This window comes from Impatiens glandulifera, chromosome 9 (genome assembly GCF_907164915.1).
Source record: "Impatiens glandulifera chromosome 9, dImpGla2.1, whole genome shotgun sequence".
Lineage (NCBI taxonomy): Eukaryota > Viridiplantae > Streptophyta > Magnoliopsida > Ericales > Balsaminaceae > Impatiens > Impatiens glandulifera.
The window spans coordinates 29,482,689-29,603,538 of record NC_061870.1 but is presented as its reverse complement, the minus strand read 5'-3'; the positions used below and the strand labels follow the sequence as shown (position 1 = coordinate 29,603,538).

Below are 120,850 nucleotides of genomic sequence, written 5' to 3'. Positions count from 1 at the left end.
TTTATTTTAATATATTATTCGTGATATATTTAGAATTTTACACATTGAATACATATTATTTTTATTTTTATTAAATTTTTTTATTTATATTTTTATCCGTGTTTATCGCACGAGAATCTTCCTATTAATAAGTAATATTATACCCTAGTAGATAATTTATATAATTATTTAAAATCTAACTTACAAAATATATATACATATACAAAACTATAAAATCATTTCAACAATCATAAGTATGCTAGCAGGTAAAGTGTTAAAATTTCATATTGGTGACTAGAGTTTGAATCCCTACAAAAGAAGTAATTATTATATGTGAGTGCGCGAACCTTGGTAGTTAAAACAGAAGTGAGAATGTTGGCTTGAGTAACGCAAACATTTATGGAGGAAATATTGGCTTGAGTAATGCAAACATTAGTGATAAAAACCTAAGGGTTCGTCCATAGAAGGAATGTCGGCTTAGAATAAAGAAAACATTGGAGAGAAAGTCTAAGGGTTCGTCCACTGAGGGTGATTTAGGGCTTAGGATGATGCCCAAGAATGTTTAAGAATGCACCCTCGAATTTGGTTATTAAATAATCAAAATCATTATAGATATATAAACTTAAATGAATTGATTAGTTGAATTTTTTAATATTTGTATTTTTTTTTTTCAAATAAGTAATATTAGACCCCAGTAGATAATTTATATAATTATTTAAAATCTAACTTACAATATATATATATATATATATAATTATAAAATTATTTCAACAATCATAAATGGTTCAACGATTAAAATGTTAACATTTCATACTAAAAACTAGTGTTCGAATACCTTTAAAAGAAGTAATTATTATATGTGAGTAACCAAATATTGGTAGATGAAGTGGAAGCGAGAATGTTAGCTTGAGTAATCAAATATTGGTGAGAAAACCTAACGGTTCGTCCATTGAGGGAATGTTTAAAAATGCACCATCGAATTTGGTTATTAAATAATTAAAATCATTATAAATATAAAAACTTGAATGAATTAATTAGATGATTTTTTAATTTTCTTATTTTTTTTTCAAATAAGTATATAATAATAAGCATTAGAACTTTATATTTAATTGATAATTTGATCCAAAATTTAATGTTAGAAGATTTGTTTTATCGAAACTATTTTTATTATCACATAATGATTATTTTCAATTTATATAATTTTGGGTTATAAGTTTAAAAAAATAACAAAATAATTTTAAATAAAACGAGTAGATAAATGTAAGTTTTGTTATATTTTTTAATAAATAGATAAAAAAAATATTGAATTAAATTATAAAGTCACATTTTTAACGTAATTTTTTATATCATTACTCGTACAAATGCACGGGATACATGCTAGGGATACATACTAGTTTATAGAGAAACAAAAAAGATTATACGAAATTTATTTACTGCTCAGTCTGACCCGCTTTTCCACCCGACCGTTTTTTCTTTAATATATTTTCCGTAAGAATAAATTGTTTTTAAGAAAACTTGAAACCAAGGCCTTGTTCGCCTATGGTTTTAAAAAAGTTTATACAAAATTAGTTTTTTAATTAATTCAACACTTATCTCATTAACTAAAATATTTTATATTTTAAATTATTTATTTTATTTTATTTATTTATATATATATATATATATATTAAGTTTTTTTATCAAAAATAATCTTTACTTCTCAAAAGCATCTAACATTATTATTTTTTTCTACTCTAAATTATTCAAATAACTGAAATTAAATAAGACCCAAATTGGGAGTTGGTTTATTTAGGTATAAAATGTTTAATAAGTAAAGTATTTTTACTAAAAATAAATAAATAATTATAGGAACCAAAATTAATATTAATCATGTCCTTCTTACTAAATTCATGTTAACATCAATTCATGTTAACATCTAAATCAAACTAAGTATCCAAAATCACGTACCAAGTATCCTAAGAACTTGTTTAATCAAGATGGGATTATTTTGAATAAATACTATTTTTTTAAGATAAAAATAGAAGGTTTTAGATTAATTGACTAAAATATTTTTTATTAAATATTTTAATTTTTTAATTTTTTTCACTTACTTATCTTTTAACTATTATATGACTTAAAAAAAAGAAGATTTTAGATTAAATGACTAAAAAGAAGCTTAGATATAATCAACAAAATACAAGTTTAATAAGAAACTGTGTTTGATTTTAATTACAAAGTATCAACAATATATATTATGAACTTGTAATGAAAAAACATTATTAAATTTATTAATTTTATATTTAAGTAATTTAAAATTTAAAGAAAATATATACAAAAAAAATTAATATATATTTTTTTTCAAATCCAAATTTAGTTATTTTGTCTTATTAGTGTTTGATTAGAACGAGACCTTTCATATATGTATATTTGTATGTTTTTATCTTTTTGATATTTTTCGATTTTTATTTTTTATATATAAAATATTGATTCCTTTCTTATATATGATTACCAATTTACTGTTAAATAAGGATAATAATTTGAAACCGCCCCGCGGTAATCGAATCGAATTATTCTGTTTGGGGGTTTTTCCCCGAAACTGAACAGGGATGGGGTGGGATGGTATTTGTGTCCTCCTCTCCAATCCGTCTCGGTCTCACCCCGATTCTGCCCCAAACACTATAAACACTTTTAAATATATAAAATTACAAATATATTAATTTATTTGTTATATATAGTTTTATAAGGATTGTAAATTTTTTTATATAATAATATAAAATTTTAATATATTATCGTATATATTATATTAAAAAATTCATATATATAATTTTATTGAATAAATTTGTATTTTTCTTACAAATATTTTATAAATGGTACCCCGCGGGGATTCCCCGAAACTAATTAACAGGGTGGGTTTGGTATTAAAAAAGTCTCGAAATAAAAATAGGGCGAGAATGGTAAATGCATTTTCCGCCACTTTAAGTAAGAAAATTGTTTTGTTATAATCTTATCATTTTTAATGAATAATATAATCTATATATATAATGATGCTTAATTTTTAAAGTGTCTGGATTGCCGGGTCGAGAGCTGTGGTTAATTTGGATATATATGTGAGAGTAATGGATATTTGGGTCGAATTGTGGGTTGACCCACCCATAAACTTAAAACGGTTAAAAAAATTAAAAAAATGTTATAAGTATGGTTCAAACTTGCAACCTAACAAAATAAGTACAACCCTTTAACCAACTAGGCTAATAACACTTTATATTTTAAAATCAACACCAAATTTGATTAACGCGGGACATTTTAACAATATAAGTTCAACTTTTTAACTAACTAATCTATATATATATATAATGATGCTTAATTTTTAAAGTGTCCGGGTCGAGAGATGTGATTAATTTAGATATATGTGAGAGTAAATGGATACTTGGGTCGGATTGTGGGTTGACCTGCCCATAAACTTAAAACCGTTAAAAATAAAATTAAAAATGCTATAGGTATGGTTTGAACTTGCAACCTAACAAAACAAGTACAATCATTTAACCAACTAGGTTAATAACACTTTATATTTTAAATTCAACACCAAATTTGATGAACGCGGGACATTTTAACAATTTAAGTTCAATTTTTTAACTAATTAATCTATATATATATATAATGATGCTTAATTTTTAAAGTGTCTGGATTCTCACGTCGAGAGTTGTGGTTAATTTGGATATATATGTGAGAGTAAATGGATACGTGGGTCGGATTGTGGGTTGACCCGCCCATAAACTTAAAACGGTTAAAAATAAAATTAAAAATGCTATAAGTATTGTTGGAACTTGCAACCTAACAAAATAAGTACAACCCTTTAACCAACTATGCTAATAACACTTTATCTTTTAAATTAAACACCAAATTTGATGAACGCGGAACATTTTAACAATATAAGTTCAACTTTTTAACTAACTAATATATATATATATAATGAGCTTAATTTTTAAAGTGTCTGGATTGTCGGATCGAGATCTGTGATTAATTTGGATATATGTAAGAGTAAATGGATATTTGGGTCGGATTGTAGGTTGACCAGCCCATAAACATTTTTACCGTAATATTTTTTTCTCGATTTTTTATATTATTACTCGTGCAAATGCACGGGATACATGCTAGTGATGCTTAATAAATAAAATGTAGTGTGACATTCACGCTCTCACCATAGCTCACGTAGGCTTATTATATTTTTTAACAACTAGCATGAATCATATGCATTTGCACGGATGAGAATATATATAAAATATTATTTATTTATAAGTATTTTAGATAAAATTAAGTTTCATTTCAAACTTAATATTAACTTATATTTTATCCCTTCGGCACCCACTTAACCCCTCAATTGACCCTCATCTTATGACTCATACTTTTTTATATGCAATTTTTATCCTTTCAGCAAATCACCCACCAATCTTAGTCGACCTCAATTGATGACACACCTCTTATATATTGTCAAACTCAACCACTAACCATCCAATTGACATTTATCTTGTGATTCACACTTTTTCATATAACTCTTTATTCCCTCGGCAAACCACACATTGACCCTAATCTTGTGACTCACACTTTTTTATATGACTCCATCCCTCGACAAATCACTCACCAATCTTAGTCAACCTTTTTTTACTTCAACTTCAACAAATCAACAACCAATCCCCCAATTGATCACAGACTTCTTATCCAACATTAAACCAACCACTATCCGACATTCATCTCGTGACCTCACACTTTCAAATGTTCGTCAAACCAACCATTAATTTCAACCTCACACTCGACAAACCACCCACCACCTGACCTCCATCTCGTGACCTCACACTTTCAAATACTCGTCAAACTCAACCATTAACCCTCCAATTGACCCTCATCTTGTGACTCACACTTTTTATATGCTTCTTTATTCCCTCGGCAAACCACCCACTAAACCTAATCTTGTGACTCACACTTTTTCACATGTCTCTATACCTCAACAAACCACTTACCAATCTTAGTCAGCCTCTCTTTTACTCTCACTTCAACAAATCAACAATCAATCCCCAAATTGATCACAAACCTCTTATCCAACGTCAAACCAACCATTAACCACCATCTAACACTCATCTCGTGACCTCACACTTTCAAATGCTCGTCAAACCAACCATTAATTCCAACCTCAAACTTGACAAACTACCCACCACCCGACCTCCATCTCGTGACTTCACACATTCAAATGCTCACCATACCAACCACTAATTCCGACCTCACACTTGACAAACCACCCACCACCCGACCTCCATCTCGTGACCTCAAACTTTCAAATGCTCGTCAAACCAGCCATTAACTCCGACCTCACACTTTCAGATGCCCAAACCAACCACTAATTCCGACCTCACACTTTCATATGCTTATCATTTGTTTAAAAGTTGTGCCATCATATATTATAGTCAAGAATACATCGTTGAAAATATAAATTTTTATGTTTTGGGATTCGAAACCTAGTCTTCCGCATTAAATTTGAACACTTAAACCGCTAGACCACTTATGATTTTTGAAATAATTTTATTATTTTGTGTATGCATATATAATTTATATTTAATAATTATTACCAATTAGTTAACCACCACCCGGCATTCATCTCGTGATCTCACACTTTCAAATGTTCGTCAAACCAACCATTAATTCCAACTTCTCACTCGACAAACCAACCACCCCCCGACCTCCATCTCGTGACCTCACACTTTTAAATGTTCGCCAAACCAACCACTAATTCCAACGTCACACTAGACAAACCACCCACCACCCGACCTCCATCTCATGACCTCACACTTTCAAATACTCTTCAAACCAACCATTAATTCAAAATTCACACTCGACAAACCTCCCACCACCTAACCTTCATCTTGTGAACTCACACTTTCAAATGCTCGTCAAACTAACCACTAATTCCAACCTCACGCTCGACAAACCAATCAAGAATATATCGTTGAAAATATAAATTTGCATGTTTTGGGATTCGAAACCTGGTCTTCCACAGGAAATGTGAATACTTAAACCGCTAGATTACTTATGATTGTTGAAATAATTTTATTATTTTGTGTATGCATATATATTTTATATTTAATATTTATTAACAATTAGTTAACCACCACCCGACCTCCATCTCGTGATCTCACACTTCACTTTTAAATGCTCGCCAAACCAACCAATAATTCTGACTTCACACTCGACAAACCACCCACCACCCGACCTTCATCTCGTGACCTCACACTTTCAAATGCTCGTCAACCCAACCACTAATTCTGACATCACACTCGACATATCACCCACCACCCGACCTCTATCTCGTGACCTCACACTTTAAAATTCTCTTCAAACCAACCATTAATTCCAACCTCACACTCGACAAACCACCCACCACCCGACCTCCATCTCGTGACCTCACACTTTCAAATGTTTGTCAAACCAACCACTAATTCAGACCTCACACTCGACAAACCACCCACCACCCGACCTCCATTTCGTGACCTCATAATTTCAAATGTTCGTCATATCAACCACTAATTCCAATATCATACTCGACAAACCACCAACCTCCATCTCGTGACCTCAGACATTTAAATGCTCGTCAAATCAACCACTAATTCCAACATCACACTTTTAGATGTCTATGATTTGCTTAAAATTTTGCATGTTTTGGGATTCAAACCCTGGTCTTCCGCATTAAATGTGAACACTTAAACCGCTAGACCACTTATGATTGTTGAAATAATTTTATTATTTTGTGTATGCATATATATTTTGCATTAAATATTTATTATCAATTAGTTAATTTTTATATTAACATAAAAATTATTTATACTCATAAAAAATATATATATATATATATGATGAGTGAAAAAATGTATGATAAAAGATAAAATATATTTATATAAAATTAATGATGAAAACAAATATAATATATATATATATAAGGTAACCAATAAGTATAAAATTATGAAGGTAGGTGCATTTATAAAAATTTAAAAAAAATTGTTTATATTTATATATAAATAAAATAAATATAAAAATTATGAAGTCATATTCATTTATAACCATTTTTTTTATATCTTGAATTAATATTAATATCCATAATGTTTTAGATAATATATGATAATGAAATATATATTATATATAATATATATAATAATGAAAAAAATAATTAAGAAATAAAGAGGATAAGAGAAGAGAGAGAAAATATTTAATGATATGAATTAATGTGGTGTTTGTTGACTTTAAACATTATTATTATTATTATATATATATATATTGTTATTATTAAATATAAAAATAAATATGTTATGTAATATTATATATTTTAATATAAAATTATTGATAAAAAATATTTTATATTATTAGTGCGAAAAAATATAAATATTTATATGGTAAGAAAGAGTAAAAAATACTTAATAATTAAATTAAGTGAGAGAAATTTATTTATATTAGGAAAGAAATTTATATATATATATATAGAGAGAGGAGTGATAGAGGGAGGAAATTTAGTGAGGGAATTTGGTGAGGGAATGACGTGGCATCACCTTCATTGATTGGGATAATGTAAAAGTAGGAGGAAAGAGAGAAAAGAGAGAAATTATTTGATTTTTTCAGCGAATAAAATTATGCCACGTCATTCCCTCACCAAATTCCCTTACCAAATTCCCTCACCTAATCATTTCTCATATATATATATATATATATATAATTAATTGGAGAGAGAAAATAATTAAGATAAATAAAAGAGAAATTATATGGAGAGATCGTGTATGGTACACCTCCAACATTTTAAATTAAGCATCATTAAATATATATATATAGATATAAAAAATAATTAATATCATAATTTATCATTAGATATATATAGAAAATAATTAAGATATATATATATATATGTTAGGTAATATTATATATTTTAATATAACATTGATAAAAAAATATTTTATATTATTAGTTTAAAAAAAATATAAATATTTATATGGTAAGAGAGTAAAAATTACTTAATAATTAAATTAAGGGAGAAAATATATATATATATATATATATATATATATATATATTAAAAAAGAAACTTATATATTAAGAGAGATAAAATAATGAAGAGAAATAATTATTATGAAAGAGAAATTATGAAATAAAGAGAATGAGAGAGGAGAGAAAAAATATTTACTGATGTGGATTATATATCCGTGGATTAATTTGGTGCAGGTTGACTTTAAACATTATTATTATTATATATATATATATATATATATATATATATATATATATATATATATATATATATATATATATATATATATATATATATATATATATATATTTTGTTATTATTAAATATAAAAATAAATATGTTATGTAATATTATATATTTTAATATAAAATTATTGATAAAAAATATTTTATATTATTAGTGCGAAAAAATATAAATATTTATATGGTAAGAAAGAGTAAAAAATACTTAATAATTAAATTAAGGGAGAGAAATTTATTTATATTAGGAAAGAAATTTATATATATATATATATATATATATATATATATATATATATATATATAATTAATTGGAGAGAGAAAATAATTAAGATAAGTAATTATTAGGAAAGAGAAATTATATGGAGAAATCGTGTGTGGTACACCTCCAATATTTTAAATTAAGCATATTAGATATATATAGATATAAAAAAAATACTCTATAAAAAATCACAAATACAATCGAAAAGGTACGAACAATAAAAGATCCACCAATAAATTGAAAGTATTTTCTTGATGATTGAAAGTATTTTCCTGATTAAAAAAATTCAAGGTTAGATATCACACCAAACAAAACTCACACTAACTCAATTAAAGAGTGAGAGGAGAAATAAAATACAATTAGCTAGAATATATATATAATATTATTTATTTATAAATATTTTAGATAAAATTAAATTTAATCTTAAACTTAATATTAACATACATATTATTCATTACGTATTCACATAACCCCTCAATTGATCTTTATCTTGTGACTCACACTTTTTCATATGCATTTTTTATCTCTTCAGCAAAACCACCAACAATTTTAGTCGACCTCAATTGATGACACACCTCAAACTCAACCACTAACCCTCCAATTGACCATCATCTTGTGAATCACACTTTTTCATATGTCTTTATCCCCTTAGCAAACCACCCACTGACCATAATCTTGTGACTCATATTTTTTTCATATGTCTATATCCCTCAACAATCCACTCAACAATCTTAGTCAACATCTCTTTTACTCTCACTTCAATAAATCAACAACCAATACCAATTGATCATAGACCTCTTATCCAACGTCAAACCAAACACTTACCACTTATTTTTTATGTTATCACTTATCATTTATATATTAATTTTCATTCCTAATTAATTTTTTATTTTCTCTTCACTTATTTTTTCAAATAATTAATTTATTTTTTATGTTATCACTCCTCATTTATTTATAAAATTTCATTCCTCAACAATCCACTCACAAATCTTAGTCAACATCTTTTTTACTCCCACTTCAACAAATCAACAACCAATCTCAGTTGATCACAGACCTTTTATCCAACGTCAAACTAAACACTAACCACCACCACCATTCATCTCGTGACCTCACACTTTCATATGCTCATCAAATTAACCATTAATTCCAACTTCACACTCGACGAACCACCCACCACCCGACCTCCATCTTGTGACCTCACACTTTCAAATGTTCGACAAACCAACCACTAATTCCGACCTCACAGTTGACAAACCATCCACCACCCGACCTCCATCTTGTGACCTCACTTTCAAATATTCATCATACAAACCACTAACTTCGACCTCACACTCGACAAACAACCCACCACCTAACCTCCATCTCGAGACCTCAAAGTTTCAAATGTTTGCCAAACTAACCACTAATTCCGACCTCACACTCGATAAACCACCCACCACCAGACCACCATCTCGTGACCTCACATTTTCAAATGCTTGCCAAACCAACCACTAATTCCGACCTCACACTCGACAAACCACCCATCACCCGACCTCCATCTCGTTACCTCACATTTTCAAATGCTCGCCAAACCAACCACTAATTCTAACCTCACACTCGACAAACCACCCACCACCAGACCTTCATCTCGTGACCTCACACTTTTAAATGTTCATCAAACCAACCACTAATTCCAACCTCACACTTGACAAACCACCCACCACCTGACCTCCATCTCGTGACCTCACATTTTCAAATGTTTGTCATACCAACCCACTACTTCCGATCTCCATCACGAGACCTCAAACTTTCAAATGTTCATCAAATCACCAACCACTAATTCCGACCTCACACTCGACAAATCACCCACCACCCGACCTCCATCTCGAGACCTCAGACTTTCAAATGTTTGTCAAACCAACCATAATTCTGCCCTCAAATTTGTTTAAAAGTTGCGCTACCTTGAAAATATAAATTTGCATATGTTGGGATTCGAACTTTAGTCTTCAACATGAAATGTGAACATAGACCACTTATAATTGTTGAAATAATTTTATTATTTTGTGTATGTATATATATTTTTGTATTTAATACTTATTCACAATTAGTTAATTTTTATATAAACATAAAAGTTATTTATATTCATAAAGAAAAATATTATATATATATATATGAGAAAAAATATATGATAAAAGATAAAATGTATTTATATAAAATTAATGATGAAAAATAATATAATATATATAAGGTAACAAATAAATATAAAATTATTAATGTATGCGCATTTATAAAAAAAAAATTGTTTATATATATATATATAATTTATGAAGATATGTGTTTATAACAAAATTGTTTATATCTTGAATTAATATTAATATAGATAATTTTTTAGATAATAAATAGTAATGAAATATAATATATATATATATATATATATATATATATATATATATATATATATATGATAATATAAAACAAAATTAATTAAGAAAGAGAGAGTATGAGAGGAAAAAAAAATTAATGACGAGAACTATATTGATTAATATGGTGCTAATTAAATTAGGAGAAGGAAAATAATTAAGATAATTAAATTAGAAAGTGTGTTATACACCTCCAACATTTTAAATTAAGCGTTATTATTATATATATATATATTTCTCTCTCTTGTCATAATTACTTATTCATAATTACTAATTTATCTTTTGTACCATAATTATTAATTTATCTTTTCTAATTAATTTTTATTTTATTTTATTAATTTTTCATTCCTAATTATATATATTTTTTTTTCATTAATTTTATATAAACTTATATTTAATATTATTTATATATATATATATATATATATTTATTTATAATATACATAATAATACTATATATAATATATATTTAAATAATTTATTAAACTTAAAATAAAATTATAAATTTCTCTTTTATATTCATTTCTCTCTCATATTTATAATATATCTTTCCTAAATAATTTTAGTTTTTCTAACATTAATAATTAATTTATTTTTATTTTCTTTTTCCTCATTTATATATATATATATTTCATATTTTCTTACACAGAATTTTATATATTTTTAATAAAATAAAATTTATAAATATTTTAATTTATTTAAAAATTATTATTAAATGTTACTCTCTCCTAAAATCTATATATAGTATATTTTATCATTAATTTTATATAAATACATTTTTTTCATGTTTATTATTTATATGATTAATTAATTTATTTTATTTTATTCATTATATATTTTATCTATTATTAATGCGTGTGTGAATTTGTGATTGATGGGGAAGATCAAAAGTAATGATAATATATGTACAAATTGCTCGAACGGAGATAATATAGATAATGATGTTTAAAACTAAATATTTAGGGTGACATCTACCAAATTTTTACACATTTTATATGAATTTCTCATCAAATTCTCGCGATACAATCGTCTCTCTTTTCTCATTAGGTCTAGGTCATTCTTCAATCAACTTTCATTTCTCCTTAGGTATAGTTAACACGAGAATAGGAGGTGGGCGTCGACAACGGAAGAGACAACCAGAGAAAAATATTCGATCTTGATTTGAAGAAAAATGGGAAGTGAATGAATACGAGGATTCGAAATTAAAAGAAAGTCGAGGATTCTCTACCTTCGTGGATTTAGAAAAAAAAATAAAATTAATTATTTTATTATTTTTACACATTTATATGAATTTCTAATCAAATTCTCACGATTTATATATATAATGATGCTTAATTTTTAAAGTGTCCAGATTGCCGGGTCGAGAGCTGTGGTTAATTTGGATATATATGTGAGAGTAAATTGATACTTAGGTCGGATTGTGGGTTGACCCGCCCATAAACTTAAAACAGTTAAAAATAAAATTAAAAAATGCTATATGTATGGTTCGAACTTGCAACCTAACAAAATAAGTACAACATTTTAACCAACTAGGCTAATAACATTTTATATTTAAAATCAACACCAAACTTGATGAACGCGGGACATTTTAACAATATAAGTTCAACTTTTTAACTAACTAATCTATATATATATAATGATGCTTAATTTTTAAAATGTTCGGATTGCCGGGTCGAGAGGTGTGGTTAATTTGGATATATATGTGAGAGTAAATGGATACTTGGGTCGGATTATGGGTTGACCTGCCCATAAACTTAAAACGGTTAAAAATAAAATTAAAAATGCTATAAGTATGATTCGAACTTGCAATCTAACAAAATAAGTACAACTCTTTAACCAACTAGGTCGAGATCTGTGGTTAATTTGGATCTATGTGAGAGTAAATGGATATTTGGGTCGGATTGTAGGTTGACCCGCTCATAAACATTTTTACCGTAATATTTTTTTCTCAATTTTTTATATTATTACTGGATACATGTTAGTTTTATTAATGTATATTATTATTTTATTAATGTATATTGTTATGACAGGATAATTTGAGAAAGAAAATGAATAACAATTTGAGGGAAAGAAAACGAGAGAATGAGTAGTGCGGAAATACAGGTACCGAAATAAATGAAGGAGAATTGAGGGAAATATATATACAATCAAATTATAAAATAAAAATTAAAAATTATTTTTTTATTTAATATGTTTTTGTTCATATTTAGAAGAAAAATTTTAGATTTCTTTTTGAAAAAGTAAGATTTTCTTATAATACTTATCAACATAATTAATTTAATTAATTATAAATTATAAAATTGAAATGAGATTTATTTGAATTTATTATGAAATTTATAAATAAAATCTGTTTAATTAAAATATAAATAAAAAAATAAAAAGTGAATAAAAATAACTTTTTTTACCAAATTTATAGATCATGTTATATTACAATAAGAATTTTAAATTTTTGACTTATGCCAAAATTATTACAATCAGAGAAAAAAGTCATATTAATATAACGTTCAGAAAAACAGTGAATTTTATAAATTTTTATTTATTAAAAAATATAATTGAAATCATTAAATATACATTAGTGAAAAATAGAAGATAAAAAGGAATTGATTTTTTTATTATAAATTTCATAATAAATTCAAATAAATCTCTTTTCACTTTTATAATTTATAATTAATAAAATTACATAAATTCTTTCAAATTATAAAATTTTGTTAACTTAGATAATTTACCATTTTAACAATAATATCAATATTATCAGAATAATTTTTAAAATTTATTAAAGTAAAAAGAAAATAGATTTTGTTTATATTTAATAAAAAAATTGTAAATAAAATAATTTTTAAAATATTTGACAAATAAATATATAAAAAGTGAATAAGAATGATTTTTTTATTAATTAAATTGTAAATCATATTACATACGTTCTTTTATATTATAAAATTTTGTTAACTTAGAATACTTGCCATTTTAAAACTAATTTGTCATAGTTATTATCACAATAATTTTTTTAATTTATTAAAGTAAAATATAAAATAGATTCTGTTTATATTTAATAAAAATAATTTTAATTAAAATAATTTTTAAAATATTTGAAAAATAAATAAAAAATATTTTTTATCAAAAATTTTAAATTACATCAAATATTTCAGATTACAAATTTTATTTTTTTTTGGTTAAATAACAAGATGAATATAAAAAAATGAGTACTTTATACAAACCTATAAATTATTAAAAAAAAAAGTTATAATGTATTATAAGAAAATTGTGTTTATTCATCTGACCAAACACGATATGAATAGGACTAAAAAGATCCATGTCTCCGAGATGAAAGAGGGAGAGGATCGATGGACTGAATATATAGGTTCGACGTCAAATTAATTAGGGTTTACCAATCGAAGTCGAGAATGGATTACACGTTTTTCTTTTTCTTTCTTAGGCCCAAATTAATTTTCTTTATTTTATTTGTTTGGCATTTTACAGACTCGAATTATTTTTAGATAAAAAATGACAAAAGAACCTTGTCAAATTTTACTAGCCCAGGTGAAGCTAAGTTAAGCTTCATTTCGACATCTGCAGCTAAGGAATGTGCAGATGAAGAAGAGGCAGACGACAGTACAGGTAGGTAAGAGCGGTATGGACCATAACCAGATGGAGTTCGAGATGCTGGTGTAGGCGCTGCCCCAACATTGTAAGGAGTAACGTAACCTCTTCCTCCTCCGACGCGTCCAAGTCCACGTCTGGCTTGCGGTAAAGGTTGATCGGTGCGGTCTGATTGACCTATTCCTCCTCCGAAGCGTCCACGTCCAGCTTGCGGTAAAGGTTGATCGGTGTGGTCAAATTGACCTCTTAGACCTCCCCGTCCTCCAATTATTCCAGACATTTACGCAAAGGCAATTCGATTGAACTGTGAATGAGAAAGAGAAAACCAGAGGATGAGTTGTGCTTGAAAATATAGGTACAAAATAAGGAGAATGGAGGGAAATATATATACAACTAAATTATAAAAAATAATTAAAAATTAATATGTTTTTGTCGATATTTGGAAAAAAATCTCTAAATCTATATTTAGAAAATAATCTTTAGATTTCTTTCTTAAAAAAGTAAGATTTATTTAAATTTAGGGAAATGATATAGAGAACGAATTGGGGGAACGAAATGGGGAGCGAAGCCACCTGGCATGCCATGGAGGAAAGAGAAAAAAATTACATCTCTTCTCTAGCAAACCCTCAGATCATTTCCCGCTCATCAAACAAAACCCTCCTTATTCTTCTTCTTCCATTTTCTTCACCATCGGCACGCAGTTTATCATCTTCTCATTCCATTCTTTAGATTCGTCTTCATTCGCGCCGTCTAGCTTCTTCTCCTTACATTCTTTAGATTCGTCTTCATCCTCGTCGTTTAACTTCTTACTGTTATTGCGTCTTCATCCTCGTCGTCCTTCCGTTCTTTAGTTTCGTCTTCATCCTCGTCGTCTTCTCCTTGCGTTTTATTTAGATTCGTCTTCGTCACTGTCCGACTGTCCGATTAGCTTCTTCTTCTAATGGTATATCTTCTCTTCCATCATAGCTTACTATTTTCTTTTTTTATTGTTCTTCTGTTTGTTTCTTGGATTCACATTTTTTTGTTGTTATGTGATTGTTATGTGTAGGAACCAATATGTAGCTAGAACCTGTATAAAACTGTTAATATTTTTGTTATTTTCAAGAACCTGTATAAAACTGTTAATATTTTTGTTGGTTTGTGTTGTCCTCTGTTTTGTTCTATGTTGTCCCGTGTCTTAAACTATGATGTCCCGTGTCTTAAACTATGTTGTCCCGTGTAAATATTGAAGTTGCTCTAAATGTTAATATTCTAATGTCATTTGTGTTATTGTAATATGTTGTTCCGTGTTTTAAACTATTTTTTTTCGTTTTAATACGTTTTATCCAATATGTCTTCCTGCATTTTATTAAATATGTTGTCATGTATTACTGTAATATGTTGTTCATGTGTTGTCATGTATTATTTGTGCTGATTTCTCTTTTTTGTCTTATGTAGCCCTATGTATGAACCATCATCACCATGTAGGCATATATTGGCTGTTTTGAATAGAATGAAAGTGAACCAGGTGCCAGCATATTATATATTGGACCGTTGGCGTAAAGACTTGAAGAGCGGTTACCAAATATTCACCAACATCTATGATTCGGATGTAGTCCCGACATCTTTTAAAAACCTGTGTAAAATTTTTAATATTTTTGTTGTTTTGTGTTTCCTCTGTTTTGTTTTATGTTGTCCCGTGTCTTAAACTATGATGTCTCGTGTCCTAAACTAAGTTGTCCTGTATTTTTATACACTGGTGTCATGTGTTGTAAATATTTAAGTTACTCGAAATGTTAATATTCTATTGTCAGTTGTATTATTGTAATATGGTGTTCCGTGTTTTAAACTATATTTTCATGTGTTTTATCCAATATGTTGTCCGGTATTACTGTAATAAGTTGTTAATGTGTTGTCATGTATTCTTTGTGTTGATTTCTCTTTTTTGTATTCTTGTGTAGCCCTATGGATGAAGCACCATCACAATGTACCGAAGACAAAATTCCAAAGGTTGGGATGTCGTTAGTGTCGAAAATTATGTCGTCATTTGTCCAATACTATGTTGTCCCGTGTCTTATACCATGTTGTACTTTATTTTGTAATATGTTGTCATGTGTTTATTATTACGTTGTCCTGAGTACATAAATATTGTATTTCTAAAACAAGTAATTGTTAAGTACGATTTGTTGTTTCACATTAAAGCGTTAAGTACAAATTGTTGCTTCACAACAAGTAAATGTTTTAATTCTACTAACATGAAACCATTACATTAATGTTTCGGATAATTTGGTTTCATACAACTTTATGGTCTTGTATGTTAAGTTCATCCGATAATTCTTAGGCTCAGGTTGTATTGTTTTTGATGGAGTTGTGGTCTTGGATTTAGAAGCAGCCTTCGCAAACACTAGTAGGGGGTCAGAGGGAGCAACATTCTTCTTGATAATCTTCCTGTTATATACCACCCCACTAAATTTTCTGCAAAATAAAAAAGAAGACACTATTATTGTAATCGGCAGGACAACATAACTAAAAACACAGGACAACATAACTAAAAACACATGACAACATAGTCTAACACACAATACAACAAAATATTAATAGTTTAAGCTTAATATTTATCAACAATGGACAACATAGTATATGAAAACAGTACACCAACGATAAGTTCATATTACCTTTCATCTCTATCTGAAGATTTCCTTTTACCTAAAGTCTTACTGTTCTTCTCTGTCATTGTTGACATACTTACTGTAACAATAACCAAATGCTAATTAGTAACAAAACATTTTATAGATAGGAGAAGAAGAATTTGATTAACGTTTGAAAAAGAAGTTGAATAAAAGAAGCAGATAAGCGGATACCGTTTGAAGAGCAGCAGATATTTAGGATTAGTGTTTGAGTAGATTTCGTTTGAAGATCAGCAAATACTTAGGATTAGGGTTTGAGTGGATTTTGTTTGAATAGCAGTAGATACTTAGAGTTAGAGTTTGAGCGGAGATAGATTGAAGAGAGGGAGGGTTTAGCGGAGATGAAAGACAGTTTGAGCTTTGAGCGGAGATGAGAGGTCGTTGCCGTTTCAACTTTGAGAGGAGATAGATTGAAGAGAGATAAAGAGGAAATGAGAGAGTTTAAAATGAGGGAGAATTATCCTACGTGGAAAAAAAACAAAAAAAAAAATATTTTTTAACCTACGTGTCTTGCCACTGGGATTCGCTGAGGGATTCGTTCCCCCAGTTTCGTTTCCCGTATCACGCCTCTTAAATTTATTATAAAATTTATAATTAAAATCTGTTTAAGTAAAATATAAATAAAAAAATAAAAAAGTAAATAAAATAACATTTTATCACCAAATTTATAAATTATGTTATATTATAATAATTCTTTTTAATTTTTTTACAATGTCAAGATTATTACAATCTTAGAAAAAAATCATATTAATAGAAAAAAAATCATACTAATATAACAGTCATAAAAACAGTAAATTTTTTAAATTTTTATTTATTAAAAAAGTATAATTGAAATTATTAAATATATTTTAGTGAAAATTAAATGAAAAGATAAGAAGAAAATAATTTTTTATTAATTAAATTTGTAAATGATATTACATAAATTTTTCCAAATTATAAAATTTTTGTTAACTTAAATAATTTACCATTTTAAGAATAATATTGTCATAATATTATCACAATAATTTTTAAAATTTATTAAATTAAAAAATAAAATAGATTCTGTTTATATTTAATTAAAATAATTTTTAAAATGTTAGAAAAATAAATAAGTAAAAAGTGGATAAAAATAATTTTTTATTAATTAAATTTGTAAATCATATTACATAATTTTTTTCAAATTATAAAATTTTATTAACTTAGATAATTTACCATTTTAAGAATAATATTGTCATAATATTATCACAATAATTTTTTTAATTTATTAAATTAAAAAATAAAATAGATTATGTTTATATTTAATAAAAATAATTGTAATTAAAATAATTTTTAAAATGTTTGAAAAATAAATAAGTAAAAGGTGGATAAAAATCCTTTTTTTATTAATTAAATTTGTAAATCATATTACATAAATTATTTCAAATTATAAAATTTTGTTAAGTTAGATTATTTACCATTTTAAAATTAATTTGTCATGGTTATCATCATAATAATTTTTAAATTTTATTAAAATAAAATATAAAATAGACTCGGTTTATATTTAATAAAAAAAATTGTAATTAAAATAATTTTTAAAATATTTGAAAAATAAATAATAAAAAAGTAAAAAGTGAATAATAAAAAAAATTATCAAAATTTGTATATTACATCAAATCTTTTATTTATTTATTTTTTTTTTTTTTTTGTTAAATAACAAGATGAATATAAAAAAATGAGTACTTTATAAAAAATAAAAAAAAATTATAATGTATTATTTTTCATAAAGACAAGAATAATTAATTCACCAATCATTTTATTGACGGTTCCGAAATCTCTCTACTCCCCCATTCCTTTTCACAGGAAGAGATAAAACAGTAAACAGGGAGAGTAAGGAAATCGAGAAGAGGCAACCCTCATATATTAATTTAAAGTAAATGTGAATGAGATCTACCTGAGGAATAAGAAGAGGTTTTATTATGCTCATCCATAGGGACCAATATGAAAACAATTAATCTACCATAGAGTAATAAATATGGATAGATCTATGATGAAGAAAATCAATTTCATATCAAGAAAATTGAACATTTCACTGTAATCTATCGAAGATATTTACCTTGTAATTCTAATGCGAAAACTTTGATTTGATTTGATTTGATTTCAGGATTCTGTAGCAATAAATTTTTAAAAATTAAATGAAATATATTCAAGAAAACTATATAATAAATCTATTAAAACTATTATGATAGGATTCAGACTAACAAAGATTACCGCACGGTTCGATTCTTAATAGACCAGTGTCGTTGATCGATCCTCCCTTAAAACACATTAAGTTAAAGTAATTGCTATGACCTCTTGCATTCAAAAAAACAATTATGATAAAATCAGGTTAATAAAGATTACATCACATGCTCACATGAGAAGAAAATTGTGTTTATTCATCTGATCAAACTCGATATGAATAGGACTAAAGAGATCAACGCAAAGAACTCATGACAAATCATTTTTATTAGATTTGATTTGATTTAGATTCTGATCTTAAAAATAGGAGAAGAGAAGATCAAAATTACCTTTAACATGAAAAGATTGTTAGTTAAAGAAGAAACGAGATAAGGTCGCCTCCCAGACAGGGAGAGAGTCAATGGACCGAAGATATGTTACAGAAGAAACGAGATAAGACCGCCTCCCAAACGAAAGAAGGAGAGAGGAAAAAAGAAGAAATGAGATAAGACCCACTAGTAGAAAATAGGTCGTCTGTAACGACTGATAGTAACGGCGCTCGAACGCCCTTACTAATAATTTTTATCAGTAACGGTTTTAATAAACCGTTACAATTATAAATACATCAGTAACGACTATATAAACCGTTACAGATAAGAGCCCAGTTAAAGATTTCAATGAGGGATATCAGTAACGACGTTTGAAGAAAACTGTTACTGATATGTTATCTGTAACGGTTTCCTCTATAACCGTTACAGAAAATGACCGTCTTTTCATCTTTCTCTACTGGTATCAGTAACGGTTAATGAAAAACCGTTACAGATAAGAGCCAGGTTATAGATTTCAATGAGGGATATCAGTAACGGCTATATAAACCGTTACTGATATGTTATCTGTAACGGTTTCCTCTATAACTGTTACAGATAGTGGGCCGCCTTTTCATCTTTCTCTACTGGTATCTGTAACGGTTAATGAAAAACCGTTACAGATAAGGACACAGTTAAAAGATTTTAATGAGGGATGTCAGTAACGGCGTTTGAAGAAAAATCGTTACTGATATGTTTTTTGTAACGGTTTCCTTTATAACCGTTACAAAAAGTGGGTCGCCTTTTCATATTTCTCTACTGGTATCTGTAACGGTTAATGAAAAACCGTTACAGATAAGGGCTCAGTTAAAAGATTTTAATAAGGGATATCAGTAACGGCGTTTGAAGAAAATTGTTACTGATATGTTTTTTGTAACGATTTCCTTTATAACCGTTACAAAAAGTGGGCCGCCTTTTCATCTTTCTCTGCTAGTATCTGTAACGGTTTTTCTATAACCGTTACAGATACTCATTAAAAACCCACGCCCTTCTTTCTTTTTTCCTTCTTTCTTTCTTTCTTTTCTTTTCTTCTTCCGTTTTCTTCCGCGCCCGTTTTCTTCCGACTGAAGTTGCCGCCGATCTTCAAACCTTCTTCTTCTGTCAATCTTCTTCTTCCAACGCGCTTCTTCTTCCGCCGATCATCCGCCCGCAAACCCTCCGATCACCGCCGCAAAATCAGGTAAGTTCTTCTTCCCTCCTCTCTTCTTCTTCCCTCTTCTATGTTCCGACGTCTGCCCGCAAACCCTCCGATCACCGCCGCGACTGCCTTCCGGTCAATCTGGTAAGTTCTTCTTTTTTCAGAATTTTGGATTCATATCATTATTAATCACTTCCGTTCAATCTGGTAATAAATTTGTCATAATATTAATTAGGTATTGTCATAATTCCGTTCTAATCTCAAAGGAATTCATTGACGCATAGAACTCCATTGTTGTTGTTTGCTGTCTTCTTCAACTTCAGCCGCGTTTTTGCTTCTTCATCACCAAATTAAGGTTCATAATTTACTGCTTTTAATGGTTAAAATAGGGTTAATACAAGTTGTGTTTCAGAAAATATTTACTGAAAACTTGATAAATATTTGATCATATCTCACAAAATGAATTGTAAACTTGCCAAATCAGTGTTCTATAAGTTGTCTAAGATCTTATAAACTTGATTGAAGTTTATTCAAACTAATTGAGAGTCTTTTTGAGATATATGTCAAGTGTGACAGATTCTGGAATTCATCTGGTCAAGTGATGAGAATAATGGTTGGCATCTGATTTCCTCAAACCTAGTAAAATACAAAACTATATATAGTTTTCTCGTATGTTTAGACAGATGTAATGTATGCATTTAAGCACTTCTGCAGAGATCATGTTTAGCATTAAGTTAGGTTCTTTTTTATTATATGTGTGTGTTTGAATGTGTTTGATCTTCTGCTAGCCATTGATGATATAATTCATGTTCGTGAGGTGTAGAAGATCTGGGACCATGTTTTGCAGGGAGAACCTCCTTAGTGAATCTACATTCAAATGAGATTAATGAATTTAACTATTATTATATGTGTGTGTGTTTGGTATCAACACTTTGACAATTGTATATATGTAGAATCAAATAGTTAGTCAGATATTTATGTGTGTGGATTATTTACAGTTTGGCTGCATATTGAATAGTGTTAGATTTCTCAACTTTAGTTATTGGATTATATGTGTCTGTTTTCTCAATACCCTTCTTTCATTTTATTTTGCTAAAAATTCAATTTTCACCGTCTGAATTTGCCCTTGTATTTCCTGTCGCGGATTGATGATATATATATATGCATGATGCTTTCTTTATTATTTTCATTGACATTGACTGAGATTTAGGTAATGACTAGATGTAGGGCTGTTGAAGTTTGTGTATGAATTAGATTGATTAGTTTGTGAATGGATTGGTAGACTATGCTTAATAGATTTTCATTAGATTGATTCACTTTTTGCGTTTGATTTGATGAATCAGGTTGCATAAACAAGTCATAATGACTAGATGTAGGGTTGTTCAAGTAGATAATGTATGCAATTAAATGAACCATTCATAATGGCAAGCCAAGCACAAAAAGTCTTTTACTCTACAGATATGGCATCAAGGCTTGAATGGAAAATTGTGACACCGATAAATCCTCGTTATTCTAATTAAGGTTGAATTATTTTCTATGAAGGGTTACTTGTAAATTTGTCTTATAAACATTACATTCAATATTTGCAGCTATCATGGCACCTAAAAGAATGCAAGATAAGATTTTAAGCAGCGCGCTGAACGACCTTATACAAAGGACCGAGGAGCATTCAGAAGATCCTATGCAATTGTGTAACTCTATCGGAGAAATTGATTTGGACCTTGATGATGTCATGAATGTTGATAGTGTACCAAACACTAACCCCGATGATGATGATGATGATGAGACACAACCCCCGTCTGAGGAGCAAGATGGAGGTACTTGTGTTTTTGCTTAAGTTAGTTGTTATGATCCTATATAATTTTTTGTTTAATTTTAGGATCTATTTCGAGGAGGAGACGGGGCAAGAACAAGAATAAAGCAGTTGGTAGATTGCAAGCGGGGCAAAAGATGACTCTTCAATTTAACCCGGTAGATGGTAAACCAATGTGCGAGAATAGGACAGCTTGGTCGAGGCATATTGGGAGTGTCATTCGAGACTCCAATGCACTACCTCACAGGACTTTGCGTTGGTCGGACCTGAGCTCTACACAGCTAGATCACATATGGATGACTATCACGGTAACTTTTTATATTATTAAGTCCATTATGTATTCATCACAATCTATAATCGTATTTTAATGTTGACTATTTAGGATCTTTCGTGGCTGTGGGGGATGATATCAACAACTATCGAAGACAAAGTTTATTTCAAGCCAACAAATTATGGGATAGATGGAGATCTCATTGGAACACCATGTACATTAAAGCCTGTGAAGGTAACGAGCAAGCGATTAGGGCAAATCCCCCTCCCGAGATCGAAATAAGTGATTGGCATTATCTACTTGATCGTCGCTTTCTCACTCCGAAATTCAAGGTAAATTAAAGTGTTTATAAAGAGCTCTTACATTAATCATTCATTAAACACAAATGTTTTCTTATTTGCAGAAAACAAGTACTGTGAATGCGCAAAATAGGTCGCGTGTTTTGTACAAGAATCATGCGGGCAGCATCTCATTTTCGCAAGTGGAGAAGCAAATGGTTTGTTTTATCATTGAATAACAAAGTTTATAATGTTATTACGTTTTTATTAATTATTAAATTTGTACAGGAGAAGACTACCGGTACGTCGCCTAATTTTGCGGAATTATTTATGCACACTCATACAAAGAAACCAACTCTGCAAGATCCAAATCCGGAGGTTCCACCTATTATTCAAGAAAAATTGGTAAGTCGTGTTTATTAGTTTTATTTATTTTATTTATTTTATGTATGTAATCAAATGTAATTTGTGTTTGTAGACTGCCTTGCGAACTGCTATAGAAGAAGACCCGAATAGAAATGAATTGTAGTTGGCTGAGTGCGCATTCGGGTCTCAAGGACATGGGCGAGCTGTGGGTTTGGGCTCCGGTGTCACACCTAGATCTTTTAGAGCTGATGCTCGTGGTGGTTCTAGCACACCGCGCAGTGACACGTAAAATTTCCGTGAATAAAACCAAAATTTACTTGAGGAGATGCAGAGGATGCGAGAGGAGCGTGAAGCGGAGAAGCTTCAGTCACGGAGAGAGTACGAAGAAGCTTTACTCGAGCGTCAGATGGAGCGTGAGGAAGCACAAAGGCAGCGTGAAATGGAGCGCGAAGAATTATTGATGCAACGTCAAGAGGAACGTGAAGAAGCTCGAAGGGAGCGTGATAGAATGCGGGATGAGATGCTTGAGATGAGATCGACGATGAACTTCTTATTATCCAGGATTCCCGGTGATCAACGTCCACCTGCCCCTCCCACTCGAGATGATGCCCCTCCTACTTAGAGATGATGCCCCTTCCACTTGATCGTCGCTTTCCCACTTGAATTCTGGTTAGTTGAAATGTAATTTGAAGTACGTTAATTAATAGTTTTTGTGGATTTGTGATATGATATTGTAGTTTTTGGATGGATTATAGTTTGTGGATGGATTGTAGTAGTTTGTGGTTGGATTGTAATTTGTGGATGATTATTGTTTTGAATTAATGATTGTAGTTTTGGGTTTTTGGTTATTGATGATTGTGCTTTTTGGTTTTGGTTATTGATGATTGTGGTTTTATATAGGTAAAAAATTGTAAAAAAAACGATTAGGGTTTAGTAACGGTTAAATAAATTCAAAAACCGTTACTATAAACCTAATTGTAACGGTTTAACAAATAAAAAACCGTCACAGAAACAACACAAGTATCTGTAACGGTTTTCGAAAACCGTTACAGATACTGCTGCCTTTCAGTAACGGTTTTTAGCCGGCTAAAACCGTTACTGTTGTTCCATTAATATCAGTAACGGTTTTTGAAAACCGTTACAGATACTTGTGTTGTTTCTGTAACGGTTTTAAGACGGCTAGAACCGTTACTGTTGTTCCTTAACTATCAGTAACGGTTTTCGAAGGCCGTTACTGATACCTGTGAAGTTTCTGTAACGTAATTTTTAGTAACGATTGGTAACGGTTTTATTTGCCGTTACAATTATGTTTCAGTAACGACGTTTAATACTTTCAGTAACGGTTTTTGCCCTTGCTAATACCCATTTTTCTACTAGTGACCGTCTCTCAAACGAAAGAGTGAGTGAGTAGAGGGACTGAATATGTGTTCAAGAAGAAACGAGATAAGACTATCTCTCAGACGAAAGAGGGAGAGAGTCGAGAGTCAAAATACTTTTTAAAGAAGAAATGAGATATGAGCGCCTCCGAGATGAAAGAGGGAGAGGGTCGAGGGACTGAATATATAGGTTCGGCGTCAAATGAATTAGGGTTTACAAATCGAAGTCGGGAATGGATTATGCGTTTTTCTTTTTCTTTCTAAGGCCCAATATATTTTCTTTATTTTATTTATTGGGCATTTTTTCGGCTTGAAATATTTTTAGATAAAAATGACAAAATAAGACCTTGTCAATTTTCACGGAGCCCAAAAATTAAACTTAGGCTTTTTGTAACCCTAAAATTTCGATTCATTTTGGGCTCAATTTGCGCCGCCAAGGTTCTTTGTATTCTTCTTCCTTTGATCAGCGCTTATATATAAGGCTTATCAATAGATTATTTGTATGCATTGTCATTGTCTTAGTATGTTTAATTAGTCTTAGATTGAAACTCCCTTATAACTCTTGCATTGTAAATGTATTGATATGTTTTAAACTCCCTTAGGGCTCTTGCACTATTTCATTGTTTTGGTATAGTTGAAGCTCGTTCTTGATCTTTTAGGCCTTGTTTGAGGAAGGGGTTTTTTGGATTTTGTCTGGATTTTATCTAAAAAAACCCTTGTTTGATAAAAAGTATGAAAAATGGTTTTTAAAATTTAAAGACTATTTGCCCTTTGACTTTAGAAGATATGATGTAGGTGAGAGAATGATGGTTTAAAAAGAGAAGATAAAATTAGAGGGTAGTTTTGGTATTTAAATGATAAAATTATTTGATTTAATGGTTGATAAGATGTTTGAGTTTTGGGATAAAAACTGGGTTTTATCCCAAAAACCTCTTCATCAAACGAGGCCTTAGTTTTGTTTTATCCCAAACTTAAAGAAATAAACCATTAATATTAGTTGTTGAACAAATGGATAAAAATTCCATGTATGATTAATAATGGACATGTGGTAAAAGAATGCTTAGTTGTTTCACATTCATTCATATGATTTGTTATCTTTTATTAATGTTTACCTTTTACAAGTCAATCTAGACACTAGTTACAAAATCTAAAGTTATGTTTTATTAATTGAAATTATAATGATGTTTTAATGATTGAAATTGGAATTGATATTGAAATTTACTCTATAAAAAATTACGATAAATTATAAGTGAATTCTTATATTTGAGTATATTATATATATTATTAAAATATTAGTTTGACGCGACTTATTATAATAGTTTTTTTTGTATGATTTGTTTTTAATAAGAAAAAAATATTGATTTTACGTGTTAATATTCTAAATTAAAAAATATTAGTTTCACATGTTAATTTTTTAAATTAAAAAATAAATAAATTAAAATATTTATCAAAAATGTCAGTTGATTAAATAAAAGAAAGTTATAGATTCAATAATATATATATATATATATATTTATTTATTTATTACTTCAATAACATATTTTTGTTTGAATAACATATTAAAAAAATAAATATTAAAATTATAATTTTGAACTAAAAAAAGTAGAATTTAAAATTATAAAATTATATTTATTTGAATTCTATTATAATTTAAATTTAAAATTTTAATCTTAAAGTATCTGTTAAAAACAAAAATTACTCCTCATTCTAGTTTCATGATTATGAAACATACTACCAATCAAATTATTATTATATTTTGTAGTATTTAAGCCATTAAATTGATTCATGAAAGATGGTGATCTCTATTAGTTTATGTTTGATGATAGGTTCTTATTCGATTGGAATTATTTCAATAATTTTATTTAATTATTTTTCTTCAATTATATTAATTAATTATTAAATAAAATATTTTTAAAAAATTAAAAGATTCATATATATATTAAAAATGATGAAGATTATTTGAGTATAACGACAAAAACATGACATTAAACTAAAATAAATAAAAATTAAAAATTAAAAACAAAATCTAAAAATTAAAAAAATATTAGTCAATACACTATTAAACTCGTAAGTTCTCGAGAAGAATGATTCAATTCTCGATGGACTTTATCGGCTTTCTAGAATGAATCTCAAAAAAATCATAATAATAGCATTATGAATAATACGCGTTAGACAATTACGATTAGTGAAAGTTCGACGATTTCTCTTCAATCAGATAGTCCTCTAAAAAATAATTTGAATGGTAACTCAAATTTAGGCCTACCATATTAGCCGCATCAATCTAAATTTCTCAACAACCGGCCAAAGACTCGGGCATCACCCAATGAATCATAGTTATACTGCACAAAAAACTTTAGATATTAATCACACATCGACAATGCAAAAGTAAGTGAGTTTTTAATTCAACCTTATCGTGACACATACGACAACGACTAATTAAAATACAACATTTTTCATGCACATATCATCCATAAGAATTCCACCGTGAATAACGCTTCATACAAAAACGAGATCTTTGATGAAATTTTTGACTCCAAAAATTTTTCCAACAAAAATTATATGAAATCATCTTAGCGAACAACTTATAAAATGTTTTACATGAAAATTATTCATGTATTGCCAACGCATAACATTTTTTTCAGACGGGGACACTTATTTTTTTTTATTTTTTTTAATTAAAGGAGAACTAGCATGACACCCCACAATCATGGTTTCCCCCTTAAACTCAAAGCGCTTCCAGATTGAATCGAATTTGTGATATTTTGATCTCTTAAGCTGACTCTTACCACTAGGCTACCTTGGTGGGGAGACACTTGTTTACGTCCTACTAAAAGTAAAATTCTATTATGAGACGAACTCTCCATAATATTTAATTTTTTCTATATCTAATTCGGCTAGCGTTAACCATTTGATCGAGGATCAAACATGTTCTTAATTGTAGCATTTCTACATTTAACAATGGAAGCAAGTTTAAGATACGTCGTAGCTAGACTTTTGACACTACACCAATTGTCGTCCAAAAAATTGGTCGAATAACCATCCTCACAATAAATATAGATTGCTCACGAAAACTTTTTCACATAAAATAAATTTCCCTTTAAATGTTATATTCCGTTGGATAATTAGACATTTTTATGAATCAATTACACCAAAAAATATCTTTTATTTTTAAAAATATATATTTTATCATTATATATTAATACATTTTAAATTTTTTTTAAAAAAAACAATATCTTATATTTTTAAAATAATCCACCATTATTAATTTTTAAATAATTAATCGATTATTTAAATAGCTCATTACCAAACAAAAATTTAAGTTTTTTTCAGAATTTTATAGAAATTTTTGAAAAATATAATTTAATTATATATATATATATGGAATTTTTATGAAATGAATTATCAAAATATTTTTTTTATTTAAAATTTAAATTTAATAAAAGTAGAAAGAATAATATTTTAATTAATAATGTGACATAATTTTTTTTAAAAACAATAAAAATCCAACAGTATGTACGGAATTTATAGGGAAACAAAGTAGGATTGTAAGAATTTTATTTACTGTTCAGGCTGTTTTTTTTTTTATTTATTCTGTAAGAATAAATTATTTTTAAGAAAACTTGAAACCAAATTGAGAATCAGTTGGTAAGCCTATCACATATAAGATAAGAGCCAAAAGCTCAATGAGACCGAGAAGAGCGCGCGGTCCAAGAAAAGAAGATGACAGCAATAGTGCACTATTTGAAAACGTGGAGGCAGTTCACGATTCGTGGTCAAGACAGATAATGCGGCGACGAGTGACTTCCTGACCCAGAAGAAACTCACGCCAAAACAGGGACGATGGCAAGCAAGACAAACTTGCCAAGTTTGATTGATATGGTGTGTCAGTATAAGCTTGGACGGACCAATCAAAAGTCGCGGTTAAGTAGGAAGGCAGAACTGGCAGCATTGTTGTGTGAGGCAATGGCAGCCACCAGCAGGGTCACGAGTACCGTACCGCATCGTATTCGAGATGGGATTCTCAAAAGGACCCGCGATCCGCCTTTTGCACCAAGCGGCGGAATGCAAAACTCGGCTTGGATCAAGGATGGGCTCTTGGTCATAAAAGGGAATCTACTTCGTTTTCTTCTTTTACTCTTTTTTCGGTATGCCGCGGAGCGAGCAAGAAGTGCCACGCACGATCATAAAACCCAAGAACTTCCCAGAAGTGAGTCCAAACCCTAATGCTCGGATTGAGCCTCAGAAAAAGGACCAACGACGATCCTATCAACAGGGAGAAGGAGGAGTAGGAGTAGGACGGAATCGAATGATTACAAGATAGACAATGAAACAAAGCAAAAAGGGGAGAGCACTTAGACAATTCACTTTGAGTACAGGGAAGCCTGCTGGTAGGAATTCGTCAGGGCGTATTACGGTTTTTCACCGAGGGGGTGGATCGAAGCGATTGCAGCGAAGAATTGATCTGAAACGAAGCACTTCATTTTATTTAAGTATAAAATGTTTAAAAAGTAAATATTTTTTGTTTATAAAATAAATAAATTATAGGAACCAAAATTAATATTAATCATGTCCGTGCTTTTTTACTAAGATCTTGTTTGATCAAGGTAGAATTATTTTGAATAAATACTATTTTTTTAAAATAAAAATAAAAGGTTTTAAATTAATTGACTAAAATATATTTTTATTTAATATTTAAAATTGTTAATTTTCTTCACTTACTTATCTTTTAACTATTAAATGACTAAAAAAAATAAGGTTTTAAATTAAATGACTAAAAAGAGAAGGTTATACATGATTAACAAAATACAAATTTAATGAGAAATTGTGTTTATTTTTAATGACAAAGTATCAACAATTAACAATATATTATGAAATTGTAATGAAAAAAGTTATTAAATTTATTAATATAATTATGTCATGTATATTAATTTTTTTCAAAACTAGATTTAGTTATTTTGACCATTTATTTGTTTGATTGGAATGGGTATGTTTCAACCATGTCTATTTTTATGTTTTGATCTCTTTGATATTTTCCTATTTTTATTTTTTATATATAAATATTAATTCATTTCTTACATATGATTATCATTAAGTAAGAAAATTATTTGTCACTTTAATTTGTTATAATCTTTATCATTTTTAATCAATAATATAATTTTATTAATGTATGTTGTTATGACATGGTAATTTCATAAACAGAATGGTTAACTCATAATCATTCTTAAAATATTTTAAATGCCCACTCCAAAGTAAGACTTATTACAATCGATCTCTTCTAGTGCAAACTCTCTAACCAGAGTTTATTATCTGAAAAAAGCTAACTCGACAAGAATAGTATGTAAATATACTACATATCTCTTTCATGAATCTTTCTTGAAGTTTATATCAAACAAACCACTATCCATTTAACAGTACAATAACTTATTTTGTGTTATCGCTACAGTTACACATCGTGAGTGATGAACCAAATCAACACTCGTTTATTGATATCAGCACGGGGTTCTTCTCCTCATATTGTGTTTCGAAACCATGTTGAGGTACGTCGTCATTCTCAAAGAAGGCAGAGTGAATAGCCCTCACGCACTGCTCTGCTTCACTATCGTTTACTATCAACGAGATGTTCACCTGATATGTCCAACAACAACAACAAAAATCAACTAACTTTAATTTACTTGGACAATTGGTTAGCTTTTCAGGTTAACCTCTTCTAATAAGTGCATGAATACCTAAAAAGGAGCCTTCCATATGACAGATGTATAAATATTCATTTGATGTTATTCAAAGACAAAAAAAAATTATATACCTTGGATGCACCCTGAGAAATCATCTGGGCATTAATGTCATTGGTGTGAAGAACATGAAATGCCTACCAAAAAACAGAGACAAAGAAAAGGTCACGTTGAGCTTTAAAGGTATAAAATCGAGATTTCATGTAATTAAATTTTGATTGGTATTAATGAGAAAACCTTCTCTAGTATAAGTGAGCTTCTCTGGACATTGCTTATGAGAGATATGATTGATCTATGTTGAAGAAGATTCACAACTGCAATCTTTTCAAGCTCGTCCAGAACATGATCAAGTTCCTTACCAAAGAAAATCATACAATATAATCAGATATCTGACCCACACATAAACAAACAGGCTAGGCATCAAACACAAATTTGACATGGTAATAAAAAATTAATTTTGAGATCAAGATTTTTTCCCTGGAGGAGGCTAACTTTATGACATGATAATAATCTATCTAATATATAAATGGAAAATAAACCAAGATTATCATATGCTTGCCTGTTTAATCAATTCTCTGCTCCAGAGCTTTGATGGATCTAAAGATAAAGAAATACTGACTTCACTTGTTGCTACAACATCCACAGATATGCCCAAATCCTCAAAGATGGAGAATACCTGCAAGAAGAAATAAATAGATATCGAAAAGAATCCCACCTAGATACAAGAAAGATGTCCAAAAAATAAGTTTGCTTACCTTGGCAAGAAAGCCATATTGACCAAGCATTCGAGTGCTCACGATATCCAACATGGTAACATTTCGTTTCAAGACAATGCTAGTTAACAATGCCTGTCAAGTATTTACAATGGGAATAAATTACTACATTCTTAACCAGTATTTTAGTCAGATGTGATGCAACAACCTTATTCATATCTCTTTTTTTGGTGATGAGGGTCCCTGGGGCTTTTGGGTTGTAAGAATTTTTAACTCTAACAGGAATATCTCCTTCCCTTGCTGGTCTCATGGACTGCGGATGCAGGACCTGTTAAAAGTAGATAAATATTTGAGCATATGTGAATTAACACTTGACTAGGATTGTAACTAATGTGAACAAACAATGATGAAAAAAGAAAACTGATTCCAAATAGAAAAGTGATGAAGAGCTTTGAAGGTAGGTTTAGAATGTGTTATTATTTATTAATCAAAGTGGAATATGGAACAAAGTAGTCAACACAATGCGCTACTTCGCATTATCTACAATTTGCAGTTGAACTATTAGGAAAACAAATTATGTGACATATAATGAAGGCTCTAACTAATGCTACAAATTTGCACAATCAAATGGCTGCGACCACATGTATGTCAATCAACCTTTCCATCTTGTGCAGTTTCAACTATTATTACATTATTGCTACATGGAGAAATTGAGTGAACAAACAATAGATAATGATACCTGTGCACCAAAATAAGCAAGTTCTGCAGCCTCATCAAATGTAAGATATGGAACTGGTTGTGCCCTTGTATATATATTGGGATCACATGTTAAGACACCATCAACATCCTTCCATACCTGAAGTATACAGAATTAGATTAGCTATAAATATTCAACATAAAAATTTCAGATTTTGCATGTATTATAACACTCTTTTACTGTCTCTTTTTGCATCAGAATTAGAAATTACCTAAAGTAGACATGTTGCATTCAAATGAACAAAATAACATACTAGGGATGACTAAAACTTGAATTTCCATTTTCTCGAAAAAAATTAACTTGAATTAACCCAAAATTTGACCAAGCTCTACCCTGTATTTTCAGAAGTTGTGTGCATGTTTACATTCAAGTGCCCAAAGTTTGAAATTTGGTTGCATTCCGGGTTTAAAAATTAAATGGGTCGTTTGGGACGCTAACAAAAATAACAGGGGACATTCTTTCATGTCACCTCTTACTAACTTTGCAAAGTGTCTGCTCCCTCTCTCTCTAAAATATAGTCATTTATCTCTAATAAGATCCGTCAATTTAGACTGGAAATTTAACATCTTTTGGTGCATTGTGCTAAATTAGGCATTTTCTGTTTGTATTTTGGGCAAAAAAATGAACATTTTTCTTTTTGTCAGCTAAAAATAGTGCATACTGAGTACAAGTGATTAAGCAATTATCTATACACCAATAAATCTTAAAATCTCGGGTTATATACAAATTTAGTGCAAAGTTTGGGTTAGATTGATTGTGTCAGTTTTTTTAATGGATTGAATTTGCTCCTAACCTGAAATAAAAATGGGTTGAATAGAAAATTTGGGATTGGATAACCCATTTTCTAATTCTGTAATTCATAAGGTGACTTTTCTCAAGTACATGACATTTTGACCAATTACTAGCAGGTGAAAACAGCTAGACACTAACCTGGATCTCACGAAGACCCAGTGCTTTACCAATAGTTGTAGCAGTCAAGTCACTACCACCTCTTCCAAATGTAGTAATGGCGCAAGACTTCCATCCCTGAGAAACATAGTAATTGCACAATGGGTTAAATTGCAATTCATGCAAGGTAGTGAACTAATCAAACACTTCTAAGTAAATCAGTCAGCCATCAAGAAGAACCTTTCCAAGAAAACCAGTAACAACAGGAATTGCAGGATCAGAACTCCAATCACTGTATAACCTCTTTGCAACTGCAGGATAAGTCGCCTCTAAAATGTCGGCATTGGTGAAATCATCTGTTGTTATGAAGCCAATGTCAAATGCATCATACTGCAAAAAATAAGAGTTTAATGATTGGTCTTTGTGGGAAATGCTAATAAGGCAATTCACCAAAATATAAAAAGGGTAAGTAAATGAGTTGAAGGACAAATTCTAGTGTTCAATACTTCTTTAGATTATAATTAGAAGGTGAGTCTGTCTGTCGTCGCTGGCATGCATGCACTTAAAAGCTTTCAGATATAACAAGTTATCTACAAGCATTTCTTAGATTTGCTTATGAATTGAAAAGACAAATCAACCAAGGTAGTGCTCAAGCAGACGATGAAAAGTAAAATAGCATGTGAGCAGTGGAACCAAGGAAAATATTGAAGTGTGGTATAAGACTTTTAGCTTTAATACATAAACAAGACATCTTGTCCTGCACTTCACAAATAAGATAAAATCCCAACTACTACCACCTCTAATGGAGACACTAACCATCACTTTTGTCCCATTAACAAAGATATTGCCACCAATTAATGAAAAATAACAGATTAATACATTTGAAAATATTCCCAGGAAGGCAGTAATAAATAGCAAAATATAGTAGTTATATACTCCAAAAGCTCCCAATTATAGAATAGACATACTTGGCGAGCCCGAACACCGATTTTATTCAAATATGCAGCAAAAATTCTTGTTGACATGCATTCTCCAAACGAGACAAGATAGTCTTTTGTACGAAGAGTCAATTCTTTAACTTGAGCAATTCCCTTCAAAAGCTGCTCCAATTCCTCAAGGTGGGCTGTCACACATTTTCACAAAACTTGGCAATAAACACAGCCAAGTCCCCCATGGAATATACAATACAACACTTTTATAGACATGTAACCAGTGATCAGAATAATGTTTCATTAAAACTTGGGGAATGGGTAATAAAATTGTGAGAAATTCGTTTCTTTTTCGTATTATCCTAACAATTAGCCTAAGAACTTTTTCAAAAGCAGTAGAGATGTTCTTAAACACATGTTTTTTAGTACATTTTTATGTAGCATGCATGAAAGGCAACAAAGTTTATAAGGCAACAATGTTATTACCAGAACAAGTAAGCAATAGAAACTCATAAGTAGAAGAGATCTAACTTACTTGAAACTATTGAAATATCAATTCCAAGTTCATCCATAGTTCTACACGACAAACATAAGGAAATATTTATCAGTACAGGAAAGAAATGCAGATAGAAAAAAATACCCACTCACCTGAAATGGAGGGCTTTGACAAAAGCTAATTCTTCTAAACTAGAAACATTCGAAATCCCACAGCTAACAGCCTTTTCTCCAGCCTGCGCAAAGACCACTATACATTGTTAGCTTCGAACTTTGCAAACTGCTTCAAATTTTTTTAATAAGAAAGAAGAAGAACATATAGTTTACATTTAAAAGTTTGTTAGTTGTCTTTCCCATGGCAGAAAGAACGATGACAGGTCTCTCTTCAGGAAACCCGAGAATCAAATGAGCGATTTCTCTCATCCTGTCTGCAGATGCAACTGAGGATCCACCGAATTTCATTACGCATGTTAATTCGTTTGATAAGCCGCCTAGATTCTGCATGTCAGCTTTATTCCTTTCGAGTAACACATCAGTATCATTTCTTCCCTTACAAGAGACTTTGGAAAATGATGTAGTATAAGAAGGGGAAACTGAAGCCACGGAGTTAGTAAAATGGAGCCGTTCATTTGGTGGGAAAAGCTGGAAATTGAAACGTCCAAGTCCAACCGAAGAATAAGGATGCCGAGCTTGAACGAAACGAAGTTGCAAGGCATTGGAAGTCATTGTTAATCAATTAACTACAGTGATATAACAATAATGATAAAGGAAGTGAATTGAAGAGAGCTTATCGGTGGTGGATCTAATGACTTATGCAAGACATTGAACGGAACTTTCCTGTAAGATTAAACAAAGAAATTGGATGAATCCGAAACAGAAGCACAGGAATCTTTGTCAAGCAAAAGATAAGCGGACGATGCAATAAAAAGACATTAACATGAAGAAGAATCTAGAAAGGAACTGTACCTTGTTCTACTCTGATAGAGGTGAAAGCGACGGGAAGTACAAATATATTCCTCGTCAAGCTCTTCTTCCTCCTTCACAAATCCGCGGCGGCGCGGCGATCTTGCATTCAAGTAACCCCAAACCAAACCAAACCAAACAAAAAAGTACTACAGCTGCTGTTTCTGCTGGGTGCTGACGGGTACAACGTCGTTTTCTATAACTATGTTTTCATTATTAAATAATAATATTGTCAAACAGGAATTTTAAAAGAAAATATTACATTTATATTTATGAAAACTTCTACAAAAGATTTTAGGTATGTTTTATAGACATAGAATTGGAATTGGGTAACATTAAATATTAAAAATTATAATTATAATTATAATTATAATAGAATTCAAATTAATACGTTTTTATAATTCTCACATTTACATTTTTTTTAACTTCGAAATTATAATTCTAAATAAAAATTGTTATTATTTTATCATTTACAATAAACCGATAAATTCATTTAAAATTTATAAAGTTAAAATCTCGAATCGATATTTTCTTTTTTTAATTTAGTAAGTTAATATAAGGGTGTAAACGAGTCGAGCCGAGTACCTTACTTGATACTATTCGAACTGGACTCAAATTGCACTATAAATACTCGAACTTGATCATGTACAAAAATTTATACTCGGATCTATTACAATTCGAGCTACTCAAACTCGAAAATTAAATGAAAATTATATTTTATTACTGCATAATGTTTCAAACATAATATAATATATATTTCACAAATTACACATATATAATCACACCATTATTTAAGAATGAAAAATATAAATAAAGTCACATAATTTGAAGATAATCATTCAATCACAAACATCTTATTATATGATACATTATTTTCAATATTTACAAGATTCAAAATATAAAATAGCAAAGCAATCTTTGAAGTCTTTTGATAGAGAAAGAATCTGAATAATAAAGGAATAAGAAGAGATGTGGATTTGCCCATTTGGAAATATAATGAGAAAATAGTGAGTTTGATTTGAGAATGGAATGTGAAAAGAGAGATGAGTTTGACTGTTTAAAAATGGGAGGAGAGAAATTATGGTTTGATTTGTTATATATTTATATATATAACGAGGTACTCGCGAGCTACTCAAACAACAAATATAAAACTCAAGCTTTATTTTATAATTGAGTTATTTGAACTCGAATCGAGCTTAGTCAAACCGAGTTCGAGTCGAACTTTGACCGAGCTACTCACGAGTAGCTTGACTCGTTTTAACCCCTAAGTTAATATATTGAACTGTTTTTTTATTTAGGAAGTTAAATATTGAATCGATATTTTGTTTTTTGAATTTATGAAATTAACTTGCGATATTTTTTTATTTAGTAAATTAAAATGTTCAACTGTTTTTTTTAACGAGAATTGACTTATTGTATTTTTTTTTCAAATATAATAATTGAATTGTAGTTTAATGTTAATTATAGTAGAATTGGAATTTAAATTGGAATGTCAATAACAGTTTCACTCATTCAAAAAAATCTTATTTTTACTTACAAAATTAATATTATGTATTAAAAAATATCTTCTTTGTGTATAAGCTTGAATTTTTTTTTGTCATGTTCTTTAAAGAAAAAGTTTACCAAACTAATAGTTAAATTGGACAAAATTGTTTTCTAATGACCAAATGTCCCAGAAAAATAAATAACAGGAACAATTTTTTTTAATACTGTTAAAAGCCAACTAAACCGGAAAAAAATCCAAGATGATTAAATCGAGTCGAAAACTATGAAAAACACCAAACTAGACCCATACAGTTGCAAATTGGCGGTATGCATATCTGTCCTAGACCGAACTGAATCGAACCGAACCGAACGAAAGCATATAAAGCTACCGCAATAGTGCAAGCGCTCATGACCACATTTCTTTCTCGTCTTCATTATGGGCTTCAAAAATCAACTTCTACTTCGATATACACTGGAATAATATTTCACAAATCATAATAAAATGAAAAAATAATTAATAAAAGAATGTAACACGATCATAAATGAATTTGAAGTTAAGAAAATATTTAATATATTTTTCTTTTAAGGATAGAAAGTTAATAGTTAATATTTTAATTTCAATTTAAAGTATTATAAATAAAATATTTTGTTATTATGTTTTTACTTAATATTTATTATCTTTTAACTTGTTAATTATTTATTTTTATATTATTTAAAATAATATTGCTTTATAAAGAAATTTGGAATTGTCTAAATATATTTTGAAGATTGCACCATCTAATCACATTAATCTTGGATGTTTGTTATCTATTTGATATATGCTTACTATTATGTCAATAATACTGTATTCTATAACTTTATTAGTATAGTATTCTAATTTGATATATGCTTACTATTATGTTTATTATGTGTATTATTTGGTTATACTTTAAAAATGATATAATATAATACATATTCTTACCTGTACAAGAATGGTAAAATTTAATATTTCTTTTTTATCTTTTAATTTTATAAAATTATTCAAATTTCAATTCTTTTGTATTATATTTAAAATATAATCATAATAATTATATCTAAATATTAATTTATATTTAACTATATTTAATTTATAATTTAAATAATAATAATAAATAAACAATTATACCATTATAATTTTAATATTATTTAATAAAATTATTATTATTAATATTTTATTTTATACAAATAATTATAATAATATATAAATTTTAAATATAATGATTTAAAAATTTTATTTATTTAACTATATAAGTTAAATTATAAAAAAATTATATATAAAATTATAAACTATAAATATTAAAATAATAATTAAAAATAATTTATATAAATATAATAATAAAATAGTCTTTTACTCTTACTCTTTTCTTATACCACCAATTAAACACAAATAATAAAACTTATATAATTTATACATATTTTATATTCTCAATCAAATACTCATGACCTATATAATTTATACCATCTATAATTTATATCTATATAACATTTAACCCTACCAAATAATAAATTTATGATATTATCCTGCTACCAAACAATAAATTTATGATTTTGTGTAAGGTTTATGATAATTCATAATATATAATTTATTTAGTTAAATTTTAATTAATTATAATAACATTTATTTTGTTTTGACCTGTTTTCAAACATTTTCAATTTTAAAAATAAAATATAAATATCTATCTAATAGATAATCGACTAACCCTAGTTGTAAGATTACTAAATTGTAAAACCCTAGTTGGGACTTATATTTCTTCATGATTTTAATTTTGATGTATAAATTAAATATTACGTTTGAGTTCAGGGATGAATTTCGAATTTCGGCACTGAAGGTAATATAGGCTTAATGGAATTTTGCATCATTATCTTATTTAATTATAATCGTTAATTTTAATACTCAAAAATAAATAATTGATTTCTCATCCAATATATATTAGTCTTTCTTCTTCATCTTCTACTTTTTTTTTTCTCTGATCCAATCTTCTATAGATCTCCATAAACCATGGGGGCTCATCAGTCTGTACCAGTCGATGAAGATGACCTAGAAGAAGATGAAGATCAAGATGAAGAAGAAGAAGAAGAGGAAGAAGAAGAAGATGGAGTTACAAGGAACGGAACAAGAGAGTTGGTTATCAACAGTCTAGTGAAGAAGGTTCTAGAACAAGAGCCAGAAATGTTACCTTGTCACGCCTCCGCTTCTCCTCATCTCCCCAGCTATCCTCTCTAGGCACGCCGCGTCTCGGTAGCTCTATCAAGGTTTGGGATCCTTACAATGTTCTCGCTCCGCCTCCATCGTTACCTCCTCCGCCTCAATTCAACAGAACCTTCTCATTCGACGCCATTCACGATGATCGCACAGTCACGGAGCTATATTTCATCAGCCACGGTGATTGGCACATGAATTCGAGGCCTGATTTGATTGCAGGTCAATGTCCAGAAGCTGCTCTTACTCCAAATGGAAAGCGACAAGCAAGAGCTTTAGCTGTGTTTTTTAGATCGCAGGGGATTCGATTCAATACGGTGTATACATCACCATTGGAACGGGCTAGAGAAACTGCTGTTTCGATCTGTCAGGTATCATCTCCTTTTGTTTTCGTTTTCTACATTACTGTTGCTGTTAGTTGAACCTAATTAGGGTTAGGGATTCATGTAAATCTTAAACAGGAGATGAATTTTGTGGAGGAGCAGATACAGACATGTGAGGCACTTGTAGATATGAGTCATGGTCATTGGGAGGGCTGCCGCCGGTCTGAAATTTACACACCTGAACTTTCGAGCTTAATGGAGAGATTTCAGCCGGATATCTCAGCTCCATCAGGTGAATCACTGCGGCAGGTGGAGTTTCGAATGTCGCAATTCCTATATAAGACCATTCTAGGGTTACCCGAGAAATTTATTAGTGGCATTACCGAAATCTCCCCACCATTTCACAATGAGAAGAGAGATTTTTCTCATCAGAATTCCCCCCATTTGGATTTGGTTCAGAGACAGCAATGGCACGGGCCAAGGAAGAAATCGGGAAAGAGCAGGCTACAGGTTGTGACCACTACAACTGGAGGAGGAGATCAAGAAGCAGACGATGAAATGTCTCCACGAGTGACAACATCGACAACAATGGATCATCAAGGTTCTTCTAATCATGGCCCTGCTTCTTCCACCAGCAGCAGCAGCAGCATAATTGGCGTTTTTACTCACTGTATGCCGATCAAGTGTCTTCTGACTGGTATACTTGGATGCAGCCCTGTTATGTCGAATAGGATATGTATTGAGGATTCTTCTGTGACTTTACTGCAACATTCGTGGAAAACGGGATGGCAGATTAAGAGATTGAACGATACTGCACATCTTAGACTTCTCTAGTTACCTATTATTTTTTCAGAAAATTGGTCTTTTTGTTGCTCATCGCGTTTTTGTAACATTTCTTTTTGTTCTTCTTTGTAGCGGACCCAAATGTATTTTTTTTAGCACTGGGAACAGGTAAACACATTTTGAATCCAATTCTGAATATGAATCCATTTTTTGTGGCTAGTAGGTGATCATTATGTTTATATCATTGGACATTGAACATGACTTATTTTCAAAGTTTTGTTTCGGAACAGGAAAATGTCTGGGTTAATAGGATTAAAAACAAATAGAGTTGGTTTGGTTGGTTCACAAAAGTATTCAATCCTCCCGGGATATATCATATGTAGTCATGTATTAATAATGTGGAAAAGTTATTGTAAACATTCTTCGTTTACCGTGAACGATGGTTTATTAATCCGTTTTTGGGAGGATGAATGGTGTGGGGTAAGTGTTTTGTAGTTGTATTTCATGTGCTTACCTCTATTGCTATTTGTAGAGATGTCACAGTCAAGAACATGTACGACTATTACTCTCAAGATTTTACTCATGATATAGAATGAGGTTATCATTTGAGGAAAAAAATTCAAATAAAGTGTCTTTATTGAACCATGATGCAGATAAGTTTCATATGGAACACTGTTATTCTCTTTTTTGATAGAGTTGTTTCAATTGAGTTGTCTTGAGATAAATTATGAGAGTTTACAGTTCTCACTAAGATTTCTTTTTTCGGGTGGAGTGCCATCCACAATAATATTTAGTTAGTCGATGTCGTTTGTGTCTCAAGGAGGTGGAAATAGTCCTGCATCTTCTTTTATATTATAAGGGTATTTGAAGTTTTATTTGAAACATTACTGGTATTTCACCCTTTAATTTTGTTTTTGTTGTTGTCTTAGCGTTTTGGCAACATTTCTTCCTTATAGCGAACCCAAATGTATATATTTTTTTAGCACTGGGAACAGGAAAACATTTTGAATCAAATTCTGAATATGAATCGAATTTTTGTAGATATTATTGTACATGACTGTTTTTCAAGAAAAAAATTGTGGGTTAAAAAAAGTAAATTCTTTCAGTAAAATGTTGGCATCCGTGAATGTGGATAGTTGTTGAGACGGGTCCATCCATGTGTCCACTCCACTCCATACACGGATGGGTAATAATATGCGGTCAAGTTTCTATTGAAGGAGAAGGAAGGGATAAGGCGACAAAGGTAGTAAAATTGATATTCAAGTTGCAGGAATCAGGAATCAAGACCATCTCCGGCATAAACGATGAGAAATTCGGTATTCAGGGTTTAATTACTAGTACAAAAGGTGTTCTTCGCTCGCCTCCACAGCCCGAGAATGGCGATGGCATTGAATAACCATTCATTTCACAAGGTGGGTTTAGTTCTACTCCTTTAGTTTTGTCCTTCAACAGGATACTGATCATATGCAGCGGTTGTCTGTCTGTCTGTCTATTCAGATATTGTGCAAAAAGAAAGACAAAGACAAGGGTCAGAACTATCCCTATAAGGTCATCGAAGTTACTCCTCCGCCCAAGAATCTCGGCATTCGTTGCTTTCCTCCTGTAAGCAACCAGCAGTTTTAACAAGATTTGTTAACCTCTATTTGGCTTAGATTGTCTGTTCTTTGTCGAGTTTTCGTGAAGTTGAGTGTGTGTTATGGTTGCAGAACTTGCAGTGTGGTGAGAGTGTGACGATTGAAGGTCAGACATACACAATATCAGCAGTGACACATCGGTATCAGCTTAGAAGAGGAAAGTATGAACCTAGTGAAAAGAGACTCGATGTTTTGTCAACTGGCAGATATATCTTGAACTTGTATCTTCAAAACTTACTTGATCAATCTTGACATCATTGTATGTAACTTTCCTGCATTACCCTATTTCTTGAATTGCTATAATCAAACAATTTTCATTTGTTTATCTACCAAATACTAAAAATTCTCTCACCAATATGAATAACAGTTTATACAATGATGCAATGAAGTTACAGATTGTGTTACCTATTACTAAAACCTAGACATTTATGCTACTACCATAGAGAAATATTACTTTCACTCTTCACATAATGACTTCATAAGTTCTTGAGGAGATACCCAGATTGGAAGATTCACTAAAGACTGCATATTGCGCTCTTCTTCCGACCTACAAATGGCTTCCGCTACATCACAAAGGTTCGATATATCTTCCATTAAAGCTTCTTCAGACTCCGTCTGAAACACAATTTCAAAGATAAGAACCCTAAAACACGATTCAAACAATAATATGAAGGAGAGAAGATGGTGATTTCTTTACTTGAATCAGCAGTTCATCGAGTTTTCGTTCATGATTATTAGCATGTCTGGGCGTCAAGACGGGTAGCGAACTATCGGTCAAGTGAGAAGACAGTTGTGACTGGTTTAGGAATTTTTCTTGCATTGCCTTCAAAGTGTTCGATAAAATGTCCCAGTGGGAAATTTCTTTCCTGTATTTTTCTCGTAAATTGATTAAAGCCCTTCTCTTCGTCTCCTTCCTGTTCTTCTCTTCCGCGGCGGGATCTGGAAGTGTGGGAGCGATGGTGGAGGTGGTTGGATCTGGAAAACGTTTTTGGCGCTTGTAGACGAAACCATCGTCGTTGATATACTCCCATTCGTTCTCCTCCCATGGTAACTTTCGCGATGAAGCCATCACTAACATAAGGAACGTGCGGAGATGAGAATCACAGCATGAGCTTACTTACAAATCGAAGGTAGGAATTCGAAGAAGATGAATTTTGAATCTGGATAGAGAAGAAAGAGGAAGAAGAGCGGGATCTCTCTTTTTTTTTTTTTTTTGGTAAGGAAAGAGCGGGATCTATTTTTTTCATTTTTTTTTTTTGGGAAGCGTCACCAGGAAGCAGGATGGAAATTACAGGTTTGTCCTTAAACATATTACTAAAATAAAAATACACTAATTATTTTCGTGCAATATTATTGGAAATAAAATCTCAATAAGTAATTTTTTTTTTGGAAAATGAAAACAAATTTAGGTATTTTTTTTTTTTTTTTTTTGTCAAACCGAATATAGAATCATAGATAGTTGAACCAAAAGTGAACCAGGTTTCGTAGATCCTCCGGCTTCCCACTATTGCCATGGCGCATTCTCCTGTTCAAAATCAAAATCCCACCGATCATCCATTCATCACAGATATCTGCAAGTTATGGAAAACTGATTATGAGAGATTGTTGAACATGCTGCTGCATAACTCCATCCGTCTTATGTATCGCAGGTGCATCTCCGTTGCCAGTCCTGTTCGTCTCCCCTTCGGAGGAATCCAGATTCTCCTCCTTCCAGCTTACCTGGTGTATCTACTTCCATGATTATTTTGAATTCAATCGGGTGAGAACCACAAACCTTCGCATTTCTTAACATCCATTCACTTCCTTCATGTAAATTAATTAATTGATTGATTGAATTGAATAATAGATCGCCATATTTTGTCCTGTCACATTCCGACCTTGCCAACGGTTTCTCGTCTATATATTTATAAGTTTTCCTGAATATATCTAAACCAACAATACGCATGCGTGTATGATATGACGTGCTTTGACGTGCTTTGTTGTGACAACAACCGCTGAAGATATATACAACAGGGATAAGGATATTATAATTAAGTTTCTGGAAGTTGGCAAATTTTGACGTATTCATTCAGATTGCCAGCGTTAAGTAATAAAAGTCTTCTCTCGCCGCTTCTTTTTGACACACATGTTCTGTTGCTGTTGCTGTAATGAAATAGTATTCATCTTGGTTGCAAATTTTAAAACAACTTCTCTACATCCTTCCTTACTTTTTCCGCTTTGATAAGGTTTGTTGATAAACAGGTTGATCACCAGGGTTGAGTATTTATTTAGGTTTTATCTTTGGAACGGTTGATTGGTCGATTCTTTGTTCATTTTGTTTCTATAATTGAAGCCAGGGTTTCTTTGAACCGCGATTGCTGCATAGAGTAAGCAAATTCTGGTTATGGGGCAAAAGAATTCAACGGAGGGTACCTGGAGACCCTCTTCTCCACCATCTTGGCCGACTTCATCTTCGTTAAATCAGTACGAATATCCACAGTCATCCAACACACAAGAAGACATCCCACAGACAGCTTATCCACAAAACCAGTATTATCCTCCACCCCAGCGAACCCAGAGAAATCTTGATAGGAGGTATTCCAGAATAGCTGACAACTATAGCTCACTAGAGGAGGTAAATCCTTTACAATCTTTTATTTTTCTTTGTTTTTTTTCTTACCTTGTTGGATTGATGATAAGGTATTTGAAGACACCTGATCAGACAAAATGTTTGTTGCTTTAATTGCTTATGCTTTAGAATTGTATGTCACCACTCTGATCATTGAGTACATATGGATGATTACATGAAATTTGTTGATAAGTTATGCTTGGATTGAGTAGTTGAGAAGAAGAAAAGTAAGAGAGTAGAGCAGGGTGGTGAGATCTCTTTCTTTAGTTAGAGAATATAAGGGTTCAAACCTATGATCTTAGGGACAGAGTTCTTATCCTCTAACATTGAGCTAATTGAGTCTTTATACTTAAATCTACAAATATATGACACATTTTCAATTGGCTAATATTTTAGTATACGATCTCATTTGAAAATAATATTTGTAACAAGTTTTAACTGTCTAAATTAAGACAGAGATAGATGCATAAACATGTGCTATGGGCATTGGTTTGGACTAATCAATCCCACACAGGAAGTAACAGAGGTGTATTATCACCAAACTTAACTTCTCTCCAAACTCATTTTTATCAAAAACATTATTTAACCAAATTTGATTTATACAGTTTTGTAAGTTAGTAGTTCAATAACACTACTTATTGAATAATTTTATTTTATCCAATATTTTATTCAAAAAATAGTCTACAATCCACTTATCCAACAATTAATTTCGAAAACTAACAAGACCTTACTTTTGGTGTGAAGTATTTGCAATCTTCCGCGTTCATATATTTATTTATCTTTTAAAATTTTGCATTTGGGCCCGACTAATTCTGAAACACTTGCCAAAACACAATGTGATCGAAACACTTTTCTGTCTATCTGGATCCATAATTTTTGTATTTCCAAGTGGAACATATTAGGATATTCTTTCTTGGAAGAGAGTGTATGATAGTAGAAATAAATAAATTCATTAGAGTTATTTATAGCCTCATATTTTTCAATTTTGTATGGAATCAAACAAAAGAAGGGAAGGGAAAATATCACATGCACTTCACTTTTTTCCTTTTCATTAGAGCACACTTTTTTTTCCATCCATTTCTCTTAAATGACACTTATGCCCTTTCTCTTTTAGCTTGACAAAGTGACTAGAGCAAATTGCTTGTCTATTCTGAGTTTATGTTGCTATCCACCAAAAAGAAATTATGTGTCATGCTGATACTGTAATTGTGTAGCTGGATATGTGAACTGAGTGTGAATCAGGGCCTTCTGACAGATGCTTGAACTCCAATGCCTGAATTTGAAGTTTCATAATACTCACTCGAGAAACCCTTATTTTTCTGCTTTTGTTCCAAAGGAATATTTAGTCTAATCCTATGTTATGTGATTCTTCCCTCCTTGCATAATCTCCCTTTTCCTCCTTATTTGATTCATGATGTTTCCCTTTAAGGGTGTGGAGTTCTAAGATATCTAGTTTGACATGAAAATCTTCACAATGGTTTCAGGTGACACAAGCTCTTGCCCGTGCTGGACTTGAGTCTTCTAATCTCATTGTTGGAATTGACTTTACTAAGAGCAATGAGTGGACAGGTTCACTGTCTTTGATTTGTTAAAATCTCTATGATGTGCAGAGGAATGGCATTATTAAGTGTATTTTGTATAGGTGCACGTTCATTCAATCGAAAAAGTTTACATCATATTGGAGATGGTTTAAATCCCTATGAACAAGCTATATCAATTATTGGGAGAACTCTAGCTGCTTTTGACGAGGACAATATGATCCCTTGTTTCGGATTTGGAGATGGTACTCTTTTGATCTGGAGATGGTACTTTTTATTAACATGATATTTTATATAATTCTCCAAAATTGATGTTATCTTGTTTCCTTTGGCAGTGACAACGCATGATCAAGACGTTTTCAGCTTCCATCCTGATAAGAGATTTTGTCACGGATTCGAAGATGTGTTGACTCGGTATAGGGAAATTGTTCCTTATCTACGTCTAGCAGGTTTTATTTACGACAACAACCTCTTCTAGTTTTTTTTTAGTTATACTCTGAATGTATTTGTGGAAGATTGAATGTAATAAACCATTTTATATCACCAACTGCAGGTCCCACATCATTTGCTCCAGTCATAGAAATGGCCATGACTATTGTTGAACATAGCGGTGGGCAGTATCATGTTCTATTAATCATTGCTGATGGTCAGGTAAAGTGTCCTTGCTTAATCCTGTGCAATCTTTTTTGATACAGAATAGGGGTATTAAATTAAGCTTTGACCATCTCAGTTAAGATTTTTTTGGGGGGAAAATGACTTATCGTCATTTCATTAAAAAAAACCCGAAAAGGGAAGAACATGAGTCTTGATCAAGGCAAAACAAACATTTGCCTTGATTTAAACGGAATAGAAACACAACACAAAAGAGTTCAATGACAAACTATCGCACAAGAAAAAAGAAAGTTACAGCGCTTTAAACAAAGTCAAACTCGTGATTTGATTAACTGGAGTACTCCAATTGCGACTGAGGCTCCAGTTTTGTTCACTCAGTTAAGATTTATAACTTACATATTAGGTATTGTGATTATGAACCCACCTAGGGTAGATCAAGTGATAAGAATCTTGAACTGGTCTCAAAGAAAAAGAAATTAATTATGCTACTGCAGGTAACAAGAAGTGTTGATACGGAAATAGGTCAGCTGAGTCCTCAAGAAAAGAGAACGGTTGAAGCAATTGTAGAAGCAAGGTGATTGGTCAAGCTGGTTATTTGTATTTAGGTCTTATGATATATTTTTTAACAAAATATTATTTTCTGCCTCAGCAAGGTCCCTCTCTCTATTGTATTAGTTGGGGTTGGAGATGGACCGTGGGACATGATGAAAGAATTTGATGACAATATTCCTGCCAGGGCCTTTGACAATTTTCAAGTAGTAACTGATAATTTTGTTAATGATGTTCATAACTTCAAAAATTGGGCTGTATAATTTGTCAAACGTCTAAAAAGATCCAAATTTATCTCCGTATCTTTCAGTTTGTTAATTTCACTGAAATTATGCTAAAGAATGTGAACCAGTCCAGGAAAGAGACAGAATTTGCTCTTTCAGCTCTGATGGAAACTCCTTCCCAGTATAAAGCAACCATAGAGCTCGGCATATTGGGGTAATAATTACTTTTAAGTTCTAGAACTTGTTTGACGTAGGTTTCTTCTTCTTCTTTAAAAAAAAAAAATAATAATCCGTTTTTTGGGGTAAAAGAAACTTAATTAGATGGAAAAGTGGATTATTTGGGTTTACTGACTAAAATATCAAAATGAAAATATATTTTAGTATTTTAGTTGATGATTTGAATTATAAAGTGTTTGATGATTGGAGATAGATTTTGTTCTTCAACTGACTTTAAGTTGCCTTATTTATTTTCTTGTACAGTGGCCGAAGAGGGAATGTCCCAGAAAGAGTTCCTCTGCCGCCTCCTGTCATAAGAGCAGCCTCTTTTAACAGCTCACAACCTTCCTATTCAGCCAGCTTTCAACAGAAAGTTCCTTCATATAGTGACTATAGCAATAATAATGTCGATTCTTCTGCCAGGGATTCTACTTATGACAATCAGGTAATTCTACTTTATATATATATAGTTGCTAGGTGGATCAAATATTTGAAGCATCATGAGTTGGGTCTTTCACAGATTTGTCCCATTTGCCTAACTAATCCGAAAGATATGGCATTTGGCTGCGGACATCAGGTAATGATGATGTCTTATAACCCTGTTACTGCTTGCTGTAATATATGCAGTTATTTGATATATGTCCCCGTTTATCGATCATTTGGACTTTCCATGCAGACTTGCTGTGAATGTGGACTAGATCTACAACTTTGCCCAATTTGTAGGTCTCCAATCCAAACCAGAATCAAACTTTACTGAGTAACATTGTCATAATTTGTGATAAATATGGAAGTTTGTTGGTGAAAGTTGAGAGCATTGCTGGTCTGGGGCTGTGTATTTACTTTTACATCTGTCGTGAATCCGACCATTCGACATGACTCTTCCGCGTGTGTGATGCTTGTGTTGTGTTTATTATTTGGATACTAGAGTGTAGGGTTTAGGGTGAAATTTGTTACTTGTGCATAAATGACTTTGGCAGTCTACTGAGGATAATTGAGTAGCGGATGGTGGGAAATTCTTTAATTAATTTGTTTGATTTTTTAAAAAAAAGTCTCAGAGCTGGAATTATATACATTGGTTGAATTTTGATCATCAGTAGCAGATTTAACATTTAGAAATAATAATAATGTAAATATTAACTAAAAAAAATAAGTTGGTTTTATATTATTATTACAAATGAATTTGGGGATTTTTTTAAAATCTGAATTTGGCACGATCTTATTACTCGAATTAACCCTAACTAATGAGGTGTCCGGAAAGGGGAGGACTCAATGATTATTTATTCGCCGGAACAAAAATTAGGCGCCTATAAATAGGCTTACCAAAATTAAAGGCAAAATTCCAACCTAAACATTTTAAACTACAATTTTGACTATAATAAAATATCAAAATAAAATCCTTAGATTCCATCTCCTAGATTGAGATGAAAATGTATAAGGCTCGTCTTGTAAAGAAAAAATGTGAAATTGTGGTGAGTCTTTATAAAAATGTAATTTAATATGACATGCTTAGTTTTATTGTTTAAAATTGTATTAAAACTTTTAGTATCTTCCAATATCTTCAAATAAGTAAGAAATCTACTATGTGAATGCCATGCTTCTATAGTAAGATTTTGATGATGGTATTGAAATGGTTGTTTAAGGTCTCGTTTGAGGAGGTGGTTAGTGGGTTTTTTTTTAAATCCTTGTTTTTTAATTTTTATTATTTTTTTTTATCAAATTATCCCTCCTCTATATTTGTATTTAATAATTAATTTATATTAAAAGAAGAAAAAAAATAATTTTAATATTTAAATTAATAAAATAATTGATTAGATAGTTGATAAAAGAGTTGTGTTTTGAGATAAAAACATGATTTTATTCCAATAACCAAAGATCAAACAAGCCCTAAGTCATCTTGATATTTAATTTGATTACTCTTTTCAATAATCATGCCCATGTGTTTTGTGATCTTTGATTTTGATTTTTAATTCATGCCCATTACTTTTTATAATTGACTTGTCTTCTTATTTATTATTTAAGCGTGATCTTTATGTTATATATGATTTTATTAGATTGGACAAAACCCTCAAAATGTTATTTTATTTCTCTTCAATTAACTTAGATTTTAAGTTAGATTTCATTAAGTTTTATTTTAGTAACAGCAAAATAAAATTTAATATTTTCAGTTTTATTATTTTAAATGTTTTTTTAATAAATTATAAAATTTAATAGTTGTTTAAACACAACAAAACTATGTATATCATTATAAAAAATTAGGAAATTAACAAACACTAATATTAATAAATAAAGGTGAACTCTTCAATTGTCTCCACAAATTTTTCATAATGAAATTAAAAACCATAATAATAGTGTGCTAGATAATTCTGAATGCAATAATACTTTTTATCTGTCTTTCTCCTATTTTAATATCTGGCAATGTAAAATTATTATTTGATCAAAATTGGATATCTAAATTATTTGTTTCCAAAGTAAATATAACTTTCTTATTGATCAAGTCTATCTAGATAGAGTAGAACATATATAAATTGAGTTGTCAACACTTCTCCTAGTATTGCTTATTTTTGCCGGTTAGGTAATGTTCCATTCAAGTAATATATATAATAACACCTTTATTCTTTTAGCCTAATAAGCAATTGTTTTTTCATTAAATTTTAATTCATTTTATGAAAATTTGCCTTTTCTTCTTCACATATTAAATAAATAGAACATTCATTCCCCTTACACAATAGGCCGGTTATTTACAATATATTCATTTGCAATAACTTTATCTATTCGTATCGTAACACATTCGTAACACATTCAAATGAATAAATCAACTAAGTTGACACTAAACGTATGTTTTAATAAATTGAACATTTTTTTAAAAAAAAAAAGAATAAAATCCAGTCCTATTCCTACTTTACTTTTAAACACTTCATAATTCAATCTTTTAATCCATTACTTTATTTTCTCCCTTTTTAAAATCTCTCTTTACCACTATATAAATAGACATCAATTGCTCATACCACACATATTATACACGGTGTCAATGATAACATCAAAATACAGATTGAGATTAATTAAGATAGTGGTTGTCCTACTTTTATAAAATACTCTCTTTATATATTCTCTTTTTTTAGTATTCCTATCAAAAGTTGTGCTTCTTTCTTATGATTTCATATCCAATTATTAGTCAAATTATTAACTAAAATTATATGATACACAATCATAGTTAATTTACATTAGTAAATATTCTCTCAAATTGTAAGAAGATCTATCTAATTGAGGAAATATTACAAATTCAATTCCCCTTACAAAACCCTTTAAATTGAAATAGCTTCCTAAAATAAAAAAGTAACTAAGAGAAGTTAAACAAAATACATTTGTAAACTAACTTTAGTTAAAAGACAAATTTATTAATTATTTTGATTGGAGGTAAGAAAATTTGAAAATAAATGTTGGCTCCATATTATTATATAATATTATTTTTGTTCAGAAATATTAATTACAGATAATGCTGAATTATATAGTGATAATTATTAGTTCATAATTGAAAAGATAATTATCATAATTTCTTGTATTTATTTTGTTTTTATCTTTAACAACACTTTTTTTTTTTTTTTTTTTTTTTTTTATTATAAGAAAAACACCCGGCTCCATTATCTTCTTAGACATCTTTTTTTGAAAGGAGCAGACTACACGTAGACTATATATATATATAATATATATATATAGAGAGAGAGAGAGAATTTGATTTGAGTATCTTAAGGCTATGAGAGCAGTTGAGTATTACTTTTTTCTGATTATTATATTCCAAAATCCAAATATTCTCGATTCATAAAGAAGCATAACCACCATTTCTATTTCTGAAAACCACTTCTTTTCTCTGGAGTACATTCAAGGTAACCTCTCATCCCTGTTATCTTTCTCTCTGTTACATTCTTCATGTGAGACTTGTCTAAATCCCAAAGCAACACATTTTCCTCAAGCTTTTGAAGTGGGTCTGCGTGACCCTGCTCCCTTTCCACCTTTGGATCTGGCAGTTTCCGACTGGATATGAACTTTTGGTGAATGGGTTTTAGTTGATTCAGAGATCCAGTGTGTAAGATTGGGTTTTTTTCTACTAGAGTTAAAGCTAGCAATGGAGCCGCCAAATGGGTTTTTCTCTTCTTTATGGAACTTCATATGTTTCTTGCCTTACTTCATCGGCCTTCTCATTCTAGGCCTCATTAAAGGTATATATCTTCTTTCGTTTCCCCCCTTTTCTCCTTTATTGTTTTGCCTATTTTAATAAGAAAAAACAATCCATCCCATTTAATAATTAAACCTAGCTTTTTTGGCAGTAGGTTTCATGTTTTAAGTGTAATATCATCAAAGCATATGTCAAATTCAAAAATTGATTATGAAGAAACATGGTGTTTTGTTTTAGGGGTGGTGGTGTGTCCGTTTACATTTGTTATTATGACAATTGGGAACTCATCAATCGTGGTGGGTCTCTGGCCTGTGCATTTCTTATTGACATACTATTCAGTATTAAGGTATGTATCCTTTCTTTCTTTCTATGTTCTTCATCTTGTTAACTATCTTCGAGATTGATTGATTAATCATTGACATGTTTTAACTTGATCATTAAGGACAGATGTAAAATGTTAGGGCCGGTTTTGAAGTTTGTTCTTTGCCCATGCATGTTTGTCATCTTGATTTTGTGGCCGTTGATGGGAATTATTGGGAGTGCCATTGGTGGTTTAGCTTATGGCCTTCTTGCACCCATGTTTGCTACTTTTGAAGCTGTGGGTGAAGGAAAGACTGACCCTTTTTTCCACTGCATTTATGTAAGTATAATAATGTATCCTACAAACCTGGTTTTTGGTTTTGGCTTTGGTTAAAACTCCTTATGAACATTCAGGATGGAACCTGGGACACTATCAAAGGAAGTTGCGCTGTTGTTACTGATTTTAAAGATGTTTGCTTTCATTCCTACTTCTCCTTTATGGATGATATAAGAACTCATGTTCCTCAAGTAGGAGAATACTATGAGATCAGGTAGGTTCTTTCTTGTCAGAAGGATTATATTCTAAATAAACAATTTTAGCAGAATTTAAGGGTTTCTGTTTGTTTGTTTGTTTCTCTGCAGATTGCTCCTCCTTCCTGGTGCAATCTTAGCCGGATTACTTGGTATCTTAGTTGATATCCCAATAATCTCACTTATTGCTATCCTGAAAAGCCCTTATATGCTCTTCAAGGGTTGGCATAGATTATTTCAGGACTGTATTGGCCGGGAAGGCCCTTTCTTGGAGACAATTTGTGTACCGTTTGCTGGCCTAGCTATTCTCCTTTGGCCTTTAGCTGTTGCTGGTTCTGTTTTAGGTTCTATGGTTTCAAGTTTATTTTTAGGTGTCTATGCAGCCGTAGTTGTTTATCAGGTAACCACCATCTTCAAATCGCTTCTTTTCCATTATTTCATTAAATAACTTTCATTATCCACATAATCAGGAGGATTCCTTGTGGTTGGGATTAAGCTATATTGTTGCCTCTATATCTATCTACGATGAATACAGCAATGATGTTCTTGACATGCATGAAGGATCATGCTTCCCAAGGTTCCAAAGTTCTAACCACCATTTTTCATCTCCAAAAAGAAAGAAAGAAAAGGAAACAGGGTTATTGATATTTTTGTTTGGTCAGGCCTAGGTATCAAAAGAAAGATGAACTAGGAGGCAGTCGAGCATCTTCTTCTTTCTCGAAGCCTCCATCCTTCAAAAATATTCAACGCACGCCATCACTGAAAACTCCCATGCTTGAACTTAAACCGCTGGAGGTAATAAAATCTTAATTCTATCCTCTTTCAATTGATAGATTGAATTTGGCAAGTTTTGGTCATTATGTATGGATGATGGCAGCTGCTCGATAGCTTGTTTGAAGAGTGTAGAGGACACGGAGAACAAATGGTTTTGGAAGGATTAATAACCGTTCAAGACATTGAAGCTGCCAACAAGTCGAACAAAGATAGCAATTCCTCGAAGGTCATAAGCATTGGATTGCCAGCTTATTGTCTCCTCCAGGCATTATTTCGGTCTGCAAAAGCAAACACGGCTGGCATTTTGCTGAGTGAGTGAAAATTGTACTAATTATTTATTTTTTGCTTCAAACCGAACCAGGTCAAATAATTGACTGAAGATAATGGAGTGGAACAGGTGATAACTTTACGGAGATAACTAGCTCAAACAGACCGAAAGACACCATCTTTGATTGGTTTCTCAATCCACTGATAGTTCTTAAAGACCAGTTGAGAGCCGAAAATTTATCAGAGGAAGAAGAAGATTATTTAGGCAAACTAGTCATTCTGAGCGACGATCCAGAGAGGATGAAGAAATACCCCCCACCTGAATCCCAGCTAAGGAAAGCAGAACTTGATGCATTTTCCCGCAGGTATTTAACATTTATCTTTAAATTATGAGTGTTCTTTCTTTCCCTTTTGATTTCTTTGTTTTTGTTTTTGATGATGAAAAAAAAGGCTTAGGGGAATCACAAAATCTGTCTCGAGATATCCAACATTTAGACGACGCTTTGAAGACAGTGTGAAGTCTATAACAGATGAACTTGCCAAGAAAAACGAGAGCAGTACAGAAAAGAGGATAGCCACGAGATCAAAGAGTGCTCTTGCCAGGATATTTAGTCAGAAATCTTTCAAATCCAAAACTGCATTCGATCGAGAAGAAGATAGAGATGTGGAGATCGCTTAAATAAAAACTTATTGTATAACACATACTCAACATTTTGGTGTCTTTAGGATATGTTTATAGCTTTCTTTCAGATATGTTTATAGCTTTCTCAATATCATATGAAAGCTAAGGCAATTGAAGTTCTTTTTGGTTCTACTCTTTCTTGCTGACATCCTTTTGCTGCGATTTCTTCCGAATTGCAAGAGAGTATTTCAGAATGCAGATATCCACAAGAGATTCGGGGAAAATGGATAAGACAGTCCGAACGAGGGAATGTGGCCAGTAAGGTGTGCATCTTGGTTCGTAACCTATCCAGCGAGTTGCAGCGCGGGCATAGGTTTCTGGAGATGCAACCAAGAAAGACTCATTTCTTATTCTCGTCATCTTAGTGGCCACCCACAGTGGTACCTATGATGAAGAAGCATTTTGATTACAAGTTGCAGAAACGGTAAGAAAAAAAAATCAATCTTTTACCTGACATTGCACATCGATCCCACTCTTTTTGTATTCTACATAAAGGCATCTTGAGAACTGATCAACATAACTGAAAATCAAACAACGACAACATTATTATTGTCAAACTGAAAGAGAAAAGACTTTTGATCATACGTTTTTGTGGCGGCGTAGACGGAATAAAGAGGGTAAGAAGGGATGAGATTGGCGGCACCGGAGCCAATACTGATAATAGCGCCTCTTTTTCTCTGAATCATTCCCGGAAGAACAGCTTGAGTCACTTTAGTTGTTGCCTCAACGTTAACTTTGATCAAATCTGCAATCAGCTTATCGTCGACATCATGGAAATATTTGGCGCTAGGATACCCAACACCGGCGACATTCACCAGAATACCCACGTCAAGACCTTCAATGACTTGTCGGATTCGATTAACACCTTCGTTCAAGTCGCCGGTGAGATCAACGACGACAGTCTTGATCTGGGCTTTCCCGAATTTGGACTGGATTGATTCGGAAACATCCTTAAGCTTATCAGGATTTCGACCGACGAGGATCAAATTGAGGCCTTGTTGAGCTAACTGGAAGGAGAATGCCTTCCCTATACCGTCTGTAGGGCCGGTGATTAGAGCCCATGAACCGTAATTGCTGAGATTCTTTGGGGCGCGGAGGAAATTGACGTAAACCCAATGGAAAATGTTTATGATGAATTTGATAAAGAATAAAGATGCAATAGAGAGTAGAAAAAGAAGCCATATTGGAAGAGATTTGAGCAGGTGGATAGAACAGTCGGCCATGATTGGAAAGCTCCGAATTCTAAGAAATGACAGAGGATCGTTAAGAACTTAAAACTTCATCATCCTCATTCATAATAATAATAATAATAATAATAATCTATTAAAGTTCAAATCCATGTCAGAAGAAGTTTCGTTGAAGGTTCCTCCAAAATCACACTTTCCTTCCTCTGTCTCTGTCTCCTTCTGAAGTTGAAGGCTCCATATATTAGGGTTTATGGTCATCTTCCTTTCTGAATCATCTTCTTTATTGAGCCAAAAATAATTAACAATTTTTTAGATAAAAAGTTTAATAACTTTTTTCAAATAAATATGTTTTATAATTTTTTTTTGTATGTAATGAATAAATTAGTCAGATGATATAATAAGAATCATTTATTTCCAACCTTTTTTTCATTTCTATCTCAATTAAGATTTATATTTTTGAATTTATTTTATTTTATTTCAATAATTCACCAATATAATTATACAATTCAATTCAATGGAATTATTTAAAATTGGAGATCTTCTATAATGTAGCACATTAGGGATTACTTATTTGTTTCGTCCCTAATTTAAATTGTTTTATGTAAATTTTTTTTTTTATAAAGTAAATAGTCCATTTTAATTTTTTTTATTCTAAATTTATAAATAAACAGTACTTATAAAAACTGGATTCTTTTTAATTGTCTTAGACAGCTAACCAGCTTGTCTCCCGGCGTACGTGGACCAAAATCTAGCGCCACGTGGCCCACGTCAACCCACTCTCTTTTTCTAACCGCTTTTTAACATTCTTTTGTTGCGTACGTGGACCATAATCTTCCGCCACGTCAGCCCACTCTCTCCGTCTAACCGCTATTCCCCGCCAAATTGGTACATACGTGGACCAGTCACAGCCAAGTCACCCCATTCTCTCTATAACCGCTATCGCCAACCGCTTCTCCCTTATATATATAAATATGCGATTGCGATTGCTTAATTACGCGTTTTGATTAAACTCTCTGATTCTTCTTTCTTTCCATACACAAACAACTAACAATGGCTTCCATGTCTGCCATAATCATCTTCCTATTATCATCAACCCTCTTTATAGCCTCTTCTTCTCAACTAGCTCGTTCCTTCGATTTCGAAGTCGGCGACGAAACAGGCTGGATCGTCCCTCTACAAAACGACACCAAATTCTACAACAATTGGGCATCCGAAAACAGATTCCTAGTCCACGATACTCTCCGTAAACTAATCTACTTACCCATTTCATTTTCACTTAACTAACTCTCATTGCTAACTCAATTTGTTTGTCTCATCAGGTTTCAGGTACAAGAAGGACTCTGTTATGGATGTAACTGAAAAAGAGTACAAGAACTGCAATTCCACCCGCCCCATTTCATTTTCCAACACCGGCAATACAGTTATCGAGCTTGGACATTCCGGCTTGTTTTATTTCATCAGCGGCGCTTCCGGCCACTGCCAACGTGGGCAGAAGATGATAGTGAAGGTAATGTCTGAACAGGATGATTCTCGAAACAAAGGCCATTCCTCGTCTGCTTCGTCCCTGTCTACCATTTTTCCTCTGTTCGTCATGTCTTGTTATGGAGGAGCCGCCATTCTTCAGATTGCTCTGTCTCATTACTTTCCAATTTCACAAGCTGCTCCATGATGATTATGAATGATGATGATGATTTTTCGTTTATTTAGTTTAGCCATTTCGATTATTTTCCCTAGATAGTTATTATTTAAGCTGTTTTACTCTGTTTTTTCATTATATATTCTTATTGTTATCATCATCATCATCATCATATCAGTACTATTATTATTATTTGAGAATCCCTTTCTTTTTTATAGTGACACCATTATCTAAAGACTAACTGAACCATCAAATTCAGAAAAAAGATGTAAAATAATACAAATTGTAAATAAATAGATCATAACAACAATGTTTCATTGCCTTAGCTGTGTGTTTGAATGTAATGATACATAAGACAGAAATAAGTTTATAACTGTGTGTTTCAATGGTGTCCAAATTAAAATTTAGTCTGTCTTTTCTCTTTTGCAACAACAATATACATCTCTCAAATTGTGATAAAGGGTATTCCAATCTCAAACCTGATCAATAATATTTAAAACTCTCTTGGGCCAACTATAATTCAGCATCTCGAGGGTGTCTTTCGTGACCATTTGCAGTCAAGAATCCTGAATAGGACGTTCTTCTCTTGCTCTTCAAACTTTTACCTCTCTTCTTTTGAGCTTTACGCCCTGAAATCATCACCCACATGACAGCAAAGAAACCCATGATGGAGAAAACCCAAAGGCATACAATCCAAAACCTAAAAGAGCTAAACGTTTGATTCTGATTTGTTACTGAAGAATCCTCCTCAGAGTCCTTTCTTCTCAGATTAGTTGAGGATCTAATCTTGTTCCTCAACTTTCCAAATTTTCTCCCTATCCTAGATTGGTTATTTTTTCCCTGTGAGTTGATGTCCATACATTTCCTTCTCACATGGTGCAAACGCAGACCTTCGTTCAGTGTTGTTCCACACTCTATGCTAAGCAAGTCTCTTTGCCGACTGCTCTCATCTGCATTCTGTATGGTCATTGGATCAGGAGGGTCAGGGAATTTTGACCAGCATTTGTTTACCAAATCAATATTCCTCCATTTTGCCTTATCAAAGCTCCAGTTTCCGACATTGAAATCCAAACCATAGTGAAAAACTCTATACTCCACACCAGGTTCTGGAACATAACCCGGGTATATCATTATCTCGTTGTTTATGCTATGCCGCAAATTTAACTGCACATAAATGCTTTCATTACAAAACAGATGTATGCACTGATACTAAAAGTAACGTTCATACAATTAAAATATACCTCTGCTGCACCAAAGGAGTAACCATACATCTCACTGATCCAACCAGATTCATATATATCTCCAGTAATGTTCTTGCCATAATGAGCTGTATCAGCTCTGACTTCCTCAGTTTTGTGCAGCCACATCATCGCAAACTTCCTAAGATCGTCTATGTGCATTATGATTACGCCACCCACTTTGTCACAAGCTTGAGGATTCCGTGTGTGGAGTCTTGCAAGCTCATTGTCACACCCAATAAGATAACTAAAATGGAAAAGGCATTTGTCACAACATAATATTCGTAAAGCAGGTGGGGAATGAAATAATTTAGGGCTTCTTTCTCCACACGTTCACTTCTATCAAGAAAGGAGGAATTTGAACAGGGTGGGACTATTTCGATCTGATAGGAGTCTAACATATATATTTTTTTTAATTGTCTACTTACTCGTAAGGGGTTGAAACTGGGTGGCCACGTGATGCCTTGAACTCCCATGGCGTGATTGTTCCTCGCATGATCATATCAGCATCCAAAATTACTATATATTCAGCATCAATTTTCACATGATTAAGCCAATGTAGAACAGCAGCAGGCTTGTTAATTGCAGGGTACCTAAAAAATCAGATCAGGATCTATAATAAGCTATTACCAATTAATATATATATTTTTTAATTTCGAAAGTAAGTAGGGAGAGTGTGATGAATAAATCACCAGTCGCCTGTTAAAGGATGTCGGCTCATGGATGGAACATAATGGGTGGGAGCCAGATCATGACCTTTGTAATTCTTCAAGTCCTCATCTGTACAGCTGAGAAGCCTTGTGATATTTCCAGGCTGTCCACTTAGATGGAAACTGTGAACAAGTCCTACAGTTTGCCAGTCGAAGTAAGTAGTGCACTCGGTGGAGAAAATGGTGTGTATTTTAGGATGTGTCTTCTCAGATTCTTCATCCACAACAGCTTCCTTAACTTTTTTGACCACCGGATCATTCATGTTTCTAAGGGTATCAGCAGTTGCAACTTTTGGTCCCGATAATTGAGCAAAAGTTTTACTCTTAATAAAACTCAAGTACTTTGACCACTTTGGCTTTTCGCAACCATGTGCTGCATGATGGATAAGAAGACCTTCATTCAGTGTATTCATACATTCTATATTCAGGTATAAGCCTCTCCTCTTATTTGAATCAAGTTCCATTGCTTTTATCTGCAACATCATATTTATCTGTAAAAAGAAAGAAAAAAATCTGCAATGGGGGCAAAATAATAAATCTCCAGTCACCTCTCTAGGATAAGGTGGCTCGGGGAATAGCCGATTACAGTCATAAACAATATTATCTTCGTGATGATATAGTTTGCTGAATGACCAATTCCCGACACTAAATGGTAGACCATAATGCATAAGAAGAGGCTCAATGCCTTGGCGTGGAATGTAACCAGGGTAAATCATCAAATTATCGTTGATCTTATGTCGAAGTCCTACCTGACAAAGCAAATTTCACAGTCAAACATAGAAAATTAATGCATGTGGAAAAGAAAAATGAAACTACGTACCTCTGCAGCACCAAATGAATATCCATACATTTCACTGATCCACCCTTTACCATAAATATCACCAGTTATGTTGGTTCCCCAATGATCTCTGTCTGCTCTTACTTCTTCCGTTTTAGAAAGCCACATTGGTGCTAAAGCTCTTAGATCATCTATATGCATGGCTAAAAGTCCACCAACTTTGTCACAAAGCTTTGGGTTCTTCGTGTGCAGTTCCGCAAGAATATTATCACACCCTACCAAGTACCTAATGAATAAGGTAATGAAACAGCTAAATACGAGTGTAAAGTTGGAATTGGAACTGATATGCACTAAACAAGTTAAGGTTGTTTAGTTATAGAAGGTAACAACAACAGAATGAAAAGGTTGCAAGTATCATCCTTGGACTTTTGGAAAACAGAAAAGGAAGTTATGAAAACGACATTCATCAGATAAATCCATTTCTTGATTTGGCAAAAAAAATACCACTTCTCTAATCAACCAAGAACAGTATATTAATAAACAATTACCCATAATAAGCTGCAAGAGGCCTCCCTTTCTCTGCACCCAATTCCCATGGGATTATAGGGCCTCGGATGATCATATCAGCATCAAGTATCAGAACCCAATCAACATTTTCTGCTTCTTTACTATGTTTAAGCCAGTGTACAACTCCAGCTGGTTTATTAATTGCAGGATACCTGCAGTCAATCCAATAATAACATGAGCTAATTTTTTTTTCCAGAGAAGGATTGAAGCAATTGGTCAAGATTCACATAAATCAATTGATCAGCAGGAAATCATGAGAAAATAATATTATAAAATTAGAAAAAATGATCAAAAGGGTAGGCAAAGAAAGACATTGGAATTTGATGGCGGGAATTGATGAGAAAGAAGGAGCTAGAGCCTAGAGTGGTGTTTACCAGTCGCCGGTTTTGGGGTGCCTGCTCATGGATGGGACCTCAAAAGTGGGTGCCAAGTCCATACCTTTGTAGTTCATCTTCTCCTCGTCTGTGCAGCTGAGAAGTCGGGTAATGGGTCCTGGGTGTCGGGACTTTCTGTAGCTGTGCATGAGTCCTACGGTCTGCCAGTCGAAGTAATTCTGACATTCTACGGAGAATAGGGTATGAATCCTCCATGGAGGTTGTTGAACAACAGTTGCTTGGCCGGGTGTAGAGACGATGATTAGGCAAAACAGAGGAAGAACGGCAGCCAAATTGGGAAGGATCCATGAATGAGGACCCATTGACTGACTGAAGATTAGCTAGCTTTCGCAGGACATGGAAAGAAAAGTGAGAAGAAGAAGAAGAAGATGATGATGGGTGATTAGATCTGATAGTTCAGAATGAATCAATGGAGTTGTTGAGGTGTAAGGTTTTGACTTTTTTTTGTATGTAATTTGGGTGTTCGAACAGCAGTGATATTCCTTCCTATTAGATGATAATGGCAACGAAATGCTAATAATTTAATTCCATCGCCTTCTTCTTCTTCTTCCTCTCTCTCTCTCCTCCGATTCCATTCAGACTATTTCTTCTTTTACTTACTTATTAGAATGTTCAACCTTTTAGGGCTTGTTTGAGTTTCCATCATTCATTTTAATTACTTTTTTATATTTAAAATAATAATACTCTTTTTCATAATCACCTGAATTACTTCAAAAATATAATTATTAAGATCTATCATTACGATGAATAAAGTGTAGATAAAAAAATTAAATGTTATTAAATACATACATAAATATAAAAAAAATCAGAAAATTATATATTTAAATTAATATTCCAATAAAATATTAAAAAATAGTTTTTAAGTAAATTAAAAAATTTATATATTCAAACCCAACTCCAACTCCGAGTTGGTTTCCGATAAATCTAGCATAATTTGAAATATTTTTTTATACATAATTTTATTTGAAGTGTACTCCTCTTGTACTTTTAACGTAATATTTTTATAATTAGTGTTGAAATAGTTTTAGAAAATTTATCTATTTTCAAACTATCTTATAACATTAAAGAGGTTCAGAGACTAAATTCAAACAAAAATAAATGGAATAATTTCATATTAACAAGATCATAGTTAAATGTACCTAAAAAAAATCATACCTATTACCAAACAAAACATTTTTTTTTTCAATTTGATGTGATTTAACAAGTTGGGACATAAAAGAACTTTAATTAAATTACATGGTGAAACATTTTTATTAATGACATAATAAAAAAACTTGGATTATTTTTGAATACAGATATATTGAACAAATTAATAACACTTGATGGCGGCTGCTAACTATAATAAAATAGATAAAATGAATAAAGTAGGTAGAAAACTAAGGAACATTAAGGGATAAATGAGAGGGCATATCCCACAAGAAGAACTCTTCTTCTGGGTCTGGATGATGATTGAATAAGTTATAATAATCCCATGCAGCAGATTCATGATCAACTACATCCACCCATTTTTCTTGATCATCAACTGTTGTGCTCATGATCTTATTGCCCGATGATTCCTCCACCAGTTGTTGTTGGTGAGGATGATCATCATCACGATGCATCGCAATTGATTGCTCTTCTTCGTGTGGTTGTGGTGGTGGTAGTGGTAGTGAAAGTGACGACGAAATGTTGGTATTTGATGATGAAAATTCGATTTCCTTTTGATCAGGACTAGGAGGATGATGATGTTCAATCTCCCTTAACTTTTTCTTTATTCGCGTATTCCAAATATTCTTGATTTCGTTATCTGTTCTTCCAGGGAAATGCGAAGCAATTTTGGACCATCTACATGCATATACATGAAATTAATTGATCAAAAACTATATATTTAGCTAAGTAAATAATATAACAAGAAAAAGATATGCATATTAGTACCTGTTACCAAGAAGGGCATGGAGTTTAATAATCTGGTTCTCCTCTGATTCGGATAAGTCTCCTCGTTTAAGATCGGGTCTCAAATAGTTAATCCATCTAAGTCTACAACTCTTTCCGCATCTTAACAATCCTAAATTAAATTATATGAATTAATAATAATACTACCATCTTTCAATTTAAAACATGAACTAATACCTGCAAGCTTTGGAACCATTCTCCAACAATGGATACCATTGGTAAGAATAAAATTGAGAAGCTTATGATCTTCATCAATAGTCCATGGACCTCTCTTCAAACCTACTTTCTCACAACAAGGTTTCCTGCCCATGATGATCTATCTATCTTTCTTTCTTTTGGAAAACAGAGAAATTATATGTAGGTCATGAATTGATTATCATCTTCATCATCGGCCAAGGGGATAGTTATGCCACTAATAAAAGGAATTAGCAAAGATTCTGTGACAGCAAAGACAACAATAATTTTATGGGTTTGGTATTATTAATTTATATTCATGTTTACAAGCTAAATGATTGAGTTCAGACTTTTAAATTATTTGCAAATTTTATATATAAAGCCAAACATGCATATACATGATCAATGATCATGATCAGTTGATGATTAATCTACCTACCTAATAATAATATATGTCTAATGTATTTCCCATTTAGTTCTTGTTTTTTTAAAGTTGAAAAAGTGAAAGGTGCATGGATGAAGCAATGAGAAGTAAACTATCGAGATTAAAGAATTTACATTCGATTCTTACTTAAAACACGGAAACATAATTTTTTTTCTTCTTTTCCACATCCCTTGAGAACCTCAAAAGCCATTATAGAGGACTTCAATAATTAGCAAGTCTCATTTTTAAGTTGTAACAGAATAATCAAACCGAGACCTAATTAAGGTCCTAAATCAAAATGGTTAATAAGTGAATGACTGAAATACCCCTCTGAAGAACAACAACAATGATTGTATTGGATTTTGTGAAAATATGTTTGCCGGCCGGCCTTATGTCGTGGCGACTTCAACCACCCAACTGCGGTGACGCCGGCACGTTCTACTTCTTCTACCATCACCAAAAACATCTGCATGCATACAAGAAAACAAAAAAGATATATAAACCCAACAAATCCGATCGATGTCTATTACAAATTAAGACAAATCCTGATTATTATTATACTGCCATGAAAGACAGGAAAGAACACACCTTTCCATGTAACAGTTTCTTCTTCATCATCATCTTTCTCATCGTCTTCTTCTCCGGCTTCTCCTTCTCCTCTTTGGGTTTCCTTTTCAGATTCAGAGGTAACCCATTCTTCAATTTTCCGTTTCCTTAATATATACCATACTATGAAAGATTGGAACTTTATTTTTAACCTCTATCTAAAACTGTCGTTTTCTACAGACAGATTTCATCAAGAACTAATCCAGTCTGCTACTATTACCAAACCCATCTCCGGCAGCATTCCGGTCATCTCTATTCGTGAAACAGTTGTATTCCCCGACCAAGTGCTGATTTTCCTAAACTACCCATCATCGTTACCACAAATTACGCAAGATTCCATCAATTGTATTTATTCTTCGCCCAACTATACCCAACCTAAGCTCAAGCTGTCGCCGATTACAGTAGACGAAGAACCATCCTACGGAAAAATCGTGCGGTGTCCTCCTCTGCCACGTGGCCTCAGCTTGTCATCAATCGCCGTAGGATTGTCCGATGTTGTTTCGTTCGTACACGTGTCGATGGAGTCCACCCATCGTTGGAACTTTCTAGCGTACGAAGCCTTGATAGACCGCGATAACACTACGGTGGTCTTCGTTAAGGGATTCAATCTACGGCAGGCAAGAGTTTACAATTCATCACGATTCGAATGCGTGTACGGTTGGGATTTCACGAGATCTAAGTTCTTGTTACGATCAGAAGTGATATCGATCGGTCAAGAGATCGTACGATGCAAAACCCCTTTAACCATTTTAAGTGGCGGCTCATTTGGAGGAAATGATGGTAACCCGATAAAGGTTTCGGTTCGAATGAAAGGGAAAGGCATTATCCGGTCAGTAGCTCGACCGGGTCATATTCGACTGATGACACCCGACCCGACGGGTCGGAAGGAACATCTTATGTGCGTTTGTACCATGTTAATGAATCAAGCCCGATTCATGAAAGAATGGGTGATGTATCATTCCCATATAGGGATTCAAAGATGGTTCATCTATGATAATAATAGCGATGATGACATTGAAAAAGTGATCGGGTCTTTGAACAATTCAATGAAATATAATATAACCCGACATCTTTGGCCATGGATCAAGACCCAAGAAGCCGGGTTTGCCCATTGTGCTATTCGGGCGAGGGATTCATGCGAATGGGTTGGGTTCATTGATGTAGATGAGTTCTTGCATCTTCCTTTAGGACAATCATTGCATGAAGTATTGACCAATCAATCTATGACCGACAACAACATAGGAGAATTGAGGATGTCATGTCATAGTTTTGGACCATCGGGAAGGAAGAAAGACCCGTCCGAGGGGGTGATTGCGGGTTATACTTGTCGAATGGCTCAGCCAGAGAGGCACAAGAGCATTGTGAGGGTTGATGCGGTTAACTCGAGCCTAATAAACTTGGTGCACCATTTTGATTTGAGGGAGGGTTTTAGGCATATAAATATGGATAGGAATGTAATGGTGGTTAATCATTATAAGTATCAAGTGTGGCGAGTATTTAAGGAAAAGTTTAGGAGGAGAGTAGCGACATACGTTACGGATTGGGAAGAAGACCAAAATGTCGGGTCCAAGGATCGTACACCAGGTCTCGGAACTAGGGCAATTGAACCGCTCGATTGGTCGAGCTGGTTTTGTGAGGTGAATGATACCAGATTGAAAAATCGAGTAATAAATAATTTTAGAGGAATTTTGCCGTGGCAAGAATGATAAGGAAAAATGAAAGTTAAAAATAATTAATAGTATTATTACTACAAACATACAACATATAAGAGAACAAAAGCAATGAAAAATAGGTAGAAAGACTAAATGTGATTTAAAGAAAATAATGAAAAAACTTTGTTGAGTTCATTTTTGTTTATTTGGCAATGATTTTTAATTTCTTTCATTCTTTTTTATGTCATCTGATTTTAATACAATTCCATGTTATTTGATAAGATGTGGTTATTATTTTATTATATTTATTTTTAACTCAAATTCAGTTTTACTAGTATTATGAAAATAAATAAATAAAATTGGTTAAAGACTTATTTATATTTTGTACGTTCAAAAGAATATAAAGAAAAAAATTTAAATTGAAATAAGATCATGCTATCTCCTTCAATTTAAAATAAAAAAATAAACTTATGAATACCAATTTTTAACATTTGAAAAAAGAAAAAAAAAATCTTATTAAAATATTAATTTATATGAAATAATATTATAAAATATATTTTAATTATGTTTATGATAACAAATTTAATAACATCTATTATTAACAATTAACAAGTGGACAAGTATAATAAACTATTCTAAAAACTCAGTTTATTTTGAAAAGAAATATCATATCAAACAAGCCCGGCCCATCTATTTTAAGGAAACAGCTGTCACAGGATTTGAATTTAAACCAAACCCTAAAAAATAAAACATTTCCAGAAATTCGACCGTTGCCTAGGAGCCGGGAGATTTGGATCAAATCATTACACAGTGTACAGTCTCCGCCGCCATCAATCTCGCCTCAATCAATCATCTCTCGCCAACAATGGTGCCTGAAGAGTCAAAGCAGCAGAGTCCCCAGATCCCTAAGCAACCGAACGTCGTCTCCAATGTTCACAAATCGCCCGGTTGTATTTTCAGCCCCGGATTTAGGTCAGCCGCTGCCATGGCCGGTTGGGATGAGGAGGCGCTTCTGTTCGCTAGTCTTGTTGTTGAAGACACTCCCGAAAGAAGCCTCAAGCAAAAGAAACGCGTTGATCTACAGCTCGTCGAGACTCCGCCCAGCAATTCTAAAAGGTAAGCGCACATAAATTTGTCTGATAATTTCCACCCTTTTTACATATTCAATTGGAATTTTTGGTGGTTCAGGAAGCGCAAAGTCCAGAGCATACCCATTCTCGACCTTGATGAAATCGAAACCTCGGCTGATAGTGAGAAGAAGAATGTGAAAATCAAAATCAGCTCGGATGATGAGAAGAAGAAGAAGAAGATAGACGAAGAATGTCCAAAATCCGCTCTTCCATGTATGGATCGACTAAGAGAAGAGCTTTCTTGCGCGGTAATAATGATTATCCTCGTATTGAAAAAGAAAAATGTCTTCATCTTGTTAATTCAACTTGTTATGTTCTTGACAGATTTGTTTAGAGATTTGCTTTGAACCCAGTAGTACTCCTTGTGGGCACAGGTAAACTCTCCAAACCAATGTGTACATGAGTAAAAATGGTCTATTATAGCCTGAAAATGCATAATAATGAAAAATATTGCAGCTTTTGCAAGAAATGCTTGAGATCTGCAGCAGACAAATGCGGGAAGAAATGCCCAAAGTGCAGGCAGCTAATCAGGTTGCAACCAATCTTGTGTTCGAGACAATTTTACATTATTATTATTGTTGGGTTTTCTGTATTGATTTGGATTTTGGGTTTTGGTTTGTTCTAGCAATGGGAGATCTTGTACAGTGAACACAGTCCTCTGGAACACGATACAACTTCTTTTCCCACAAGAAGTTGAATTGAGGAAGGCTGCCCTCCAAAATGTAGAACGCCAAAATCCTTCAAGACACAATAATAATAATCACAACAGTATGAATAGTATTGTGAATCGGACTGTGGAGAATGAACAATCCAGACGGAGAAGAGCAAGGGATGAAAGGAGGAGGATCGAGGACCAAGATGCTGCATTGGCCCTAAGGCTACAAAGACAGGATTTCATGGAGGCGTTTAGCAGCAGCAGAGACCAGAGGAGGAGAAGAACTTAGCTTAACACAGTAGTATTTGTTGAGTTCTCTCTTTTATGTCGGTTGTATCGTAAAATTAAACTACATTATAACAATCTTTGTTATGAAATATGAACTCCCCAAGAAAATGTTTCATTGAAAGTCAATTTGTGACCATCTTAACTCCAATCAAAACACATGAATATAAGAAAAGAGAAGAAGAAGAAGAAAACAAATCATATTACATTTAACCTTAACCAATCAAACAAGTTAACAACCCATGTATAGATTTCAGATATTTTCTTTTTCTGCTACAAATTAAGTACAATGAATGCTCCCTCAAAAATGCTTCCAAGTTCCATCATTACCGAGAGGTATTACTATTCACTAATCTTTCTCAGCAACATACAAGTTGAGGACTCATCTGACAGACGCCTTTCTTTATAAGAATCAAGCATAGTTGTTTGAGCTTTGAAGATATCAAACAAATAATATATAACAAAGAAAAGAAGCTGATCTAGTCTTGTGCGGCATCTCGTCCTTGCCTTTGTTATCTATCATCCACAAGAAAGAAAAACGTTGAATCCAATGAGACTATGTTTCTTTACTATTGACAGACAAACGGACAAGGAAGAAAAATCCAAAAAAGCTCTAAATCTGATAGCCAGCCACCAAACAAAACCAAAAATGTTTTAAATCGGTCAACAACAACAACACCACCAACTTAAGCTCCTTTCTTTAGTGTCTATGAGAATGTTTGCGGCTATTACTTCCATTTCTTCTTCGGACGATCCTGTAAACCAAGGAAATTAACCCGATAATTCCCATTGGGTAGAATGCTTTATACGGTTCTTGGCTTAATCCACTGATAAAAGTATAATAACCACCGATCATATAGGCAAAACTCAATCTTAACTCCCAACTAGGGAAGATTTTCGCCAACGGAAAGAAAAAGAAATTGAATTCAGGCTTTGAATCACAAACGGCGTGGAGGATCACTGCACTGCATAAAGCAGAATCCACAAACCTCGGAAAGGTTTGACCCATGCCCATTCTCTACAGCAAGAAACAACAAAAATTCTATGTAAATAACTTCTTTTTCTTAAACCAAAGATTAAATAATCATCCATATTATTTATTACCTGCCACCATGCCACTAGGGATGGGACAAACATCAGTAGTGCAAGAAGATGCAAGATAAGCAAGCCGTGTTGGTGGTGGAATATCTCCAATTGGGTTTCACTAAAGCTTTTAGAAGATTCTGGAGTGTTGCAACAACTATCATCAGAAAGGGAGCTTTCGTTGGAGGACGACGATTCCTCGGCCCGAGCATGAGAAGAAGAAGCAGTCAAGAAGCTGTCACACAAAATGGATTAATTCACTGTTCATGCCTTGCTTAAAAAAATGCAATTTCACCATCTACGCAAAGTCATCCCCATAATAATATACCTGGACAATGTCCTATGACAGCTCAGCGCATGATACACAAGCAAAACAAATAGTCCCAGTGCCGGATGAACAAAGCACACAAGGCTGATTGCAACAATTGCAGTAACTAGCAAGGGATTCAATATTGCAATCTTAACTGCCTGTTCCGTAGATCAAAACAAGAAAAAATAATTTATTTTAATGAAAAATTTATTACATCATGTAGCTTGAATTTGAGATTCTACAAAGAATACCTTTAATGATAAGAAGCTAGAAGAAAGATTGATAAACCAACTAAAAAATGCAAGACTAAAGCTTCTTTCCCATAGTTGAAAACTGCAAAAGACCATCTTGTTGTTAGTTGAATCATTATATTAGCCAATAAAAGATCCCACAAATAAGGATGTGATATTCCTTTATTTGGTAAGTCTCATGAAAGGAAACTAAACCAGATAAGAGGAAGTAATTAATCCAAACAAACTTGAGAAAGTAAACTAACCGTAATTTGATCCAAACATGTATTGATGCACCCACGTAGAAGATCCATCGGGAGATTAATACCAAACTAATCATGGCACCATTGGCAAACATATAGCAACTGGTTGATATGGAGACGAAGCTTAAAAATGGAGGGCAGGGACGATACATTATGAAAGAAAATATTTGAACGACCAAGAGAGGCAAAACAACAAGACTCGTAAATGGTAGTGGTATTCTCAAATTGGAATTAATAGCTGACAATATTGATGGTACAGACAAATTATGCTCCCAGGCATGTGCTTGCCGCATTAAGGCAAAAAATATTATAGCAATTGAAAACCCAACAATCTGCAAGAGAAGAAAAAGCAATTTAGATGTGTTAATAAACAGTAAGAACCAAAAAATGCATTTAACAGGGTTATAGCAGTTATATTACAATCAGAGATATGAAGTTATCCTTAGGCATGATTGTAGGACAATTGCCAAACCTTAAAATCTAAAGCACATTCTGAGCAGAAGTTGCTGAGGTGTGACCCTAAAATAATGTCAGCCCCATTTGTATACATTTCCACACACAAAAACAAAAATAAATTTATGTTATCGTCTCTGTCTACAATGAACCTATTTCAAACTTGTATTTTGTCACTATCTATTCCATTGAAGAAATGTCAAAGATAATCATCCAGAATATAGTGTAGTTTTTGTTAGTTCACTCGGCATACAAATTATTTGTTACATCATGATCTATATTATGGCGTAAACTTTTGTTTCATTTGGTATAGAGATTTTTTTTAATCATGATGAGATTATTTTTTATAAGATGTGAAACAAATTATTTTCTAAAATATTGATCTTTGGCAAACATCACAAACGAAGATTTCCTAGATCATGATCAACGTGAGAAAATGGTATACCAAAACAGCCCATTATACATCTCATTATGCAACTACACAAAAAGAACACAAAAGCTTGAGATTGAAATAGTTACCTCTGTGCCGTACAACAACAAAAATCTCCCCGCAGCAGCAGTGGAAGAAACAGATAGACTCACAATGTAAGAACAATGTGGATCAACCTGCAGCAACATTAAATCAACTTACTTATTGAAAATGAATTATACAAACTCTCAATGGAAATAAGCCATGTTGAACCTGTTATTATTGCATGCTAAGCGCTAAAAATACATACCAACAAGATAACGGAGGTTTTCTCAGGACCCCATGAGGAACCCCAAAGTGCTGATGAAGAATCTACCATAATGGTCTTTGAATAAAAGTTTGGGAATATGTGAAGACCAGATGTAACATCCCAGGCAAGTGCTACAGGTGGAAAGCAGCGCAATTTGCAAAGTTCTGACAAAATTTTGCATGATTCCAAATGATTAACCAAAGAGGACTCTTAAATTTGCAAAGATGCTGGAAGTTAAACATTGCAGAAACCAAAACTAAAAAATAGTTTCTTACTGCTATTCTCCACATTTCCAGAATTCTCAACAGTCAATACAGATCTTTTAATTCCACATCCTGTCGCTCTCAAAGATAACTTAGCTGGTAAAAGACCCACACCAATAGCCAGTGATAAGTTGATAGCAAGAGGATGATTCTCTTCCAATATTATGTTCTGCACAAGAATATTCAGGTAAATGAAGCAGTTAATTGATGTATAAGCAAACAAAAATTAGAGGCCACAATCTCACTTATAATGACAACTGACCTCAGCAGAATACGATGATGAAAACAACACCCAAGGGGATAACTCTGTCAACCCATCTTTTGGATTGAAGAACTGCCCAACTGCCATAGAAGCTGCAGGGGGAGGCCTGCCTGAAATAGTCTGTCGGAAAATCATAATATGTTCTTCTTTAACAACTTTAAGAATGAAAACGGAATTGGAAATTGAGGGGCATAAGGCAATGCCATACCGGACGAGGTGCGACTGAGATGGTCAAGAACCGAAAGCCATGCATGTCTTCAGGACTCAACCACAATACACCTGATGGAGGAGGTTGTTCAGTTTGACTACCTGGTTCAATCTGAGAAATAGCTCAGATCACATATGAAGCTACTAGACAAAATAAAGAGAAGGCAGCAACCACCTTATACCCAATCTCATGGGAAAAAACTTGCAAATGCAAAACTTGGTACCTGCTTCGGTGTTGGTCCTGAAGGAATTTGCATAATTTTTCTTGTTACTTCTAGAACTTTTTGACTGACTGGAAGGTCAGAACCTAATTTTCCTTTCTCAGGCCAAAGATGCAGCCTGATCCCCGTACATGGTTGAAGATTTGTAACAAGTAAGAAGTTGCTGCTCCCATTGGAACCCTAAGAATTTATTAAGTTTCAAGGTAAGCAGTGAAAAAAAATGACAGGTTGTAAATGCATGAAAATTTAGCACTACTTGTAAAAGCACCAAAATTTCTACTGTTGATACTTGGTCATGTTCAAGTTACAAGCTCATCACTAATCAAACTAAAATATCTTCTACATAATCAATTCTGATTTTGAGTATTGTCAATAACTGTCTTCAACCCAGACCATCTTCTTATACTTCACTCGCAGGCATGTGTGGGAAAACGGAAGAAACCAAAAAAGAACTTCGCCAAATAAGAAAGGCATGCTAACCTCCACAACAAAATAAGAACACTAACCAGTTCTCTGATATCCATCCAACGTCTTCTCCCATCCATTGCTAGAACAGTAACAGTAGCTGTCCGGATATATAGGTCGCGTTCTAGACCATCATCACCCCAATGAAGATTAGAAGGGCAAGGAGAAAGCTCATGCCCCTGAGTTCCTGAAGTATTACTTTTCAATTTGGCATCATTTTTTTACATAATTAGTAAGGAAAAGAAGGGTCTTGTAAGGGAGAAAAGATGTACCAGCAAGCTGTTTCCCATCTTCAACATGAAATTTCGACAGTGGACGAGTTAATGAATTCTTCAACAAATTTGAACTTTGTGGTACCCCACTTTGAAGCATTCTAGTGAATACAGTAAGTCTCTTCCTTGGATCAACTAATGGCTGATCAGTTTGTGGGTCCACCAGACTGAGCAATGTATGGGACACCTGAAAAGATAAAAGGACTCACAATTGCATGATGTGATTTAATAGATGTTCCAAACTAGGGGTTTGTTTGATGTTGAATTATTTGGATTTAATCCAAATAAATTATACTCACATCATCATTTCTTCCATCAAATCATCAACTAAAATACTAAAATATTTTTATTTATTCTTTATAACATTTTAAAAGATTAAATACTAAGGATATTTTAGTCATTGAACCCAAATAATCGACTTTTTGATCAAACAACTCTTTTCTCCAAAAAAACGGTTTATTCCAAAAACCCCCTACATCAAACAAACTAGGAGATCCACTTACTTGCACAACAAGTTGATTACACCACATGATAACCTGGTGTTCCATTGATAACCAGACATTCCTCATGCTGGAACTGCTTATCATAAAACCGTGACTGGGAGGAACAATACCGTCCAGGGACTCTAACTTGGTCCGCACCTAGATCATAAATAACAAAGTTAACATGCAACCAAAATTCTATCAAGGATGAACAGATTCACAAGACAATAATTGAAACTAAACATAAACATCAGGAAAAGAGAAAGCAGCCGATAAGCATCTTTAATCATCGCCTCGGTGTTCTCATCTCCTCGTTGACACAGATCAATAAACATAGACATATCAATGTGTCATAACTTATGTGTTAGGAATGTAAATGATAGGATGATGTTATAGCATTCTTGTAATTAAAGTATAACTGTAAATACTTGTACTCTAGCAGTGATTCACATATAAATCGAGTGAAAATGTTAGAGAAGGTAGTTGTTGAAGTTGAATCAATTGAAAGAAGCAGTTTCTGCTTTTTCCTGTCCCTCTGATTTTTCAACTTTTCGGCCAATTCACTCTTCAACCCAAACCACCCTTAATTCTCAATTTGGAATGTAACATTATGCATCAAGAACAGTTACAAGAAACTAATGAAAAATAAACATATTACCTGATGATCATGAATTCCACCAGAGATGGAGACAACAACGACATGAGAGAGAGGAGGATCCAATAGATGAAGTCCGCTTCTTGAAACATGAGACTCATATCCCTTTTGCCAAGCCCGATTCACATTATCATAATAGTGGTTCAAGGAAGGTTGCAATGCTATAGGGGGTGACCTGAATAAAGAGAGTATCACTATACAAGTCTAGATGAAAAGCCAAACTAAATTCACTAAGACAATCAATAATCATGAATCTCACTGGTGAGGGCTTGATAGAGTGACAATTGTTTCAACAGCTGACTTTCTCAAATGCGGGTGTATGGTTGCAGCTCTAGCAACAAACCCTCCCATTGAGTGACCCACCAATATAACACTCTTTGGAAGACTCCTAGAGAAAGAACCTCCCTGCTTTACTTGAGTTTCACGTGAATCGTTATATTGGTCAAGAATCTATGCATAAGAAAGTATCAGAGTTAATATTTGCATCTGCTCAATGTAAACATCGCGATATTTGAGCATATTGGACTATCAATACCTAACTATGCAAGAAATGCTAGTAAAACAATACCCTGTGAATAGCATAAACCACATATTCTGTATGTTCTTGCAGAATTTGACCATCCATTGCAGAATGTTCACCTTCAAGGTCCACAGCAAACCAATCTAGCATGGAAGTATACTGCCTTGGTAAAGAAAATCCAGCCGAGCTCATATCGTCAAGAGAGGCTTCTAGATAAAATGTACTGTCAAGTGGACCTCCTTGATACGCCCTATCAGATTCAGATGCTAATGACCTAACCTGTGATGACAGAAATCATATACATTTTGCAAATTAAAAAAGGGAAAGTTTATTATTATGAAGTTCATGATTGGATCTAATAAAAAGGAAGATGATTGTTTGCCTGCTTATAGCTCCCACCGTTTCCAGGAATGAAAAGAACAGGAACACCGCGAAGCTTCCTTACATGCTCACTAAAATCAATCTTCTTCCATCCTTCATGATATAAGTATAGTCCATACTTGGATGTTGAGATGGTTTCAGATGATGAGATAGGAATATACTGAGGATACATGTATGTCATCACACATCCATTTGAAATTGGTTTTAACAATCCGTAAAGAGCAGAAAGACCAATCCATATGAAAAGAATGACCAATATTGCAACTTTACATCTTGCTTTAAAATCTCCCATTGTCGTATTAATTCCTACTCCACATCGATTAGGCTACTCAAGAACTCTAGTGCAAAACAAGCAAAATGGAAAGAAGTTTCAGATCGACGAGTAATAAAGGAAATCTAGATCAACCTGATGGAAGATCTACTCGCGCCTTGAAGAAAACTATATGAATTTGTGCATGATTCGAAGTTAAGCTAGATTTGGTACTGTAAGTAATAGTGTATATAGAGAGAGAGTCTTATGTTTTACACTTTTACTTAAAAAAAATTGGGATCTGGACGAAGAAGAAAGAAGAAACAAGATGCTATTTTATTTATTTATTTAAGTAACATTTTTTTAATAAATTCAAATTAAATAAATAATATTTGAACTACCCGATAACGATAACCCGCGTAAACTCAAAACATTTATATATGAATCGAACCCGTAACCTTTTGAACTCTTAGGCGGATTCTTAACACTAGAAAACTCAAAATACTTATATATGAAAGCGGAATCTTATCACTAGATTATAAAGATAAGAATAAAAAAAAAAAAAAGTCTGAAAGATAATAAAGTAACAAGAAATGCAACTTTTTCCATATACAGTACAACAGGATAGATACAAAGCAGAATAAAAAAATGAAAAAATACGGCCATTTGGGCACAATGAAATTCGACACTCATTTTATCATATGTTACGATCATAAAAGACAATATTCATTAATTAATAATCTAGTATGATCATAGTACAAAAAGTTGCATTGATCTCCTGTTTAGTAGGAGAATTCATGGCCTCTAAGTGAAATGTACTTCTTAACCCAGATAGCAATATCTTCAGCACATGCTTGAGCTTGAGGGGTTTTAAGGAGCATATCGAGTGTAGCAAATTCGTGAACTGCGTCTTTATATTCTAGAACCGGTGCATCGACATTCACCTTCCTCAATTCTTCGGAGTATGCTATGGCTCTGTCTCGCATCCAGTCATGTTCGGCCACAATTGACAGTGTAGGTGGCATGAGCTTCAGAGCGGGTCCTCTGTCTGGTACAAGAGGATTGGCAGCTGGATGGTCAAGGCTAAATTCTTCTTCGGGTAGAAACAGTTTCCAAGCTAGTAAACACATGGTCTTGTCGTAGAAGTACGAATTTGCTAACTTTATCTCTGAATGAGTTTGAACACTTCCAATAAAGAATGGGTACATCAACACCTGAGCAACCACTTTTACTGGATCCAAATGCTTCCCTCCGTCAACTGATTTCCTAGCCACGTAATCAGCAATATTCGCACCACAGCTAACCCCAAGAAGAACGCACCTGCTTCACCAAAACTGTGTTACAGCTCTGCCAACTCACCAAAAACATAAATAAAAAAGGTGAAAAGTCCAAGAAATTATCTCAATTGGACAAGATCAGCAACAACAACCTTGAATCAGACATGGTATATTAAATGTCAACAGAGAAATAGAAATTCTGCTACCTCTCCGAGCAAATAGGTGTGCAAATAACCCGAGGATCAATAATTTCTAGGAATGGTAGCATGATGAAGCAATAATGTATCACACAAAAGAAGCAATCGCATGACCAAGATAAGCATCTGCTCATGACCTTTATTTGAGTAGTGTAAGATATAGAGATCTATCGTTTTGAGCAACAGGATTAAACGCATATTGCATCTCATCTGCAAATAGTCATTACTTCATGAATGAAGAATAAGTAATTTCCATAAGTTGCAAATACCATAAAGAGATGTTTATGATGCAACAATCAACAACTACTGCTCCATATTTCCTACAGCTTCTGTACATTGTAAAATCCAGTTCGATAGTTTAAGCATGATGAACAACAAGTTGTATCAAGGGAAATCAACGCAAGTGACTATCATGGCAGTCACAAAAGCAAAGAAGAAAGGTAAAAAAGTAACCTGGAGGGATCTCCATGGGCAGCCAACCAGGGTTCCACCATTGATGCCCCAAATGCATCAGCTACATGACGTTGAAAATCAGCCTTCTTCAGTTCTACTCCGCCACCACGCTGACTTCCCAAAGACTTGCTGCATTCCGCCAGATTAGCCTGTTTCGCCAGCCAATGCAACACCTTCAACCCATCTTCAAATGCAGCTGGATACCGATTCTCAGGAGCAAGTCTATAGCCAACTGCCAGAACAATAACATCGCACAACTTGGCAATCCTGCGACAGAAGAAATCATTCGCCACAGAATCACAGCTCCCACTGACAAACCCTCCGCCGTGGAATTGCAATATCACCGGCAGTTTACGGCAGTGAGAAACTGACGGAGCATATCCTCTATACACGCCGTTATCCGATTTCGTATTCGAATCATCAGCACCAATACCATAGCTATTCCTAATGCGAGCATCTCCAATTGCCATTCCATTACCAGGCGTCTGCGTACCGTAGCTGTTGCGACGGACGAGTGGTTGATTTGGATCCTTAAGAAGAGATCCGAGATCAGGCTCGGACTGTCTCATTGCAGACCTAGCCCTAACTGTTGCAGAATGCGACTTATGGTCCGAATCGGGCGAGATTAAACAGGTATCAGGAAGGAAGATACGAATGGAGAGAGAAGTGATGGAGTCGATGTGAATGTCCTTAGTTGCAACGCCATCTGTGAAGGATGGATTAGCGGTGGCGATTGATTCCTCAAGGCGAGAAGTAACACCGAAGGGATTATTATTGCTGTCGTCGTTAGGGCTCTGGATCCGATTCTGGAGACGATGCTTGAGAAGGAGTTTGAAGAAGACGCTGTAAAGCTTCACGGCAACGCTTGGCATTTTCGTAGTTCCTCCGGATTTATAATTTCAATGACAACCGACACACAATTAGACGGAGGTGATCTAACAATGGCGCTCTCTTTGTCTTTGTCTGATCTACTCTACATCCTTTGCGTGTTGTGATTTCTATCTATCTATGTATCTATACTTGTAGAGAATCAAATCCTTCTTCTCCTTCGTCCCTGTATAATCGTTTGAGTTGCAGACAGACAGACAGCAATTACTTGTTGAGATTTGCAGTAAAATTACAGAGAGATCACATCGAGAATTCTCTTACTGGTGAATCAAGTGCGGGAGATCTGTCTCAAACTCAGTGATGCTGCAATGGCTGAAAGGGATTCGGCGTATGGACATGGGGGAAAGGGAAGAAGAGCGGTGCAAATAAACAAACAGATATGCAACCCACCCAAGAATGTTTGGTTTATTCGTTACACAAACTTTTTCTTTTCTTTTTTATCCCACCGACTATAATTAATTGTTTTTTACATCACAATTTCTTTAAATTATAATATTTAGCATATCATTATAATATTTAAAATCATATATATATTAAATTATTAATATCATAAAGGAAATAGTTCATCTTGATATTAAGTTTAATTATTTTTAAAAGGATTCTTGTAACATATGATGCAAAAAAAAAAAAAAAATGTACTATTATGTTAAAATTAGATATTTAATCTTGATGACAAGTTTAATTATTTTAAAAGGATTCTTGTAACATATGATGAAAAAAAATGTAATATTATGTTAAAAAGTATTTTTTTTTATGTAAGTATTAAAACATACAATTGAGAAACTTTAGTGTCAAATATTATTATTTATTTTTCATAAAACATTAATAACACATGCAAGAAAAAATTATTTTTTTAAAAATAAATAATTTTAAAAGAGTTATAGGGAAATTGCTGTAATGTCTCACTTGCTATCTCATAGGAGAGAAGAGAATGGTGAGAGAAAAAAAATTAAATATTAAAATAAAATGTCATATATATAATTTTTTAGGGTTTAAAATTTAGAATTTAAGATTTAGAATTTAAGATTTTATAATTTTTTATTTGTCTAATTTATCAAAATTATGTTGTTTTGATAAATGAGACAGCAGATCCTCACTCGAGTTATGGAATTCGGATCACCTGTCCCAAGATAATTGTCCCAAGATAATGTCCCACTTGCTGTCTCATAGGAGAGAGAAGAGAGTGGAGAAAAGAATGAAAAAATTGAATATTAAAATAAAATATCATATATATAAATTTTTAGGGTTTAGGATTTAAAATTTAGGACTTATTTTATATATATAATTTTTTATTTGTCTAATTTATTAAAATTATGTTGTTTTGATAAATGAGACAATAAGGGACAACATATCCTCACCCTAAGGTATGGGAGATGAATAACAGACAATAGAGTAGATAATATATTAGTTGAAAAAATGAAAAAGTATAAGATAAAAAAAATAATAAAACCATCACTCGTTCTCTCTTTCAAATTCAAATTCAAATTCACTCCTTCAATTGTTTCTCTAGTTTTATATTAAGAGAGTTAAATAAGCTATTGTACTATATTTTAAACCCTTCCTAATTTATAACTTTTATTTTAAGAAACTAATGAACATTTAATTTAAGTGAGTTAGCTGTTGGCTTCCTCAAATAAAAATAATAATAAAGTATAACTTAGAATAGATTAAAGCTTATAATTAATTGGAGTTAAAATGCCATAACTTGAAATTATTTTGATTTAAGAGAGGCATTTGTCATTTAATAGGAACCAGCATATAACTGACAAAATAGGTGAGATTGAAATCCACATTTTCACCCACAAAAGTTTAAGTAACAACCAAGGGATAGATAGAAACAATAATAGAAGAACAAAATCGTATCTATCTTAACCAATACAACCAGGAACATCAAATACATGTGTATAGTATACTAAACCGAAACCAATAATACAGTAATGAGAGTACCTTCAAAATTATGCCCTTCAATTTTGTTCAGCTTGTTAGCGAGCCCTTGTCAAACTCGCTTTCTTTTTACTCTCCCAAGCCTGAGCTGGATACGGGCAGCTTCGAATCCTGCATGCCAGCAATATCTTTACTTGTCATTGTAGGAGAAACCCAAAAGGCAGCACAATTCATCATCATATATATATATATATATATAGTTCTCACAGTTATGGTATGAAATAAAATAAAATAAAACAAGATCAAGGCCATGGAGATTCTACTCTAGCAAGATGGCATTGATGAGTTAGTTTTCCCGGGTTTGTTGCTGGCAGCTTTCATTGCTGCTATCTCCTCTAGCCTTTTCCAAATAGCTTCCCTTTTCAACTTAGTCTCTCCCACTTTTGCTTCATCTTCTTGAAATTTGAGCAAGCACTCTTCAAACAGTTCTGGATCAATATCAGAGAAAATCTTACGGACATTAAGTGTCAGGCTTTGTACAGCTTGATTCCAATGATTTCTCTCCAAGGCTGGGAAGATGATTGGTAATATGACCTTGCGGTTTTGTCTGATTAGGTTTTTGATGCGATCGTTGTTCCATAAGAGCAAAGCTCTTTCAGCCACCTGCAGGTATGGTTTATATTAACAACTATAAGTCTATAGCATACAGCCTGTGTACATGACACGTTGAAAAAAGAACCAACCTGGAAATGTGAACTACTCAAGCAACCAGAAATTTGGTGAAATAAGGGCACCATACAGCGCTGGAGCTCTGGAGGTTGCGTTGCTTCTAAGACCTCCTCCAGCTCGCCCAAAAACATCACCTCCTTTGAACTGTTGGTTATTGGCCAATACTTCAATAAGCCCTTTATGACAGTATCAGCAAGCTTACAGTCCTTTTCTACAAACTGGTTAATGCAATAAGATAACTGTTGGTGGTACATTGTCACACATTTCGGCTTATGAAGTGGAATCAGTGCCCTGACAAGAAAGATTACGTGCTCCTCTTTCAATGGCAAAGCAAACCCATTGATTATACTTCCCAGTATTTCCAAAAGCTCAGCAATTCCGTTGTGTTTCTCAGTTTCGAAAATAAAACGATAAAATATGTTGGTTATTGATTTTCTAATGAATGGCCTGTGCACCATAAATTTTCCATATATGCGATGCAGAACAGTTTTCAAGTACTCTCTTTCTCTCGGATCCTCTGAATCAAACAGATCTAACAACCTTGAAACAAAGGATTGATCAATGTACTGTTTGGCTAACTTTGCATCTGTCTCGGGTGATGTCACAAATCTCATAAGGAATTCGTAAACCATTTGCAAGTGAGACCATGATGGGTCCATTGAAGGTTCTTCCTCTTCCAAATCAAAGCCTTCTAGAACCCTGTTCTCGCGAGGTTGAGGAGTCACTGTTCTGAACAAATTGGCAGATACCATCTTAGTCATTTCTTGAACAACAGTTTCATTGAATTTCCCATTTGCAGACGTGACATAGTCGATAAGATCTACCAATGTCTGTCGCTTGACATCCTTCTCTTTCAGATTCTTTGACGGATCAGTGAAATCAAACACAACACAACACAACTTCATCTTTTTAATTAACAAGCTTTGCTTCTCAGAATTTGGAACATCTTTAAAATCCGGCAGTGATTCATATGAAGCAAGTAACATATTCTCATTTAACTTTGAATTTAAAGCTTGTGGAAGCTTATTGACACAACTGTGTCCTGAAGAAGATGCCATTGAATTGCTCCCATTGCGACTTTCTGTTGTCTTAGCTAGCTTCTTTGGCAGCCTATTCAATAACTGCTTGAGCATCCTTCAGGCATCAGTCACTCCTTCCACCAATTTCAAGTCAGTGCTACCAATCCATTGAAAACCTATCTATCAAGAAAATAAGCTTCTTATTCTTATCTAAATGAATCAATCTCCTCATCATCATCTGGGAAACAGATAAACTAATTGCTGATCCAACTTATGACATGATATCCTTTATTGAGGAAAGAATAGCAATATCAAACAACAATTAAGAGAAATCAATATCACAAACTCCCAACCCTAGATTGCTAGCTCTAATCAAAATCTAATGCTGCCGCCATTACACAAATATAAGAAATGTTATAAAGTCACCTTCGTTTTTCTTCTGGAAGTATGAGAAATATCCAAAAGAATTCAGAAAACTGGATCGTCATAAGATACAAGATCTGGATATGATGTAGAAACAATAATGAAAATCAGTCAAATCCAAATCAGAAATCGAACAACAATATCAAAATACTAGTTTATAGGAAGAAAGAGAAAGACAAGTGCCTGGTTAAAGCTTACCTAGAAGCTTAAACTTTCCTCTGAAATATGCAGAAAGAAGGAAAGAAAGGAAGAAATGGATTTGCAGAGAGAGGGAAATTTATAATGTTATATATATAATGAATATTTTAAACTAACTAATATATTTTATTTTATTTTACTCTTTTCTTCTGTTTAAATATTTTATGTAATTATAAAAAAATAAAAAATTAGAAATTTAAACTTTGTATTGATATTTTAAAGCTATTAATTATTCATATAAATATATAAATATAAGAAAAATTATAAAATTAACGAAAAAATCAGTGAAAATAAGTCCACGAATGAACTTGGCATGACATGGGGATAGGAGAGAGAAATTTTTATGTTCCGAAACGCTTATTTTGAGTAGTAAATTTATAAGATAAATAAATACTTGTAATATAAATATATATATTCAAATATTAAATAAAAATAATTAATTTGTACTATATTTTATATTTTAAATAGTTAATAAATATATATATATATATATTGATTTATAATGGTATTATAGTTGTATATTTTTTATATACAGTATTATGTTATTTTGAATAAATAAATATATTAATTAATATTATTGTTTATTTTGAAAAATAAATATTATTAGATAATAAAAGTAAATTAAAGATTAATTTACAAATTACCCTATTTAAGAAACTACCTTCATTTAATAATTGTACTCTCTTATATTTTGTTTAGTATGAAACAAATCTAAAAAAATTGCTTTCTTCCACAAGACTATGGACCAATCATATTATATTATTGGTTATGATACTTTTAGACAAATGCAACTGCTCATATATTGGATTAGGTCTAGAGTGGTCACATTTGTGATTTTTGAAAAAATATATATTTAGCCATTTATGCATTTTAATGTATAACAAAATGAACAACAATAATAAATTGTTAAGGTCCACCATATGCTATGTTGAGTATTGTGAATTGAAAAGTTTGATTTTAATAAATGAATCTTGATATTTTAAACTTATTGATTTGTGTTTAGTCTTGTCAAAATAAAAGAAACATCTTAAATTTAGTACGTGAACAACTAATAATTTTAATAAAACATGAAAATTTTAAAACATAAAAGAATTTACCTATTTTCTACTATTACAAAAATCTATAAGACAAACTTAATTATAAATTGACCAACCTATACAGATTGAAGATATATATATATATTAGAAGTTGCAGTAGAAAAAATAAGAACTCAAATATTGTGAAGCACAAAATTTGCATCCATCTCATAAGACAAAATATATAAAAAAAATGGTTCCTATTAAGATTAATATGAAATTCCGTTCGTTGTTCGTTGTTTAATTGGTTAAGTGTATTTCAAGGTTGTGTATTTAACTCGTAAAAATGACTGGATTAGACGTATTTTGAAGGATAAATGTAACTCAAACTTAAATATAAATTATGCTTCATGATTGGGTGATCCAATTTGATGATTTAAAAAGTTGCATGCATGTATGTGTTTGTCGTTTCTTCCTCGATTTGATATTTATATTTTGTCAATTAGGTAAATTATTCTTGTCGTTTATTCGTCAATTTGATATTTATATTTCGTCAATTAGGTAAATTATTTTTGTCGTTTTTTCGTCAATTTGATGATTATATTTGGTCAATTAGTTAAGTATTAACAAATCTTGTATTTCCTAATTTGTTATTTTTAAAGAACTTTTGATTTTGATGTTTTAAATTTGTTGACTTAATGTATTAGGTTTATATTCCTCAATATTTTTTTTACTCCAAATTAAAACAATAAATATATTTATTTGATCATAATTTAGATTAATGTGTTTTTTATAACCTATTAATATAATTTATTTTATAAACTATGTTTCATATTTTAATTTATGGTTTGATTATTCACTTAATTTGATATAAAATAATTTCAGGAACCTCCATCAAACCCTATAAATTTTGTTCTTCATTTCTATCCGAGAGAGAGGCGATCGGTGTTCGAGATTTATCGAACTTCTATGATACTTGATTCTCATCCAGTTTCGAAGAGGTCCAGGTTTACTCCTATTGATCGAATGGACGCAGAAGCAATTAAGGTTTCTCATCTGTTCTATTATCTCTTGATCATCCATCTTCTGTTATCATTTACAGATCTATTGAATGAGTCCTTTTCTCTTTTCATATTCCATCATTGACGCATTATCTTCCTTTTGTTTTGTATTTTATTATTATGACGAGATTAGGGTTCCTCTTATCAGCTCTTTCTGGCTATCACCATGGATATATCGGCACGTTTCTTGTTTGAATTGTCTTAATAGTTTGTATCATTGTGTATTCACAGTGAGTCTATGCTGTGATTCGAAAGACATACTCCAATTCCATTTGAAACAATGAGAAATAAGATTCTTGCCATTTCTCTGATTATTAGGAGTTGGATCACTTACTAGTTGTTAGAACCAGCAATTCATAATGAAAGGATACAATGTTTATCTGTAAATGGAAGATTGTCAAACCTGATTTAGCTCTCTTTAATCTGCTATTTGGTGCCAGGCAAAGTTCGAAGCTGCAAAGGAAAAATATGGACAAGCTATTCGTGTATTTGAGACCTCAACTGCGTCTACAGCAACCAATCACGTTCCCAGTACTGGTATAAGGAGCAATAACAAAATTTAGTTAAATTTTATTTGATCAAATTCGATTAATGTACACATCAATTGTTCATCATTTGTCTCAACATACACAAGATTTAAGCATCTTTTAGTTTGCCACTAAATAAAATGTTGTATTGGCCTTGTTTTGCAGAGGAAGAAGATGACTATTATGAGTTCACAAGCCAGGATTTCTACCGACTGACTGCTTCCAAAAAGGAAGGTAAGGCAACTGATTTATATTTATTTGCAACTGATCATTGTTGTAATCTTCTGCACGTGTGCAAAGTACGTTCATGGTTTATGTCCTTAATATGTTGGAAAATATTACTGCAAATTGCTTCATTAATTATTGTATTCGTAAAAGCAAAAATAGAAAACTTATCTTTATAATACACCAATTGACTGAGGCGTGCTGAGAAGCATTGTCCAATAAATTATTCGTTGCAGTAGGATTTTTATGGCGGTCACCTCCAAAATTCAACAATGTAACTCGCTAGCACTGAAATTGGATAACGAGGTTTCACGAACAACATGTGTGGATTTTCTCTAGAGATAGCCGTGTAGTATAATCTCGAAGAATAAATGAATGTAAAACCATTTTGTGAAGTATAGAAAATGAGTAAAAATGACCTTAATAAACTACTATCACCCACTTGTATAGAATAGAACCAAAGAAGGGAATTGTGTGAGTTTCCTTTCGCACAAGTGCCTGCTTGCAATGTGTTTGCTTAAATGGCCCAACTTGGATTTTGAGCAGATAAATATCTGAAGACCAAAAAAATCCGAGATGCTGAAGAAGAGGCTCGCAGATCAAAGTTACCTAAAGTATGTTTTATTATTGTCTTTTCTAACTTATTCTTCTGCAATAGATTTTATAGTAAATCTTATTATTTTCCATTACGTAGGCTGTTATTAGGGTACGGTTTCCTGACAATAGCATACTAGAGTCTACATTTAAATCCTCCGACAAAATTCAGAGCTTACTTGATCTTGTGAAGAAAGTAATAGCACAACCAGATCTACCCTTTTATTTATGTAAGCAACACAGAAATCTCTTTAGTTATTTTTAAGTGATAGAGTTTTGTATGCTTTGCTGGCAAACATTAATCTGATAATTTTGCTCTTGTAGACACTACTCCACCAAAGAAGCAAATAAAAGACTTCTCACAGGATTTTCATGTTGCTGGTTTTGTTCCAGGTGCCATTGTGCACTTTTCTTATGACCTGCCTAAAGGTACATAGTTTGGCTCCTTTGGCAAGTTTTCTTGTATACATGGATCGATAAAACTAAAAATTAAGAAGTTAAGTAATTTTAGTAAAAAATATCATGAAAATAAGCTTTAGATATATTTTCAAGTATTTTAACATCATGTGAAAATCTAGCACCTACTGTTAGCTTATTTAACGAATTTATGTGGTTTACTGCTATCAAACCAGCTTCATTGAAGAAGTACTAAACATTGTTCAAGTTATGACCTCTACTCTTTATCAAGGGGGAAATTATTATCCAGGTTTTAGGTGATAATGAGCTATCACATTTTACTTTGTGATCATGGAAAAATCATGTGAAATCAATCTTATGCCAAACGAAACAATTATCTCTTTCAACTTTTGCCTATTTTCGAATGGAATGGTGATTGTGCTAGAGATTATGCCAAATAGCTGTTTCTAAATAAGCTCAGTAGTATTACAGTGGTTTCAGTTCTCTCACATTTTCCATCTCAAAAGCATCGTTCAAACATAATATTTCGCTCGGAACTTGTAGATTCAACTTTGTTATGTCTATCTGATTTAGTGTTATATATTTTCCTTGAATGTTCCTTTCTTGCTTGCTTCCAGGTGATAACTCCCCATCAGGCCCCTTCCTTCAAGAGGACGTCTTATCATTAATGGGTTTAGAGATGGTAAATGATCAAGCAGATAAGGCTGTAGAACCTGCTGAAGGAAGCACAAACCCTAATCCAGAACAAAAGCCAGTTGCTTCTGCTACTGGTACTGCTGCTGCTAAGAAGACTGGTAAACCAAAGTGGCTGAAAATGTGATATGCATGTTTATGGAAAATTTGGTCTGACCGAATCCTCCATGGTATGTATCTTTTAGAGAAAACTATGGTGGAATATTGTGAACTAGGGATAATTGGATAAAGACGTCCCATCCTGTGTGCCTTGTTACTATCTACATGAAATTAAACGTTGTTAGATTGTTTTTTTATGTGATATGATGATGATGATGGACTAGTAGTTTTGTCTCCTGTCTTAGGAAGGTGTGCTTGAATGTTTGCTAAATTAGATTGGTGTAGGGTTTAGCTAGCTTATAGAGTAAGTGAAGTAATAATAATGGTAAGATGCCGAAGAGAACATGATGATGCCTGAATTGGGTTCTAAGAAATGGACATGTTACTTACTCTTCTATCTATCATAGACAGACAGACATATTTATTAGTTAGATCAGTTCCTCCTTTCTGCTCCCAGCTAATTAAGCAAGTTACTACCCCTTAAAATGCTATCTACCAGGCTTGCTCTCCTTAAGAGTCGTTATCTTATATTGAAATAAGTTATATTCAGGATCACAATGAATATTTATTTTGATGATTTTATATTATGGTGTTATAAATGGTGTCGAAAATGATGTGTCAATACTTGAGTGAATTTGGAAATGATGTGTCAATACTTGAGTGAATTTGGAAATTGAAATTCATGTCTCCTAATTCGGTATTACCGTGGTAATAATATATTGATATAGATAAATTATTGGTTGTAACTGCTTGAATGGCTTGCTAGCAGTGGAAGAATATTAAAGATTGGATACTTAGATATTTGTATTATAAAATAGTTTTTAATAGGATAAAAACCGTGTAAGAATAAAATTCCCAAAATAAAAATTACAACTTAAAATTTTTCTCTTCTTCTTGACTCATAAGTCAATTTTTGTTTTTACCAAGTACAAACTTAATATTATTTTTTCAAAATATATATTTTTAAATATTATTAATATATAAATTTTAATAAGTGGGATAAATTAGTGACCGACTTAACTTAATATATATATATATATTTTTTTTTCAAACGAGTATTTAGTTTAGACCATTTTAAATTGTATATTTATATTTTATTTTGAAATTTAATTTATGTTACTATGACAGATTAAAATGAGTCCAAATATCCATTATTTTAATTTTATTTTTGTAGCTATGCATGCTGTCTCTTTAGCGCTGGGCCTAATTCTCATTCCACGCGTGTTAGGTTAGCTTGAAGGCTCTCCTTTAGCGTTATTTTAATTTATACATGTTACCATATATATATATATATATAATATTATTTATATACCATATTATGGATATTATGTAATAGTAATTATCTATAAGTTGGGATTTCTGATTAGCCAGTTCTATTTTTATTTTTTATTTTATTTTATTTTATTTTATGAAGAGAGCATTATAAGAGTAGAGTAGAGTAGGTTGCATCCATCTTTTTTTTAATGATTTTATTTTGACCCTTTTGTAAATTAAAAAAGACATAAAATATTCACAGAAAATTAAATACAAGTTGATATTGACAATATGAAAATTGTAAGTAATTATATTTATTTTAGAGATACAAATAATAATTATTCATTGATTCATACAAGGTCCTATATATATTTATTTACGTTTGACTAGAAATGAAATAAAATAAAGGGGGTGGGTTTACTTAGTAGTAGCAAAATAAAAGGAGAAAAAATAGGGGTATGGCGCCAGAAGATGAGGGGGTTATGGTGGACATCTTCTTCCCTCTCTCCCGCCTCATCTCCCTCTCTCTCCTCTCATCATCTAGTATTTAGTATGTAATTTCTTTTGTCATTCCATCATTCTACTTTGATCCTCTCTTCTTCTTCATTATCATTATCATCATCATCGGTTTTTCCATCCATTGTTGGCTCACAGATTGAACGAACAAATTCAGATTGCTGCCGCTACAGTTACTGCTTCCGTTTTTTTCATCTGTTACTTTCTCCGTTCTCCTCACCATTTCCTTTTTCATTTTGTTTATCCTCGATTCAAATATCTCAGGTAATCTCATTCTGATCTCAAACTCCTTATAATATATTATGTTTATATTCTTTATCTTATTCCTTTATATTCCTTTCATTTCTTCTAGGTTTCGCCTGAGGAGGAGGAGGAGGAGTCTGGACATTGTGGTGGTGTTGTATTTTGTCTATCAATCATATAATTGAGTGTTTTCCATGTAGCTTTTTCCTCACATTGCGTGTCCGTCACATAGACATCGGTTTCTTGCTTATTGTTCTTTGCTCTACGTACATACATGTTGATGACGCTATGAGTTTCTGTTCAGCAATTAAGATGAGTGGAGAGGAGGATTGTTTAAATGATAATAATAATAATAATACGAGTTTTAGATTCGAAATAGATAATACCATGGGATACCTACTTGAGACATCAGAGAGATTATCCAATGATATTCTCGATTTGCTTCCAGCTGATCCTTTTGGTATGGATTTTATCTATACTTTTACACAAGTTTTTGACATGGAAATGGATTCTCTGGGGTTTATTTGTGATGATGTTGAGATGGAACTAGGGGAGGACGACTTCTTATATAGAGAATTGAAGGAGGTTAATGAAATATCAATGGAGTTTCGTGTAGGATTAGGGATAGCACTATCTGATGATGATCCGGTGGTAATGGGTGATAACATAGAAGAGGTGATGTATTATGGCTACGAGAAATATCGGGATGATGAACTTAATAACAAAATATCAATGGAGTTTCATGTAGGATTAGGGATAGCACTATCTGATGGTGATCCGGTGGTAATGGGTGATAACATAGAAGAGGTGATGTATTATGGCTACGAGAAATATCGGGATGATGAACTTAATAATGAATGTCAAGGGTCCTCGATTAATTGTGCTGGTAAAAATTATTTCGAGGATTGTCCACCCGATGTATTGTTTACTATACTTGGTTACCTTGGTGTCAGAGATCTTCTTAATATTCAAAGTGTTAGCAAAAATTTTTGCAATACTGTTCGAAACAGTTCTCGTCTTTGGAACTGTATTCACATAGACCGGACATTGAACACCAGGCTCACTGATGATAATTTATTATGGTTGACTAGTAGGGCACGAGGAAATCTTCAATGCTTGAGACTTGTACAATGTACTAGAATAACTGTTGGTGGTTTGAGGCTAGTACTTGAAAGCAACCCGGGGATGATAAAGGTTAGTGAGTGTCTGCAAGTTTATAATTCTTTGAATTCCTATTCTAATTTCTTTATGCTTCAAATATGTTTATGCTTGCTTGGGTTTAATTGGAATATAGTTTGAATTGGGGGTCTGATTCTTATTTTGTTTTTTTGTTGGTTCATATAAACTAAGATTGAAAATTCTTAAGATTCATAATTCTTCCACTTTTCCTAAATTAAGGAATTGAATTGTAATAAGAAATGGAATTTAAATTCTAACATACCCTTATCAAACATATGTATTATCCTGGCTGATTGTTTTTACATTTTCTTTATTGAAATTGGAGGTTATATTATCTTCTTTTGGCTATGTAGCGAAACTCACTGATTTTCCCTTCCAAATACAGCTTAGCATTCCTGGTTGCGTGAGACTCGACATGGAAAGTATCTTGTGTTGCTTAAAGTCCTTCAAGTCCTTAGGCTTCCCTGGAATAAAGCAACTTAGTGTAGGCAATGTTCAGATTGTTACACAGGACCAATTTGATGAGCTAAACTTGTTACTAGATATTGATCACAAAAAGCAGGTTGCTTCCTACAAGCCTCGGTTCTACGGTGCTGGGAACTTATATCTGTCTTGCACTGATGATCGGCCTATTGATATTGAGAAATGCCCAGGGTGCCAGAAATTTAGGCAGGTCTATGATTGCCCTGCAGAGAGTTGTCAAGGATCTAGTGCTCAATTATGTAAGGCTTGTCTCTGTTGTATTACAAGGTGCATAAATTGTGGTCACTGCATTTCTGACAGCAGTTATGAGGAAACATTTTGTCTAGACTTTCTCTGCTTGGGTTGTTTGAAGAAGATTATAAAATGTCAGGAGGAAATGGGTGTTTCCTCAAACTGCACAATCTTCCGTCAAGATGGAAATTTTCATTTTTACGTTTTCAGTTAAGATCCCGCTATGTAATGCATTCATTCAGACATGCACCATTGGAAACTGGGAGTCTTCTTCTGTTCAAATATTTGGCATCATAAGGAAAACTCCAGGTTGGCTTAGGCTCTTGAAATATCTAGTTATATTCTGCAGTAAGCCGAAGTTGTGATGCGATGGCGGCTTTGGCCTTGTTTGTGATAAGTTGGGCTTAGGCACTTGAAACTTGTAATATTCTGGAGTAAGCCGAAGTTGTGATGCGATGGCCTAGGCACTTGAAGAATCTTGTTAATCATTTTTTTAGACTAGTGGTTTCATCCCTTAGAAGGAGGCTAGCAAAACAACATCCAATTGTCGTGACCCCCAACTTCATTCAAAGTGTTTTTAGTGGAAGCCTTTCAGTTCAAGACAGTTATCACTTGAACTGCCTTGGATGGGTGGAAGACTGGGAGGTGGGTGTGGGGTGTTCTTTCCTATTTGCAGCCCATGGGACTATAAGTAGGAGATGACATACAAACAGACAGTCAGACAGACTAACTGGGAAACAGACAGACAAACTAACAAACAGAGACAGTATGTGCTTATGCTGCAGGCGAGCAGCATTTGCCAATAAAGTAAGTTTCTAGTTCACTCTGGATTGTCAAATGAGGTAGAGGGTGGGTTGAGAAAGTGAAGGAACATATAAAGGACGCAGGATTGTCAAGGAGGGTTACCTGATTGGGTGCTGAGAAGTTAGTTGATGAAATTGATGAATTGGCAGGGAATCATGAGTTTTATCTATCTATCTATCTAGGGGGCTGATGATAGGATGGATGAAACTGGCTGACCGAAAAGTTTAAGTTTGGTTGTCCTATGGTGGTTTGTATGGTTGTTCTACTACTACTACTACTACTCTCTTTGAGGATTCTTCATTATTTTGTTTAAGAGGGGTTCTTCTATTCAGGTAAAAGGCTAGAATGTTGATTATTGCTTACTTCCTTTTCGGTCTTGATTTCTTTTTCTGTCTCTGTTCCATTCCATTCATTATTTGATTTGCTTGTGCAGCTCGTCAAAACTGCTGGTAAATGTAAAGAGGAGGGTGATACACTAGTTTTGGTTACTTGGAACATTATTATTATTATTAATTGAATGAAGGGTGGGAGGTTTGAAAGAAAGATTTGAAATTAATTGGTTATGTTTGAATTGGGGGGATAGAATGAGAGAGGTAGTTATCAAAGACAAAAAGCGTGGCCAGGTGATGATGTCAAATGAAGAAGATAAAGAGAAAAAGGAAAATGAGCAATTAATTAATTAATTAATTAATTAAAGGGTGCTGTTCTAGAAAGACTGCCAAACTCCCACTTAGCAGCTGCAGCAGCCCAGGTGATTATTATTTTATTATTATTAAATGCTCTAATAAGTAAGAGAGAGATGGACAGCACATATATCCGCCCTTAAACTTATTATTATTATTATTATTAATTAATGTCAGTTTCTATTCTATCTACTTACCTGTCAAAAGCCAATATTTTTGTTTTCATTTAATTTTTTTATTTTTACACGAAATTCATTATTTAATTAATTTCATATGTAATATCCAAATTATAACAACTGCAGTTTAAATGATATCAAAAGTTATATATATAATTTATTATTTATAGAAAAAGATGAACCTTTATTTAAAAATAACTTCTTTGTGGTAAATTAAACGTCCATTCACATAACTTAATATTAATTAATAATCTCATTAATATTTAATTTTTGCAAATTAATTAAAACATATATAATTAAATGTACAAACACTAACATACCCCACCACGACGACCACGGGAACAAACTAAAACATATAACCAAATCATATATAATAATGAAGCATTGATATTGTGATTAAAATATTAATTATTAATGATGAGAGAGCTTGATCTTCTCAACCTTAATAGATAAGCAGCTGCAATAATAATATTCACAAACACACTCACTTATTAAATTAATTACTAGTTAGGGTAATAATATTACACAGGAGTCCCATGATACAACAATGTGTACCTGATGATGAACAAGTCTTGAAGAAGATTATGATTATGGAACAATTAAAAAGCAGTTAATAATAAATTGGATGATGATCATCTTCTTCCCAAGGAAAGAGCAGTTTGAACGTCCAGTTTCCATGCAAGCCCTCCTCTAACAAACTCCTCCTTCTTCTTCTTCTTCTTCTTCAATCTCCATACATCACACGGCACTACAATCTGCCGGCACTGCTTTTCCAAACTATATTTCGAGGACATTAATTCAAATTGCACCCTCACCCAGCATGAGAAATGTCCTAATAATGATATTGATGATGCCAACAACTCTTTATTATTATTATCCCCGGCCACCACCACCTTCACCGCCACTTGCGGCGGCGCTACTCCCTCCTCCTCTTCATTCCACACCAATTTCCTGTATGCCATATTCACCCACTTGACCTTATTATCTCCGTCCGATATGAAACCAGGACACGCGTCCCTTTCCAGATTCATTATCATCTCCTCTTCCTCATCCTCTTCCGTACACCCTCCTCCTCCTCCTCCTAACCACCACCTTCCATCCATGCAATTCCCTGTCACGCGCTCTACTGTAACCCACGTCTCCACCGTCCGATCTATTAGTAGTGATGATGGGTCCCACAAGCTGAAAGCCTGAATCATCATCTTCTCCTTGTTTTTACTACTACTACTACTGGTGTTGTTGTTGTTGTTCATCCCAACACCACCACCACTTCCCGTCGTCGACGACGAAGTGGGTAGAAGAATACCATCATCATTTGGTGGAGAATCCTTTGGGGGGATGATGGGAAGGTGATCTGCTTCCTCCTCCTGTGCAGGAAGTAGCTGTAGCGTGAAGAGCGAATCTCTTTGTGCTGCTGCTTCTGCTGATGATTTGTTTCTCTTATTAGCAGCTCCCCCCCTCCTATTCTTATTCCTAACGTACCTTCTCTTATGAGTCTTGGTAATTCTGCCGCCGGCGGAGGCTGTGGTAGTAGTGATAACTGAAGGAGATCCGGAGGAGGAAGAGTCCCCCCCAGTCGGCTTAGGGACAATAGGACGGAATCTTTGCATTATCTGCTTAATATCTTTGTTGTCGACGGCGTACCATCTCTTCCGTGCTTCCATTAATAATTAATTAGCAGTCTCTTCTTCTTCTTCTTCTGGGTTTGTGGGTGGGTGGGTGGATGAGTAGTAAGTAGTACTGAAGAAAGAAAAGAAAGAAGATGATAATCAAATAATAAATCAGCGGAGGGATGAAGGGACACGTATGTGTACTAAGGCTAGCTAGGGCAAACGTCAGAAAGTAGGGAGCAGTGAAGAGACATGATTGGATGGGGTAGATCATAATAAAGCACCGTATCCAAAGAAACCAACATCTTTCATTGGTTGAAAAGGAACGTCACCAATGGGAAGCCCGAACGTAGCATTTCTCAATAATAAAAAGTCGGGACACGTAGCGAACAAGAAACAATGCCCCCACCCTTTTCAACATCTACCACCAACTAGACGCGTGTCCCTCTTCCTTCCTTTTTCTTTTTCTTTTATTTAACAAATAATATTATTACCAGTCAGTAACAAATATTTTTACAGACTCCACCGACGACGCCAGCTGAGCTGAGCTGCCTTATCTTACCTGTTCAATTACATTCCAAAAATATTATTCTTTTTTATTCAATATTTTCTTTACAAACATCAACATGCATACCATACCATTTCTAATTAATCTACACACTACAGTCACAAGCTGCACAAACCCAATGTAATATAATTAGTGGTGCAATTTCATATCAATATATATATACACACAGAAATATTCAAAACCTATTTCAATGCCGGGGCATAAGGTGCTGGACATGGCGATAAACTCGTGTCAGGTAACTCGTTAATAAACTCAACCGTTGACTGCAAGCACGCGTTTAGCATTTTCTTTTCCAACCTCACAAGCTGTGTAGCAACTCGCTTCCTTGCCTCCAAATTACAATCTCCCAACTACATAATTACCCAGAAACTCTCATTAATTGTCTAAGAACTTATAAGATTATATACAGATATTATTATTAAACCTCACCAATAATTCATCTTCGCTTAGAGTAGTTGGGTAAGCATCTAGTCTACTTCTGAAATAATCACCAACTTGATCCAAAACTGCACGTTCCATGCAAGGGCTCACCTACAGGATATATATAGTGTCTTTTTGTTCATAGCAATATTTTGCTACATCCAATACAAAACAACTACAAAATAAAATAAGATCTTACCGGGCATACTGGACCTTGAGATGATATGACAGATTGCATTTCTGAAAGATCTGAAACGTATCCCAACCTTAAATAAGGAAGCATATCAATAATGGCTTCCCTCTCTTTTCCCACATAGACCTTCAATAACAAATACATTTCAAAAATTATATAAGATTGTGGTGGCGCTCCTCCTCATGAATAGATCAAGTTCAATTTTATTAACTTCACTTACATGAAACACTTGTACTGATAGCTTTCCGTTTCTTTGAGCAACCATTCTCTTTTCTTGATATTGTGGGTCTTCAGTACTTAATGAGGCCTGAAAACGCGAGGAATCGTGCAGTTAATATTGTTAGAACCCAATGGAAATTAACTGGAGAGTAAAGGATTTTATTGGTAGAGGAGATGACAAATTTTACCTCCACTACCAAGCGGTCATATGAATTATCTTCATCAATAAAGCCATAGTTCAAAAGCAACTTCGAATTTGGTTGTGGCCCACACCTAAAAAAAAGATTCTTTCAAGTTATGATATAACTCTTCATTGCATGGAAGTTAAAGTCCCCTTTAACATTTATAGGCAGTTGTACAATCATTGGAAACAGATTCTTACCAAACAAGAATGGATTCCCCAGCCTTGTATGGTCGATCAACAACTAATTGAACTGCGTCATCCACAGCAGTTAGCATTGCTTTGCAGCTACTTCCATAGGTTAACAATGGTGGACCGAGAGGGACCAATGCAAATCTACGAGCCAAACTGACATTCTGAAAATCAGAAAAAACAACGGTTGACAAATAAGATTATGTCTGTGCATATAATTGAATGCTTTTCACGCATATGAACGGTTGATTGTCACCAAGAATCACAGATTAAAAGTGAGTAACATCAAAGTAGTAGGCTCATTTGGAAACAGTTGATAAGAAAGTCTACACTTCTATGTTAGTTCTTTAAATTTGAATTTGAGAAACAGTTGGATAATGTGAAATGCCATAGCTTTAATTTGAATTTTGAAAAATGGAAACAAAGAATAGGACCAATACATATAACCTATACTGAATAAGACAAAGTAATACTTCAATAAAATAGAAAAGATGAATCAAGAGAAAATATGAAAGTGACATAAAATTTGATAACAAGTTAATTCCATCACAAAAGCGGAAAAGTTACCTGCAAATGCACAACACAAGACTGTACGGCAACAAAAGCTTGTTTAAAAATCTCAAAAGGAAAAGCTTCAGTTGGTATGTCATATGGATATTGCTGCAAAGCCAAGAAAATAAGAAAATTACAAAGGGCAAACAATTGGAAGAGAGGGCCTTAGTGTATAAAATTAAATCCAAATTTCAGAAAAATGAATAAAGGAATGCCCAAGACGACTTGAAACTCAAGTCTACAGAAGGAATGCTGACCTGAAACAGAGATCCAGCCATAAACCAAACAGTATCAAGTTCATTATACTCTCTCTTGATACCTTCAGCCCTCTCTAGGACTCCAGCCTATATTATCAGCCAAATCAATAATCATGATCAACTAAAAAACGAATTTGGAGTATGAGTTGCACAATAGGATATCTTAGGAGGAACAAGCACCTTGGTGGGGCTACCGGTAAGATAATCCAATTCAGTTTTTGACCAGAGGAGAGGTGATTCCACAGCTAACTGTCCCCTTCCTCTTTGACGGTCAAGCTCCCTTATATATGGATACCATACAGACTTCTTCCCTTGTTTCTTTTCATACATTAGATAAAGAGCCAAGCAAGCTAGTTCGGACAACTTGTTTGTAGTTAGCAACTCCGCTGATCAAACCAATATGATATAAAGTCATCACCAGCCACACGATTTTATAGCATTTTAAACATGCAAAAATAGCCATAATGATAGCAACAGTAAGCCTTCATGGTAACAGTACAACACTGTAGTCTTTGAATTCAGAATTAAACAAACCCTCATTGATGAGTAACTACGTTATTGATTAGCTGGTGTTATCTGTAATAAGTTCTGTAATATGTTTCATCTATGGCAAGAATGTAATGGAAATAAGATCTAAAAAATGTGGATCCATAAACTATCTATATTCAGACACATTTGACTACTCAAGATTGTTAGGGAAATTAATTGTTTCTTTTGACATTCTTAGCTTTAATTTATCTGGTTGATTGTTCAAGATTTTAGGAATTTGGTTAGATAAGCAGATCGTTAAGGCTTACCAACGTTTTCGTTCCCGAGAACTCTCTCAAGCGTTACAACCAATGAATTAGGAACAGAGAATGCAATATCCCCTGCCTGCAGAGCATAACGCCAATTTCAAACAGAATCAACGCACATAATTCAAACGAAAAAAAGCATTGAAAGAACGATAAAGACCTGAAGATCCTCACTGGCAGCAACATAATGGATTGGCTTAAGTTTCGTGTCGTTGGATGGCCTTTCCTTGATAACAATCTTGCAAGGAGGCAAGCCGTTTTCGTGCATCCACAACTTCAAGTCTCCGTAATCATCTTCCTTCTTGCTCGTAACCTCGAGAGGCTTACGTTCTTCATTACAGGAACCTGCAATAAGCGTATCTGGACTGGAGGCTGAACAGAAGTAGTTTCTGCGTGGCGGAACTGAGCTATATTTCCTACCGCTCAAGCGAACGGAGAGAGAAAACCTAGAACGAACGGGGAGTGTGGAAGAAGAGAAACAGTTGCTGTTTGGGAGAATAAGCAAATCCATAGTTTGATCGTGTTAGAAGGAAGGTGAGATTGCAGACGGTCACATCAGCTTCGTCATTGTCATCAATGGAGTTTCATATTGAATTGATGGAGCGGTTAGAGAGGATAAGAAAATGAAGAAGCGGTGAGCAAATGAAGAAAATTCGTTTGTATTGAATATTTGTTTTAATTAAATTTAAATTTTATAATACAAAATTTAATATATATATATATATATTAATTAATTTGATGACCCCTTATTTGAAAAAATGGCATATATTATGAACGTAAGGCGACCCTAATTCTCAACGAATATTTTGATTTCTTCGTGACGCCATATTCGACGAATTAGACCCTAATTCTCGACGAATATTTTGATTTCGTCGTGACAGCACACTCGACGAATTAGAATTCTGTCGCATCACGTAACGAGAATATTTTCGTCTAAAAATTTTTATAAGGTTCAAATTATTTCCCAAATTAAGGCCATTATTAAGGTCATTTCATCAATTTTCCTTTTCTCTTTTTAAAATAAAGTTCATTTTCTTTTATGTTTCATTCTCTGAAATACGGTTATTTTTACGCAACCACCTTGAATTCCCCAATGTAACCGCCAAGAATGGGGCACATTTATGCTCGATAACAAGATGTGAAGCTAATGATATTTTTGGTATATATCTTGGCCAGCGATGTTATATGATATCCAAAAATCAAAACCAACAAGTCAAAATGTCTCATAACACACAGAAAGTTACTAATAACGAGAGAGTTATGACAACAACACTTTCGAAAGATGCAAAATTCAGACATTGGCAATGCAGGGGATGGCGGTGTTGTTGGTTCATATGTTGAACTTTTGTGGTACAGTATCGAAGTCGTCGAAATCAAATCTTTGACGCTCTCTTCCAGCCTGTAAAAGGAAAAATATTCCCAAATTAATAATAGTATGCATCTTCTATGGAAATATAGACCAAGGTAAATAGTATCATCACCTTTGCCAAATATTGAGGATCGCATGAGATGAGCTCATCCATGGTCGTCAGTTTATTTGACAATGTCATTATCCTGGTAAGTCAAGAAAAACAAATACATCATCCATTAATTCCCAAACTTAATCATATTTGATTTTCTAGCATACTGGGTTGTTTGTTATAATTCGTAACAATCTAGAAAATAAACTCGATAAGTGATCTGAGAAAAAAAAAATGGGTGGAAAAATCAAATATACTAAATGGAACAAAAAATAAAATAATTTGGATCAAGTTCTCTATAATAATTTGCATGCCTAATAAAGTAACAAAATTACACTATAATCTAGGTCATGATCCAGAAAATAGTTTGCATCATGATAAATATATATATAGCTTTCATTTTTAACTTTTGGTGATTTTACAATGAAAGAATCATGATTGTGGCAAAATATCAATAAACTTCCTAAGTTAACTCTTCTTCATCTTTTCAAGCTAAGCACATGTTAGGAATAACAGTTCTTCAAAATCTTTATAACTACTAACAAATTTGAATACCTTTGGATTGAGGAATCTATATGCTCAATCATCCCACAGGTCTTGTATTGTTCAGGATCCTCCAAAAATCTGACCATTCCATCCTTCTGGTTTATTGACGCATATATCTCTCCGTCTTGAATCTGACATTATTCAATAGACCCATTCCATGAATTATCAAGCACGCGGTAGCTGCAACAATTAATGCTGAAAAAAAGAGGGTAGGGTTACCATTTTGAGCACATGCATTTCAGCCTCCTTCGGACTTTCTAGCTGCACTGTGTTGGCAATGTCTTGTAGGGATAGTGTCAAGTATGTTTGAGTCAATCTTTGGATGTTTCGCTTGTACATGGATGAAACAACCTGCTTCACTAAACCATGATTGTGGTCCTATTTTGGGAGAAGAACTTAGTCAGGTGATTGAATTATAATGTATTGGATGAATATACCAACTGAAATGGCTTATGATAAATAAAATAACTCACAATCTCATACTTCTCCATGTTGGCAAGGACAAATGTCTCGAGTTCTGAAACCTTTTCACTGTTGTAACAGTTTGCCAGGTCAATGTATGGCTGTTCATGAGACAAAAAATATGCGATGAAATAAAAATCATTCCCAAATAATTAAAATCAGTAAAACTTTGCAAGGTGTAATAATTTGGTGGTCATTACCTGTGAGAAGTTCTTTAGACTCCTTTGGGCCACAGAAGAAGTGTACTTGGGGAAATTGGTTGAAAACTGGGACATGACAATCAAAATACAAATTCTAAGAAGTATTCTGAAGAAATTCCTTATCGATGTAAATACTAGATAATCAGAAAAAACATTGTCAAAGGCACATCCGTAGTCATTGGGTTACTAGCATTAATGACATGGAGAGATGTTTTAATTTTGATTTAATAAACAAACGACCTTGATATCTTGTCTAATAGAAGCAATATAAAAAGGACAATTATACAAGAGTCAATGCAGATCATAATAATGATAAGCCATGAAGTTGCTAAGTCTCGATTCTGCAATCTCACTATAAGTTAAACAAACCTGCCCAAGGTGAATAAGGGAAACAAGAATGTATTTTTTGTAGGCCTCAACAGCTATAGCATTTATTGAAGACATCGGAGCAGTAACAACCTGACACCAACAGAGATAGCAAGCATAAATTCATTAGGGAAATGCTTTTGTCAATCAATAAACATTGCCAATCAAAATAAAAATAAGATGTATACATTGTGTAGCAGCTCCAATGCTTTAGGGAAATTCTTTTGTCCAATGCATATCATTCCTCTAAAAGAATACCAAACAAAAAAAAAATAGTCAGCTTATATTCTTCATAGACCAGCAATTATAATCCAACAAAATAATTCAGACCAGCTCAATAATGAGAAATCAGAATAAGCATATTTGGTAATCCAGTAACTGTACTGGCAATCCTTTCTAACCATCAGTGCTATTGCAAAGACAGGAACCAGCCATTTCTTAGTTGGTAAATCATTAAGACAAACAAAAGATAGATTTCCACCACGCATACATAAATGATGTATGGTTAAGCATATCGTACTTCATGAGAAATAGGAAGAATTGTAACTCACCCGTAGTAACAATAAAGAAAGAGATCCCTAGGTTGATCAACTTCAAATATATCATCCCCCAAAATAGAAAAACCAGTTTTATAGCGTTTAGCCAACAAACAAAGCTGTAGAAAATCTGGATGTAATGTAGTCAAATGTTCAGATGAAGATTGGAGTTTTCTAATAGCTGTAAGCAGTGGCGCAATTCCACGAATAGGAGCTTCAAGCATAACAACATAGTCCTTCAAAGTTTTACAAACAGAAATGACTGCAAAAATGAAATAAAAAGTTAAGCGCCCATTTTCTGCATGCATCAAATATATGATATAAGTAAAGAAGGCACACATTTTTCTGGTGCCAATCGGATCTGTTGTACAGCACAAGAATGGATAAATAACGCAATCAGAACAACCAAGTCATTAGCTCTTTCTCTTGCAAAAGGTGCAAAAGTGCATGTCTCTCTGCAAAAGTTCAAATGGAACATTCAGAATAGAACACAAATATAAATAAAGATAGCAGTTCAAATGGATCTTTCTCAATAGTCATGAAATAGAAAACAATGGATAAATAGGGCACCTAATCCGTAATTCAAAGACCGATTTATCCCTAGAAACGATAAAACTGAACCCTAAGACGCCGCATCGGCTTCTAATTCCAAATAATGCATCGATAAATAGTAGAAAACGCGTAGGAATATGAATAAAGAGAAAGAAAGGCATATACAGTATGTAAAGGTAACCGAGAGAATGATTGGAGGGATCAAGTTCGGGAAGATGGGCTGCAAAGCGAGGTGCTTCAGAACGGAGAAGATCTTCGGAATGTTTGAGAGCGTCGTGCAGATGATTGACATCTTCAGGAGTGCTTGATAAACCCTGGATTTGAGCCAGCAAAGCTTCCACGGAGTTCATGTTAACATTCATCTCTCTTCTCTCTTCCGCTGCTGCTTCAGTTATATTGAATCACCTTAATTTGGTTATTATTTTATTTAGGTACAAATATATTTATTGTCTAAACATTTTTTTTAAATGATTACCTAAACAAATCTTTAATAAAACTTAATATATTTTCGTTTCTTTTTCTTATTTTATTTCTTAAATCTAAACAATAATTAAAAATAATAAACTCAACTAAATATTAAATGAAAATAAGTCCACGAATTAATGTGACATAACACGTGTCCCGAAACGGTAATTTTGGGTCCCTAAACGGCCATTTCAGGAAGAAAAAAAACCAAAATAAATGGTTTCGAGACCCGAAATGAGTAGTTTTAAGACCCGAAATGAGCATTTTTGGGACGTAGGAACACTGACAGGCCACGTCGGATTCGTAGAAAAAAAAATGCTTGCACGTGTTTAAATTTGTATTAATTAATGTCTAATATTTTTTTTTCATTATTCTTCTATCCCATATATTTTGTATTTTGGTCATATTTTAGAATCATAATTCAAAATCCAAAGTTTACATACCATAATTATTCTTTGAAATCATAAAAGTAAAATTAAAAAATATTAATTATATTTATATATATAATTAAGTATAAAATTAATTAAATTAATAATAATAAATAATACTAAAAAATTTATATTTATAAAAATAATTAAGTAAGTTCAATTATTTAATAAAGTAATATTTTTTTAATTTGTAAATATTAATTCATTTATTTTATAAAATTATAAAATCCAAATAATTTATAAACTAGTTCAAGAGTTTTCCTAAACCAAAATCTTTAATCCCATTTAAAATCATTAAATTTTAGAAGAAAAATCCAGGTCAAAACTTAACCTAAATCTAAATTTTTTGTTTAAAATATAAATATATATAAATATAAAAAAACAAAATTTATAACCTTCACTTCAACTTAAACACATGTATAGGTAAGTTCCAATTAAACCTCTAAGATACCGACTTTGTCACTAAATCTAAGATACCGACTTTTATGACCTCAATGTCAACTTAGAAATTTCTAAAGATTCGAACTAATGACCTGTATAGGTACGTTCCAATTAACCCTATAAGACACCGACTTTGTCACTAAATCTACCTTAGTGACAGACTTCTACAAGTTGTTTTGGCCTCTTTTACTACTACATTATAACGAGGCAGCACCAAAGTGAATTACACTTGGCAAACAGTACAAAGAAAATTAGAATGTTGAATCAAAACTCAAAGCTGGAAAACAAGTGATCTAAGAGTCCAGCTATCTAGGCTACAATATTCCCTATATTTCTTTTGTATTTACTACTACTATATATTACTATAGTGTTGATAATATTGAAGCAGATTTGAAGTCAAATCGGCAGAGCAGCTTGTGCTGGTTCATACACTCAGCTTTGGAGAAGACGTCGTGGCGGCGGCGGCTGTCATCACATGCTGAAGTTGTAATGCAGCCAAGAGCCCTTGCCATGTTTCTCCATGTCCACCATTCACTTGAAAGTCAAGAAGCTTCTTCTGTTGCCTGTAGTAATCTTCTAAAGGCTTGCTCTGCCATAGCCCATATGTAGGCTTGTTAATTGTTAATCATCACAAAATCACCAAAGTATGGTACAAGTTCTTAACATTCAGACATGAAATAGAACTTTTACCTGCTCTGCATAAGCACGGAACTTCTCCTTCCTTGTGTCATCACAACTTGAACTTTCTTTCAAACCCATATTTAGATTAAACTTACCTGGGTACATAAAATCTTGACTTGGAGTGTATATTCCACTTGTCCCAAGATTCAAAAACTCCTCTCTGCATTTGAAATTCACTACCAGATCAATATCTACAATCTCGTCAAGAATCTCCTGCGTAGAGGAAGAACCACCAATAACAAATTCTTTCAGACCCTATGAGTCTCAAGAAACTAACTAGAGGAGAAAATATAGTTACAGCTTGAACTCTATTTCTTGGAATTCCATCCAAAATAAAGCCATTTTCACCCCTATAGTGACCTTCCTGTAACCTCTTGGAGAGCAAACCAAATATTATATCTTCTGGGACAAGCTTTCCTTGGTTCACAGCATTTGCAATCTATGTTTTGATTGAATGAAAACAAACAAACAGGTTTAAGTTACATAGGCATGTAATTGATCAAGAAATCAACTTTATCCTGGTTAACAGAAACAGAACATGTGCTGAAAGAGTTGAACCTGCTTGTAGATAGAGGAGCTGGGATGGAGTTCCTGACGAACTAGGGTTCCCATTGAAATGTGAGGGACATGTAGAAGCTTAGAGAGTCTCTCAACATATACATGTTTCTTAGCGAGTGGATTTCCCATGATCACCCACTGAATTCCCCTCCTCGGCACAGAACCTTGAGAATCCTCCTCCGTGGGGAGATTGAATTCATTGTGGCGATCGTCGTAATCGTAGTCGTCGTGAAGCTGAACTGCGGCCGCTGATCCATAGGATCGAGGACGAATAAGGCCTAAGAATCGCGTAATCTCAACTGAGGCGGAGGCTGTCGCCACTTTCATAAAGCGGGAGAGCCCGGCCATTAAAGGCGGCGTCGAGAGAGCAGCAAGATTTCAGTGAGACGAACCCTAAAAGACAGAGACGGGAAGACACAAGAAAGATGTAGTAATTACAGTGATGCCATTAGAGATTCGAGAATGGAGGCTAATGAAATTGCGGCACACACGCGCTAGTTCACACGTGCACGGTAGTTGTGAAATCGTGACGTCGTCATTTACATAATTTAACAGTTGAACTTGACTTGAGTAAGTCAATTGTTTTTTTTTTTTTTTAATTATCAAAATATTTTTTATATAAAAATTAAATTTAATAAAGGTAAAGTCAATATATTTTGATTAACTTGATGGTTAAGATAATAAAAATCCGATTTTTTAAAATTTATAAATTTAAATTACTTAAGATAAAAGCAAACTCAAGAGCTTGTTGTATATTATTTTTTTAGATTTTATCCAAAAATAACTTATTTGATAAAAAAATAAATTATTTGAATTTTGTATTTGTTAAATTATTATAATACAAGTAATCTAATATAATAGTTATAATGATAGTAATGTAATAAAAATATAATTTATAAAAAAATTAAAAAAATACATCAAATTAGTTCAAAATGTAGTTTGTACGGAATTAATTTATTTAAATAAATTTATATCAGGTGGAAATGATAATAATATTTAATATAAATAAATAAATAAAATATTATTTTAATTGATTAAATAATTAATTTAATTAATGAAATAAAATGTATATTCCGTGTAATTAAATATTAATGAAATAACCAACAACAGACTTCTCGTTGGTTGTATTCTATTATAAATAAATAATTTATAATAACATGTATATCCCGTGTATTTTGACGGTTGAGATACACGTCACATTTATGACCAAGACATATATCAACGTCGCAGATGTTACCACTTGTTAAATTAATTATTATTAATTTTTCCTTTTTCTTTTATTCCATTAATTAATTATTCAATCCGCGTTTATTTGTTGTTAAGGCATCATCTATCTCCGACGCGCGATGGCGGCAGCAGCACCTTCGTCTTCCTTTCTTCTTCTTTCTGGGTAGAGATAAGTCGGTTGATTTGCTCAGCCAAACGCGGAATTATCTCCCTATATATCTCTAACCCTAATAATCAGAATGATTCCAACTGCACATTCACAATTTAATTAGATCAAATCTACATTGATATATAATAAATAATGATGCATAAAATTGAGCAATACAAGAAGGTGTTCTCCCACTTTGATGAAAACGGAGATGGGAAGATATCTCCACCGGAGCTCCGGCAATGTTTGGCGTTGATGGGCGGCGAGTTATCGGAGGAGGAAGCGGAATCGGCGGTGGAATCTATGGATTCGGATGGAGATGGGTTATTGGAGATTGATGATTTTGTTAGGTTAATGGATGGGGCGGGTAATGAAGAGAAGGCTAAGGAACTTAGAGAGGCGTTCAGGATGTATGAAATGGATGGGTCGGGTAATATTACGCCCAAGAGTTTGAAACGAATGCTGAAGAAGCTTGGTGAATCGATGAGTACTGATGAGTGTAAGATGATGATCGCGACTTATGATATAAACGGCGATGGCGTTCTTAGTTTTGAGGAATTCAAACTCATGATGGCCTGAGATTAATTAAGAACCAATTCAAATTATTTCATTTTTTACAATGACACTGATTCTATTTGTTTGTTTATGTAAATGATGATATCATTCATTTAACCAATTGTTCTGTTTCTTCACTTAATAAAGATTTTTTTTATTTTTTTTTAAACAAATGTTTTATTTACTTTAATTCCTGAAAACTGTTTCCACCTAATGTAAATATGAAAAAAATAATATATATATATATATATAATAAAAAAAAAAGAAATGATTGGGAGAGAGAATTTGAGAGAGGAAATGACATGGACAATTTGATTAGCCAAAAAAATAACCAAATTTATCTATCTTCTTTCTTCATCTTTTAACATTTTTCCAACCAGAAATGTAATACACATCATTCCCTCCCCATTTTCTCCCTCAAATTTCATCCCCTATCACTCTTTATAAAAAAAAATAAAAAAAATAACATGAATGAAACAAAATATTAACTAAAATAGTAAGAAGAATTCTTCTCATAGTCTCCCAATGATACATGTTTGATCCTTAAAAAAAATGTAAAAGTAATATTTTGATTCAATCTAAACTACAACTTTTTACTTCCAAAATTCTTGATTTCTTTAAACTTATTTTATTCAATTTAAGGATTACAACTATGGTTGGATCCCAATAGTAGATTCACAAAAAATTGTAATTTAAAATATAAAAAACACATTTTTAACTTATCTTATTTATATTATATATTTTACAATTCGAAAAAGAAAAAGAAAAAACAAGTTAATGTGGGTTGATTTTCAACTTTTAGCTTTATAATTTTTTAATTGATTCGTTATGACTTATTTTTTTCGATTTGATCCGTGGTTGTTCACTCCAAGTATAATCTTTATTTATCTATTAAATTTGAAGAGTTTTAGATTTATATAATTGTTTTGAAATGTATTATGCTATATAAAAATATAATTTTATTATAATTTTTTTTCATTTTAAATTATAATATAAACATATGGAAAAATCGAATTAAATAATAATAAATTATCAAAATATAACTGGAAGATAATAATAAGTCCTATATTTGTCCCCCTTGATCCTATTGCCAGACCTATCTTCAAATAAATTTGAAGTTATATTGTATTTTCCTCAATTATTTCAATTTCCCTCAAATAAAATTCCTTATATAATTGACTTTTAAGATTGTTCCCACAAACAATTTCTATTAGCCATGATAAAATAGTTGCTATTGAACTTATTGCAAAGTTTGTTGTGGGCTTAATTTTCTCATATTTCACAACTAGATTATATTAATTTACTAATTTGAAGAAGTTTCAAAGAACTTTTCATCATGGAAAAGTCTTGATGTTTTTTCAATTATAAAAACAACCTAAATGTTTAGAACTTGGTCAACTCCAAGATTAAGACTAAGTTTGCATAAATTTATTTTTAAATCCCATCTTATATATCATAATAAGAGACATCAAAAAATCTTGATTATTATAAGTTTCTTCATCTTGCATATAACATCCCGATTGGGTTTTGCCTTTCCAAATCATTCATCAAGCTTGGTGTTACTTAGTTAGCAATAAAAAATTTCATCAATCAACATAAAAACAAATATGGTCAAAACACGGATAAATAAGAAAAGTTTGGTTTTAGGGTTTTCAACAGATGAAAGAAAGGACCAAGTGAAGAGATTATGATTTAAGAAACGTGGGTTTTGAAAAAACAAACAATTGACCTTCTAGAAACTTCATAATTCCTCCACTTTCTAATTCTTAAAACAAACACTAAAGCCTAACAGATATAACTAACCTACTAGGTAGGTAGGTAGTATGCTAGCTTAGCTTTTGTAAATTAAAAATTACATATAATTATAATAATAATATTAATAATAACGCAAATTCTGAATTAATTTTTTAACTTGCCTTCTTTGTCGTCACCGCCGCCTTCACAAGAGGTTTAGAAGAACTCTCACACGTAGCAGACTCACCCTCCGGCGAACCCGCCGCCACTCCGGCCAATCTCGACAACTTCTCCACAATCTCCCCGGCACTAGGTCTCGCCCTAGCCTCTTCTTCAACGCAGGCCACCGCCAGATTCACAACCGCCACGGCCGCCTCAATCGAATACTCATCTCCTAACGCATTATCCATCCAATCCTTCAACAACTCCACCGCGTTCTCCCTTTTCAAAAAAACCTTTATTTTCTCCGACATCCTCGAACCCACCTCCCCTTTCTCCTCACATTTTGTTACCGGAGGTCGACCGGACAGAATCTCCATTAAAACAACGCCGTACGCGAATATGTCCATGCTCGGTGACACTATTCTCTGTTTTAGGTATTCAGGCGCTAAGTATGCTCTGTTTAAACAAGAGTGTATTTCATCTTCAATACATTTCCCCATTGCGAAATTACCCACCTTAGCGTTGAATTCATCGTCTAGGAATATGTTTCTGCTCTTGATGTTTCTGTGGATATAGCTAGGGTTCTTGATTTTGTGCATGTACTGTAATGCAATCGCTACGTCTAGGCAAATCTTTAGCCGTTGATTCCAGTTTAGAAAGCAATAACAGGAAGCGATGAATTGACTCTTCATTGCCAATCCTCCATGAAGCCAATCTTTCAGAGATCCGTTCTCCGCGTATTCAAACACGAGAAACGAATCGGATCCATCTGCTGCTGTTGAATTACCCGTTCCAGTTCCAATCAATCTGATTATGTTGGGATGGTGATGGGTCGAATCCTGGAAAAACCCAAAATCAATTTTCGAGATTGTTTCAGGATTAGTCTTTTTTATAGCTACGTTTTTCCCATTGAGCCGTCCCTGGTAAACCGACCCTTCAATTAGATTAGACGAATCGAATTCATCAGTCGCCTTCTTGATTTCCTCTCCGGTGTAGATTTCCAGTATCGAAGACTTATGTGGGTTAGCAGCGTCGATTATATGACCGTCGATTGTATCTTGCGATCTCAGATCGAACGAGATCTTCTTATCGCTGACAGTGGTCCTTATACTGAGACTCAACTGTTGAACCTCAACATCAGTCATCTTGTTTGAACTCCGCGGCCGATGATCAATCTTCCTTTTCCGCTTAATCGCCCTAAAAACGACCGCAATCGCTATCCCAGCCGCCAATACACTTACAATCAGGCCAATGTACATTCCAAACATTTTCCGTTTCTTCTTCTTCTTCTTTGGAGTTTGTAGAGGATTGTAGGGCAATGAATCAACATCCGGTTTCTGGGTTAAAGGGATGAGCAGGGTACGGAAAACCGGTAAAACGTTATCCGGGTTTGATAATTCCGATGAGAATGAATTGAGATTTGCAGAAAGGATAGACTCTTTAGTAACATTAAACTGAGAAGCCAATTTGGAAACAGTGTCACCATCGTTAACAGAGTAAGTTAGCAAAAGACTGCTGCTTACATTATAAAAAGAAGAAGAAGGACAGGCGCATCTGAGTGGAATCAAGAGCTGTTGTTTCTCTTTGACATCAATTACATTAGGGTTCTTATCTTTAATCGCATTACAAGTGGTTAAACCCTGAAGAGAATTATAGATACTGTAAAAGGAATCACCTTTAGCCGCCAGCTTATTCAAATAAGCATCATAGAGAGAATCCTTATTATTACAGAAACAATTGATTGGAATGAGAAGTGGGTGCCCCAATGGGAGAAAGTCTGTGTTTGGAGAGAATCCGTTTGCTTGTTGAAGAGAGAAACGATCGATTCCGAAAGAAGCGGCGAGTTTGGATAGAGATGGGAAGTAGGAATTGGCGCGAAGCAGGGCAAAAGTGGAGCATTGGGCATGGTCGAGATTGGCATTGCAACGGTAGCCTAAAGGAGATGGAAAGGTGGAGTCTTGGCAAGGTAAATTTGTGTTGTGTTTATGGGATTTGTGTGCGGTTACAGAATCGATTGAATGTAGGTTGATGATGAAGAGTAAAATGATAAAGGGTTGAAGATGAATTAGCTTATTAGCGATGATGATGATCATGATGTTGATGATGATGATGATGATGATCAAGAACAGTGTTTGGAGGAGGAAGCTGGTGGTGGGTATTAGTATATATGAAGAGAGTTTGATTATGATGATGATGATGATAAGTGGGTTGAAGAAGAAATAGGGAAAATGATGATGATGACGATATTGATCATGATTCAGAATCCAAGAGATTTTATTTATAAAAATGTTTATTAAACTAGTTAACTAGTGGAGCTGGATTAACCCTAAAACAAATTCACACAAATTGATTCATGCATCGAATGACTGATTGACTGATCAACTTATCTATATTAAATAAATCACTTGAATTGCATGAAACTTTTAAATGTTTTTTTTTATATATTATATATATCTCGTGATAACAAGTATTATTAATAACTTATAAGCGCCACACCACCACCACTATCAAAATATCTACAACTAAAATGAAATGTTAGATGAAATAATTGAATAAATAAATATGATTTGAGGAAGAGATAATAATGAGAAAGAAGGAAAATGAATTTGATGAGACTTGCATGCATGATAAAGCATAGGCATGAAAAGGCCGGCCTAGCTTGATTTCCATTCACCATCCTAGTCTACTTACACCTTCTAATTTTGAAATATGCTTTTATCCTAAAATAATAATAGAGATAAAGATGATAAAGACATTTTGTTTTAGAATCTTCGGATTTAAGAAATAACAAAAAAATTAAATACATGTGTTTATCTCCGCTCAAATTTCTGATGACAGGGTAGCGTGACATTGACTGAGGTTTTGGTCTTTTTAATCACTTTTGACTTAAAACTGTCGCTTCATACTATCATGTTAGCGCTAATCACTTCGGAAATGAAATAAACACAAGTATGGTTTTAGGTATTTTTTATCCTTAATAATAATTTAAACCCACAAACCGGAAATCATTTCAATACTAATTTTCTAGAATTTAAAAAGGTTAATGGTACAGATATTTGAAGTGAGTGATCAAAAAAATCATCATCGAAATATGGACTTTGCAATGAAATCCCACCAAGTCCAAAACATAATTTGGTTGTTGGTGGAGTCTTCTGTTCTGTATGTATTAACAAAGAACAATACCAAGTGTTTTGGAATTGCCATTAACAATTATTATTATAATGGCTTTCATTAATTCGTCTTGATCCCATTCTCTAGGACACATACACTGAACATATAGGGTCACTGCCCCTCCCAAAGAAAAAGGGTCTTAATTATATTCCATTAATACAAGATATCGAAAATTATATTCTTTTTTTAAAGGGTACCCCTTGAAATCTACTAAAATTGAAGCTCAGGAAATACAATTAAATGTAATAATGTCTGTCTTTTTTTTAAAGGGTACCTTTTTTGCTCTCTGTAATTTAACTTTTTAATGTTTATTTATTTATTGAAAACTGGCCAGTGCCCCCCAAGCACCGGAGTACGACGGCCGAGGTCACGTGGTCATCTGCACGTGCTATCACGTGCCTTTTCTACTACTGCTTCAGTTCAGTATGCCATACATATATACATACAATAATTATATCCCATCCAATAAATAGACAAAAATAAAAAACTGAATCATTTAAATAATCCTTTCACAAATGATGATCATGATTCATGCTTATTTCAACTGACACTCAAAAAGCACAAAATTGAAAAGTAAAATACCATACATAATTTGATTGTTTCAGTTCACTGGGCTTCCTGAACGTGCTTTCTCAAAAGAGATATAACTTGGTCAGGCTCATCAGCTCCGAACACCGAGCTTCCAGCTACGATACAGTTAGCTCCGGCTGAAGCTGCCGCACCAATGGTTGAAGGTCCTAATCCTCCATCCACCTGCAAAACAGGGAAGAAAGATTCGTATTATCAACCAAAATATTTCAAATATTAACTGCAAAGGATACCTAGATCTTAGTAACTAAAGATGCTAACCTCTATATCGAGAGATGGATACTTCTTCCTCAGTGTACTCACCTGTACTAACTCGTATTAGTTCGTTACTAAAATATCAGTTCCATTCATATCACCAATAACCGTTTACCTTATCCATAGTTTCCATCATGAACTTCTGCCCGCCGAATCCAGGTTCAACCGTCATTACAAGAACCATCTCCACAGGATTCTCACCATCAAGCTGTTGAATCCTCATTACTTCATATAAACATCTCAATATCTCATCAACATTAATTGAAAAAAGGTTGTTATATTACCAGTGGATATACTTCTTCAACAGGAGTTCCAGGCTTTAGTGCCACACCAGGTTTCATACCTTGAGACTTTATATTCTTCACAAGCTCTGGCCAGTTATCTGTAAAACGTACCATTTCAACAACTTCCATACTAAATAAAAAACCTAAGTATTTTGGCAAACCTTTTGACACCTCCACGTGAAATGTAAAACCTGAAGCACCAGCTTTCCCTAATGGCTCTACATAGTCAAGGGGATTTGTCACCATAAGGTGACAATCTAAATATGCCCTGGGAATTAAGAAAAACATTTAATGATATGCCCCAAATCCCATAATGATTATCTTAATTTTCGGTGGAAAGAACAGTAGTTAGTTACTTTGTATGCTTTCTAAGACTCTGGATAACAGGAGCTCCAATGGTGAGGTTGGGGACAAAGTGCCTGAAGAATGAAACAGAAGGAACAAAGAATCAAATCAATCATTCTATTCAGTTCATAGTTAACCTTTAGACCCGTGAAAAGACATAATGGCATGTCCAATTTACCCGTCCTGCATGTTAAAAATAAGTCATTCATGAGATTAGTTATCCACTGGCGTTCTATAAAAGTTCAATTTGGAAATCTGAAACCAATAGATTAGCCTAAACAAGAAGAGGAAAGGGGTTAATTATAACACAATACATTGATAAGACCCACATCCTAAACATGTATCTTGGACTTAATTAGTCATTATAATCGGATCATCAGTTCAATGTAATGACCTGATTTAGGGCTAACCGGATCACTTCAGAAGATAATCAAAAAGACAAACACTTTCTTGAAAGTTGGATCATCCAAAACATGAGATAGTCTTAGGTTACACAAAATATAATCATTGATGCGTTCACTGACAACATACTAGCTGTGATATTGAAAGGACAAACAATCTAAGGTCGTCTTCTAGGTCATAGAAAATAGAATTAGAAATGAGGGGTATGTATGGTTACCATGATGTCCATGTGGAGCCAATCGGCGCCGTATTGGATCATGCGTTGAGCCTCGGAGGCCAAATTAGCGAAGTCTGAGGAAAGCATCGACGGCGCAATTTTGGCGTCCGGCATGATTTTCCTGATGCGGCGGCGGGTAGAGTTTGGAAATCGGATAATTGATCGATCGATCGATCCTAAACAACAAAAACCTAAAAACAAGCTTCCGATTTCTTCGTGGATACGAAGTTGAGACGACGTCGTAAAATCGTCGGCAAAGGAATTCAAATAGCGATTCTCACCTACTCTTCTTCTTCATTTCTCGGCCCAAATTCTCCCTTATTTCTCCCTTTTTCTTTTTTATCCTGATCCATACTTTTATATATTTATATTTTTTAAATAATCAAAATTTATTTCATAATTATATATTATTTAAGTGAAAGAAAATGAATTACAAAAATTGTGATAAAATAGTCAAATTCTGTCAATAAAAAAAATATATTTATATTTTTTTAAAGGTAATAAATTATTCTTCATTTGGACTAAGTCCACATGAAAAATAAATTAAGATGAAATAGATCTTTGAAATTTTTTAGAGCATTGAATATATATATATATATATATATATATATATATATATATATATATATATATATATATATATATATATATATATATATATATATATATATATATATTTTAGGTGTAAAAACTCAAATTCATGTATTATGGTCATGAAATTTTACTCACTAAAATACTGGGTATTGTATTATTGTATATATGTTATAATTTATAAGAAAAACAAACAAATATCCATTATTGTGTATATTGAAACAAATTGCTTGGTTATTATTTCTAGAAACATAATTAATAAATGATCTATATTAACTATTCTTATTCCATACTAAGTAAAGTCTATTGTTAGTTATCAAATAAATATATGTGAATTTATTTGCTGGATTTTTTTTAGATGTGAATTTGATTATGAAAACATCTATACTTCATTTTTTCACATTATTGAGATAAATTACCTTCTAGAGTTTATTTTTTTATGCATGATAGTGATTGTTGATCATCTTAAAGAGAGTTCTTTTTTTGTTCATCAAATACACTTATATCATGTCTTGTTTTTTTCAATTATTTAACTCATCATCTTAAAAAATATCAAAATACTCCTATTTTGGTTTTATATAATTTAAAATTTAAATATAAAATAATATTATAATAATTCTAACATATTCAAAACCTAAATAATTTACTTATTTTTTCATTCAAAATATTAAAAAAAACAATAAAAAATTACAAATAACCCAATATCAAACAAGCTCAAATAATTGTCTTACATTGGATAGATATTTAAAAAATCAAACATTCTAAAAAAACACATCAAACATGTTCAGTTTAGAATTCATTTGGTTCAGTTTGACTTTTTTTTTTAACTGAATTATATATATATATATATATATATATATATATATATATATATATTGTTTATATTAAAATAAAAAATATTTATCAAATATTAAAATATTTTTTATTTAAAAAATAAAAAATTATTATTATATATTAATATCTTTAAATATTTTAATCACAAAAAATACATTTCTCAAAATAATTACACACTAAATATTATTTAAATAAACGAAACTCCAACCCAATAAAATGAATAAAATATCAATTATAATAATTTACAAGAAAACCCACTAGATGAAAAACAATTAAAAATATCTCAAAATAAATATAAAAAAACTGAAGCTTAATCAATATCAACTAAGATCCAATAACAGCCTCATCAACCACTAAAATCCAATATATGACGGCCACTCAACAACCGACGTTACATTTTCTCAGCAATGATTTAAGATATTTTATGCATGCATACAAAATTAAATTAAATTAATAAACAAACCAACAATATTTTTTCAATACATATATATTTGATTTCATCTTATTGTATATTTTTGTTACACACTTTTCATTTGAAAATATTACCGAATAACAATCCAAATTAATCTAGATAACATTGAGCTAGATCCTGTCTATATTTAATTCAATTCACTTAATTAGTGATATTCCGATTAATATTTTATTAAAGAAGAGGACAGATTTATGAAAAAAGTTAATCAATATTCTGCTTTTTGTTTTTTGTCACCAAGTATCTACTCTCATCAAAATCACATGAATGATAAAGCTAGAAAGATATTAATGGGACCATACCATAATTATTATTTGACCTCAAATAGTTCAATTTCCCATTAACAATCAAATTTGCATCATGCACAATTTAATAACATTTTAATTAATTATGATCTTGTATATATATACTCTTGTCGGCCATCACCATATGGTTAATTTTGGAAAAGATAAGTCAAATTTCATTTCTATTAGTCATATTTATAATATATATTATTAATCTTAAGTCATATCCACGTGATATCATATATATATATATATAGATGGTATTTTTAATAAAAAATAAATAAATAAATGGTTGTCATACATTAATTAATATATCATAACTAATTAGCTAACCAACTATGAACAATAACATTCCATTACTTCATTTTTTTTAACTATTATTTATTATCATAAAGTCATATGTGGGTTGGCTGTTCGGTATTAATAAAATTAATTAATTGACAAATAGTTTTCAATACAATAATACAATACCGAGAAGACTTCAAAATATTAGGTTGGATTGGTCCCTGTCAATTCTATGAAATTTATATTTTTAAAAACACAAACTAATTTTAAATTAGAACCTTTTTTTTTTAATTTGAGAAATTTTTAATAGTTAATTATTGATGACCCATGTTTTTTTTATATTTATTTAAGATAGCTATTTAAATGATATAAAAAAATATAAACTATAATTTAATAAGATTACTCAGTCCAAAATCCAGTTTAAAGTAAATAAATAAATAAAGGAACTAGCTAGCTAAGATTATTTAAATTGGTCCACTATTTTATTTGACTAAAATATTTTCAATCTAAAATAAATATACAGCAAGAAGATTGTGTTAATATTATCAAATTTGTTACCATAATAACTAAGGATTTGAATGAAAGCTGTATTAATTTTAAAATTTATCAAATAAGTAGAAAAATATATGGCAATTGATATTAATAGAATTCCATGGCCATGGGATATATTGGATAATTTGAATAAATGAATTTACAAACTGTTATTGTAATTAACATATTATACGGTTCAGTCAATTAATTTACATGATCTGTACAAAATTTAATACCTTTTTCAGTTCACGAAATCAATTGCCTGGATAGTTAATTAATTATATAAATGAAGAAGTAATTAATATAATATATAATGGATTTCATTCTATTAAAATAAAATTAATACTTTTTCAATTTCCACCACCGGGTTAAATCCGTGTGACCCACTTCCCTTTTCATTTTCATACAGAGTACTATTAGCCAAAGAAAGTTCGCTTTCAAAATTCCTATTCTTTCTTCTTCTTCATAAGCGTTTTTGATCTTTCTCTCTCTGGAAGGGAAGAAGAAAAGCTTAGATTGAAGCATCAATGGTGATATAAGTGAGAACAATAATAAGGTTAAAGTTCTTCAAGAGATGGGTGTTTGTGCTTCGGTGGAAAAAGAGACAAAGTCGGTCAATAAACTTCAACAGTCATTAAGTTCTAAAAATGTCAATTTGGTGAATCCATCTCCGATCATACTTGATCGTCCCATCTCCGGCCGTGATTTCAAATCCCAATGGACGCCGACTCAATCCGTCACAGCTTTCCGTGATTTAGGTATGTACCCTGCAGAAGAAGATTATATAATTGTTCTTGATTTGAATCCTTCCTTCATTCATTCCTTCTCTATGATTGATTTTAGCTTGAGGAGTATTATTGGTTTAACCTCCATTATTAGACATCGATCATTGATTAGAATCACGAACAATATGCCAAAACAGATATGGGTTTGAGAGTGGAAATGACAGATGATGATATGTTTATTTAATTGTGTATAATTTATATACCCAAAATGGAACCCACAAGAAGAAGAAGTAGAAGATGAACCTTATGGTCTGGTCTGGTCATGGACATCACAATTTGCTGTCTTTTCTTCATTTGTTATACTTGTCTGACACTATGAATAGAAAATAGTTCTTCATTTGGTTTGGTGGGTGGGTGGGTAATTGAAGATTGAACTTACTCATGAATCATGATCAGACACTAGCATTAATCTGGGTTTCAAATTGTTGTTTTGTTTCTGGTGTGTATTATAATATATATATATATAGGTAGCAAAGAAGATGTTTTCTTTGAATCACAGCCATGGTTAGAATCTGACTGTGAAGATGATTTCTTCAGTGTCAAAGGGGGTAAGTTCTTTTTTTTTATATATATAATTAGTTCCTTATAAAGAACCCAACAAATGTTTATTGATATTACTAACACTTGTTGATCGATGTAGATTTTACACCTTCAAGAGGGAATACTCCAGTTCATCATAGCTTCTCCAAAGGAGGATCAGGAACTCCAAGACTTAATATATTATCTTCCCCTTTTAATATGAAATTGACAAGTGATTCATCTTCAAAGCCATCTCCATCTCCATCTCCAACCGATAGGAAGAAGAAGATGCTTCTGGAACTGTTCAGAGAGAGTATAGGAGGTGATCAAGATCTCTATGATATACTACAAAAGACTAAAACAGATGAAGGTGAGAAATTTATAAATTTTTTTAACTTTTACAAATTCTTTACAATTCATTTTCCATTTATGCAGAGAATGCAGTTGGTGGTGGTACTCCACAGGCAGTAAAGGCATCTCCTTTAAGCAGTGGGAAGATGACTCCGATCAGACCGGAGAAGCGGATTCCGGTCAAGTCGGGTCAATGTTGTTTCCCGAGAATCAGCCCGGGAGGAGGAGCAAAGAAGACCAGCCCAATTGCCACCATGGGTTGACATGCACAAACACTTAAAACACAGACAGACCCTTACTTTAGTTGGAACTTGAAAATTTATCCGACCCGTACCCGTACCCGGTCCAACTATGCTCTAATGGAGTGAACACAAGTGGCACCAAAATATTTCTAGACTTTTCTCTATTATATTTATTATATTTTGCGGTTTCCTTTCTAAGAAGTAACTGAGTACATATATGTTTAATTATCCTTCATTTTATTTTTATTATTATTATAAACTTTTAAAATGTGAAAATAACAAAAATGCAACATTTTGTGTATATCCACTAATTGGCCATTCTTTGGTAGCTTTTTAATTTCAAGAAAAAATATTAATATAACTAATTTATTTGGTGGTTCAAAATTTTTTTTAACTTTATAAATTATAAATATATAAGAGAGAATTTGGGAAAAATCAAATTTGGGTAAGAAAAGATAAAATTTATTAAATTTTCAAGAAATTAAATTGTGTCAATAATTTCCTCACATTCTCAAATATACATAGAATTTTGTTATTTTGGTAGTATTTAAAAATACTATTGCTTTATCAATACTTAGACTTTTCTGGTCCATATAAAGTTTATAATTTGATCGATCTGGAAGCTTAGAGAATAATTGATATGAATGACTTGTGTGAGCATTCAATCCTTTTATATATGTAATAAATTTATACAGTTCCCTGAAATATTAGATATCAATGAAACCCTAAACTTATAAAATATCTATTCTAGTTAATTAATTAATAAAATTATAAACTTAAACAAATATTAATTACTTAAGCATTCCTAGTTATAAGCACATATAAGATAAATTATGAACATATTTTCACAGTGCAAGTTGAGTCCAACTTGATGTTAAATAATCTCTTGGGTGCCTTGAGATCTGATATAAATTATTAGGGCAATTACCGATCACTTTTCAAAAAGCTTACTATTATTATTATTATTATTTAATTAACATTATATAGATATACATGTTAATTGTTAAGTGTCAAAACCCATGAGTCAAAATAGGTTTATTATGTTTTAAAGTACCTAAGCATCACAAGGGTTTACCAAAAGTCTCTTTTGAAATCTGTACAAAGTGTTATTGCCTCTTTCTATTACATATATATACAATTCCAATGTATATATAAACTGAAATACTTATGGCATATATGAGTCAAAAATATGTTTATTAATTTAATAAAAAAAATGTTAAAGTTCTCAAAATAGTTCAAATATAAAAAGATACATTAAAAAATGGAGTATAAATAAATCTTCACATGGACTTACCCATTATCAGCTTATAAAGGGATTGATAAAACAAGCAAACATTCATAACCAAAAATCCTGAGTCCAATAAAAGCCCAAAAATGAAAGCTTAAAAATGATCTTTGATTTCTTATTCAACTTTCGGCCCACAAATAGAAGCATCGAATATTATTAATGATTAAATTAAATTAAATGTATCACCCAAACTCTCACCATAAAAAATGTTGATGGGCTGAAGACTACGGTTCATCTCTATTTTCTAACGGTTCATTTTTTAAATTAAAACTAGCATGATGATCAGATGTAAGTTAAAATAGTTAGTTTAAAACTTTTGAAGTTAAAATATTATATTGTAAAAGATAAAATATTTATTTTAACTTTGATTTAAAAATAATAGTTCATTAGGGTTTCTCAATGAAAAAAACCTACCCACGAGACTAAAATGTCATACGAGAATATATTGTTGGTATTGATGTTATCTTTTTTTAATTAATATATTTTAAATTTGAAACTTTGGTTTGGTTTTTATGGCTTGTTTGATGTTGATTATTTAACGGTATTTTATTGGATTATTTTAAAAAATCTTGGTTAATAAACAAGTCTGGATTTTAATTGATTCAATTATATAATATATATTTTTTTAATTAAAATTTAAATTTTATAAAAAAATATTATATTGATTGATGAATTAAGAATTTGATAATTGGAATAAATATGATAAAATAATTAAATTTGAAATAAAAATCTCATAAAAAAACATAAATCAAACTACCTTTTGTAAAATAAAATATTAATATTAATTTGCAACGAGGTTGCTGACAATACAGATCAAATTAAATACATATTTAATTTGGGTTACTATACAAATTATTCTTTCGTACTATTTAATTAAAGAAAAATCGTCGAACTTTCAATAATTGTAGTCGTCCGATACGTACCATTCATAATACTATTATTATGATGATTTATGAGATTCGTTCAGAAAAATTAATAAAGTATATCAGAGAGTTAATCGTTTTTTTCACGAGCTCGATAATTTCTTAAGTATTTTTTTTTCTTATTTCTTATTTTTTATTTGTTATTTTTATGTCATATTTTTTTGTTATGTGTTTAACCGATTTTTTTTTTTCATATTTAATATATATGGACATTTTTCAAACAAAACAATATTAATTTGCAATGAAATGAGATATTTTGTGATATTGATTTATTATTTTTTTTTATGAAATTTTGACATTTCTAGAAAGAGTTTTTTTTTAAAGAAAATATATCATATCAATATAGAAAGTACTTTCATTTATAGCAATAAATTCTAAGGTCGATTTTCGAAATGAATGGTCCGTCTAGTAAAGATCTCGGTGTTTTTCAATTTAAATTATTAATTAACCTGTTGATATATAAGACTGAAATATTATAACTTGTTTGATATGAAAAATAATTATATGAGTAAAATAATCAAAATATTCTTATTATTTAATATATATACATATTTTAATTTAGTTGATAATTTGAATAGTTTGATTGAAGATGGGATAACAAACAAGATCCTATAGTTTGAAATAGATTATATATTAATTTTAAATATTTATTACTTTATTAGGTGTATTATCCGTACAAAATAAAAATTAATTAATGGTAATATATATAGAGAGATAATATAATATAATTATTTAATGTATTATAATAATAAATAATAAATAATAAAGAGAATAAAATTTTAGTTTTAAATATCAAATTGAATAAAAAGTTAAGTACTCAATATCCATCAGAATATGTATAATAATAGGTGTGGAAATGGACATATGGAATTTATTGTACCAAAAATGTCAATAATTTGTATACCTTTTCTATTCAAATTCTCACTTCCCCCTCTTCATTAATTACGTACTCTCTTC

General features: G+C 32.4%; 23 protein-coding genes and 1 pseudogene across 26 annotated transcripts; 10 read left to right on the top strand and 14 right to left on the bottom strand.

Moving 5' to 3' along the window:
• Nucleotides 1-30,184: 30,184 nt before the first annotated feature.
• On the bottom strand, nt 30,185-35,303 carry LOC124914688 (aspartokinase 2, chloroplastic-like). The gene is made up of 13 exons (XM_047455285.1): nt 34,798-35,303; nt 34,624-34,706; nt 34,511-34,551; nt 34,015-34,169; nt 33,287-33,436; nt 33,089-33,184; nt 32,141-32,257; nt 31,610-31,729; nt 31,444-31,536; nt 31,248-31,364; nt 30,926-31,042; nt 30,763-30,825; nt 30,185-30,584 (listed from the first exon to the last, which is right to left on the bottom strand). Exons 1-13 carry the CDS (start codon nt 35,194-35,196, stop codon nt 30,429-30,431), a joined length of 1,707 nt encoding a protein of 568 aa, XP_047311241.1. The 5' UTR covers nt 35,197-35,303; the 3' UTR covers nt 30,185-30,428.
• A 3,584-nt stretch (nt 35,304-38,887) lies between these two features.
• Nucleotides 38,888-40,465, top strand: LOC124915300 (annotated as a pseudogene).
• A 975-nt stretch (nt 40,466-41,440) lies between these two features.
• LOC124915038 lies at nt 41,441-42,200 on the top strand. The gene is made up of 3 exons (XM_047455686.1): nt 41,441-41,654; nt 41,740-41,844; nt 41,949-42,200. The coding sequence occupies exons 1-3, from the start codon at nt 41,619-41,621 to the stop codon at nt 42,126-42,128; spliced, it is 321 nt and encodes a 106-aa protein (XP_047311642.1). The 5' UTR covers nt 41,441-41,618; the 3' UTR covers nt 42,129-42,200.
• Nucleotides 42,201-42,211: 11 nt separating this feature from the next.
• Nucleotides 42,212-43,075, bottom strand: LOC124915037. Its single transcript, XM_047455684.1, has 2 exons — nt 42,574-43,075; nt 42,212-42,491 (listed from the first exon to the last, which is right to left on the bottom strand). The coding sequence occupies exons 1-2, from the start codon at nt 42,952-42,954 to the stop codon at nt 42,333-42,335; spliced, it is 540 nt and encodes a 179-aa protein (XP_047311640.1). The 5' UTR covers nt 42,955-43,075; the 3' UTR covers nt 42,212-42,332.
• Nucleotides 43,076-43,360: 285 nt separating this feature from the next.
• On the top strand, nt 43,361-48,761 carry LOC124916582 (E3 ubiquitin-protein ligase RGLG2-like). 2 transcript variants are annotated; one of them, XM_047457312.1, is made up of 12 exons: nt 43,361-43,635; nt 44,209-44,490; nt 45,969-46,053; nt 46,127-46,267; nt 46,358-46,471; nt 46,576-46,673; nt 47,129-47,208; nt 47,284-47,389; nt 47,494-47,621; nt 47,888-48,068; nt 48,144-48,200; nt 48,300-48,761. In XM_047457312.1, the coding sequence occupies exons 2-12, from the start codon at nt 44,260-44,262 to the stop codon at nt 48,378-48,380; spliced, it is 1,302 nt and encodes a 433-aa protein (XP_047313268.1). In that variant the 5' UTR covers nt 43,361-43,635; nt 44,209-44,259; the 3' UTR covers nt 48,381-48,761. The 2 variants fall into 2 exon arrangements, with proteins under 2 accessions (XP_047313268.1, XP_047313269.1); XM_047457313.1 differs by lacking the exons at nt 43,361-43,635; nt 44,209-44,490 and adding an exon at nt 45,333-45,842.
• A 2,601-nt stretch (nt 48,762-51,362) lies between these two features.
• LOC124914226 (uncharacterized membrane protein At3g27390-like) lies at nt 51,363-54,483 on the top strand. Of its 2 annotated transcripts, XM_047454735.1 has the most exons (11): nt 51,363-51,504; nt 51,592-51,837; nt 52,032-52,140; nt 52,242-52,434; nt 52,509-52,645; nt 52,737-53,025; nt 53,096-53,202; nt 53,288-53,420; nt 53,503-53,710; nt 53,797-54,031; nt 54,117-54,483. In XM_047454735.1, exons 2-11 carry the CDS (start codon nt 51,744-51,746, stop codon nt 54,343-54,345), a joined length of 1,734 nt encoding a protein of 577 aa, XP_047310691.1. In that variant the 5' UTR covers nt 51,363-51,504; nt 51,592-51,743; the 3' UTR covers nt 54,346-54,483. The 2 variants fall into 2 exon arrangements, with proteins under 2 accessions (XP_047310691.1, XP_047310690.1); XM_047454734.1 differs by having other exon boundaries at nt 51,415-51,837.
• LOC124914227 (very-long-chain 3-oxoacyl-CoA reductase 1-like) lies at nt 54,340-55,781 on the bottom strand. Its single transcript, XM_047454736.1, has 3 exons — nt 54,934-55,781; nt 54,799-54,868; nt 54,340-54,732 (listed from the first exon to the last, which is right to left on the bottom strand). The coding sequence occupies exons 1-3, from the start codon at nt 55,569-55,571 to the stop codon at nt 54,478-54,480; spliced, it is 963 nt and encodes a 320-aa protein (XP_047310692.1). The 5' UTR covers nt 55,572-55,781; the 3' UTR covers nt 54,340-54,477.
• Nucleotides 55,782-56,585: 804 nt separating this feature from the next.
• On the top strand, nt 56,586-57,204 carry LOC124916175 (mavicyanin-like). The gene is made up of 2 exons (XM_047456904.1): nt 56,586-56,778; nt 56,855-57,204. Exons 1-2 carry the CDS (start codon nt 56,586-56,588, stop codon nt 57,202-57,204), a joined length of 543 nt encoding a protein of 180 aa, XP_047312860.1.
• Nucleotides 57,205-57,440: 236 nt separating this feature from the next.
• Nucleotides 57,441-61,432, bottom strand: LOC124914467 (peptidyl serine alpha-galactosyltransferase). Its single transcript, XM_047455023.1, has 8 exons — nt 60,839-61,432; nt 60,446-60,616; nt 59,940-60,183; nt 59,668-59,868; nt 59,102-59,592; nt 58,838-59,002; nt 58,413-58,656; nt 57,441-58,335 (listed from the first exon to the last, which is right to left on the bottom strand). Exons 1-8 carry the CDS (start codon nt 61,159-61,161, stop codon nt 57,685-57,687), a joined length of 2,490 nt encoding a protein of 829 aa, XP_047310979.1. The 5' UTR covers nt 61,162-61,432; the 3' UTR covers nt 57,441-57,684.
• A 792-nt stretch (nt 61,433-62,224) lies between these two features.
• On the bottom strand, nt 62,225-63,473 carry LOC124913781 (transcription factor MYB20-like). The gene is made up of 3 exons (XM_047454197.1): nt 62,969-63,473; nt 62,774-62,903; nt 62,225-62,683 (listed from the first exon to the last, which is right to left on the bottom strand). Exons 1-3 carry the CDS (start codon nt 63,099-63,101, stop codon nt 62,236-62,238), a joined length of 711 nt encoding a protein of 236 aa, XP_047310153.1. The 5' UTR covers nt 63,102-63,473; the 3' UTR covers nt 62,225-62,235.
• Nucleotides 63,474-63,954: 481 nt separating this feature from the next.
• LOC124916174 (glycosyltransferase family 92 protein RCOM_0530710) lies at nt 63,955-67,841 on the top strand. Its single transcript, XM_047456903.1, is given in 8 exon segments — nt 63,955-64,075; nt 64,176-65,691; nt 66,261-66,267; nt 66,426-66,781; nt 66,836-67,025; nt 67,102-67,151; nt 67,234-67,308; nt 67,403-67,841. Coding segments are annotated over 8 exon segments (2,634 nt in total). The 3' UTR covers nt 67,722-67,841.
• Nucleotides 67,842-68,157: 316 nt separating this feature from the next.
• LOC124913780 lies at nt 68,158-75,029 on the bottom strand. Its single transcript, XM_047454196.1, has 18 exons — nt 74,505-75,029; nt 74,171-74,401; nt 73,862-74,052; nt 73,606-73,777; nt 72,969-73,106; nt 72,466-72,652; nt 72,235-72,380; nt 71,732-71,908; nt 71,509-71,619; nt 71,301-71,420; nt 71,051-71,207; nt 70,776-70,939; nt 70,576-70,662; nt 69,607-69,935; nt 69,362-69,443; nt 69,129-69,268; nt 68,822-69,035; nt 68,158-68,735 (listed from the first exon to the last, which is right to left on the bottom strand). Exons 1-18 carry the CDS (start codon nt 74,793-74,795, stop codon nt 68,418-68,420), a joined length of 3,255 nt encoding a protein of 1,084 aa, XP_047310152.1. The 5' UTR covers nt 74,796-75,029; the 3' UTR covers nt 68,158-68,417.
• Nucleotides 75,030-75,322: 293 nt separating this feature from the next.
• On the bottom strand, nt 75,323-77,948 carry LOC124915285 (probable carboxylesterase 11). The gene is made up of 2 exons (XM_047455977.1): nt 76,681-77,948; nt 75,323-76,073 (listed from the first exon to the last, which is right to left on the bottom strand). Exons 1-2 carry the CDS (start codon nt 77,550-77,552, stop codon nt 75,536-75,538), a joined length of 1,410 nt encoding a protein of 469 aa, XP_047311933.1. The 5' UTR covers nt 77,553-77,948; the 3' UTR covers nt 75,323-75,535.
• Nucleotides 77,949-79,584: 1,636 nt separating this feature from the next.
• On the bottom strand, nt 79,585-81,880 carry LOC124913634 (serine/threonine protein phosphatase 2A 57 kDa regulatory subunit B' theta isoform-like). Of its 2 annotated transcripts, XM_047454041.1 has the most exons (5): nt 81,822-81,840; nt 81,627-81,700; nt 80,196-81,380; nt 79,776-80,115; nt 79,585-79,623 (listed from the first exon to the last, which is right to left on the bottom strand). In XM_047454041.1, the coding sequence occupies exons 3-4, from the start codon at nt 81,312-81,314 to the stop codon at nt 79,777-79,779; spliced, it is 1,458 nt and encodes a 485-aa protein (XP_047309997.1). In that variant the 5' UTR covers nt 81,315-81,380; nt 81,627-81,700; nt 81,822-81,840; the 3' UTR covers nt 79,585-79,623; nt 79,776. The 2 variants fall into 2 exon arrangements, with proteins under 2 accessions (XP_047309997.1, XP_047309996.1); XM_047454040.1 differs by having other exon boundaries at nt 80,196-81,700; nt 81,822-81,880.
• A 1,847-nt stretch (nt 81,881-83,727) lies between these two features.
• Nucleotides 83,728-86,899, top strand: LOC124914865 (plant UBX domain-containing protein 1). Its single transcript, XM_047455484.1, has 7 exons — nt 83,728-83,884; nt 84,339-84,435; nt 84,591-84,659; nt 85,197-85,264; nt 85,345-85,474; nt 85,569-85,673; nt 86,279-86,899. Exons 1-7 carry the CDS (start codon nt 83,807-83,809, stop codon nt 86,479-86,481), a joined length of 750 nt encoding a protein of 249 aa, XP_047311440.1. The 5' UTR covers nt 83,728-83,806; the 3' UTR covers nt 86,482-86,899.
• Nucleotides 86,900-87,953: 1,054 nt separating this feature from the next.
• LOC124916173 (F-box protein SKIP14-like) lies at nt 87,954-90,573 on the top strand. The gene is made up of 3 exons (XM_047456901.1): nt 87,954-88,487; nt 88,576-89,759; nt 90,031-90,573. The coding sequence occupies exons 2-3, from the start codon at nt 88,755-88,757 to the stop codon at nt 90,571-90,573; spliced, it is 1,548 nt and encodes a 515-aa protein (XP_047312857.1). The 5' UTR covers nt 87,954-88,487; nt 88,576-88,754.
• Nucleotides 90,574-92,453: 1,880 nt separating this feature from the next.
• LOC124915083 lies at nt 92,454-93,762 on the bottom strand. Its single transcript, XM_047455734.1, has one exon. It carries the CDS (start codon nt 93,684-93,686, stop codon nt 92,655-92,657), a length of 1,032 nt encoding a protein of 343 aa, XP_047311690.1. The 5' UTR covers nt 93,687-93,762; the 3' UTR covers nt 92,454-92,654.
• Nucleotides 93,763-94,210: 448 nt separating this feature from the next.
• On the bottom strand, nt 94,211-97,640 carry LOC124915081 (actin-histidine N-methyltransferase). The gene is made up of 12 exons (XM_047455733.1): nt 97,169-97,640; nt 97,012-97,087; nt 96,395-96,600; nt 96,215-96,301; nt 95,973-96,065; nt 95,415-95,569; nt 95,221-95,305; nt 95,034-95,120; nt 94,820-94,939; nt 94,630-94,731; nt 94,383-94,550; nt 94,211-94,305 (listed from the first exon to the last, which is right to left on the bottom strand). The coding sequence occupies exons 1-11, from the start codon at nt 97,517-97,519 to the stop codon at nt 94,383-94,385; spliced, it is 1,530 nt and encodes a 509-aa protein (XP_047311689.1). The 5' UTR covers nt 97,520-97,640; the 3' UTR covers nt 94,211-94,305.
• Nucleotides 97,641-98,147: 507 nt separating this feature from the next.
• Nucleotides 98,148-101,531, bottom strand: LOC124914371 (COP9 signalosome complex subunit 3). The gene is made up of 11 exons (XM_047454907.1): nt 101,296-101,531; nt 100,918-101,033; nt 100,594-100,840; nt 100,231-100,288; nt 100,046-100,135; nt 99,677-99,742; nt 99,488-99,577; nt 99,234-99,392; nt 99,024-99,145; nt 98,490-98,562; nt 98,148-98,407 (listed from the first exon to the last, which is right to left on the bottom strand). The coding sequence occupies exons 1-11, from the start codon at nt 101,490-101,492 to the stop codon at nt 98,339-98,341; spliced, it is 1,287 nt and encodes a 428-aa protein (XP_047310863.1). The 5' UTR covers nt 101,493-101,531; the 3' UTR covers nt 98,148-98,338.
• A 1,093-nt stretch (nt 101,532-102,624) lies between these two features.
• Nucleotides 102,625-104,096, bottom strand: LOC124915128 (probable adenylate kinase 7, mitochondrial). The gene is made up of 4 exons (XM_047455790.1): nt 103,704-104,096; nt 103,444-103,584; nt 103,155-103,358; nt 102,625-103,053 (listed from the first exon to the last, which is right to left on the bottom strand). The coding sequence occupies exons 1-4, from the start codon at nt 104,049-104,051 to the stop codon at nt 102,889-102,891; spliced, it is 858 nt and encodes a 285-aa protein (XP_047311746.1). The 5' UTR covers nt 104,052-104,096; the 3' UTR covers nt 102,625-102,888.
• A 1,019-nt stretch (nt 104,097-105,115) lies between these two features.
• On the top strand, nt 105,116-105,796 carry LOC124915608 (putative calcium-binding protein CML19). The gene has a single exon (XM_047456365.1). It carries the CDS (start codon nt 105,232-105,234, stop codon nt 105,655-105,657), a length of 426 nt encoding a protein of 141 aa, XP_047312321.1. The 5' UTR covers nt 105,116-105,231; the 3' UTR covers nt 105,658-105,796.
• A 1,508-nt stretch (nt 105,797-107,304) lies between these two features.
• Nucleotides 107,305-109,768, bottom strand: LOC124913683 (protein LYK2). The gene has a single exon (XM_047454096.1). The coding sequence runs from the start codon at nt 109,620-109,622 to the stop codon at nt 107,541-107,543; it is 2,082 nt and encodes a 693-aa protein (XP_047310052.1). The 5' UTR covers nt 109,623-109,768; the 3' UTR covers nt 107,305-107,540.
• A 1,393-nt stretch (nt 109,769-111,161) lies between these two features.
• Nucleotides 111,162-113,111, bottom strand: LOC124914920 (ribulose-phosphate 3-epimerase, cytoplasmic isoform-like). The gene is made up of 8 exons (XM_047455553.1): nt 112,792-113,111; nt 112,351-112,355; nt 112,184-112,246; nt 111,989-112,095; nt 111,828-111,925; nt 111,659-111,751; nt 111,550-111,591; nt 111,162-111,453 (listed from the first exon to the last, which is right to left on the bottom strand). The coding sequence occupies exons 1-8, from the start codon at nt 112,903-112,905 to the stop codon at nt 111,307-111,309; spliced, it is 669 nt and encodes a 222-aa protein (XP_047311509.1). The 5' UTR covers nt 112,906-113,111; the 3' UTR covers nt 111,162-111,306.
• A 3,134-nt stretch (nt 113,112-116,245) lies between these two features.
• Nucleotides 116,246-117,983, top strand: LOC124915261. Its single transcript, XM_047455946.1, has 4 exons — nt 116,246-116,543; nt 117,038-117,118; nt 117,211-117,459; nt 117,525-117,983. The coding sequence occupies exons 1-4, from the start codon at nt 116,360-116,362 to the stop codon at nt 117,701-117,703; spliced, it is 693 nt and encodes a 230-aa protein (XP_047311902.1). The 5' UTR covers nt 116,246-116,359; the 3' UTR covers nt 117,704-117,983.
• Nucleotides 117,984-120,850: the final 2,867 nt, after the last annotated feature.

Coding starts and splice junctions, on each gene's coding strand:
- LOC124914688 (XM_047455285.1), bottom strand. CDS start 35,196: ATGACTTCCAATGCCTTGCAACTTCGTTTCGTTCAAGCTCGGCATCCT. Junction 34,707..34,797: donor CAACTAACAAACTTTTAAAT/GTAAACTATATG, acceptor GTCTTTGCGCAG/GCTGGAGAAAAGGCTGTTAG. Junction 33,437..34,014: donor TCGGTGTTCGGGCTCGCCAA/GTATGTCTATTC, acceptor TATTTTTTGCAG/TATGATGCATTTGACATTGG.
- LOC124915038 (XM_047455686.1), top strand. CDS start 41,619: ATGGCGATGGCATTGAATAACCATTCATTTCACAAG. Junction 41,655..41,739: donor ATAACCATTCATTTCACAAG/GTGGGTTTAGTT, acceptor CTGTCTATTCAG/ATATTGTGCAAAAAGAAAGA. Junction 41,845..41,948: donor GCATTCGTTGCTTTCCTCCT/GTAAGCAACCAG, acceptor TTATGGTTGCAG/AACTTGCAGTGTGGTGAGAG.
- LOC124915037 (XM_047455684.1), bottom strand. CDS start 42,954: ATGTTAGTGATGGCTTCATCGCGAAAGTTACCATGGGAGGAGAACGAA. Junction 42,492..42,573: donor TCGATGAACTGCTGATTCAA/GTAAAGAAATCA, acceptor ATTGTGTTTCAG/ACGGAGTCTGAAGAAGCTTT.
- LOC124916582 (XM_047457312.1), top strand. CDS start 44,260: ATGGGGCAAAAGAATTCAACGGAGGGTACCTGGAGACCCTCTTCTCCA. Junction 46,472..46,575: donor TCCTTATCTACGTCTAGCAG/GTTTTATTTACG, acceptor CACCAACTGCAG/GTCCCACATCATTTGCTCCA. Junction 47,390..47,493: donor GGGCCTTTGACAATTTTCAA/GTAGTAACTGAT, acceptor CGTATCTTTCAG/TTTGTTAATTTCACTGAAAT.
- LOC124914226 (XM_047454735.1), top strand. CDS start 51,744: ATGGAGCCGCCAAATGGGTTTTTCTCTTCTTTATGGAACTTCATATGT. Junction 53,026..53,095: donor CAGCCGTAGTTGTTTATCAG/GTAACCACCATC, acceptor CCACATAATCAG/GAGGATTCCTTGTGGTTGGG. Junction 54,032..54,116: donor CTTGATGCATTTTCCCGCAG/GTATTTAACATT, acceptor ATGAAAAAAAAG/GCTTAGGGGAATCACAAAAT.
- LOC124914227 (XM_047454736.1), bottom strand. CDS start 55,571: ATGGCCGACTGTTCTATCCACCTGCTCAAATCTCTTCCAATATGGCTT. Junction 54,869..54,933: donor GTCTACGCCGCCACAAAAAC/GTATGATCAAAA, acceptor TTTGATTTTCAG/TTATGTTGATCAGTTCTCAA. Junction 54,733..54,798: donor GGATCGATGTGCAATGTCAG/GTAAAAGATTGA, acceptor TCTTCATCATAG/GTACCACTGTGGGTGGCCAC.
- LOC124916175 (XM_047456904.1), top strand. CDS start 56,586: ATGGCTTCCATGTCTGCCATAATCATCTTCCTATTATCATCAACCCTC. Junction 56,779..56,854: donor CCTAGTCCACGATACTCTCC/GTAAACTAATCT, acceptor TTGTCTCATCAG/GTTTCAGGTACAAGAAGGAC.
- LOC124914467 (XM_047455023.1), bottom strand. CDS start 61,161: ATGGGTCCTCATTCATGGATCCTTCCCAATTTGGCTGCCGTTCTTCCT. Junction 59,869..59,939: donor ATTCATTTGGTGCTGCAGAG/GTACGTAGTTTC, acceptor TTGCTTTGTCAG/GTAGGACTTCGACATAAGAT. Junction 59,593..59,667: donor AGCCACCTTATCCTAGAGAG/GTGACTGGAGAT, acceptor ATGATGTTGCAG/ATAAAAGCAATGGAACTTGA.
- LOC124913781 (XM_047454197.1), bottom strand. CDS start 63,101: ATGGGCAGGAAACCTTGTTGTGAGAAAGTAGGTTTGAAGAGAGGTCCA. Junction 62,904..62,968: donor AATGGTTCCAAAGCTTGCAG/GTATTAGTTCAT, acceptor AATTTAATTTAG/GATTGTTAAGATGCGGAAAG. Junction 62,684..62,773: donor CATGCCCTTCTTGGTAACAG/GTACTAATATGC, acceptor ATATGCATGTAG/ATGGTCCAAAATTGCTTCGC.
- LOC124913780 (XM_047454196.1), bottom strand. CDS start 74,795: ATGGGAGATTTTAAAGCAAGATGTAAAGTTGCAATATTGGTCATTCTT. Junction 72,653..72,968: donor GTAATCAACTTGTTGTGCAA/GTAAGTGGATCT, acceptor TTATCTTTTCAG/GTGTCCCATACATTGCTCAG. Junction 68,736..68,821: donor CCCTAGTGGCATGGTGGCAG/GTAATAAATAAT, acceptor TTCTTGCTGTAG/AGAATGGGCATGGGTCAAAC.
- LOC124915285 (XM_047455977.1), bottom strand. CDS start 77,552: ATGCCAAGCGTTGCCGTGAAGCTTTACAGCGTCTTCTTCAAACTCCTT. Junction 76,074..76,680: donor GCCCATGGAGATCCCTCCAG/GTTACTTTTTTA, acceptor TTGGTGAAGCAG/GTGCGTTCTTCTTGGGGTTA.
- LOC124913634 (XM_047454040.1), bottom strand. CDS start 81,314: ATGCTCAAGCAGTTATTGAATAGGCTGCCAAAGAAGCTAGCTAAGACA. Junction 80,116..80,195: donor TGAGTAGTTCACATTTCCAG/GTTGGTTCTTTT, acceptor CCATACCTGCAG/GTGGCTGAAAGAGCTTTGCT.
- LOC124914865 (XM_047455484.1), top strand. CDS start 83,807: ATGATACTTGATTCTCATCCAGTTTCGAAGAGGTCCAGGTTTACTCCT. Junction 84,660..85,196: donor GACTGCTTCCAAAAAGGAAG/GTAAGGCAACTG, acceptor GATTTTGAGCAG/ATAAATATCTGAAGACCAAA. Junction 85,475..85,568: donor AGATCTACCCTTTTATTTAT/GTAAGCAACACA, acceptor TTGCTCTTGTAG/ACACTACTCCACCAAAGAAG.
- LOC124916173 (XM_047456901.1), top strand. CDS start 88,755: ATGAGTTTCTGTTCAGCAATTAAGATGAGTGGAGAGGAGGATTGTTTA. Junction 89,760..90,030: donor TTGGGTTTAATTGGAATATA/GTTTGAATTGGG, acceptor TTCCAAATACAG/CTTAGCATTCCTGGTTGCGT.
- LOC124915083 (XM_047455734.1), bottom strand. CDS start 93,686: ATGGAAGCACGGAAGAGATGGTACGCCGTCGACAACAAAGATATTAAG.
- LOC124915081 (XM_047455733.1), bottom strand. CDS start 97,519: ATGGATTTGCTTATTCTCCCAAACAGCAACTGTTTCTCTTCTTCCACA. Junction 95,306..95,414: donor GGGGAATCCATTCTTGTTTG/GTAAGAATCTGT, acceptor TCTTTTTTTTAG/GTGTGGGCCACAACCAAATT. Junction 94,940..95,033: donor TATCAGTACAAGTGTTTCAT/GTAAGTGAAGTT, acceptor TTGTTATTGAAG/GTCTATGTGGGAAAAGAGAG.
- LOC124914371 (XM_047454907.1), bottom strand. CDS start 101,492: ATGAATGTTAACATGAACTCCGTGGAAGCTTTGCTGGCTCAAATCCAG. Junction 100,289..100,593: donor TTTCTTTATTGTTACTACGG/GTGAGTTACAAT, acceptor GTATTCTTTTAG/AGGAATGATATGCATTGGAC. Junction 99,743..100,045: donor CCCTTATTCACCTTGGGCAG/GTTTGTTTAACT, acceptor GTCATGTCCCAG/TTTTCAACCAATTTCCCCAA.
- LOC124915128 (XM_047455790.1), bottom strand. CDS start 104,051: ATGGCCGGGCTCTCCCGCTTTATGAAAGTGGCGACAGCCTCCGCCTCA. Junction 103,585..103,703: donor GCTCCTCTATCTACAAGCAG/GTTCAACTCTTT, acceptor ATCAAAACATAG/ATTGCAAATGCTGTGAACCA. Junction 103,359..103,443: donor CAAGAAATAGAGTTCAAGCT/GTAACTATATTT, acceptor TCCTCTACGCAG/GAGATTCTTGACGAGATTGT.
- LOC124915608 (XM_047456365.1), top strand. CDS start 105,232: ATGATGCATAAAATTGAGCAATACAAGAAGGTGTTCTCCCACTTTGAT.
- LOC124913683 (XM_047454096.1), bottom strand. CDS start 109,622: ATGATCATCATCATCGCTAATAAGCTAATTCATCTTCAACCCTTTATC.
- LOC124914920 (XM_047455553.1), bottom strand. CDS start 112,905: ATGCCGGACGCCAAAATTGCGCCGTCGATGCTTTCCTCAGACTTCGCT. Junction 111,752..111,827: donor TTGAAGAAGTATATCCACTG/GTAATATAACAA, acceptor AGGATTCAACAG/CTTGATGGTGAGAATCCTGT. Junction 111,592..111,658: donor TGATGGAAACTATGGATAAG/GTAAACGGTTAT, acceptor GAGTTAGTACAG/GTGAGTACACTGAGGAAGAA.
- LOC124915261 (XM_047455946.1), top strand. CDS start 116,360: ATGGGTGTTTGTGCTTCGGTGGAAAAAGAGACAAAGTCGGTCAATAAA. Junction 116,544..117,037: donor CACAGCTTTCCGTGATTTAG/GTATGTACCCTG, acceptor ATATATATATAG/GTAGCAAAGAAGATGTTTTC. Junction 117,119..117,210: donor TTTCTTCAGTGTCAAAGGGG/GTAAGTTCTTTT, acceptor TGATCGATGTAG/ATTTTACACCTTCAAGAGGG.